This window comes from Hetaerina americana, unplaced genomic scaffold (genome assembly GCF_022747635.1).
Source record: "Hetaerina americana unplaced genomic scaffold, ioHetAmer1.1.p SCAF_27, whole genome shotgun sequence".
Classification (NCBI taxonomy): domain Eukaryota; kingdom Metazoa; phylum Arthropoda; class Insecta; order Odonata; family Calopterygidae; genus Hetaerina; species Hetaerina americana.
In genome coordinates this window covers 3,912,937-4,057,115 of record NW_027286841.1, presented here as the reverse complement: position 1 = coordinate 4,057,115, position 144,179 = coordinate 3,912,937, and the positions used below count along the sequence as shown (strand labels likewise).

The 144,179-nt window shown below is 38.5% G+C and overlaps 2 protein-coding genes and 1 long non-coding RNA gene across 4 annotated transcripts in view; 1 reads left to right on the top strand and 2 right to left on the bottom strand.

The window, feature by feature from the left end:
* Window positions 1-14,321, top strand: part of LOC139689657 (leucine-rich repeat protein soc-2 homolog) — a 15,203-nt gene extending 882 nt beyond the window's left edge. The window contains exons 2-3 of one of the 2 annotated variants that reach the window (XM_071586845.1): window positions 1,316-1,494; window positions 6,600-14,321. In XM_071586845.1, the coding sequence (XP_071442946.1) occupies window positions 1,490-1,494; window positions 6,600-8,454 (1,860 nt within the window). In that variant the 5' untranslated portion in view covers window positions 1,316-1,489 and the 3' untranslated portion in view covers window positions 8,455-14,321. Of the gene's footprint in view, window positions 1-1,315; window positions 1,500-6,599 lie in introns of both variants that reach the window. The other variant, XM_071586846.1, reaches the window with a different exon arrangement.
* A 14,922-nt stretch (window positions 14,322-29,243) lies between these two features.
* LOC139689666 (sodium channel protein para-like) lies at window positions 29,244-113,352 on the bottom strand. The gene is made up of 28 exons (XM_071586856.1): window positions 113,156-113,352; window positions 103,365-103,394; window positions 102,217-102,372; window positions 96,015-96,220; window positions 95,029-95,157; window positions 93,461-93,552; window positions 84,674-84,886; window positions 83,704-83,761; window positions 83,241-83,385; window positions 82,651-82,815; window positions 80,803-81,054; window positions 79,108-79,210; window positions 76,722-76,781; window positions 69,460-69,710; window positions 65,678-65,851; window positions 65,430-65,592; window positions 65,131-65,318; window positions 63,025-63,229; window positions 57,478-57,642; window positions 54,258-54,535; window positions 52,680-52,853; window positions 44,753-44,875; window positions 38,382-38,504; window positions 37,563-37,757; window positions 37,342-37,479; window positions 36,349-36,456; window positions 35,998-36,268; window positions 29,244-32,509 (listed from the first exon to the last, which is right to left on the bottom strand). The coding sequence occupies exons 1-28, from the start codon at window positions 113,267-113,269 to the stop codon at window positions 31,458-31,460; spliced, it is 5,331 nt and encodes a 1,776-aa protein (XP_071442957.1). The 5' UTR covers window positions 113,270-113,352; the 3' UTR covers window positions 29,244-31,457.
* A 72-nt stretch (window positions 113,353-113,424) lies between these two features.
* On the bottom strand, window positions 113,425-116,897 carry LOC139689675 (uncharacterized). The gene is made up of 3 exons (XR_011701347.1): window positions 116,613-116,897; window positions 116,122-116,275; window positions 113,425-113,533 (listed from the first exon to the last, which is right to left on the bottom strand). It is a non-coding gene; the product is annotated as an uncharacterized lncRNA (long non-coding RNA).
* Between the last annotated feature and the right edge of the window lie 27,282 nt (window positions 116,898-144,179).

The following is a 144,179-nucleotide window of genomic DNA, read 5'->3' as shown; positions in this document are numbered from 1 at the left end:
TGATTGAATAGAATGGTCTTTACAAACTATAATATGTTATATCTACGCGGTTGAAAATTTGTCAGTTTTTCCATATTCCAGTATAAGTACACGTTATGCACTAGCAAAGTAGGTAAATATATGGGTGACTTAAGTTACCAATCTTTTTCGCTTTTACGTTGTATGAATAAAATCCAGCAGGCTTTAATATTGATGGCAATTTGTCGTTCTGCCTGAGGGAAAAACTTCCTTGAAGTACAAGTTACCTATCTTAAATCAAGGGTACACTTTTAACGTTTTCTCGAGTAATGGTGATTGCCTCTTGGAGTAAAATGTGCAATATACTTCATTTAAATATCATTTGAGCCCAGAATATAAGTTGGTAGCATAATTACAGCGCCAAGATGTAAATTTAATAATATCTAATTATTACCGTGTGGCATATTTTGAATTATTTTAATTAAATTGGGAATTGCTAGGTAAGAGCCAAATGGAAAACATACTAACAATGCCATAGTTTGTTTAATACGCATCTTGCTGTGTTTCATTAGCACATACCGCGAAATCCCCGTGGACGTAAAAAAATTAGCGATTTGTATTTGCCGAGATAATGTACGTTCTTGTACGCTGTTGAGCCTTAGGTATATTACCTTTTTTTGCACTGATCTTAGGGTAACATGTGAACACTTGCCAATTGGAGATATATTTTTTACTGTAAGTGATTGGAGAATCCGTAACAAAGCATTTGTTGAAACTTTTGAGGGTATATTTATGCAGTGTTCATAATTTTCTTTGATGGTATGACATTGCTTTAATCTTAAAATATCATATTTTACCAGAGCTTCAATTTTTATTCATACGGTCCAAAAAATTATATTTTTACGGATGTTCTTGACCAATGTTTTTGTCATGGAATTGTAAGCTATTCCCTATGACAGTGTTTCCAAAAGTGTTGATAATCATACAACTGATTGGCGAGATGCTTTTGTTGGATCTGCTTAAACAAAATTATTTATATTATTCACTATTTAAGTATTCATATATTAATTGTTTATTTACTATTTACTTAACTTATGTAAATTATTTATCCCACTAAAAATTTATTCTTGAAACAAAGCATTAAGTAAAATCTTCTTGCTCATGGCACTTAATTTGTTTAAAGTCTATGGTGATGGTCTACGGATGTGTGAAGTAACTCCCTTAAGGGGGAAACTTGTGTGGTTCTTGAAGCAAAAATGGTCTTTTTTTGTTAATTTCAAATGTTGATCTAATTTTAAAACTTCCTGTTGTAGCAGAATGGATACCAATTTCATTGGATTTGGATTTATTGACACAGGTTGACTCACACTTGCAATTTACAAGTCTCTAGTCTACCCAGTAAGTGTCCATTGTGGAAAATGGATGATGCCATGCCATTTGTTTGCAGAACATGTGAAAAGAATTGTGAAATGGCAATACAAATTCTCTGGGGAACTCCTGAAGTAGTGGGAGACCCTTACTCAGTAGAGGGATGAGGTGAGGTATGAACACTTCTTTTTTTATAATGAGATCAGTGGTGTCTCTCAATTAATTATGTTGCAATAATGGAGGGTGATTATCAGTGTCCAAGGTGAATAAGAATGATGTTATAGTTTCTGTTAATTAGCCCAGGCTCAATTATTTTACTGCTTTAAAATAAAGCTACGATAGAAATGGCTTCTCATCATTGTTTTTATATGGCATTGGCAAAAGCAGCTGTGATCAGTCGTTGAGGTTAGTCTGACGGATGAAAGGAGAGCTCACCTCTTGTGCTAAACAATTTTGTACCGTGGCATGTTAAAATATTTGCATCAAGTTGGGGAGGGAGAGGGGCAGTTGTAAAGTGTATGCATGCTCTTTTTGAGATAAGTGGTCAATCAGACATAATGCATTGTATTGGGGACTAGCAGACAGCACGGCGTGTTGCCCCCAGTGGAACATCTCCACTCCTGCCCATTGCTCAGGCAGGTCCAGGCAGCCACGCATTCAGAATGTTTTTGGACATCACCAGTGTTAGTTTTTTGTACACTATTAACAACAATAAATGGTAAACAGTAGTTATTAGTACTTAAAAGAATCTTTAGAAGAAATATTCTCACATTGAGGAGTGAATGGTAGGAACTGTAAAAACGGCTGCCTCCTTTATTATGCACTCATTTTCAAACAATTTATGACAAATGCCAGTGGATAGAAATCATTATTCTTCTGACTAAGATAACTCATTAGGTACATACTAATCATTGCATGTGTATTTGGTTGGAGTTTGTTTGACCTCTGGCCAGCTCATAACTTGATATATCCCTTTGAATGACACCCCTTCTAAGATCCAAATGGTGTGATTTTCTGGCTCCTTGAGCCTTGTGAGAAACTGAATGGTGATGCAGGACAAAAGAAACTGGTGCCATTAATTATACCCAGTTAAGTTAATGTGTGGATTTCACATACTGCATAGGGCTTGGTGAGCTCAATCCTTCCCATTAGAACTAACATCTTAAAACTTTGTGGTCTGAATTGTATGTTGAAAAATTAAGTGTAGAAGTGGTGGAAAATGGTGAAAATCATTGTGTGATGGTCACCCATGGCATTCACCAACTTTAGAGATGAATAGTGTTATACTTTCAAATGGTAATCAATTTGTGTAAGGGTTTGCTATCCTAGCATTCAAACTCCGTAGTGCAGTCTAAGAAGGATCCTCTTGTAAGTTTCTTAGACTGTGACTGTATTGATGATTTTAAATTAGGCTCAAGACTAGAGTGAAAACTCTCTACCCAGTACTTTGACCAAATTCTTTAAATGGCAATTATTATATTTCTTTCTTTCCATGGGTGCATCTAGACTGAGGGGCATTTAATACAATAGAAATAGCCTTGGACTTGGCAATTGTGTGCGTAAAGCATTTTATCATATGATTCTACATTTTGATTTTCACATCCAAGCACATGAAGTAATGTTTAATTTTGCAAATGAAGTTTGCCCAGGGCTTCAATCAGGTGGTGCGATGAGTGGCCACTCTTTCAGTGGCAGAATCGGACATCAAAATGTCGAACATTCTACATCTAATGCCTTCAGGAAACTCAGATAAGATTTCATTCACAGCATTTGCCTGGAATGCACAATATCATTCAATGTGCAATGCCTGGCCATTTTGGGTTGATGGTATTTTTATCATTAAATATTGAACAGTATACTTACAGAATTAATTTACTGGAAACTTTCCATATGGTAGAGAAATTATAATTAACAATTGTGATTTTCACTATAGTATTTTTATTCACAATCCTTGGATTTCTAGACTTGGTGTTATTTTGAAGTGAAAATTACATGCATGTTGGAAAAAATTTCCTGTCGTTGATAAGAGGGGGGGGCTGGCATTTTTTGGTAGGTGGGAAGCAAAGGATGATTGGTTGTAAGTGAAAGAGCCAAATGGGTGGTTCACAGGGGTCTAGTGGGAGAGGGAAAAGGGAAGCACTGCATGTGATGGCGTAGGGCTATACATAGCGGCAATTCATGATCACTGTAACCTCGCATCTCCTCACAAAACCACCACTACACCACCACCGGTTTCGACTCAATCATGATGGTTGAGTGATCAAAGAGTACGATCAAATGATAGCTTGTGACATGGGGTAATTGATGATGTCGTCCATGTGCCGAAACGCAACAAAAATTCATACGTAGCCTACTAATTCTGTGAAAAAAAAACCACTGTTTACACTTTCCTCAAACGTTGGTGCCCTGGGGAGTGGGAGGGAAACACTCGTGCGTTTGATGGTGAGTCGCCTTGTCCATTGTATGAAGCACAATTTCAAGGGTGTCAAATAGTCGAAATCACCATTGTCTATTATCATTTGTATTCTATTTAGTATTGAATTTGGCAGATGCTGCATTGTCATTCCATAATACAAGCCAGGTTCTTCTGACATCCTCAAGGAAAGGCGTAAATATCTTTTTATCAATTCTTATTTTGCCACAGATAGTCAGAAATAAAAAAATGGGCCTTGGAACACAAATTATCTCATCAGGTGATCATTGGTTACTTAATCATGTGTCTAAAATCAATATTTAATTTGTGATTTAATATATATGGACGAAATCCTATTGAGGGTTCTCAACGTACGGGGGCTTCTTGATCTCAAGTGGCTGCTGAGAACCAGCTCATCCCTGAATTTTCCATTTCATCCATCTCAATTTAATGCTTATGTTTTTTGTTGAAATAGCACTCTCTGCTTCTCATCGCTTTAACCTCTTTGCACTGTGATGTAATTCTTTTGACTTCCGTACTCTGGTCAGTATTTCATTTTTAAACGCCCCATTTTTGTAAGTGGTGGATCCAAGAGAAAGACTACATTTTTCCTCATATAAACTTTTTAATTTGGACATTTTTTAAAATGAAATTTATTTATTGTATTCATACAGTTATTCTAATTTTTATAATTTTTCATACTATAGCATTTTTTTAAACATTCACCCACGTGAAGACCCGGATTGCATTCATATGTCTCGCTTCTATAAGTTGTCTCTCTTCTTCCACATCTGAGTTTTCTCTTTGAGGAAACATCACAGTCTTTTTGGTGTATGTTAAGGTGAGGGATTATTACAAGGAGCCTTTCGTCTAAACACTGATCTGACTTGTTGGATGAAAGCTGAGATAATAATAAATTAATTAAAAAAATTAATCATCTACCCCCAGGAGTCTGTGCCCCTCCTCCTCCTCTGAATTCCCCAAAGATATCATAAACAAGTTTCCGAATAAATTTTACGTGCAATATTGGTTTTTCATTTTTTCTGTATTGCATTATTTGTACAAAATATAAAAATTCACAACACTGAATTCAAGCCCCAGAAAAACAACTCTTGCCACCATTTGAGAGTCTTTCTCTTGAAACAGTGTGTGCTTGAGGAGAGATCAATGCCTGCCAAAAAACTTTTAATACTTCATTTGCAGGGATGACATCCTGAACTTATGATTTTCGAACTGAAATGTGGCGTGAAAATTCTAGTGTACTTAGTGAACAGCTCTCCAAGAAAGGCCTCCCACCCATGAAACGCATCCTCCTTTCGGTTGATGTGTTTTTAACCATTTCACAAGTGTGCCAGTTATGGAAATTGCCAAGAAAGTTCTTAAAAGTGCAGGGGGGTGGAGGTACCATTCCTGGGGAGACTTTGAGAAGTGGTTTTTCCTGTGGCTGATTGTGAGGAAAACAATGTTCTTAAGTGACTACAAAAATCAATGTTTGATGTGATCCGAGAAGTAGTTAGAAGAACTTAATTCCTGTTGACACTACTACTATACTTACTATTTTGAAATAGGTGAACTATTCTCATGTGTCCGCTTCTATTCCTGCAGTTAAAATGTGATGGGCTCATGCAACAAATCCTAGAATTCCTATTGCAATTATAGCGTAAATTATTCATTCCCCTTCCGGCAAATGTTTAGTTTTTCCCCTCTTTTATTTTAAATTAATAATATGTGAAATTATTCCAAATCCTGGTAAGATTAAAGTGTTTACTATACAGGTAGGATAACCAAAGAATCAGAATAAGTTTGTTTTAAGGTTTTTGCAGCTTTGAACTGCTGGTCTCAGCATTTACGGGTTCTCCATCTGCAACAGTTTTCATCTTCGGGTGATGACAGTTTTGCTGGCCATCCTGCCTGTGTCTTCAGGTCAAAGGTGTTTCTGGAAGTGCCCTTGTCTGCCTTGAAATCAGTGATCAACAGTAATAGCGAAGGAAAAGTGCTATTTCCCCCTGTAACTCAGTGGGGCACTTGAAATCCCACAAAGACCATGTAACATCAACAGGGACGATAGATATCCATTAAACAGTGCGTGGAAAAGGACTATCCAGTCAGAGCGCAGTATTTGACTACCAGCCCAATATAAGGAGGGCAAGAAAGCTTCCAAAAACAGCTTTGATCTGAAGACACAGGCAGGATGGCCTGCGAAACTGTCATCACCCGAAGACAGCTGACACAGATGGAGAACCCAGAAATGCAGAGACAAGCAGTCAGTCAGAATAAGTGGTGACACAAGATAGGATCTCGTACTTCTGGATCAGAGAATAATTTGTTAATATTTTGGTCCTTTAATAATATTGTAATAGCTCCTGCTAGCACTGGCAATGATAGTAATGGTAGGATGGCTGTAATTACTATGGCTCATACAAATAGTGGTACTTGGTCTAATTTTATCCCAGGTATTTTTCTGTTGATTGTTAAAGTCAATGGCCCCTAAGATTAACGAGAGTCATGCCAAATGAAGTGAAAAGATAGCTGTGTCAACAGAGCCTCCTGCATGAGCGATTGCTCCAGCAAGCGGAGGGTAGACTGTTCATCCAGTCTCTGCCCCTCTTTCTGCTAAACTTGATTTTATTAAGAGAGTCGAAGCTGGTGGTAGCAGTCAAGATCTGATGTCGATTGATTGAGGGAAAGCTATATCAGGTGCACCTAACATTGGATCACATCACACATTGATTTTTGGAAGATCTGTGTTTTTTTCCACATTGTTGGTGTTACCTGACTTTCATTAGGTAATGATGGATTGCATATCCACACTGCAGATTTGACCAGGTTTATGTTGCTTAATGTGGCCTGATATTTTCAGTTATGTATTTGAGATGAAGAAATCCTCCAGGTCAAATCGTTTGGAGACCACTTCTCTGGTGGAGCCCGTGATGGATGGGAAGGGAGACATGGCTGCTGGAGGCTCAGAGGCTCGGAGCCCCAGCTCTGGCTCTCCTGAGAACGAAGGCTGCAGCAGCACTAGCCTGGACATGCTAGATGCCGTGGACCAACTCTCGGTGACGTCCATCTCGAGCAGCGTTGCCTCGGGGTCAGGGCGGGAGTCAAAGGAGAAGAAACTGTCGACGGGCTCGCTGGGCGACGTGGTGCAGCCAAAGGTCGTCACCGTGAAGCAGCCCGAGTCCAACAAGTTCAAGCCAACGGTGAAGAAGAGCAGGCCCATCCAGGCAGACCTGGACGTAGTGAAGGAGTTTTCCAAGTGTGCAGAGGAAGGCTCATTGCGACTGGACCTCAGCAAGTCCAGCATCACCCAGCTGCCGCCATCGGTCCGAGAGTTGACCCACTTAGTGGAGTTTTACCTTTATGGCAACAAATTAGTGACTTTGCCACTGGAAATTGGGCACCTGGTCAATCTTAGGACTCTTGCCCTCAGCGAAAATTCCCTGACCAGCCTCCCGGACACTTTATGCAATTTGAAATTGTTGAAGGTTTTAGACCTCCGACACAATAAACTAAGTGAGATTCCGGATGTTGTTTATAAACTCGTTTCCCTTACAACTTTATTCCTCAGATTTAATCGGATTAAAGTTGTTGGCAATGAAATAAGTCAGTTGACCAATCTAACTATGCTTAGTCTTCGAGAAAATAAGATCAAGGAATTGCCCGTAGTGATTGGTAACCTGACCAATCTGATAACTTTTGATGTGTCCCACAACCACCTGGAGCACTTGCCCGAGGAAATTGGCAATTGTACTCAACTCTCCACCTTGGATCTCCAGCATAATGAACTCTTAGACATCCCAAAAACTATTGGAAATCTGAAGTCCCTCACGAGGCTAGGCCTCAGGTACAACAGGTTGAATGCCGTACCAGATACGCTCAATTGCTGTGTGCATCTGGATGAGTTCAATGTTGAGGGGAATGCACTTGCAAACCTCCCGTGTGATCTTCTGTCGAGCTTGTGTAATTTAAGTAGCATAACGTTGTCTAGAAATGCATTTATGTCATTCCCAATGGGTGGACCGGCTCAGTTTGCAAATGTATACTCGATTAACATGGAGCACAATCAAATTGATAAGATACCCTATGGGATTTTTTCCAGGGCAAAAAACCTAACCAAGTTGAATGTGAAGGATAATTGTTTGACGTTATTGCCTGTAGATATTGGGAAGTGGTCAAATGTGGTGGAATTAAATTTTGGGACTAATCAGCTGACCAAGGTACCTGATGACATACAGCACCTGCCAAAACTGGAGGTCCTGATACTCTCGAATAACCACTTGAAGCGGATCACTCCGGCATTGGGGAACATACGCAAGCTGAGGGTGTTGGACCTTGCCGAGAACAAGCTGGAGTCATTGCCCAGTGAGATCTGTTTCCTGAGAGAACTTCAGAAGCTCATTGTCCAGTCAAATCATCTGACCACCCTACCCAAGGCGATAGGCCACTTGACCAACCTCTCTTATCTCAGCGTTGGTGAAAACAACCTGTGCTTAATTCCCGAGGAAATTGGAACGCTGGAAAACCTGGAAGCACTGCACATAAATGATAATCCTAACCTACACAACTTGCCATTTGAGCTTTCATTATGTAGTAACCTTCAAATACTTAGTTTGGAGAACTGTCCCCTCTCCCAAATACCAAGCAAGATTGTTGCTGGAGGGTCGTCCCTTGTAATTCATTATCTAAAGATGCAGAGACCATATCGCTCAATGTGAATGTGTTTGAAAATAGAGCTTAGATGATATTAATAATCATCATGGAAAAGCATGATTAATACAATTTTGTGATATTGTATCAATTAATTGTAAATATTGTATCGATATGCCTGTTCACTAGGGTGGGCTGAAAAAAAGAAATTTGGCAAAGTGAATCTGTATAGTGGGGGAAATTGGCCAGTGGATCTCAATAGAGTAGTGTAAGCAATTTGAGCTCAACAGGGCAATATATTCCACTCCCAAAACTTGCTCAAAGCTTTGAATTTTGTTGAGAAATTTGATTTCTGCTTTGCAATTGAGACTGGTTCTGTGAGTCTCCTTCTGTTTGGGCAAAAATTGGTTTAAGAAACCATGGCAGAGGATGCAAGGGATTCCGAGAGAATGTAGCCAAAGTCCTGTTTTTATTTGAATGAATATTTGGTTGGAAGGAAAAGAGTTTCAATAGCCTGGAATGTGATTGGTGTCTCTGCATGATGTCCATTGAGCTCCTAAAATTCCACATTCTGCTATTTCTGAAGTGTAATGTGAAGGACTCCATGTTAAGCCCAGCGGAAGAATCAGAGACCTTTTGTTTTCACAGGATAGAAAGGTTTTTCCTGTGGAAATGCCAAGTCTTTGATTCTTTCTTCATGCTTTACGAGTGCATTTCGACAAAGTATTGGCCTCAACCATCTATTATATCAATTCCATTGTTCTAATTTCTCTTCTTTGAATGCAATATCTCCCAGCACCGTCTCTCTCCCACAGGCTATGATTAGGTATGGTTTTCTTAATGATTATTTTAATGTTATATCCCTGAAAGTAATTGTTCTATGTTCCAGTGTGTTCAGGGGTGCTAGCAGGTTTCACAGATTCTCTACTGTGTATTTGGGACTGTCTGCAAAGAGAGGATCATGTTTATTCATTCCTCATTCATCATGATTCCTGTTTGGAGATTGCATCCTGCCCAACTTTTTTTAGTTTCCATTTGCTTTGTTTTTTCATCTTTCACTCCTCTTGGTTCTTGTGTAGTTGACAGATTATTCATCTGTCATTGTATTCAATGGCAAGTGTTCCCGTCCATTGGAACATCTTTTTTCATTCATAAATTAGTTGACTTCATGTTGATATTTTGGAAGATCCATCAACACTAGACTCATGGTTGTATGTTTTTCGAGTGATGTTCTTTGATATTCTAGGTCATCTTTCTTATGCTTTTTGTTGATGGTCTTAGGCATCTTATCCCTCAGTATCACAATCATCGCACTCTTCTCAAAGTCCTCCAGCAATCTCCCACTAAAAAGAGCCTCTAAGAATACCAATTGGCCACATCCCTCTTTGTCAATCTTATTCTCACCAAGCCATTTTCCGAAGATGGAAGTCAGTCCATGATGCAGTTCTCCGTTGAACTCCATCCATCTGTATCGCATATATCTATCAGCCAAAATCTTCCTCTTCTTTTGGAATATCTTTTAGAATATTGAGAATGTTTCATTCTCGGCAGCACTGGTTGTACATCAATATTCACATATATGCCACTCTTGATGTGGCATTTTGTTTTTCTCCCACGGAAGTGACACTTTGCGAGCCTGTATGCCATTTAAATCATTTCCTCCTTCATGTTGTCCTTAATTTCATTGCAGCCCCTTTAAATCCACTCTTCTTAGGTCTTCTCGGATATCCCATATCCAAGGTAGTCCATCTGAAAATCCTTAATCAAAGGTAATTTGAAGAAAAGGGATCTATCTTCCTTGTTTGTTCCCATTGTGGGCGTTAGCTACTCTCCATTAAGCAGATGACCTTGGCTTGGTGCACGTCCAATGATTCCCAAAGGATGGGAGCGCAGCAGTTCGTTTGTCCCTGGGAAATATTCCATCCAAATTGTCTGACGTGTGCGTGTGTAGAGTAAACCTGTGATCATATTTTAATTGAAGTGAATCTCTAAGCGTTGCAGCAATTGTGTAAGCTTGATTAGATTTTGCAGAAATGCTCTACTGCAATGTTCAATGTGTCCTCATCCATGTCGGTGATTTTCGTTCATTTATGACTTTCATTGACATTTAGCAATTGTATACGGTTTGTTTTTTTATGCATCTCCCCTGATGTTTTGGAAGAGTGGGCAGTTCCGTCTTGAAAATTCTTCCAAAACATCCTCCCTTTTTGCGTGCAAAATATTATCTACCCTATTTGAGACATTATAAATTGTATTGTTGCCCACAATATTTGTGTGTGTCCGTTGTAACCCCTTTTTGTATGTTTCGTGAATCTTTTTGTCTGTGTTTGATCAGTCCATTGCCTCTCATTCCCTTCCCCTGCCTCCAAAGCAACACTTTCAATCAGATTCTGTCATTTGGAGGAAATTTTTGCCTTGGGAAAATCTATTGGACTGCTTCTGAAGTTTTGTATTGTATCGTCCCTCGCATTGCAAATTGATGAGACACTAAAAGCCAACCTTTCATGAGCCTGTCTGTAGCCAACTCACTTCATCACTGCCTGGATGTTTAAACACTTGAAGGTGCTTTCACCTCTTCCCATTGAGTCACCTTTCAAATGGATGTCTCGCCATGTGTTTAGCATCAACAATGTCAGCAGAGGAAGTAAGATGTTAAGTTTCCACCATTGCTTTGTGGAAGAGATCCATTACTCCATGAATGCTTGAAGTATTTTTTAAATATTTGAAGCAGAAATACAAACTGTATTGTTGAAGTCAATAGGGGAAGAATTTAGCGTGTAAAATGATATGGTTGCATTTACCTCTTCATAATCAAAATGAATTATTTGTTGGTTTAAAATGATAGCTTGAGATTTTCATTTGTTCTTAACTGATGTGCATGAGCTAGAATTTCATCCTTCTCTCTAGTTATTTTGTCTCAGAAGGTGAAAACTTTGAAAGTATTAAGGACAGAAAGGTATTCTCTGATTGAAACCAATTTTACACTCTTTTTGTTCAATTCAAGTGCCAATAATTTTCTGCGGAGTGTTTCAATCCATCAAATTTGTTAATTTTCAGCCCACTCTTCTGTTCACCCACTAAAATTTCTGTGAATATTACATTAAATGGATACACAACAGAATCATTGCTTTGGTAAATGCGTAGAGACGTCAATAGTTCTGAGGAAAATGCCACAAGTGCATTACGAGCAGCCAGACACAGACACACACACTCATACAAACACTGGCTTAGTTCTCGGTTGGCAAGGTAACATGCTTAGAATATTCTAAGCTCAGCATATGCCTGAGCATATTCTCAGTATGTAACTTTTGCTATCTGGACAAGTTAATATATTAGTCGTAGAAATTCTTCTTGAAAATATCATTGGAGTTTGGGATTTGAATCTGGTTCTCCCTTAATTTCTGGCCAGGTGTGCCATTTGTGCGCAGTTGCTCGCGATTGAATCCTTTGTTGATTGTGGCATTCTCTCTCAATTATTGTTTGGTAAGTCATTGTGCTTAAGATGACTCAAGATACATTGTGCCCTCGAGGTTTGGAGGTCAAGCACACTTATGTTTATTTGTGCCGCTCGGTTGGGTATGTTAAAGCAGGAATGTCCAGTTTGCGCAACCTCCCTCCCTCTGATGTTCATCTCAAAGGAGGAGGGAGGCCCATGTGCTGGTCAGCAAATTTGTGTGCAATATTGTGTGAAATTCCATCTGGTGCAGTATTTTGCAGTTCGGCATGGTTATGAAGACACCTCACTCAATGAATGAAATGTTTGTGTGTCAGTGCTGAAACAATGTGTATCATGGTTTGTTCGTAAGCACATCTCTGCCTTCCGTTGGCTATTTACCTGAAATTGAAACTCACGGCTACCAGTATTTTTTCTGATGCTTAACTCATGAAAAAGGATCATATGTATAATATCATCACTCATATATTCTCGCTTATTTGGCTTTTTTTTTAAGGCCCCTACTCAGAAAAGAGATTTTTGTTAATATTTCATTGTCCTATTATGAGATGTGCTTACTGCCTTCTTTCATATGTAATTTGTGTTGTTGATGTTGTCTGGTTTGAACTAACTTCATAATGCATGCATATGTCCCAAGTGCATGTTTTACTTCCACAATAGTTGTACTAATGGTGTTCTTCCAATTAAGTAACTGATGGTTTTGAATGCTGTTTTTGGTAAATTATCTCGCCATACATTATTAATAAAGGTTTTTGTTTCAGTACAAAGTCATGTCCCTACATGATGTAAAAACTCACATTAAAGCTGTGAAATTTCCGATTTACAAATTCACCTGTCCCTACATGATGTAAAAACTCACATTAAAGCTGTGAAATTTCCGATTTACAAATTCACCTGTCCCTACATGATGTAAAAACTCACATTAAAGCTGTGAAATTTCCGATTCTTTTAGTTGTGGTGTGTAATTCTACAATGGTGCGCAAACATTCTCATGGTGGGCATGTGACCCTGTGTCATTAATAATCACTGTTATTGTTGCAATGGCTCATCATCATCATGCCGTCGGTGGATATCATTTGCATTTACTTTTTTGTCTTGAATTCCAATAATTGTTTTTATTAGTCCCACAGTTGTCCTTGGTGGCATACTTTGTTGGGCTAATCCATCCGTCGTTATGTTTGCAGGAGATTGGGATTAATTCAGATGTCTACTGTCATTAGGTTCTTTCTTTGGACTTGTTTCCCGTGTTGGAGGCTTCTTGCCAGAGGGCTCTCTACAACAAAAGAATAATTTTGAGGGATGTAGTTTAGCCTCTATATGAGTGTAATTGTTACTTTAAAAAACCTATTGAAGAATTTGATGGTTTGAGGCTATAATGTGTGAAAATTCTTGATCTCTGAATATACATGGTATTTTTACACACGAAAAACATAATAATAATACTGCCAGTTCTATGATGAGGCAGCATTGTCAGATATGAAATGTCGTTTATGCATCAAAACTGGTAACGTCATCAAATTTTTTGGTGTGAAAAAGTACCGAGTGTATTTATTCAGTGAAATCTATTAAACCCTAATATTAGAAAGTCAATGAGGATTATCCTTTTAGGTACATAATCAGTTTGAGGAGATATGCTTTCGGAGAGGTTTTTATTGTGAAACTGATTTTTGCACCCAAGACCTTCTGGATCGAAGCCCTCAACATTTGTACGTATGTTAAAATGCTCTAATAAGCCATACACTTTTGAGGATTTTATTGATTTCTTCTCAAAAATATTTTTTAGAGTATATATTTAGTTTTTAAGAAATCAAAACTTATATGTAGTGGTATCTAGTCAAAAACAATTTTTCAGAAAAAATGTTTTGTGTGACAGACATTTTTATTATCTTAAGGAAAAAAAAACTCAATTTCATACAAAAGAATTCAAGTGGGATGTGATATATTGACAAGTTGTGTTATGCGGTGATGGGCGATGCTGATCTATCCCCACATTTAGTGTCTTATTGGTTAAAGCATTTCCATGTGCCTACTTCAAGCGGGGAATGTGGAGGATTTACTTTGCCAGTGAGTGTTAATAAGCCGATATATCACCGTTGACTTTATTACTCTCGAGTCAATTTTTCATGACCACTGTCATTGTATTTTGTATGCCAAACAGCAGCCATTTCCCATCTTTGACTTCCTGTTTCAATTCAGGGGTGCAAATGTTTTGAAGCGGTGGTTTAACTTTTGTATCAACTCAATACACTCAAGTCAGGGTACTGTTGGTGTCTCAAAATTTTAACCAGAATTTTAAAGTATGGTAACTAAGTGTGGTACACCTTTGAAGGAATGGTTGATATGATGCTTAACAGAAAAACCAATTATAGTGCTTTTATTAATGCCCATGTTATACATTTGTTGACATAGTGAGTGCATGGATGCCAATGTTTGCCTGCTCTTTTGTGGTTCCAGAGAATTATAATAAAACTGTTAAAGGTGCTTGTCTTATGATTTAGAGGAAAGTTTTCTGAATCTTAAAAAGAGCTACATTTTATGTTCTTTAAGTGTATTCTTGTGTTTTATTAGTCTAAAAGTTAATGCTCTGTCCCTTTATACATTACATGGTTAGTATAAAGAGTATCAGGAAAATTTTTGGACAAATAGATTTATTTCAGATATTGCTACAATGCCTCAAAATTCTTCAAAGCACATCCCTTGAGTGAGTGGACACACTTTTTCCAGTGGCTTTTCCACAACTTGAAAACTCCCTGGTAGGCAGATTCCGAAAGGTTCTTAAGGGTATCTTCTTCAATGGATTGACTTAGGGTATTCCTTGAGGGAGGAAGGATTCTACCATAATAGGAATTAGAAATAGTCTGCTGGTGCCAAGTCAAAACTGTATGGAGGTTGGGGAATGGTCGCGATGTCATTGCAGAAGGTCTTCACAAGCAGACTCACTCGACCCTGCTCTTGGTCATCCGTCAAGACCTTCGGGAGGTGAAGATGTGAAAAAGCTTGGAAGGAATTATTAATATATCATTGCTTCCATGCTTTAACACATTCAGTAGGTTTTCAGTAAAACTGTTGAAATTTTTAATTTGCAATTCTCTTAGTGAAATGCAATTTTGGAGCCTGTGCTCAATCTTTCACTCCAAAAAGCCTGATATGCTGTTTATGGTGAATCACCATTTTTCATATTGCATTGTTAAGTTTTTTCTTCATCATCTTTCCCTTTTGTGCCTTTTCATAATTTTTGCAGAAGGTTCATTTTACATCGTCTCAAGAATTTTGGCTTTAAAATGTATATTTTGGTCAAAAATGCTGAACTCAAGGATAGGAAGGGTTCCAATGAAGATTGGAATCCTCAAAATTCTGGGTGGTCTTCCTTTTTGTTCAACGATTTCATTTCGTGAAAGTTGTTGGAAATGTCTGAATTGAATTTTATAATGGGTTTGAAAGAGACTATTTGATGTCGTATCATTTTGGAAACTAATGCCCAATCCATGGTTTAGATGTTGCAACAGCAGATGATTTTCTAATTCAATCTCTGTTGGTGGTTCAAATAATTATGGTATTCAAAGTCATAATATACAAGGTCTGTCTCAAAAGCAGGAGGACTTATTTCTTCCTGGATGGAGGTAGGGGTGGTGGTTGGAAGGAGGGGGAAACGCTGGTGGCAGTTGGCTCCCAGCCTTTGTGGAGCCTGGATATCTCATTTGCGAAACCCTAATGTTGTGACCTAGTTTCTCTTTGTCGTGAAACAATATTGGAACAGCACCTTGCCATTAAATTTTGCATGAAACTGGGAAGAGACTCATGACATGCTCAATGCAGCTTATGGTGATAATGCCATGGGTAGATCGGATGTTTATGAGTGGCACAAGTTTTTTCGGGTGGGTAGGGAATATGTTAAAGACTCAGGATGCTCTTTAATCTCAAAAAATGATGAAAATATTGCATAAGTGAATGCTTTGTTCAATTGGGCTCGCAGATTAAATGTTCGCGTGGTTTTTATTGAACTTGGCATCCCCAAAAGTGATGTGCATCGACTTGTGACCGAAAACATGGGCATGAGAAAGGCATGTGTGCATAGTTGGTGCTGCGAGTGCTCTCGGACAAAGAACAAAAGGAAACTCGCCCGTGGATCTGCCAAGAGCTTCTCCTCTGTGTGAGTGACGATCTGAATTTTTCAAACAATACCCCAACAGACTAACCCGTGTCGTTATTAATCAATAAATCTTGGCTATCGAGGTACCTCATTATTGAACTAACAATGATGTGCTCAAAAATCTTACAGGAGATGGAGGTGAGCGATATTGGCCTATAATTACTGGGGTCCTCCCGGTCTCCATTTTTAAATATGGGTGTCACAGAAGCTCTCTTCCAGCCGCTTGGCACGCTTTCTTTTGCCAATGATTTCTTAAATATTACATTGAGATAAGGGGAAATTTTAGACGACAGTTCTTTATACATGCGTGCCGGTAGCTCATCCGGTCCCGGAGATTTGTTGGGGTCGATGTTTTTAAGGAGTAACTCTACTCTGCGGGAGGAGAAGTCGATTGCTTGCATTGGCTGTAGAAATGTTTTCGGAAGGTTCTCTGGTATATTCTGGGAGCATTTGCTGAAAACACTGTGGAATAATGAGTTAAATATGTTGGCTTTATCTAAACTACTTGTTACTTTATCCCCCTTATTGTTGTTCAATGATATTCAGGAAGTTCTCTCGGGTTTCCCACCGGGTCAGCGTGGTGTGCACCGACGTTTCGACGGCTAACTCTGCCATCGTCTTCAGGGTGAAGTGCAGAGCAATGAATTCGCCATGTATTTATACCCTGTCGTAGGGTCAGGTGTCCTCCGATTGGTCCGATGTGTTCCCAAGTGCCGAGCCGCCCCGGTGACGTCTCGTACTTTCAATTTTTCTCAGCACAGGTCTCCACGTGCTGCTGATCTGGAAGCCAGTGTCCCTGTTGAAGGTATTCTGTCCTTCCAGTCGGATTTCCACGGCTTCCTTCGCCACTCGGTCCCAGTAGCCGTTCGTGTGACAAAGTCTTTTGGTGCTCCCCCAGTCAATCCGATGACCATGCGTGATGCTGTGTTCGGCGACTGCAGACTTCTCAGGGTAATGGAGTCTGATGCATCGCTCATGCTCCGTTAGTCGCTTTTCAATTGTGCGGCCAGTCTCCCCGATGTATACCTGGCCGCACTCACACGGGATCCAGTATACCCCCGGCGCCTTCAAACCCCGTTCGTCTTTTGCCGTGCCAAGGAAGTTCTTCAATTTTCCTTGTGGCTTGTGGATGGTTTCCACTTTATGTTTCCTTAGTATCCTGGAGATCTTATGGGATACCGTGGAAACAAAGGGGATGCTGACCCTGGCAACGGGTTTTTCTCTTTCCTCTCTCTGACGGTCGTTTCTGGTGAAGGCCCTTTTAAGGGCCAAATTGACCTCCCGGCTTGTGTATCCATTCCGAAGGAAAGTATTTTTCAGGTGATGAACTTCTGCCTCCAAACCTTCCTGGTCTGACACGCATTTTGCCCGGTGGATGAGCGTTGACATAACCCCTCGTTTTTGGGCAGGGTGATGGTGGCTTTTCCCGTTCAAATAGAGATTGGTGTGGGTAGGCTTCCTATACACCTTGTGGCCTAAGCTCCCGTCCGCTTTCCTTTCAATTAGGATATCCAGGAAGGGCAGCCGACCGTTGCTCTCAATCTCCATGGTGAACTGGATGCTGGGATGAATGCTATTCATGTGGCCAAGGAAGTTGGTGATGGTGTCCGGTCCGTGCGGCCATATGATGAAGGTATCGTCCACATACCTGAAGAAATGCCTCGGTTTTAGTGGGGCCATTCTAAGTGCCCTCTCCTCGAACTCCTCCATGTAGAAATTGGCAATCGCCGGAGACAATGGACAGCCCATGGGGACGCCTTCCACTTGCTCGTAAAACTTCTTTTGGTATTGAAAATACGTCGAGGTCAGCACGTGGCGAAAGAGATCCACGATTTTGCTGTCAAACTTCTCTTCCAGCAGCAGTATGGTGTCCTTCACCGGAATCTTAGTAAATAAGGACACAACGTCGAAACTTACAAGAATGTCATGCTGATCCAGCTTAATGGTCCGTAGCGTCTGGACGAACTCTGCGGAGTTTTTGATGTGGTGCTCACACGACCCCACGTAAGGTGCAAGGACACCCGTCAGGTACCTCGCCAGATGGTATGTTGGAGCCCCAATGGCACTCACAATGGGTCTTATGGGAGTACCCTCCTTATGGATCTTGGGTAGACCGTATAATCTTGGTGGAACAGGCGCCTGTGGCACCAGGCTGCTATTCCTCTCTGACGTTGGCAAAGATTTCTTGATGAGGGCAATCGTTTTCCTTACAATGGAGTCCGTGGGATCCCGGGGTATGGTCCGGTAGGTTGGATCATGGAGGAGCTCTTGGATTTTTCTGTGGTAGTCCTCAGCATTCAGCAGTACAGTGGCATTACCCTTGTCTGCTGGCAGGACCGTAATGGCAATGTTTTTGCGCAAGGTGTTCAACGCTCGTCGTTCTTCTCCCGAAATGTTGGATTTTGGCGGAACGGCCCTTTTAAGGGCCATAGAGATTTCCCCTCTGACGTCTTCCGCTGCTTCAACGGGAAGATTCCGGACAGCCTGCTCCACACTCCCTAAGATTTCCAGGTAAGGGATTCTCCGAGATGTTGGAACGAAATTGGCATGACACGGATCGCCGCGAAATTCGCATCAAAATTGCTCATTTTCGACCAAAAACAGAAACGCATTTACATTGCTAATGAGATGTTGGACTCTGTCCGCGACGACCCAAATTTGCTCCAGAGGGTTATAATTGGTGACGAATCATGGTTTACGGTTATGACGCGGAAACTAAAGCTCAAACATCCCAATGGAAGCTGCAGAACTAGCCAAGACCAAAAAAAGCGCGCCAAGTTCGGTCAAATGTGAACGTTTTGCTCACAGTTTTCCTCGATTGCAGGGGCGTGGTGCGTCATGAGTTCTTGCCACAAGGTAGAACTGTAAATAAGGAATATTACCTGCGCAAGTCATGCGCAGTTTGCGAGAAGCAATCCGCCGCAAACGCCCGTATTTGTGGAAGAAAAAAATTGGCTTATGAACCATGACAACGCCCCTGCTCACACATCGTTACTTGTGCGCAAATTTTTGGCCAAAAACAACACACTAATGATGCCGCAGCCACCGTATTCCCCAGACATGGCCCCCAGTTACTTTTTCTTGTTCCCAAAACTGAAGAGTCATCTGAAAGGACGACGCTACGCTACGATTGACGAGATAAAGACGGCGTCGAAGGAGCTGAACAAGTTCATAAAAAATAATTTTTTGAAGTGCTTCGAGAATTGGAAAAAACGTTAGCACAAGTGTATAATATATAATGGGGATTGCCATAAAGGGGACAAAATAGATATTGTTGAATAAATAAATAATATTTGACAAATCGCAAAAGTCGTGATACTTTTTTAATAGACCTCGTATTTATATATACTGGATGTAATGCCAACTTATTGACGGAACTTCCAACCATAATTTGGTTGATGTTTGACGCAGTTGGCTATTTTATTTTAGCTCGAAAATATCTCGACTGAGTTTGGGGCCATCTCGATCAATGTTGAGAATGATGCCGTTTCAAGGAATCAAGTACATGTCAAGAAAAGACCGCGATCGCAGTAGGGAAATGATTATTTAAAACCTGTCCTTTAATTTTATTAGTCATAAAATCGCAGTAATACTACCTTGATCAAAAATTTCCCGGAATTTATTCAGAAAATTAAAAATACAAGTTTATTCATCTAAATCTATATTGTCCCCTTCAAAGTAATCCCCATCGACTGCAACACACTTATGCCAGCGCTTGATCCAATCCTCGAAACATTTTTTATAATCGGTTTTCGGTATGTCCATCAGTGCTTCCTGTGATTTTTCCATTACTTCCTCTCGGCTGCTAAAACGCGTTCCCCGTAATGGTTTTTTAACTCGATTGAACAGAAAGAAGTCACAGGGAGCCAAATCAGGTGAATTCGGTGGCTGTTGGATGGTATTTGTTGCATTTTTCGTCAAAAAATTACGAATAATGATAGCACTGTGCGACGGTGCGTTATCATGGTGCAAAATCCACGAGTTTTCTGCCCACATTTCTGGTCTCTTTCGGCGAATTGCTTCACGCAAACGTCTCATAACGCCCAAATAATACTCTTTGTTTACTGTCTGGCCTTCTGGCAAAAATTCATGATGCACTACACCGTTGTAATCCATGAAAACCGTCAGCATTGCCTTCTTTTTTGACTGAAAACGACGTGGTTTTTTTGGTCTCGGCTCATTTGGTGAACGCCATTCACTTGCCTGATGTCTGGATTGCGTGTCGTACTCACAAACCCACGTCTCGTCTCCAGTAATGATCCTTTTGATGAATGTGGGATCGGATTCAGCCTCGCAAATCATGTCTTTTGCGACGTCAACACGGTCTCTTTTTTGCATGAAATTGAGGTCTTTTGGCATGCTACACGACGGAAACCCAAATCATTAACCACAATGTCTTGGGCGGATCCATAGGCAATGTTCAAGTCCTCCGCTATTTCTCTGATGGTTAATTTGCGGTTATTGACCAACATTTCTTTTACTTTATCAATTTTTTCACCGACTTTCGATGTCGATGGTCTGCCACTGCGTTCATCATCTTCGATTGACTCACGACCACTTCTGAACCGCTCGTGCCACTGGTAAACGACCGTTTTTTTTAGAGAATCGTTGCCGAAACACTTTTCCAACATTTCCAACGTCCGTGCGCCACTAAATCCGTTTTTTACGCAAAATTTAATACAAGTTCGTTGTTGCAAATTTAAATCCATTTCTGAAATTGTAAAAAATCGCCAACACACACAGAGATAGATGTACTCTTGGCTACGTAACTTTTGCAAATGTCAAGTTATGACACTAAGATTTAAAGGGAATATCAACAACAGATGTACCAATTTAACAAAAAAAACAGAACTCAAATTGGAACGATGGGAGCGCCACACGGTGGTTATTCCGGGAACGTTTTGATCAAGGTAGTATATGACGTAATATCTGAAATGTAATTGTTTCGAAATGTGTGGCAACATTAAAAGGATTAAATTTACATCTATGGACAAATAATATTCATTTTCTGCATATAGATGTATAAATACGAGGTATATTCATAAAGTAAGGGCCGTTTGCTTATATTTAAATATTGGCGCTATACAGTATTATATATATTATACCACTTACAATTATATTATTATACCACTTCCATCCATCGCTCAAGCCCTCGTATTCCCTTCAGTTCTATCCTTCTCTTCCTTGATAAAGGTGGCCACAACCGCCGAAAATTCGAAAAATAGTGAGTCTCTTTTATGTGTGTTTTTGTATGTGTCCACTAGTGCTAACCGTTATACATTATTATTCACGTCCGTGAGACTTTCAAAAAGTCTTATATATATATATTATATATATATTATATATATATATTATATATATATATATATATGTATATATATTATATATATTATATATATATATATATATATGATTTCGTCGACGTAACTCGGAAGTGTTGAAATAATAAATTGGACAGCAACAAACAATATAGAAACACATAAAAATAAAAAGATCACCACACGTTATTTCTTGATCATTTCTTGATCAAATCACTGTTTTAATCATTACTGAAGTAATCATTACTTCTACATCTTCCGATGAAGACGGAGCAGAATTCCGTCGAAGTGATCAAGAAATAACGTGTGAGTGATCTCTTTATGTGTTTCTATATTGTTTGTTGCTGACCAATATATATATATATATATACACACACACACATACAAACATGAATTTACTATCATCCTTTCGACATGCTTCCCATCCAATTCACGTGACCTGTGGAACAAATACAAGGATAACATGTCAGAAGGCATTTTACATCGAATTCGTGTAAGTTCAAGAAATCTTGATGTTTAGTTAAATGAGGATATGCATTACCAGGCTTTGCTGTTGATTGAAGACATATGTTACTTCATATGCAGCAGTTTATTAGTAAAGTTAGGAATGCCAATGCCAGATCGTGGAATTAAGGACGCGTTTGATCGAGAATTGGAACGTGAACTTGAATATGATCGACATGAATTAGCCCAATCAGTTCAAACGAATGCACCCCTGCTGAATCCCCAAAAGAAGGAAGTGTGTGATACATTAACGAATGTAAATGATGATGGAAATGGTGGCTTATTTTTCCTGGATGCCCCTGGTGGAACAGGGAAGACAATCCTCACATAATTGCTTTTGAACGCTGTTCGTGCGAGATCGGTCATTATGGTAGCAGTTGCTTCTTCTGGCATTGCGGCCACATCGTTGGAAGGATGCCGTACGGCTCATTCAGCGTAAAAGTTGCCGTTAAACGTACACAGTTCTGCGACATGTAACATTTCGAAACAGTCCGCAATGGCCAAAATTTTAGTAGAATCTAAATTTATGTGGGAGGAATGTAGAATGGCGCACAAGAGCGCTTTGGAAGCACTTGACCGGAAATTGAAAGATCTGCGCAAGTGGCGTAATGATTTTACTATCTGGCGATTTCCGGCAAACACTGCCATTCAATCCAAGATCGACTGCGGCCGATGAAATAAAAGCTTGCCTCCAATGATCAAATCTGTGGCGCAATGGGAAGAAACTTCAACTGACAACAAACATGAGAGTTGCATTGCTGAACGATCCGTCTGCTGAAGATTTCTCCAAGCAATTGTTGACTCTTGGTAATGGCCGTGTTCCTGCCGATGAATCGAGGGGACTGATTTCATTCCCTTGGAATTTTTGCGATTACGTTTTATCGAAATATTAGCTCATCAACAAAGTGTTCTCGAACATCATTGATAACAACAAAAATCACAACTGATTGGGTGAGCGATTAGATGACTTAAGATTTGTAATTCAGAATCAAATCGCTGGTACTCTGCATTAATTCAAATCTATTGACTTTGTAACAAACGAAGACGAAGTCTCATGTGCCTGGCTTATCTCCGCACAATTTACAGCTGAAGGTTGGGTCCGTCGTCATGATGCTTCGAAACCTAAACCAACCAAAACTATGCAATGGAACGCGTTTGGTGATCAAAAACTGATGATAAATGTGATTCACGCGACTTAATTCAAAGGAAAATTAAAAGATAAGGAAGTTCTTATTCCGAGGATTCACTGACCCCAACCGATATGCCCTTTGAGTTTAAACGAAATCAATTTCCATCTCGTGTTGCATTCGCGACGATGATTAACAAATCACGGGTAAATCGTTGTTTGTCATTATGTCGATGTAAATGTAATGAAAAGGTCAATGAGAAATGTTATCTGTCGCTGATTGGGCCTCATTTAGAATATGCTGCAAGTGTAAATAGGATCCTCACGACGCTCGCTTGATGGACGAATTGAATCGCGTTCAGCGAAGACGAGCTAGATTTGTAAAACGTTTTGTGATAAACCTAGTAGCGTACCCAAAGTATAAGAGGAGCTAGGCTGGGAATCAGTAACGGAGCGAAGGTTATATTATAGATTGAATCTATTGCATAAATTGTAAAGGGGTCTCTTTAGCAGTAAAGTTGAAAATATACTATTATCCTAATTGTACTACGATAGGAGAGATTTTCCATTAAACTCGGAGAGATTAAGGGTAGAGCAGATTTTAGATTCCATTTCTTCCTCGAAAGAGTGTGGATTAGCATACCATTAACAGACCGCGGTAATGTCATATTTGGGTCAAAATTAGTCTGGTTTGCATTCATGCCCTGCAGCACACACAAGCTGCGGCTTTCAGGACAGTAAAATATCTTACATATCTTAGTAATAAAATGTAATTGGCAAAAGTCCAATAAAGAAATTAAAATGCAAATGACTTCGTTTTGAATCATTTCTTCATTCCAATGACTCGGAATATCTATATTTAACTAATGTTTAATTATAAAACACAATATATATATATATATATATATATATATATATATATATATATATATATATATATATATATATATATATATATATATTTTTTTTTTTAAGCATCTAAAACATATTTCATTTACAGGATTACTGGATCATTAGAATGGCTGTCCATGTGCATATTGGTCGGTGAACTCAAGACATTCCCTTCTTAGTATTTTGTCAAATCAGAGAGTTACCACTTCATCCGTAGTTCATCTTTGAGTTCATTCAATTTCTCAATGTCCCTCACATATTCTCTCGTCTCATACAATTCCAGCATTCCCTTCTCAATTAAATGTAAAAGGTACACATTTGGGCGTTCGAATTCATACAGTTTGTTCAAAAGGGCATTGATATTTCTTGCCAATGCTCTCTTTTTCTCTTCAATTGCCTGTTACCTTGCCCTCATCGCCATTTCATTGGTACTTCTTTTGAGCAAGTTTCATATCTTGTTTGACATTCGCTCTCAAGTAGGCCAGGTTCTGGTTGAGTTCATAATTGGGACTAGACTTTTGCTACTTTGTACGTTGAATAATGTCTCGAACATGTCTTGACTAGACAAGGAATAATTACCCGCTTAGTATATGTTCTTAATTCAATCAATAATTCTACAATGGTAATAAGAATGAATGAGACATTTTTGAAGTGCTGATTATTTCAAAAACTGTTTGTTTTCCATCATGTTACTATTTTTATTAATATTAAATGTTAATCTTAAGCATAAATGAAATGAACTTCATGATGAAGAGAAAGATGCATTCACGTACCAGTTAGGAAAACTGTCGAGGAGAAACAATTGGGGGATGTACGCATATAATGGCAATATGCAGAGAATTTGCACCTGTATAGTCATGCGGTTGTGGGAATGCATTGATGTTGTGTTGTTGCTCCAGCCCTTGCTTGTTGCGAGTGAATAAGGTACTATTCAACGCGGCATGGCTTTCGACCCGTCACATTTCTCCTCTCGTCATCTCCGGCTCTTTCTTGTATTTTTGGGGGACCCACTCTTCGCATGTCATCACCGGCACCTCCCGACATGCTCACTACACTGTATGCACCCGGCCGTCCAGGTAAAGCTCTGGTGGCAACATAGAGTGTTCCATCTTGAGAATTGTGACTCATTTGGGTTTTCTTTAGCTGTTCTGCGGGCGATGACTTGCCTCCTTCATCCAGTCAGGGATCTGGAAGTCACTTCCCCCGAGGGTTGACTTTCTTCTACCGGTTGCTCCTCCCAGTTAAAGCGGGGACAGGTCTGTGCTTGGGGGAGCGGCTCGTGGGGACTACTGAGGTAAATTCCTCTCAGAGTCCCTTGAAACATATCCAGACGACAAAGTGAATGTTTCGTATCTTCATCTCTTTTACGCTTTGGGGTTTCATTCTGATCAAGAACTTGATCCATGCTCCCGCTTGTTTGCGCAGGGGTTTGGGAAGCATCTTGAGACACCATTGTGCGTGCGTCGAACAAAAGAAATAATCTTCCATGGCCCTGTCATTTCCAGAGAATGACTTTCCGTATAGAGAACCACCTGTATTTATCGTCACCATTATGGCGATTGTACCTGTCGAAGTACTGAATAATATATCAAGTGATACAGCGGACCATAAATTAACTGCTCTTCACAACTTCACCACGAATAGCTTTTTGAGTACCGGTAACCACCCAAATGTTATGGGATACATTGTTGCGATAGCTCCTTGGTTCCCATTGTTATAATTTCCGTAAACATAGGTAAATGTACACATTAAAATAAATAAATTAAATAGATATTATTCATTATTTCCAAAACATTAACAAGCCCTATCCGAAATTTAAGAAATAATAATGCCCCCTGATTATATTGGTAAGGCGACCAGTTTAGGATATAATTAAGCCCACAAATTACATTGAAGGGACCGAAAATGGTAAAACAATTCGAGAGTTGGGCTTTCGAAGTTATGCATTCAACTGTTTGTTTTTCACGAATACTCTTCGGGGCAGAATTAAAGGGCGAGCGCTAATATTAGAGTCGTAAGTACGTGCTATAAATACATCTAAAAAATGCACAATTGCCCGGGAGGCCCGCAAGGGCGTGTTGGTGGGCCCCACCATTTGCAAACATGATAAGTTGTCGCATTAAAAAACACTCTGGCGTCCTCCCTTGGAGCTTGCCACGTGCACTTTAGCCGTTTTGAGTGTAGGCACATATACTGGTATAATCCTGTATAATCCATGATATTCTCAATAGCCTGCTAACTTGTACTATTTACTTATTGACCTCTTCCTCCCCTTTTTGGCTCGGAGGCATGTTGATTTAAAAAACCAATTTGTAGCCTCTTCTTTCATCTCTTCTAGTAACATTCTATCCGTTACTTTTTCTATGCTGATTTCGCTTCTTGCTACCTCTTTATTCAATATTATGGCAACCCCTTGCTTTCTCCCTTCCCTGCCGCGGTATAATCCTGTATGCCGATCACACCGGTAATCCCCGTTGTCCTTCCATCTAACCTAGCATACAACTGAAATAGTTTTGTTTCTGTTTCCATCTATCGCCTAATATTCTCTTATAATCTGGACCTCAACATTGTTCTAGCATTCCAAGTTGCTATTCCACCTGACATGGTCTCCTCCTTCAACGTCTTTCGCCCTGTACTCGTCGGTTTTATTTAGCAACCGTTTTGTAAGATAACGAATGCAATTAATTAAAATATTTTGTCACATTCTATGGATTTCAATTTATTGAGTGTTTTAGTACCCGTCACGCTACCGCCAGGGTGTGTGGCAAGGGATGAACACATATTAGACATGTTTTTACAGGTATATATTCACTCCCATCGCGAATGGACAGTGTATTTATGATCCTTTATCGTTCGTGGAAAAAACGATATCCTTTTCGTCAACAAAAGTTCCCAGAAGCCGGTGCGAAGGCATATGGTGAACGTCTCTGGTAGAGGGCTGGGTACCGGAATAATGAGAAAACATAGTGATTGTTTGCAGAATAGCTGGTGACGTACCATTCCCTATCACACGTCGTTGAAACGGCTTGATGGGTATTTGATGGATAGACCTTTTTATTAATCTCATCCCTAATACGTGGTTTCCTTATCCCTTTCCCTTGACTACTTCTAATGTTTTCTTTGCCGTCATATATTTTTCAGTAAGGTTTGGCCCTTGACACCTGTGTAATTGGAGATTTAATTGGTTAAGGAATATCATTCCTTTTTATTGACATTGGACCTATTTTCATTACCTTTCCAACCAAGAAGAAACTTGGAACATTTAAAACGTTATCAAACTGATTATGGTAAGAGCCGGTCGACTTGTTGTTGGAACCTACCAATGACGATAACGGTGTTGGGTTATGTATAGAAGTGGGGTGTTTTGTCAAATTAAAGCCTGCCCAAACAATTGCATTGCGTGAAACATGTTAGACAAACCCCGTGTGAAGAAGTAGCACGCACATTGGTGAGTATCGAACGCTTGACCCTAAGAACAGTGGGCCAAGTATTTGCGAATATAGCCTGTTAAATTCATCCAGCTACGCACTATTATGTCCAGATTTCTTTCTATTTTTGAAAACGCCTGAAATTTTGCCTGATCAACATTATTAATTTCTTATCTACGTGCTCATTGTTCTTTAAGTTCGCGTCCAATATGTATTTTGCCCTGAAGTAATTTTTTAACATTTTCATGAATCTTCCGTATTTTGCTTTCTTACGAGAGAGACAGAGTGTTCACAAAGTAAAGTAATGACGTTCTAGTCCATCCCGGTTTCGCCAAAGTCAAACCATTGCCAAACAAGCCCTCTTCGAAGCAGCGAAATTTCTGTGAAAGTGCTATTATTTAATTTCCTTTTTGGACGAGAAGGGAAATGCGACTCTGAAACCAAGGGCATTGCATCCGTTGGGTGATGCATTCAAGGATAGTCCAAGGTTATATCAGGTTCCCCTAACAACCGAAATTAGAAGTCGATCGTGGAGAAAGTCCGAATTGCGAATCCGGGGTGAATTGATTTCTGTGACGTCACAGGAAGGCCAAACGAAGCCTCCCCCAAGGGGGATACTCGCGGAAATGGGAAATGCAGTCCACGTAAGAAGTCATATGTAGATCAGTTGCCGAAATCTATTGGTTTAAATTAACATTTGTCTCTCGAAACTTAAGAGATCAAAACACCTAACTTAAATCAACGGTGCTAAGGAAACTTTCTTCGCCAATTGTCCGCTGTGTGGCCAGCATATTATCAACCTCGTTCATATGTTTTGTTGAATTATGTCTCAACAACTCACCACGGAAGAGGAGAGAAATCCTTAATTCTTCGATACTGAATTGATTTAAGATGCTGTAAAGGAAGTCATTTGAGTCGTTTACATTATGTAGCATTGTTATTGGTTGTTATCCAATCGTCGTTCCATCGAGATTTGATTTAGTCACAGGGTAGCTGCTGTTGGGCCACGGATGGCCACAAACCATTGCAATAGCCATCAGGATAACGCTTGTGTTAAATGTCATGAGAAATTGATGATGGCGGCCATGCTAACTAATCGTCAAAACTAAATGTTTGAATGTTCTTTCTTTGTCTTTCTAGTTTAAATGCTTATATAAAGTAATGTTATTGTGTATATATGTATGCAAGTAATTCCACTGTGAAGAATCATAATTTGGCTTAACTGGGATTTGAACCCGAATATTCCTATAATTTTGGCCGACTGTTTTCATGCCGGTTGAGTGACTGAAACCCCTTTTCCACAGAGAATAACTCCAATGCTTTTGGGTTTTGAATCTTGGTCTTTCGTGAAAAATTTTGGCATGCTGAAATTTATCACATTTAAGGCTGATTGTAGAAGAATAGACTAGGTGAAATTTCATATTTCCATGGAAATATTTATCTGCTTTGTAAACACATTTACATGCATAATATATGCTTTGAAATTTAAATATCATCGAGTGTATCTTAAATCCTTCTGTAAAAAATAAGGGTCAATGTTCACGTTTGGTGACATTTGGACATTAGAATTACCACTCTTACACAAAGGAACTAAATGCAAAGAAACATGAAACACACACTTATGCTCAAAAATTACAAAGATTATAAATAGCAGCCATGCATTCAGAACAGATCATACACCGTGCTCATTGAAGAGAGGGTCAACTTCATCCTGTCACATAATCTTCAAGCGCATTCCATCAAAGCCGAAGAAAAATATGTGTATGAATACACAAACTCAAAGCCAGGAGGAAATTTAGCCAAATTTGAGGAACCATATCAACATGCAAAATATATATTGCCACAGCAATGATACCTCATATCATTTCAATAAATACATTGTACTTTGTAACATTGCTACCTTATTCTCTTTGCCTAAAAATAGGTGGATTATGTATTCAACATCAAAGAAAAACTTCAATACTTGTATTTGTCGAATACTTTCCAATGAAATTAGAGGCTTATAGTTGCTAAGTAAAGATTGTGCTAGATCTTCAATTGGCTCTTGGTGAATTTTGCAGTAAAGTAACAGGGAGGGAATATTAGCAGATACAAAATAAGTAATGCAGTGATCACAGACATATATTTATGAATTATTTTAATAATATTGTACTAATTTATTTTCCAAATTATTTACAGTGGAACCTATTATTTCCTAAATTAAAAAATAAACAAATCTTTCTGACCAAATGTCATTTAAGACATTTTTACCTTGTATTATTAATCATAGAATGATTAATTGATAGGAAAATGACAGTATTTATTCCATTGTCAGATTCCCCATATAATTCCTCATTGTACACAACTGCAAGGACCAGGGAATCTGAACCACCAACAATCATTTAAATTGAAAAACTACCGAACAGAATATGGTAAACATATTGCCACTAGAGCAATGGATAAATGCAGGGTCCGTACAATAAGTATTGTGATTGGTTTGCTGTAGCCTCAACAGAGTGTTGGATGGAGGTCTGACCAGTTGGCTTGGTAAAGGGGTCGGTCCCTCATCACTCAGGCGCACTTTAGTTCAGTTGCCTTCAGGCATGAATTGAGACAGGAGGTGGATTTTTGTGGTGTGTGATTGTTTGTGGTGTCATCACGCCAGCATGGAGTGCAGCGTCGAGCAACGCAACACTATGAAGTTTTGCGTTAAATTTGGGAAACCCGCATCGGAGACCCTTTAAACTCATTAAACAGGCTTATGGGGATAATGCCTTAAGCCACACAAGAGTTTTTAAGGGTACAAAATGTTTAAAGAAGGCCGGGAGCTTGTTGAAGACAATCACCACGTCAGATGCCCAACGACCACTCGAACCAATTCTCAGGTGGCCAAAGTGAAAAAGTTTTGGACTCTGACAGCTGTTTAACCATCGCCCTTATCAGTAAGGAGACCGGCCTTCCATTTGGAACTGTCCACACCATTATAATAGAGGATCTTGCGGTGAGGAAAGTGTGCGCAAAGCTGGTGCCAAAAGTCTTGAGTGAGGAACAAAAACTATCGCGGGTGGAAATTTTGCAAGAAATTTTGCACTGTATCCAGGAAGATGATGATTTTCTGGACAAAATTATTACCTCAAAGGATAGCTCAAAAGGAGCTCAAAGGATATTGGTTCGACTCCATCAAGGCGGTTCAAGCAGTGACAACAAAGGCTCTCAACAGTATTCTGGAAACTGACTTCCAGCGGGCTTTTGCCGAGTGGCAGACGCGCCGAACTACGTGTATCGATGCAGGAGGAATGTATTTTGAAGATTATTAAGTAATTGTAATGATAACTGCAATTAATTTTGATTTTTGGAACCAGTCCCGATACTTATTGTACAGACCCTGTAGTAGAGCTGCAGAGCAAGTGCAGTGTGCCCAGACGATGCATATTAATTTAAATCAGGTAAATTATAAAACATTCAAAATAACAAATAAAATAATCCAATGGACAAAAAATGTATGCAGTGTAATGGCTGTATTTTATGCCTTGATGTAATGTCTGAATACTGGTTTAAAAACACATTATTTTCATACTAGTCATGAAAACTTAGCGTGATTATGATTTACATTATCTTAGCTCAAAGGTTCCAAAAACATATGAAGTGTGACAGTGTACAATATACTTGCTGTCTTTAGAGTCTTAACTATTGTAACTAAAAATGAGTCACCTTTTGGTCTGGGTTATAAAATGCAAAACAGGCTGCATCCTTAAAACATAATTTTATATTCATGATTTGTTGAGGTCAAAAGAGTTTTTTTATGATTCTTCTGCTGAGTTGATTGCAATCATAAATTTTATTTAGCCTGATGATTCCCACTTAATGGTAAAAACGACAGGAGCTAAGTCATTTATCCCAATCGGTGAGTCACTTCTCTTCCAATAAATTGTTCAAATTTAACGCACAGAATGAGATCCCCTCTGCAATGCAAAACATAAAATGTTGTGGCCGCTAATATTGCTGACAGGGCCCGAGGTATTCAGTGATGATGAAGACAGGGACGGTGCTTCCCATGCAACAGACATTGGCCAAGCGTGACATCAGGGTGGGCGAGTGGAAGTGGATGACCACCTGGTGGCCATTCCTGGTGACAAAGCCATCGCTCTAGATGAGCACGGCCGTCTGCTGCTGTTTGGGCCCTCGGACTCCCTCCTCCTCCTCCTTGTCACCCTCTCACAGCTACTGTGGCACGTCTCCCCTGGAGGAGGACACAGTGTGCAAGGGGCCCTCCTCATTCCTCATGCTGCCACCACTGCCCCCCCCAGTGCTGCTCCTACCGTCACTTGATTGGATGCACTGCTCCCGGAGGCTCTTCTGCTTTTGCCAGGAGTTCTGGATGAGGCGGGTGCAGTACTCCTCCCTCTGGCGCCTCAGTGTGGTGGAGACGGGCTCGTGGCCCACCTCTTTGGGATGGGACTGGACCTCACCCAGCTCGGTGGACTCCTCAATGGGATAGCCCTTGCGGGCAAAGAAGTCTTTCGTGAGGGCATCCAGGATGTCTACGCAGAACATGAGGTCTCCCTTGCATATGGGAATGTCCATTGACACAATCTTGTACTTGTTGGGCTTGCGTATCTGGAGAGGGGGTTCGAGGACATCGAGAAAGTCCGACAGCTGATCATAACGAATGTATTGCGTGCCATCAGGGTCGAACTGCTGCCAGATTTCGTAGTACATGTCATAGTCGTCGTCAGTTAGGCCTTCCTGAAAGTCCTCCGTCGCCTGGGAATAGTTCTCCAAAATGACAGCAACACACATGTTTATGACAATGAAGAAGCTAATAACTAAGTAAGACAACAGATATGTGATGCCGATACTACTTGAGCCGCAGTTCCCTGGGAACCCCATCTCTTTGTCCGGTGGAAGGCAATCTTCTTCATTTATGATTGCATCGAGCACTCCATCCCAACCAGCTGTGGTGGATATCTGAAATAGTAGGATCATGGACTGGCCAAAAGTCTTGAAGTTACACACATCATTCATCCCTCTTATGTCTTCAACGTGCATGAAAAATGACATTCCAAAGATGGCAAAGATGAACATGACCAGGAAAAGCAGCAAGCAAATATTGAAGAGAGCTGGCAAGGACATGGAAAGTGTAAAGAGGAAAGTCCTTATGCCCTTGGCTCCCTTCACCAACCGCAGCATGGGGCCCACTTTTGCCACTCTCACTACTCGGAGCAGGGTTGGAGATACAAAATACTTCTCCATCAAATCACTCAACACCAATCCTGCAACAAAGAGAGATGATTAGAGAGCATGAGCTAGATCTAAGCAACACAAAGGAAGAAACTGAACATTGCTGAAATCTTTACTTTCATAGTAAAATTGTAGATTTGTGCTGATCAAAAGAAGAGATATGAACACAGTCCCACAATCAAATCCCAGCCTTATGAATTATATTAAATGGAGACTAGACTGCACATTGGTTGCAATGGCATTGGTAATCTAGACAGGTGCACGGCAATGCTACTTAAAATGCTCCTCTGAATAATTCCAGGGGAGATGTGGTTCCTAAAGGAAGAATGGTCTTCAAACCATTTATTCACTCAGATGAAGCATGTTTCCATTTGTTATTCATGTCACATTGGATATTTGCAAATAATAACTAATAGCTTCTTAGCATAGCATTAAGGTGAAAATCCTATAAGATTAAATAAAACATTTGGCCCTTTCACATAAAAAAGTATTGTTTACGATCAAAGTTTCATTATAGCATAACATCTTCAGGTAAATTGCTGAAGATACCACACTTTAATGAAACCTAAGCTGTAAATAAAACTTTTTCATGTGGAAAAGCCAAGTGTCGTCTTTCATTAATTGCAATTAATTAATCATGGAAAAAGTGGGTCTAAGGCAAAAATTACCCGCATTTTTAGGTCTTAGATGAGCATCAGGTGGTGGTCAATAATAAAAATAAACAGAGCTGTGATGACTTCTGCAAAATGAGAAAGATGCATTCCAATTCCACTCTTTTGCCCAAAACATCACTGCCAATTTTGGCAGAATGATTTAACACCAATATGACATTGAATCATAGCTATATTTATTTCATTCAGAATTGAATTGAATCGTATCAGAATCAGGCTAAATAAAATTGGCTTAGAATTAGAGATTTTCAAATGAAAACTCTGGACATACCAACAGTCTGTTATGTCCTAATTGAAATTATTACCATCATTATTTCCAAAAGTTAAATTTTTCACAAAAACAAATGCATCAAACTTAGAAAGGATTTAAAGCATTTGGAAAACTGGTTTTTATTCAATTATTACTGAATCAGTTTATGATTCAGCTTATTTAATTTCATCCCAATTTTGCCCTTTCAATCCCTGGAATGCGCACAGCAAGTCTCACCACCAGAACAAATAAAATACATAGCCATGTTATTGTAATAGTGGCAATTCATGCATCCAGAAATTTATCACCATTGATACTAGTGCTTCATTAAATTGAATTCCAGAAAGTTTCTGGTATAACTTTATGGATTTATTCATATCAGACATAAGATACGTTTTTTTACTTCATAGCATAATCAGATGACCTAATGAGGTCACAAAACAACAAAATATAGGACTTGCCCATCAAAATACTATGTTGAAAAAAAGAAAGTCAGATTGCTAGTATCCCATATGATTTGATGCTGCATTCATTGCTTTTTGGCACTGAAAATAGAGTGCTTCACAAGAGCTCAAAAGTACAGTATAAACTTTAAGTATTGGTTCAGTCATGTCCATTGTTAAATGATTAAAAAATTTACAAGTTTTTAAACTAGATTATAGTTGATCCATCTCTAAATACTGGTAGTGTACTTTAGAGTACCTATTTGAAAAGAAAAATGAATTATAACCTGTGTATTTTGTCCTTATAAAAATTAAGTCACTAGTACACCAGCTATTTGTTATTTGTTTCAAGGCCATTAGAAATTCTGACTCTCATTCCCATACTGTGAAATCACTGACATTTAGAACTCAACCCCTGGGATATTATTTCTCATACAAATAAATATAGTGTTTACTGTTTATGAGCAAAGGTATGCAACAGAGCAAGAATGAAGTTGGCAGAAACCAGAAAATTAATTAATAAGTGTTTTATATACTTATTTCAGTGCCTTCATTGGGAAAAAATGGACAGAGAGAGGACCTGCAATTTAGCACACCTCTTATTGGAAACGAATCCTTATTTCCAAAAGTGGAAACTCTTTTAAATATACTACCTTGATCAAAAAGTTCCCGGAATAACCACCGTGTGGCGCTCCCATCGTTCCGATTTGAGTTGTGTTTTTTTTGTTAAATTGGTACATCTGTTGTTGATATTCCCTTTAAATCTTAGTGTCATAACTTGACATTTGCAAAAGTTACGGTCGGTTTTCGGTATGTCCATCAGTGCTTCCTGCGATTTTTCCATTACTTCCTCTCGGCTGCTAAAACGCGTTCCCCGTAATGGTTTTTTAACTCGATTGAACAGAAAGAAGTCACAGGGAGCCAAATCAGGTGAATTCGGTGGCTGTTGGATGGTATTTGTTGCATTTTTCGTCAAAAAATTACGAATAATGATAGCACTGTGCGACGGTGCGTTATCATGGTGCAAAATCCACGAGTTTTCTGCCCACATTTCTGGTCTTTTTCGGCGAATTGCTTCACGCAAACGTCTCATAACGCCCAAATAATACTCTTTGTTTACTGTCTGGCCTTCTGGCAAAAATTCATGATGCACTACACCGTTGTAATCCATGAAAACCGTCAGCATTGCCTTCTTTTTTGACTGAAAACGACGTGGTTTTTTTGGTCTCGGCTCATTTGGTGAACGCCATTCACTTGCCTGATGTCTGGATTGCGTGTCGTACTCATAAACCCACGTCTCGTCTCCAGTAATGATCCTTTTGATGAATGTGGGATCGGATTCAGCCTCGCAAATCATGTCTTTTGCGACGTCAACACGGTCTCTTTTTTGCATGAAATTGAGGTCTTTTGGAACCAACTTTGCTGCTACACGACGGAAACCCAAATCATTAACCACAATGTCTTGGGCGGATCCATAGGCAATGTTCAAGTCCTCCGCTATTTCTCTGATGGTTAATTTGCGGTTATTGACCAACATTTCTTTTACTTTATCAATTTTTTCACCGACTTTCGATGTCGATGGTCTGCCACTGCGTTCATCATCTTCGATTGACTCACGACCACTTCTGAACCGCTCGTGCCACTGGTAAACGACCGTTTTTTTTAGATAATCGTTGCCGAAACACTTTTCCAACATTTCCAACGTCCGTGCGCCACTAAATCCGTTTTTTACGCAAAATTTAATACAAGTTCGTTGTTGCAAATTTAAATCCATTTCTGAATTGTAAAAAATCGCCAACACACACAGAGATAGATGTACTCTTGGCTACGTAACTTTTGCAAATGTCAAGTTATGAGACTAAGATTTAAAGGGAATATCAACAACAGATGTACCAATTTAACAAAAAAAACAGAACTCAAATCGGAACGATGGGAGCGCCACACGGTGGTTATTCCGGGAACTTTTTGATCAAGGTAGTATTCCTTAATCAAGTACATAGACTTCTGGATAATTTTTGTTCAGCTTTTGCTTATAAATAGATACAATTTGCAACATAATGATACATTTTAATGTGACCTTATACAGTTTAATAGAAAACTATGACTGCTATGTGACAAGTAACATATGCATTAGATATCAAAACTAAAATACTTACCCAATATTGATAAGATCACAACCACAAAATCAAAAAGATTCCAAGGATCTTTGAAATAATGATAACGAAGAGCGAAGATTTTCATTAGGCATTCAATGCTAAATATGACAATAAATATCATATTGAGGTGATCTAAAATGAAGCTAAAGGTTTCCGATTGCTGATAGTGATCCAAAGTCATTGCGAGCATGTTAAAGCCAATGAACAGCATGATGATCATGTCAAACTTCTTGTTCGTACAAATATCAAAGATGATGGCTTGTGGTTTCCACTGAAAGAAAAATAGAAACTTGTTAGAATACGATGAAGGAAGAAATGTCAGAATGTATAACTACTAGACTTGTTTATTACCCTTGGTCTTGGAATAGCTTTGAGTGGTTTCTTTGACCCCATTTTCTTCATTGCATTGTAGTATTTCTTCTGATATTCAGTCATGAACATCTCCAAGGTTCCTCCTGCGTATAGAAAATATACATTTCTGATGTTTGGGGCAAGGCATATAAATATGTAATGTAAAGTTTCAATGAAAACTCACAATATAATATTCATGCCTTAAACTATCATATTAGGCTACATAGTTCTGATCAGCAGAGAATTTAAGTTTACTTCAAGTAATTGCAACTTTAAGTGTCACAAGAGTTTACTGGGCAATATAGCAAATTAAGGTAGAACAACGTCAAAGTTCCCCACTCCTCATTCGATCCGTTCCTCATCCCCTTGCCATAATGGAGGTTTCGTAGATTATTATTATTTGGATAAGAACAAGAGAGATTCATTTTTTGCACAGGATTTTTCTCCCCTTACTTTAAAACAAGACCTTCTAAATTATAACTTTTATTAAAAGAGACAATTTATTTGTCTGATTTGAACTTCTTGCTGGCCAATATGCTTTGGTTAATTAATGAAATAATATTATAATGTTCAATCATCAGATGTCCACAGACTAAGTCAAACAACCAAGCTATTGTTATACATATTGTATGCAATTAAAAACTGTGTCTTCTCTCTGATGCAGTAGGTTTAAGGTTGGATTATTTTTCAAAGTTGTTCCTGGGTTCTGCTCATGCTCATCAGGATGGATGCAAGTTTCTATGAAAACATGTTTCAAGATTCACCAAACTATTTTCTGCAATTTTGCCATACGATAACACCTTTGATCAAGGCATTAAACAATTTTAATGCACATGACTTCAACACATTTTAACTGTAACTGCTGGTTGCACGTTATTTCCATCAATAGTTATGAAGATTTAAAAAGATCAATACTTCTGATGAATATGCAATAAATGTAAAAGAAATGACTGAAACTGAAAGCATAAGAAGAGAACACAATAAAATACTTATCTTTTTCTTCTGCTCATTGAAGTTAGCAATGATTACTCCTATGAACAGGTTGAGGGTAAAGAATGAACCAAAAATAATAAAGAATACAAAGTATAAATACATATAGATATTTGTCTCTCTGATTGGCTGCATCCCAACCTGTCAAAAGGAAATAAACTCAATTAAATGTGTATTTCATGAATAGAAAAGTGACAATTTCCTGCGAATGTTTGAAACTTTACCTCTCTTGAATCTATTGCATCATTCATTATTTGTATCCACCCCTTAAATGTGGCGACTTGAAACAAAGACAAGTATGCTTTCCCAACATGATCAAAGTTCATCGGTGAATTTTCCCAGGTATAATTCTCAGCTATACATGCCATACGATCAGCTATTATTTCATAGCTGAGGGTGGTTTTATTTTCGTCCACACACTGCAAACAGAAAGAGAAGATCAGAGTTAATTATCATTTTATTAACACAAATTGAGCCAATCTATGCTGACCATTTATATATGGAATGGGCACAAATAAATAAGAAATTTTAGAAAAATATGCTATGGCAGATTACAGATTAGACGGGCAGTATAGGTTTGATAGCGATAGATATTATTTCAGTGCTACTGGTTTATTAGTCAGATCTAGTTCCCAGACAATTTCACAATTAAAGAACTTCATAATAATCTTTCACAAGAAGGCTTTCATGGCTAAAAACAGCGAGTAAAATTATTCTTTCAGATATTTCTAAAGAATACTGATTTTACTTGACATGTTACATCCAAAGATACATAAGATGGATGGATGGCTGCTGTCACTTCTGAGCTGAAGACTCAGACAACACAATCAGAGAAACATTGATATCAGTATTTTTTTATAGGGTTACCCTGAAGAATAATTCTCCCGATTAAAAAAAAAATTCACGGACAAAAGACATTAATAAGAAATAGATGTTAACTCCATTTGTTTTTAATTCAGCATAAGAATCAATTATTAATAATTTTTCAATAGGGAAGGGAAGAAATAAATTAGCCTGAAGTCAATCTGTAGCCTATATCTTACCTTAAAATATTTCCCTGCAAAAAGTTGGACTCCCACAATGGCAAAAATCAACCAAGATATAAGGCAGACAAGCAGTACACTGAATATACTGGGAATAGCTTGAACCAGAGCATTCACTACCACCTGAAAGACATTGAGGCAGATTAGTGCATTGAAAACATATATACATATGCGCACGCATACACACACTCGGGGGGGTTTCTGGTCCCCTACCGAGTGCCTCCCCAGGTGGCGGATTGGGGAAAGCCCCCCGGAAATGGGCAGTACCAAGGACGTGAAATACTTGAGGTGGACCAAAACCAGGTACGGGAAGGAACCCCAAATATAAACCAAATATGAGTTCTGTCACAGAGGAATGTAACATTACGGTGCAGAGGATGGATACCTCAGTACCGGCACCCATCAGGAGTGAACCAACGGGCTCCATGGCATCATCATCAAGCAACTGTAGTGCAGCATGGATGGGTCACTTGGTTCCAACAGCATCTAATGCCGCAAGTGAGGAGGAAAACAATAGGATGCAGTGTTGGCAAAGGCAAGAGGACCTCATCCAAGATCTGAATGACAAGATGAATAACAGAAGTGCCAGAACTATCAATAATTCACTTCACGAGCTAGCAAAGAAGATCCGCAATTCGTTTGAGGAGAAGAAGTTTGAGAAAGTATCACACAAAGAATGTGTACCAGGGACTCCCAAGAAAATTGCAAGTGCCAAAGAAAGTGGTGATGCTAGCGTTAAGCAGTTGAAAACCGCTGTGGGTCAGCAATGCAAACCCAAAGTCCGCCCAACATTGCTGACAGAAGAAAATAAGAAGAAGACCAAGAGGAAGCAGGAGGAAAATGGTCCATCAGGGATTGAAGACAACTGTTGGAAAATCGCTGGAAGAAACAAGGGACCGAGGGAAATGATGAGTATTTCCAGGAAATGGAAGCCAAGAAGGCTGCCTAGTGCGCTACTTATGAGCACCAAAAATGAAAAACAGATGTCCTATGCCAACATCTTAAAGAAGGTCAAGAAAAGCCTACCCAAGGATGAGGCAGAAGGTGCCATCAAAAAAGTACGACAAACAAAAACAGGACAACTTCTGATAGTCCTAAATCGGAAGATAGGGGATAAAATCAAACCCCTGCATACCAAGATGGCAGATATGTTAAGAGAAGAAGCAAACATTACCTGCAAAACTCATGAGGCTGACCCGGAAATCAAGGACCTTGAAGAAGCAACTACGGCTGAAGAAGTTAATGCGGCACTGGTAAAAGCGAGCAACGGAAGCCCATACACAACAGTTGAATCAGTCAAGTCCTTGCGTAAATCGTACATTAGCATGCAAATTGCATCTGTAAGGCTCCCAGTAGAGATAGCACGAAAGATCATGGGAGGACAGGGAAAGATCCAAATAGGTCTGGTGAACTGCCCCATCCGAGAAGTGAACGAGCCCCACAAGTGCTACAAATGCGAGAAATTTTGAGAGTGGGAGAACATCGAATTGCCACCCAGTCATCTTTACGATACCTCAGCATGCAGATTGACTCGCGTCTGAACTTCAAAGTACAGGTAGAGAGCACAAGCACAAAGGCAGCTGCAGTTGGGAAGGCCCTATCACGGCTTATGCCCAACATCAGATGTCCAAAGCAGAAGAGGAGAGCACTCCTTATGTCAGTCACCACATTGGTAATAAGGTATGGCATTGCCATTTGGGCCGACGTACTCGCAACCCAGAGCACGTGTAAGAAAGTGACTTCCGTGTATGGGCTAAGTTCCCTATGAGTAGAAAGTGAATTCCACACGGTGTCCAAGGAAGCAGTGGAAGTCATCTCAGGACTTCTGCCAATGGAGATATTAGTGGAAGAACGAAAGGAGATCTTCAAACGAAGGAAAGCTCCATGAGATCTGAAAGACAAGGAAAAAGAAGAGGACCTGAAAACTGAAAAACATAAAAGGAGTTTAGAATGGTGTTAGAAAAGTTGGGATGAGTCAACTAAGGGCTGATGGATGTATCGGTTGATTCCCCAAGTTGATTAATGGCTGAATCGCAGTCATGGTGAAGTCAACTATTACCTGACACAGATGCTGTCAGGCCATAGGTGCTACCAAGGCTACCTCGACAAATTCAAGCAAGAGGAAACCCCGGAATGCCCATCCTGGGTAGGAGTCGACGAAAATGTAGAGCATGTGTTCTTCAAGTTCCCGAGATACGATGAAGCTAGGAAAGAGCTAGAAACGACGGTTAAACAGAGTATAATTCCAGAAAGTTTGATTGAGGTGATGATGTCATCAAAGGAGGCGTACAGAGCAGTCGACATCTTTGCATCAAAAGTTGTAAAGGACCTGCAAATCGAAGAGCAGAAGAGAAAGATGAATGAATATAAAGGAAAGAAGAATGAAGATAGAATACAAGAGAGACAAGATTAGAAGAAGGAAGAGTATAAGAGGAAAAACCACCAGAAAAAAGAGCATCCTGAATGAGAAAACCTTGCACTTTTCTTGCAACTTTCATCCTTTCAACACAGTATATATTTGTCTGATTTCCTACACGAATCTCCTATGTTACTAGACAACAGTATGTATTGGGCATACTGACCATTTTAATATTTGAATAGTACAGGAATCTTTTGAAAATTCAACTCTGGATCATATCATTTAATATTAGGTCGAATTGACAGGCAATAGTGTTCTGTTTTAATTCTCCATGACTGGTTGCTCAATACAAAATTAAAGGACACAATTTTTCCCCAAGATGTCAGTGCAGCAAGATATGGTTAAAATTACTATTGTGAGAGTTAAAGAGGTTAGTCCTGCATACTGGTGGCAAAGACCAATTTTTACATTCCACATACTTTTTAATTGCTCAGTTATTCTCTATAGACTTTATAAAACTACTGCTTTCATCATTAATATTTTCAAGTAGTATTGTGATAACTTATTTATGCCATTGGAAGTCCTAAAAACAAAGGTTAATGTTAACTTTTTAATAAAAAATCCCATCCCAATCTTTTTTCACATTTAGCTTGAGCTATCGAGGAAACGTAATTTACCCTGAGATCCGTGGGTCTAATATGTCGCCAAGCGCTCCGGTTAAGAGCATCCGCCCGGCAAGTGGATAGATCCGAGGTTCGAGTCCCGGTCAAGGAAATATTTTTACTCTTGTGATCCGTTCGATTCCGCCTTCCCCACCTTTATTGTGTTCGTCCTTTATATGTGTTCCTATCCCTTTTCCTTATTTCCTTTTCCTCATCTCTTTCTTCTGGATATGCGTGCCACGAAACGCACTGTTCCTTTCCTGTATGATGTTGTATGAATTCTAAACCACTGTCCTTTCCTCTTGTGTATTGTCTATTTTTCCTTTGGTGGGTGAAACAGTCCCCTGACGCCATCTCTTGGCTAAAGAATCGGAGCGCTTGGCGGCATATTAGACCCACGGATCTCAGGGTACATTACGTTTCCTCGATAGCTCAAGTGGTTAAGAGCATCCGCCCGGCAAGTGGAAAGATCCGAGGTTCGAGTCCCGGTCAAGGAAATATTTTTACTCTTGTGATCCGTTCGATTCCGCCTTCCCCACCTTTATTGTGTTCGTCCTTTATATGTGTTCCTATCCCTTTTCCTTATATCTGTTTCTGTATATATGAGTATTTATTCGCCGTTTGGTGGGATTTCGTGTTTGAATGTGTATATATATATATATATATATCCCTCCCCGGACTACAACCTTGGCGTGGTGGAAGGGCTTGTGCGTTCCGATGACCCCTAGAGCTGTGCTGGCGGGAGTAATAATAATTGCTCCTGGTAAGGTCACCCATGCCAGATAGGTCGAAGGTTAGGAGCCAGACAAAAGGTAGTCCACGCAGCGTCTGTTCCTCAGTGAGGCGGCTGCAATGGCGTCTGACCCCAGTGGGGCGGCCAGTAAGTGATGGTGTCACGTTAAAAACACTATTGACGAAGGAAACGGGAAGCCACCTCAATCATCATTCCCAAGATTTAAATTATGGACAAAACAGAGATTTTGAGTCTTGACAACTACGGGGCTCGGCCCAATCGGCCGTGTGTCATGCCCAGCAGCGGGGGAGGCAAACCTTCTGCCGTCGTCATCCCACAAAACCCTTGCAAGGGAAAACCGGCAGCAGCAGGACAGAAGACGAAGGAGAAGAAGACCAAATTAGTTACAATAGGAACGTGGAATGTTAGGACAATGATGAGGACAGGGAAATTGGAGAATATTAAGCGAGAGATGGAAAGGGGAAATATAGATATTTTAGGTCTATGCGAGGTGAGATGGAAGGACTACAGGGATTACTGGAGTGATAATTTTAGAATAATATACAGCGGCGGGGACAAGAGCCAACGAGAGGTTGCCATAGTATTAAATGAAGAGGTAGGAAGAAGCGTAGTCAACATAGAGCAGGTAACAGATAGATTATTACTAGTAGAGATAAAAGCAGAACTGACGAACTTGGTTATTATTCAGGTATACATGCCACCGAGCAACCATAGAGAAGAAGAGGTCGATAGGATATACGATCAGTTAGAGGACATAATTGCGTGTGTTCCTGCAGGGAAACATTTGATAGTGATGGGGGATTGGAATGCCATGGTAGGTAAAGGAAGAGATGGTGACGAGGTCGGGGACTACGGTTTAGGCACGAGGAATGACCGCGGGGAGAAAGCAGTTGAGTTCTGCAGGAGACAGGGGCTAGTCATCACCAACACCTGGTTTAGACACCACAAAAGACCCAGGTATACATGGAAAATGCCAGGTGACTCAGAAAAGTATCAGCTAGATTATATCCTGGTTAGACACAGGTTTAGGAACAGTGTAGTAAATTCGCACCGCTTCCCAGGAGCGGATGCGGACTCAGACCACAATTTAGTTGTTATGAAATGTAGAGTACGTTTCAAAAAGATAAGGCAGGGGCGGCGAGTTAGAAAATGGAATGTGGAAGCACTAAATGGTTTGAAAAGGAAGGGATACAAACAGGCGGTAGAGGAAATCATGGAGGATGGTAAAGAGCTATGTACTATAGAAGAAAAATGAGAAAGCATCAAGAAAGGGTTGTCTAAAGCCACCGAAGACACTATTTGAACCGTTAACGCGAAAAGGACTAGGAAATCATGGATCACGGATGAGATGATTACAAAGATGGATGAGCGGCGAAAATGGAAGAATGTAAATACAGAATTAGGCAAAATGAAGTACAAATATATATTTAGCTACTATACCAATAAGAAAACATTCTCCATTCTGCATTAGACAATTTGTGAGGAACTGGCCCCCTATAGGCCCTCCTTGGTAACACAAAGAGGAGGATCCTGCAAGGGCCCACAGATGAGTTCCCTCCCCTGTCCTTCCCAGTCCCACCCTATGAAGACATAACTGGAGACACATCAAACAATGAACAGCATTCAGGGAAAATTCCTCCCTAGGCTTCTCTGAAATAAATACACAAATCTTTTGGAGAGGTGAGAGAGGTGACAGTGAGCACAATAACTAACAAACCATGATGAGCATGGCTTAGGTAGACCAAGCAGCAGTAAAGGACAGTACAAAAGACAGATTTGAGAGAGAGAGAGAGAGAGACAAGGCAGGAGTAGTAGTAACAGTATTATGTTTTTGGGATACCAAGGTGTGTTTCGGGGCAGGATTCATCATGCTCGCACATACACAGACATATAAATACATACTTATGCATACATGTATATAGAAAATATATATATATATATATATATATATATATATATATATATACACATACATATATATACATATACATATATATACATACATATATATACATATACATATATATACATATATATATATACATATATACACACACACACATATATATATATATATATATATATATATAGTAACACACAATATAGAAACACAAAAAAAGAAGAACACTCGCACGTTATTTCTTGATATTTCGACTGAAACAATCCGTCTTCATCTGAAGATATAGAAGTCATTACTTCTATATCTTAAGATGAAGATGGATTGTTTCCGTCGAAATATCAAGAAATAACGTATGAGTGTTCTTCTTTTTTTGTGTTTCTATATTGTGTGTTACTGTGTATTGTACTATTCGGCACTTCCGTGTTACGTCTACGAAAGCATATATATATATATATATATATATACATATATATATATATATATATATATATATATATATATATATATATATATATATATACATATATATATATATATATATATATATATATATATATATAAAACACACAGAGAAAGAAAAGGGGGGGTTTGAGAGAGGGGAACCCAAGGATCGAGGGTGGACACGGAGCATGTGTTGTTACAGCCCATGTCTCTTTTTCACCTTTATTCTGCCCGCCCACCATCAGCTGTACTTACTCTCATGCCTTCCCAGCGTGGAACAGCCATTAGAGGTCTTAGTGCTCGCAGCGTTCTCATGGAACGGAATGCAGGGGTATCGGCAGCTCCGGCCCATATAGCTGCAAGGTTAATCAGCGACAGCTAAGTGGTAGTAGGAGGGAAATTCATTAGTCATTACTGCTGTCAGGGCAAAACAGGAAAGGAGGTCATGTGAAAAATCTTGGTAAGGGTTGGAAATAGCTTTCACTTTAGAGAACTACAAAGGATCATATGAGTAAGTTGATGACAAAACATTCTAACAATTTCAGTTTTGGGAAGTGTTGCTTGAATATTTTTCTCAAAGCTGATGAGGCAAGTGAATATTATGATACATCTAGCAATACTAAAAAGTTCATGCAAACTATACTCAAAAGACCAAATCTTAATTAATGAAAGCACAAATTCTTCTCCTTACATTCATCCTGATTGGCAAACATTAATAATGAATATGGACAAAATAATATGTCAAATTCTTGATGGTTTCATCCTGAAAAGAAAGCAGGAGGAAAATGATTACCAACATAAGCTGGCCAATTAAATGTTTGTGGCAATCTAAATGCTTGGTGTAACTTGTAGGAACTATAAATACCTTAGTCTTTATTCACACACATGCATCAATGCATCTGCGTGAATGTATTTTCCTCAATATCTTATGGTGTCACAATGACAAATTATTAACAACTGCTCTAACTATTCTTTGATGATAGTCAATACTATGATTGAAACTCTAGGCACGCCTCCCATATTTGCTTATGAAGGCTGAATTCAAGTTATTGCTAGATTTAAGAAAGCCTTAGGGATGACTCTAGCATTCATGATCCTATGTTTTGGCTATATTCTCAGAGAGGGAGGGCCAATTGGAGCAGATATTCAATTTGGCCAAAATGTTACATGCACTCTGGAACCCATTTATTTCAAGTTGTAGGAATTACCTTTACTATCTGTCAATGAATAAAGTTAAAAGGTGAAAAATACATTCATGTATAGCAAAATAATGAAGTGAGGAAGGAAGAACACTAAGATGAAAAGGGGCTTGCTGTAGAGTAGGATGTTAGGTTTTGGTTTTGTCGAGAAAGACAAAAAATATTTATTTGGCAGTTAGGTCCATCCAAAACCTATCTTATCCAGTAGGTTACCTATAAAGTATAGCAAAAAAGAGTCAATTAATTTGTCATAGAGGCAAATGACAAAAAAACAATTGCAAATAATGCTTTTGAAATCATAGTTTCATAGAATTATTTTCTATTGTTTTTTGTTTGATCATCATTTTTATCCATATATTATGTCATTTCTTTTACATTTTCTTTCTGAAAGATGGTAAATATGGACTGCATCTCTTTTCTTTAAATAAAAGAATTCCCAATTTTTTTTTAATTCTATTAATTCTCTCCATGTTTCTCCCTCAGTAAATTTCATGCCAAAGTATAATGTGCAATAAGATTCTTTAACCAATGTAATCCATATTTTTGAAGCAAAATTCAAAAATATTCATTCAAAACATCTTCATAAAAAATGTATATTCCTATAAACATTTCATTTTTGTCTTTTGTCATCTAATTACGCTACTTCTCATCTTCTTGTATTTACATATTTCATAGTACACTAATCAGAGGTGCATAACTGAGAATGCCAAAGATTTCTTTCGTGAATGAAGAATGCAAATGAAATAATTAAGACACAGCAGGAAATGGAAGAGAAAATAAGAGCATAGTGAAAATTAGTTAAAAGTATAAAAATGAACTAATCGGGCCACCAAGATGATTCTTTTGATTCTAAAAATTAAATCCTAGTTTCTGCCTAGTAATTGCTGGCATTGGGCACGACATGACATGCTGGAATGGCTGAGATAATGGAAACTCTCCTAGCCATATCCATCCTCTCAACCACTCCATCATGGAACTGAAGTTGAAATTTCTTTCAATCAGTTTTTTCATTCCACACAGGATCTACTTTTATGAACTTAATACATTTGAGTGAGTATTGGAGGGGAGTTTTAAATACAGCGTTAGCACAGCAAAAGGCATGACTATAATATGTGAAGCCCATCACCAGGTATTACTTGCACTGTGAACATGGCACAATGATGTATGTTACTTTGTTTCCATATAACTCCTGACCAAGAGTAACTGCTTACTTCTAATGCTTTCTGTTAATAACAAAAATATTCCTGCAGTCATTCTTCAACATAGCTTTATGCAGTTTATCTGTGATCTTCCACAAGTCCACCAAAGCTGGATGCTTATGCTTCAAAACTTTTGCTGGTGTCGGCTCCTCTTTGTTCTTTTATTTAATATTTGTTTGCCACCTTTCAGTAATTCTTTAGTTTTATTAGAAGTTTTGAATCCCCAGTTAGACAAAAAATTGTACTATTTCATGACAAGCATCAAGTGCTTATAGAAAATCAGCAAATACATTGCAAAATCTTTTCAATAAGGATGCTTTTACTAAATTTCAGAAAATTACAGAAAAAAAAGTTGGCATTCATCCTCAATAATATGCAGCATACTTTTTCATTTCTAAGTGAACTGCATATATTTGACATTAACAAGAAACAGTTATTTTGTTTATTTGAAATTTAGGGCACTAATGCTATACCTAATCTCTAATTTGGTTGTCCAACTAATTCCATTCCATGGTTGAGTAATTAACTCTACCGTAATATTTGTGACCTTGATTGAAGGATACCTCTGAAAGAATCCTTGGAAAAATTCTCAGTCAACTCTCAAATGTCCAGCATCAAGGATTCACAATGATGTAATCAAACCACCAACTATTCTATTGTCAATCATTTGTAATGACCAATAAAAATTATGCCAATCAAAGTTGCTCCTTATCTGCTTCTTCCAGTCAACTGCCCCTGGCATTCGGAACCTAACTCATAAGCCTTGATGTGAGCCTCTGAAGTTCTATCTGAAGTTAATGCTATTTTCATTATTATAGTTTGCGAGGAAAAATGTTTTTTGAGGTTATAGACTAACCCACAATTTCACAAAAAAAACATAAGGCTTTATGCAAAGAAAACCGTTCTCTTCAAACTCAAAATCTAACCTAATATATTAGTTTAATTTCAATGTAGAGTAAAATTTTAATAGGAATTAAAAACTTTATAAAGCATTTAGTAGAAGAAAATTAGTAATAAAATTTATTTAGAATGAAGATGGAAAGGACGGTAGAAAAGGAACAAAACACAAATAGTGATATCTAGTTTGGAGAAATACATTACTGACTCTATCCTTCATAAGTGGTTCAATCAACATCATTCTTTATATTTTAATAAGATTTGCATCCAGTTTTCAAATCCTCATACACAATACTAGTCAGCCAACTCTACAGAATGTAACAGTGTAAAACACAACTTAGGATCTAGGGGATCGAGATGGTGCGGGGGCTAACGTACTGGCTTCCCACCCTGAGGGCGCGGGTTCAAATCCCGGCGGTGTTGAATATTTTTCAGAGGTATCTCGATCCCTACTTGAGGTGCTTTGTGGAGGGCACTTTGAGTGAGTACGCCGTCCGTCGGATGGGACGTTAAACTGCGGACCCCTTGGCGCCTTTCGTAAAGAGCAGGCTAATGCCGACGCCGGGTTTCTCTCCACCCTTCATCCTTTCCTGTCCATCCCCTATGGCGCAAATGACCTTAGCTGTCGGTCGCCTCCCCTTAAAACTACTACAACTACCAACACAACTTAGAACTTTTTTGTGGGTGTACGCAATTTACTTGAGTGAGGGTGAATTCAATAATATGAAGCCACTCAGGAAAATTGAAAGCATTAAGGAGACTGAGGAAATATTATTTATAACATTTCTGAAATATGAAACAACTGTGGTATGAAAAGAATTTGTTCAAATAGTTACTCAAATGACATTTGTTGAACTTAAGGAAATTTAAGAGTCCAATGCATCACTATCTCAATGATGCTCACCACCAAAGGTGCAAATGTAAACTCTTTACGACTGCTTGCAACAAATATTTTGAATTATGAGCTTTAAACAAGGAGCAATTTGAAAACAAGGAGTGCTCCTTGTTTTCAAATTGCTATTCATAACACAGCTAGGGAAATCATAGCAATTAATTTTCATCAAAGCTGTAAAACCTAAAATTGGAAATGATGATGAATATAAGTCACAGGCAGAGGAAGAATTATGATGCTTAAGCCTCATTAGGTGATGGATTAAAAATAAAAAACATTAGCCTAGAGCATAAAAAGACTGATTTCAGGAACTGCCCATTTTATCTATACTTCTGGAATCTGCTGTAATAGAAATTAAAAGAGGAAGGTATCCTGATGCAGGCAAAGATAACCATAAATTAATACAACAACTGGCATTGTAAGATAAAAAAATTATAATAGTTTCGAAAATAAATCACCTTGATACATATAGTATACTGAAAAAAAGATTTACTTTCTTCAGAAACCGTTTTAAATTATTTATTGAAGCTTCATAATTAATTACCAAACCAATATCAAGATCGTCAACAAACAATGCTTATTTATAAGGGACACTACCAATGAAAAAATAAATCATGAAATGAATTCTATGATGTAAAGATGTATACTCACCACAATACATAAAACCTCATGAAATATACTACCCTGATCAAAAAGTTCCCGGAATAACCACCGTGTGGCGCTCCCATCGTTCCGATTTGAGTTCTGTTTTTTTTGTTAAATTGGTACATCTGTTGTTGATATTCCCTTTAAATCTTAGTGTCATAACTTGACATTTGCAAAAGTTACGTAGCCAATAGTACATCTATCTCTGTGTGTGTTGGCGATTTTTTACAATTTCAGAAATGGATTTAAATTTGCAACAACGAACTTGTATTAAATTTTGCGTAAAAAACGGATTTAGTGGCGCACGGACGTTGGAAATGTTGGAAAAGTGTTTCGGCAACGATTCTCTAAAAAAAACGGTCGTTTACCAGTGGCACGAGCGGTTCAGAAGTGGTCGTGAGTCAATCGAAGATGATGAACGCAGTGGCAGACCATCGACATCGAAAGTCGGTGAAAAAATTGATAAAGTAAAAGAAATGTTGGTCAATAAACGCAAATTAACCATCAGAGAAATAGCGGAGGACTTGAACATTGCCTATGGATCCGCCCAAGACATTGTGGTTAATGATTTGTGCCAAAAGACCTCAATTTCATGCAAAAAAGAGACCGTGTTGACGTCGCAAAAGACATGATTTGCGAGGCTGAATCCGATCCCACATTCATCAAAAGGATCATTACTGGAGACGAGACGTGGGTTTATGAGTACGACACGCAATCCAGACATCAGGCAAGTGAATGGCGTTCACCAAATGAGCCGAGACCAAAAAAACCACGTCGTTTTCAGTCAAAAAAGAAGGCAATGCTGACGGTTTTCATGGATTACAACGGTGTAGTGCATCATGAATTTTTGCCAGAAGGCCAGACAGTAAACAAAGAGTATTATTTGGGCGTTATGAGACGTTTGCGTGAAGCAATTCGCCGAAAGAGACCAGAAATGTGGGCAGAAAACTCGTGGATTTTGCACCATGATAACGCACCGTCGCACAGTGCTATCATTATTCGTAATTTTTTGACGAAAAATGCAACAAATACCATCCAACAGCCACCGAATTCACCTGATTTGGCTCCCTGTGACTTCTTTCTGTTCAATCGAGTTAAAAAACCATTACGGGGAACGCGTTTTAGCAGCCGAGAGGAAGTAATGGAAAAATCGCAGGAAGCACTGATGGACATACCGAAAACCGACCGTAACTTTTGCAAATGTCAAGTTATGACACTAAGATTTAAAGGGAATATCAACAACAGATGTACCAATTTAACAAAAAAAAACAGAACTCAAATCGGAACGATGGGAGCGGCACACGGTGGTTATTCCGGGAACTTTTTGATCAAGGTAGTATATCACTAACTTCAGAACTAAATCTAACATCCTCCCCCATGCCATTTTATCTGTGGAGTCATGATAGTAATGTAACCTTTTAAATTGTTATGTAAAGGCTCAATAAGGTGGCAATAGAAGATATTAACAGAGAAATAAATTTAATCAACCAATGTATCTAACCTAGTTGTGTCCACCAAGTTTTACTTCAATGTACCTTTCAGAAGGAATTCTAAAATAATTCTCATAAAAATGAAAAGTTAAATTGACCAGAATAAAGAATAGCCACATAATAACTAGGTATGGCCTTTTATAAGAAATGCTCGATCCATGTGAGGGTACAAAAACTCGAGAAATGATTTGAAAATGTCAGCAAAAAGGCTACCCCATGTACAACTGTATATGGTCCACTCAATTTAATTCTGAACATTTGATTTCTAAATTACCATGATTTCTCCTATCACAATCAATAATTTTTAATCGTAATTTTGAGAAGGACAGGACTTTAAAAGTGATTTTGCTAATTGTTTTTCATATTCAATCTCATTATTTTAGGGGTTTTCATTCTTTTAGAATATTTTTAGTTTGAATTTTCCATGAAACTGCTGGAAATACTGTGACAATAATTTTTCAATGGAGTAATCCACTAAATGTGCATTGCAGTGCAACAATTTCAGGGTGTAAAAATCACTTGCGTTGACCAGGATTCGAAAGCGGATCCTTCGATGCCCAGTCAAGTGCTTTAGCCAGTTAAGCTATCGAGGAGTCCTCTTACAATCTGAAATTTTGAGGGCTTCAAAGGAACAAGATATTGTGGTGGAATACCATGCATGAAATGCCACAAGTATTTTTAGTCTTGCACTTAGCACCACAGAGCATGAGCCTAAAGCCAAATTTAAATACTGTGGTGTTTTTACCATTGAAAAATTCAAAGAAACTTCAGGAGGTACTGCGACAATAACTTTTAACAGTCTATTAAATGTGCATTATTATTTATGCTTGGCTAGTATTTGAGGGATCTGGATTTGATCTAGGTCAAGATTAATGATTTTTACACTCTGAAATTGTAATTTTAATTTAAGATTATTCCGATACCTTTAGAGACTGAGGGAGGGAGTGACAGTTATTTTAATATTTGCTGGCTATTATTAGATTCATTGTCTCTTCACAGATTATCATAGAGTTTTCCTTATTTTTTTAAATGGTATGTATTGGTATATTAGTTGACACAGCAGTCAGTGGGAGAGGTAGTAATTTTACGACACAAGCAACAGGCTGCAACAAAATTTCTACGACACAAGCAACATGCTGCTGCAAACTTTATCTACCTTATTCTCTTCCACAACAAATTTCCACACTTTTATTCTTGGTACAGAGTGCACCAAGCGAAAGATATGCCATGGATGGCTCTAGTGTATATATTATGGCCCTGGGAAGGTTTCTTTGAAAGGCATAGAAGTGGCATACTCTTACACCTAGGCACTGTTCCCTTCTTTTTGGAAATGGATTTTGGTCTGCGGCAGTCTTGTATATATTAAAATGCACCCTGCATATTACTTTCTGGTCAAACTTGAAATGTACCCCATATAAATACTGGTTGTTTATCAACTTGAGTTCACTTAAAATACCACCCTTTATATCTGGGCCAATTTAAAAAATGGTAAATGAGAAGGCAAAGACTCAATTATGTTTATCTGAGGGTAACCTGACATCCACTACTGACTACCTATTTCATCTTTGAAGCTTTAGTAGAAATATCAAAATGAACTCAGATGTGTAACTAACATAATGAGTATAGAGATGGATCACTTCAAACCATTTTCAAGAGAAGGTCAATGGATCAGGAAGAATACCTATACAGCATACATTAGAAGAAAAAGTTAAACCAACAGAGAATCCTTAATATTTCTAGGAAAAAATCTAAATTGATCATTCTTGAGATAATATTTCCATAACAGTTAGAGTTCGATTACATAATATTTAAAAAGTTGTTAGCCTTTGATAGAAGTGTGGATTTCAGAAATGATCTCACCATGACAATGATGAAATCCAGCAAGCACCATCCATTTGTGAAATATTTCTTGAACCCTAGCGCCAGCCATTTGATCAGCATTTCTAAGAGGAAAAAAACAGTAAATATTCTGTCCATATAATACAGAATATCTTGTAAAATTGGACGCTGCTGAAGGTGGACATCTTCTAGGGCCTAAGAAAAAGATTACATGAATAATATAAGTTTTGAGTAAATATAATGAACAACTCACCTATGCTTATTACAACGAGGGCATTTAATAATAGAAGTTTACAACACTAAGTTTGGAAGTATTTTCATCATATTAGTTTAAATTGCCCTTATTGAACAAATAATGAATATTCTTACCAGCAAACAAAGCTTTTCATTGATTGAAATATCTTTTTCTCTATGAAAAGCTAATTCCAAAAGTGATTTGCTTTGTGTTAAATCTAGCCTAAGAAGTACATATTTAACTAACACTATGCTCTTTAAAGGCTCTATTTAATAGTAATTTTTAATGCACCAGTTCCAGAAGAGTAGGATTACCATCCCTGCAGGGGCTATTTAAATGGTCCAAAGGATGCTGTATTGAGGAACCAGAAAACATTTTTGACACATGCTGAGTACCAGCATGAAAGGGTTGTGTAACCATCCATTGAATAATAAAGATCATGATTTTGAGATGAAAACCTGTGTCATCCAGGGAGAAACTTTTAAATAAAGATTTTAAGGTTAAAAATTAATGTTAAAAAAGAAGATATTTAAATTTTCAGTCTTAAAAATTTCAACCCTTATTTTACTTACTACACTAACCTCTTGTGCAGTCACCAAAATCAACCACTAAAAGTCCATTAACATATTAAAACATGGTAATCCATGACATGACTATCCTCCAAAGCCATAAAAATGTGCAATAAATAATTATTAATAGTTTCTCAGTTGATATCCATGCATCTTTGTTGAAAAATATAATGATAGTTATGATATCCTGAAAATTCATAGGAATAATTTAATATGTGATCATTAAATTTCTGTCAGTAATGATGAGAATTAAAGAATAGGGAGTGATTTTGTAGGGACCATAAGAATTTTTTAAATCTATCTTTCATTTGATATGTCAAAATTACTCCAAGCTTGATTTCATGGAACTGCTTCATGATTTAAAAATCTCAAAAGCTTTGTTAATTCCATATAAAAGTCTTGATTACACAACTCAGGTATTGTTGCTGTGCAATGCCTTTAGGTGAGTTACATAAAATTACCCACTAGTGTTTATGGGAGTTGAATGGAGGTGATGATGTGTAGTAGGATGTGTGAGGGGGGAAGGTGGCTGGTTGGTTATGATGCTGCTGGTGCTGGGAAGAATTTGGTGAGGAATATGATAATGGACCAAGTGAGGGTGCATTTGTAAGGCTTGGTGGAGAATTGACATAATCATCAATTTAAAATTTCCCCATCAGCAGGGAGGAGTGGGAGGAAGGGGGTTGGAGCCATTTCAGTGGGGCCTGTGCTAGGTACGGGAAGGAGGTCATTGTAATACCTTATTATTCAATAAAAGTTAAAACTCTGGAGACTTATTACACTTTCAAGACTCACCAAAGCCATACTACTGAGGACAATCATTGTGATGACAGCCATTCCAAAATATTTATTCTCAATGAGCTGGAAGGTTTTCAGTCGAAGGTTGGCCCATCCTTGCCAGAAGGGAGCATTGTCATCACCAGCTAAGAATGGAAAGCACTTGTAACAACGGTTTGGACAACACCCAGCAGGGGAATCTTCCCTTACTCCATCTGGGGGAGGTTTTCCTTCCTCTACTAGAAGGCCATCAACCCCTTCCTCTCCTTCATCTTCTTCCTCACCATCTTCATGTCCTGCAAGCATCATAACATCCCATTAGTAATTCATTTATAACACCAGCACAAAAGAATGAATGTGCCCAATGAATATAGTTAAGAGTGAAATATTAAACAAATAGTCTTCCCAATAGCCAAAAGATTAAACCAAATGATTTAATCAGTGAAATGGTTATTTTTATACTTTTCAAAATAAATTATTTAAGATTAAAACTGAAAATTTAGATGGAAATATAACTCAAATAATAATCATATAATCATCATAATATGAGTCAGTCAGATAATAATCATCATAATGTAAGTCAAATAAGATCTGACATGTCTCCAGCAAAAGCCCTAAATAAGAAAACATCAGGATCATCAAGATTTTGGTAGACAAAAAAATCTATAGCTCTTTGCCCTCATTCACTTTCATCCACTGAAGTTGATGATCTCATGAATGGTAATGCATGTCTACCTAGGACATACCAGGGTGACCCTACTATGGTACTACACAATGTGATCCATTAGGTTTTGGCCTGATATCCTCTCTCAGCCCTTAATGGCCTCTCTCACCTTGTAGGCACAGGTTTTGGTACTTCCAATCACAGTGCCAAGCTAATTATTATGATCATTATGTTCTTTTTTGTGGCTCATACAATAAAGGACCAAGTAATGCATTAGTATATTGTTTAATCAGATGCGAGAGCTGGAACGTCAACCCAGGAGAAATGTGCCATCTATCAATTTCAATCTTAAACATACAACTGGCGTCATGATTTTCCATGGGAAAGAGATTTTTCTCTCAAAGTCACATGAATGTTGACTTTTTCTTCATGAGTCTCAAGCTGAGTGAATCAAATTCATATGGGCCCATAAATTTCCATGCTCACAGAGCTTTATTTATCAATATCTTATTTTTCAAAAATAAGAAAAATGACCAAGGCAACTAGTATCAACTTATTCACAAGAAAGTTATAATAGATATAAATAGGTTGCCAAACAATCACCAACCATCCAAGTCCTTTTCTCACTCCTCTTAATCCCTTGGGAATGCATAGAGAGACCATACATTCTCAGTAGGTGCTCTCTCCATACCAACGTACCCAAAGGAGGGCCAGTGGCATATGTCATGATTTGGGCACTGAGTCAACTCTAAGTAGCTTCATTCTAAGATGGCATATTAATTTTCAAAAGAATATTTTGTAGTATTTGAACATAAGTCCCAGTGGTGCTCTAGGATTTTTTAGAGGAAAAAAATGGCAAACATGAAGGTGGAACACATAGCTCACTATATTTTATACTTATTAATAGGAAACCTAATTCACAAAATATCAACTTTAACAACTAATTATTTTTATATATAGTTGATAATAAGGCCAATGTAAGGATTTATATGTAGAAGGAATGTATAGGGTAGAGGTGACTTATGTATATTGAATTACCAGGGCAAGTAAATTAATAACTTGCAAACTTTGATAGAGGCAATAATAATCAAAGTAACTTCCTGAAATTTATTTCACTTTTCTACATATTCACCCTGTACATTTAAACACTCATCTAATCTGTATTTCATTATTGATGGCTGGCAGCTAAGAAGTCTTTTTTTTTGCTGCCGCAGTTATGGAGTAACCTCTAAGGTCTGTGGTATCATAATTTTCAAAACGTCGGCCAGCCAAATGATTTTTCAGGGACCCGAACATATGAAAATCACTAAGGACTAAATAGGAACTGCACAGTGGATGTTCTAAGCATAGGCAATGAAATGTCTGTAACAGATTCTACGCTATTCTTGCAACTGTGTGGGACTTTTTTATTGACTTGCCCTTGTAAATATCAAATATGGCCACATGTGGTAATGGCACTGGAATTTTGGAATTAACATAATTATTTAACTATAAATATGATATGAAAATATAATATAACCTATATTTTCTCATCTTAGATTTATTTATTCAGAAAATCTAACGTTACATTTATCGTGAATAATGTTTGGTAGTTTTACTATGGAAAAGAAATAAACATCGATAATTGCTTGGAAATATAAGCTAGTAGTCCAAGTGGATTAGTTCACAACTGATTGTTATAGGTAAGTTTAAGTATCCACATACATGTATTTGATTGTAATTTATAAGGAAAAATATCTAAATAACTATACATCAGGTCAATATAAAATTATTTTAATTTTTATTGACAACAGAATAAATGAGTATATCTGGATCAAAATCTACAAATCAAGAATTAAATATTTCCATTGAGCAGTCATTTCATACTGCTACCAATTTCCAATTTAAAAAATTCAAAACTTCTTAAAATGATAACTGAAAAAATTGCATTTATGAATATTATTCTGTAAACTTCTTACCATCTCATTCTATAACGGCTAATTTACAGAAATTTTAATGTAACATATTTTCCTTTAGCCTCAAGAGGGCAAATCAGCAGCTTAAGTGCCTAAAGTACCTACTTGGCAGAAAATCAAAGGGACTGGCTTTGAATCGCAGTCTAGAAGAATGCTTGCGATGACTTAGTGGCGTAACTGGCTCATAAGCACTCTATTTCTATTTTAAGCACCAATATTTCTGACTATTTTGATGTCACACTAATCCACATGGATTGAGGGGTTCAAGGATGATGACATGGCATGAGGTAGAAGGGTGGGGAGAGATTAGAATGACATGGGGAGCTATGCATCTGATGAATGAGAACTGCGAAAAAAATAATGAATTACAACAAAATGGGATATATACATAAGAACTGATATTTAAAGAAATGTCCAATATAGTTGGTGATTTCAACTACGGTATATATGAAACAATATTCTTACAATCAACTATTTATGAAAAATATTCGCAACCCAACATTTAATGTAATATGAAATGTGTTCAGTATTCTCAGGGACAGAATGGATGTTAGTGAGATCCATTCCACTCTGCCTGAAAGTGATGCAGCCAGTTTTCCTTCAGGGAACCATTGCTCACCATGAGCGGTGTACTCCATTCTGTCTCCTATGGTGACTTCATGTGGAGTTACATCTTTAGGGCTCTTCTTGTCTGGAGACATGAGACCATCAGCTGATATATCTTCAGTGTTCAGATCTAAATTGTTACCACGATCATGGCCACAGAATAGTAATTCCACAGTTAAGGACAAATGAACACAGTTTTAAATGGCCAATTCTAACATTATCTCTAGATGTATTAACAATTAACTAATGTATTAAACCGAATGAGTCACTTTTTGTAAAATGAACAGTTATGTCTGAGCCAATATAAAATAGTTTATGAATGCAACAGATGGATCAAATTTTAATGCAACTGAACATAATGAAATTATTACAATGAAGAAAACTAAGCTAAATATTAGATAATTAAAGACTATTATTTTAGGGATTCATAAAAGAGCATCCACATAATGCAATTGATTTTAAAAGTTATTAAGTTTCTAGTGAGTGTTAATTTTCATTATATGTAGAAGTGGTTTGAAAAAAGTAACAAAGAGGTTCTTTATTAATTAAAAGAAAATATGAAACCTTGTGCTCAGACTCTGCATGCAATGTAATATGCCAAGTGTTTTGTATATTCATTCCAAAGTTAAAAAAAGTTCACATGTTAGTAATGTATCTTAATGAGCCTGGGTATTTAGTGTTTTATAATTAGTGCAAGAGGAACGTTAAGAATTTTAAAACTGTGAGCATTCGCGATCCATGCTGAAACAACTCAAGTCTCAAGACATTTTTTTATCAAATGGGAGGTACAAAGCAAGTCACACATTAGTCACTTTACTCATTAGCAATCCAAGAAATACAACAAGTATGGAACAAGAAATGAAATTTATTGGAAGTTTCCAATGTTCCATAGCAACTTAACTCATATTTATCACTTAGTTAGTTCATACCATGAGCAATCAAACATCAATTCATAAACGTGGAGGAAATGACAAGAATGGCATTTTAATTTTAAGGGGCAATTCATATCAGAAACAAATTTGAAGCTTCAAAAATTTTATAATATTGAGGTAGGTTTTCACTGAATTAGGTTATTATTACGGTTCATAAGGATTAACACCATAGAATATGATAACCTCATTTTGCCCGCATCACAAATGCTATGACCATGGGTGACTTTTATGAAAGACTTTTTATGCAGTATTAACAGTAAGACTGCAATGAAACATAAACACATAGATCCTTAAGACTACTTAATTTTTGAGTCAGGAATTCAGAGGAGTAAAAGGATAATCCATGGATCAATTTCCTGATAATCAATCAAATTTTTAGTGATAAGGATGAGATGATGCATCTCTTTAGCTTGAAGACATTCTAACCACTTCACTATTAAATAGTGACAATCATGAAACCAGAATATTTCTCATAATGATACTTGAAGAGGGATATTCACAACAAGCAATTTTTATGAATAATGCAATGGGCTATAAACCTGGCAAATCAATTACTAATTGGTATAGCAAGTTTATCTTAAAAGGGACACAATTTATCATGGGGAAACTTTGTTCCAATTAACTCCATCAATGGTTTGTACTAAGAACGTCTTGATAAGTTTAATGAAGGAACAACACAAAAACAGTAAAACATCTATCAAACTCCCATTAACAAGCAGAATACACATAAAATTGAATCCCAATTGTATGATATTATCTTTGGGAGTAATCGGTAAAGAGGTTAATTTAAATAAAGGCTAGGAAAAATGCATGTTGCAGTGATACTTATAAAGATTGAATTTGTTCCTTATTGCTGTAAAATTAAAATATAATATTTTCATATTGTGGCTCAAATAATATTTTTATTTACATGTATTTACTATTAAGTATGATTTGGATATGAATTTAAGTAAACAATTTGTTGAAAGCAAAAGAAATGCCAAATTTCAAAAATATTATCCAGATGAAAATCAATTTAATTGGATACAAAACTTTAAATAAGACTAATTTATTATTGACAACTTATAACATGGCCTCCATTACAACAAAAAAATTGAATTTTTATCAAACTACCTTTAATTTTATTAAGATGGCCATATAACTTATGAAGACACCAATATGCTCATTGCAGTTATTTCATAATAGTCACTATAATGAAAAAGTATGGAACAAGAAGAAAGTAGAAAGGTGTAATAAGTAGCCTTTTTTAATTAACCAACATTCTGCACTTCTTTAAAAATGTAAGTGAAAAATGATAGCACAAGCATACTAAGAATAACAATAAGAACAATAAAACAAAATCTAAAAATCAAAGAGAGTAATAATATAGCACCGTAATTGAAGTTGTCAAATAAGCCAACACCCAATATGGAAATGCATTTAGAATGTGGTTCTCAAAGTTGATAACCAAGTCTTTCTCTTTCTCCTTCAATAAACAATACAATAATAATTAATTTTTGAAGTTAAAAAAAAACAAAATGCAAAAGTGAATAATTATAAAGTAATTAGAGAAAAAATATTTCAAACTATAAGCTCAAACAATTCTTTAAAAATTTGCAAATTACACCAGATGTATGATACATTAATAGGAATCTAATAGACAAACAAGCTAACATTTGAAATGGGTAGATAACATTTTAATTCACCCTCTTAACCTCATCCCAGTTATCTAATAGATACCAATTGCTAAAAGTCTGTAATCATGATAAAAGAATTGTTTCATGTAAAATGGGTACAATTAATATATTAACAAGAATATTTTCATGCTGTATTGTTTAGAAAGTATAGTTTGAAGAAAAATCATTATGATTGTGAGTAGGTTTCTTATGTCTTTATGAATATCTTACTGTTGCCAATTTGTCAATTTAAGATTAAAAGACATAGTTTTTTCAAAGATTGATGACAGAATTGTATTTTGTACCATGCACACCAAAGTCAGGGCAACTACTTTTGAAGTTGTGCAGCCTCTCTCTCTCTCATATCAGAAATAGAACAATGACATTTGGAGAAAGAGAAGTCATTGAAGAAGTTATATTGAGTGAAAAGCAAGATAGATTTACTTTCGTGGTGAAGAAGCATGCAGTAGGATCCATTTATTAATTATTGGATGGAAGAGAGAAATGCAGAAGGGGATATGGCAGAGATGAAATTCAATTTCATGAAAAAGCACTGCTGTATACAAACCCATGGTTTTTCCAAGATGAACAATTTGCTTCCTTATGCTGTATCAATGTTTTACCATTTAATGATACTAAATACGAAATTATCAATGTTAATGAATGCCCGGAAAACAAAGTATTGTTAAATGCTTAAAGAATATTTCTTTAGATAGAAAAGCTACAATGTAAATGATATAATTGCCTGGGCTTAGAATGGAAAATTAAAAACTATTAAAACTGAAGAACTACACAAAATTCATCATGTGGTCAATAGGAAATAATTAGTCGCACAACTTAATAAGATTAATCAAAAACAATTCAGTATTCCTAACTCATATCCAATGTTAAACCCTCCAGGTCATTAATGCAAAGTTCAAATGAAAAAAATGGTACAAATAATACTTACAAAATGACATTAATAACCCCAGTTGCTTCTGTAGCATTATATTCTGCCACTATTTTCTGTTATATTTTATGCACCTTTAATTCAGACAGTCAACTCTTGATTATGCACATTTTTTGGAAAAATCATACATCTTTTGTAGTAATGAAGACTAACTTGCAATTTATTTGGTGGGAACAGATTAAAATACGGATAATTTTTCTCTTAAAGTTATGGTATCAAATAATGTCCACACTCTCAAAGAGAGATACAACTCTGGGGGTCTCATCTTCACTTCCACCTAATGGACCTAATAAACAATCTCCATTCTACAGCCTTATCCCCAGACTCACCCACCGAACAGTTAGCATTAGGATATGTATCTAAGAGAAGCTGAAGGAACACTAAATAGTTATGATACCGATTGATAACCTCCAATGTTTCCATGGCCACAGATACCTATCATCATCATTTGCATATGCATGAACTTCAAGAAACAATGCCATGATATGAGGGAGTAGATTTCTAGAACAGAGTGAATTGATTGGATTGTTGATGCTTCTAGAAAATTTAAGATGATGACAGTGATTTGATGAAAACTGGGAGCTACAGAGACACCAGTAGTTTTACGAAAATTAGGAAATTGACAACCTAAATTGTGACCTACTAACCTGGGGGCTAACGTACTGGCTTCCCACCCTGAGGGTGCGGGTTCAAATCCCGGCGGTGTTGAATATTTTTCAGAGGTATCTCGATCCCTACTTGAGGTGCTTTGTGAAGGACACTTTGAGTGAGTACGCCGTCCGTCGGATGGGACGTTAAACTGCGGACCCCTTGGCGCCTTTCGTAAAGAGTAGGCTAATGCTGACTTCGGGTTTCTCTCCACCCTTCATCCTTTCCTGTCCATCCCCTATGGCGCAAATGACCTCAGCTGTCGGTCGCGTCCCCAAAAAACTACTACTACTAGAAGCGCTTGTTGCGACTGCTTGAAATTTCATCCAATAAAAGGATTTATTAAGCCTATGTCATTAGATGTAATGAAAATAACAAATGCCCTATAATCCCTTTCAAACCACAATCAAGCTTTTACAAAATTATCTCACACCTTTGCGCCAACTTCAAGCAGTTGACCAAAGGAATGTTTATAGAATAGAACTTTGCAAGCCTAGCTACATCTATGAGGATCATCCAGGGAGCCTAACATTGAATTCAAAATGTAACAATTAACTCTCAGACCACCAAATTTTGAAATTGCTGAGATATTTACAAAAGGAAAAAATAAGATGATTCCTTGAATGAATGATTAACCTTGTACACATGTAAAATATACCTTGACATTAATAGATTATGAAAACCTATGTTGTCTTCATAAAGATTTGAACAATTCTTAAGGTCATTAAAATGAAAGAACACAATCGAGTATTTTGTATTTGTCCAAAAGCAAAGCTTTCAATAGTTAATATATACTTTTGTGAAGGAAGTTCAAGCAAATATTCACAAATTGAAAAATGATGCAACAATCGGTTATATCTAGTAATTTTTTATGATTAAAATTTGTATCTTGACTATCATATTCCTTGAGTCCATTAACATGGATGAAGAATCAAAACTTACATGCAAAGGTACCTAACAATGCAAAAATTAACTTGTGAAGAATAGTAAAACTTTCAGGAAGAATTTTACTTGATGAAATCAACATAACAGTCCATAATTCATTTCATTTATATTCATTAGTAATTTCCATTCCGTAAAGGACTATGTATACTTAGAAATTTCATATGAAGAAGTGCATGGTCCAAAAGAGTGAAATATCCCAACAATGAAATATTCAATAAAAATTAGATTCAAAACATAAATGAGCTGAAATAATTCTTAAATGCTGAAAAATAAGGTATGTATAACTTAAAAATAAAAGTTTTCAATTGATGCTACTGAAGTCTACATAATAAAAAGCTAAACTATAGCAACATTCAAAAAAACATGACACTCAAGGACAAGCAAACTCATTGGATAAAAACCATCTTTCCAACTGGAGAAGAGTCCCTCACCTGGTGTCTGATCTGAAATCTGATTGGCTGGTTTGGCACGCATCCATTTGCCCAGATATAATAAATTGCACTTTATCCAGTTAATGAAGCGGCCAATTCTATCAAAAGCTTCTGCAATCTTGTTGGCATCATTGTCTGCAGCAGGTGCTGACACATTTGAGGAACCAAAATTGCTCAAGAGCAAGGCTAAGAAGAGATTCACCACCTGAAATTATTCAAGATTTGTTTAATCTACTAAAATATATGAAAAATATTCCATTAAGAATTGGGTTACAATCAACACAATTGCTCTCACTCAGAGGCAAGACCAAACCACCAGTGCTCATGAAAAAATAGAGTGATACAATGAGGGTAAAAATGAAACTTTACACTTCCACCATAAAGATTTAATATTCCATGACCATGGTTTCGTTATTAAGCATCACCATCCGGTAACAATCATCAACATTTTTTCAACTTATACTGTGCTACCTATAACTTCTATTATATATGGACTAGATAAGTTGAAAAAATGTCGATGTATGTTACCTGATCAAAACCATGGTTGTGAAATATTAAATCCTTATTGTGGAAGTGTAAAGTTTCTCTTTTACCCACATCATAAAGGAATTCCACAAAGTTAAACCTGAAACTGCTTTGTTTAGAGTAATATGCATTTTCACCATTTTCCATCCCAGTATTTAAACAATTATTCTTTCTTAAGTTTTAAAATTAGCAAATATTGATTCAGAATTCTCCTCAATTTTATTGAAATACAGATTCATTCAATAAAAAGTAAAATAATTAAACTTTACTGGCCTTCTCAGCATTCATGAATTCATTCTTAACTAATCAAGTGATATCACACTAAGTGACAAATATAGCAAAAAATTGAGATAATTATAGATCAAAATCTTTATGACTTTTCAATCATTACCATAAGATCACATAGACAAATTTCTAATGGTCAATGATAGCCAAAGAATTCTATTGTTGGGCACAATCTAATTTACACAATTTTTATTCCATTTGGCCAACACAAGAGGTCCATTTTAACAATGTTTCAATAGTTATTTTATTAATTATTAAAGATAAACTTTAGGTAATCATGAATAGTCATTTTGTCATAGAGATAAATACATAACTCAGAGATACTTTAATGCAGATAGGTAGCAAATGCACATGTCAATTTTGAATGGCACACTTGAAATAATATTTGATTCACTGCCATCGTCTATATGCCTACAAGACATTCTAAATTCAGTGGAGTACGATGATCCATTTTTGAGAAAATATTAACAATAATAATAACTTATTCCTGTAATTATGTTAGAATTTAATACATACAAGACAAAATTGAATAAAATTTCATTTTTAATAAGATTTTCTGAGCAGTGCGGCCTTGAATTTTATAAATTTGACCATCTATGGTCAAGATTGTTATGCTCTTAAGACATTATTTTAACTGGGAAACATTTCCCTGGTAGAACTATTAATTGTACCAAGGTAAACTGATAAAATGGGAAAGGTCAACTTCCCCTATCAATTATTGAAATAATACAGGTATTGCAATGTTCATTAATATATAGCAGTGAAATATTTGCATGAGATCTTTGTCTGAGCTGTTTATACTTGAGCTGACTACTCTCTTGGGTCATTAAGATCAACACAAAATATAACACATTTACTCAAGTATGAAACATTGGAGTTTTCAAATATGGCATCAATACAGGATCAATACATTGGCAGAGATTCATGAAATTTGACACCTGAACAGAGATTCATGCAGCCAACTGTGTAGTGAGCCAACTAGAAACTTGTCTAACTCTTCTGCTATAAATAAAGAATGATTTGGATACTTTTTTTCATGCCACTGAATGATGAGCAATACTTATGTGCCTCCTATTTGAATTCTAAATTTCACTGATTTGTCTATACAAAAGTGGGCACATACCAAACAACAGGGATAAAGTAAATCATTACTATGCCACAAAACAGTATAAATAAATAATATACTATTTACCAGAATGTAATTTTGGACAGTACAACAGTATTGTGCCGTTAACACTCATCAAATCAGTCATTAACATAGAAACACCATATACCAAAGAAACCCATCATACTCACAACTAATTTGCCTATAACAAAAGAGGCCAAGAAAAATGGGATGCATGACCAATCCCCAACAAGCATACAATCCCACATGGACTCAATCCATTCACCACAAAGGGCGCGGAACACAATCATGAAGGAATGCATGAAATCAGTAAAATTCCAACGTGGCAAATCCCCATCAGGGAATCTGTCTACATTTTCTGAAATGGAAGCAAAATTATGCATTGGCAAGTAAGGTATTATGAAGGGCAAAATGCAAGACCCTGAGAGAGAATTCAGGAGTGTACTTAAAAAACCAGTCTTCTCCTCACCTATATAATTCTTTCCAAACAACTGCATTCCCATCACAGCAAAGATGAATATGATAATAAAAAGTACAAAGGTTAAATTACATAAAGCGCCTATAGTTCTGCCCATGATGGAAATTAAAAGATTTAGGGTAGGCCACGATTTGGCTAGTTTCAAAACTCGAACCTGAGGAGAAAATTAAAATATTCTTATAGAATTATTCATTCAATAAATACATGTACTCACCCTGGATAGAGATGAAAATACATACCAATCTAATTAATCTCAACACTGAAACACCTCGGAAAACTTCCAACTCCAATTCCAACAATGATAGAGCAGCAATTATAAAATCAAATATATTCCATCCTTCTTTGAAATAGTACTTTGGACTCATTGCTATCAGTTTCATTATTGCTTCAATAGCAAATGTTGCAGTGAAGAACTAAAATTGTAATATAAGAAATAAGCATGACAATATTGATTTTTACTAATTTAGATTGATAGAGAAAAGTAAGAACTGAAATATTGCAGTAAAAATTCTACTTAACATGACCAAATATTACACACATCCATCATAAATAGCTTTGTACGTGGTTGGCATTTAGAAATCATTCTAAACACTTTGAACTTTCTCATCCTAGAAGTCTTTATGAAAATGACAATGTAGCAAGGACAAATGGATATTGATAACTGATCATTTTGCATTCAATAAACATTAGCATATAAAATAATGAATTTACTAAATTTATTTTTTTAAATCTGACTAAATGAGCATAATTTTAATTCGTGCTTCTCTGTTTTTAAAAGAGAAATGTGATTGAAAAGCTTACCCACATTTGTAGTAAAGAGTTTGTAATGAAATACCATTTATTGTTGATAAATACTGGTGCATAAATTCTGATAATTATTTTTTAGCCGATATTCAGTAATGTTATAAGAAATGATGTGGCTATGCATACCTCAGCTGAGTGAAGACATAATAGTAACAGCTGTAAAGCTAAGGTCTAAGACAAGCCCTTTTGCCTTGAATGAGTTACATCATAAAATGAAACAGCATAAAAAATTTTAATTCTTAACCTTTGATATAATAAACTTTGAGGTGAGGAAAATATATAGTATTTATCAGTGTGCATTTTTATTTTTCAAAAATGTATGACAAGAGGTGGCAATTCCAGCTTAAGATTTCTTCCTAACTAGTATAGCAACCTAGTTCCTAGCAACCTAGCAATTGCACAATCAAAATCAGTGGGAGATTTTTAGTAATGAGATGAGAGGAAAGAAGGCATTCTGAAAAATATAATATGACACATTGTAAGAAATCCCAACAAATGAAGTGACTGGTAAGAGAGCCATACAATCCCTGCTTTTCTGGCCTAACAACTATTAAGGTTTAGTCATTTATGTGATGAATTATTGGCTACTTCTGTTACATGTATGTGAATACTCAACTATACTTTTACAGTGCTGCTGCAATGCTGCAATATAAACCTTGCCTCTGTTATGGGAAGCCATTCTCTGCTCTGTAACTCCATTCAATCTCCTCTTTTTGCCATCTTACCAGGAGGTCAACATCATGTATTTCAATGACTGCATTGCAGTCAAGGGAAAATAAAGCAAAAGGAAAAACTAGCTCTTCTATTTACTTACTTAAAATATTTTGTGAGGGCTGAGGTGGCTGAGAGAAAGGCAAATGAAGGAAAAAAGGGCACATGTTTTATCCAAGTAAATCCATGTATCATAATAAAGTTAAAGCTCTAAGGAGATGACCTTGCAGTAGACACACATCTCAGGGATCGACTTTGCACAAGGCTTACCTGCCGCACATAGTGATGAGTCAGCTAATATGACCTATATTTCACAAAAACTTGAGTTTCATACCAAATAACATTTTTGTGTGATTGCAAGATCCAATGTTTCCTCAGAGAGAGTTTAAATTCTCTTGAGGAGCCACATTCAATAGACATAATTCACATAAACAAATGTTGTTAACAAACTTCAAAATCTACACTCATGATATAACAAACTTGTCTGAGATTTTTATTGAGAATACCTTTATGGTTATTTCATATGCATTTGTTGTATTGCTAGAAAAACATACTCTGTTGCAATTGAAATTTTTTGTTGATTTTTTCAAGTTCTACAGAAAAAGGAAGTGCTTATAAACAAACATTGCAAAACTCCTGTAATACCCAATGCAGTCATCAATGTATGCAGGCATGTTCTCAAAGGTTTTACCTCATAATCCAGAATTTCTCAGCCATCCTTATTCAACCTTTTCTGAATTGAGGCTTTTAATGCCATTATGATTGGGAAATTTCAAGTCATCAACACTGGCATGGAGTAGTATTTATTTATATGAGTGATATGTTAATTAGTTTAAAAATGTAAATCATTATCTTCAGAGTAAGGACCATGCAGAAATTTAGATAACCATGGCTGTGACAATTTGATTTTTCTACTGAATTGTTGAAGGGAGTCAACTAACGGCTTCTCAAATGTTGAAATTAGAAGTTGCTATGCAATGTTCTTAAACACTAAAATGCGGAAATTTCAAAGGGCAAAAATCTTAATTCATAAAAAAATTTAATAAATACTAGCCGATGACTTTGTTAAAAGTTTATAATGCAACATTTCCTACAGTTCTTCGTAGTCTCTGAAAATCCTTTGATTTAAAAATAAAATTACATAAAAACCAAATGCAGTCAATTTTGTGTGTTATTTTCAATTATGAAACTAGTTAATTTCTAAAGTGGGAGGTTTGTGTGACATCCACCTCATTAAGTGGGCCCTAAACAATGATGATTTTGCTATGACCTTTAAACATCTCAATTTTGTACGTTATACATATACAAGTTTTGGTAAAAAACAAAACAGCATCTATGGATATATTTTCCATGTCAAAGCCCTAAGCCAAGGAGCATTGACAATCCACAATAATACAGGAAAAGATTGCAGCAGAAAATTAAAAATAACTCACAGACATTGAATAATCAGGTCTCTATGACCTTATCTTCAGTGGCACACTATCCTGAGAAGTTTTTTCAACATTTCATTGACCTAATTTTCCCTTAAAAATTTACTCATCAAATGCTGAACTCATTCAACCCTGTGAAAAACGTTGGATTCATAATTTTTTCTACTTCCGACAGTTCACTTCCTTATCTTTTGGACAAATCTGATGATAAAGGCCAAAATTATTCATTGCAGTTTGTGTGAAGCTCACCACATGAAATTATAGGCTAATTTGGTTTGTATGATTGATAGGGCAAGGTTTTTAGCATCAGCCATTTCCTCCAATCTTTCAGCCCTCAAACAAATTTAGGTAAATGGATGAACATTCAAAGTCGTTCCAAACTAGCCTCAAGGAGAATTTATTTATTGGCTCTCTTTAAACCCCTTTTTCATTGACTTTCAGTTCCTGGGGACAATATTCAATCCAACACATTTCCCCTTTTTCTCTCCTGATAAAGAACACAATTAAAAAAGAATCTTTACAGTAATGTTTTTCAATTGGTTCATGTACTTAAACACTGAGGCCCTACTTATATTCACCCAGAAATTAGGTTATGGCAAACTGTAATGAGGTCAACCACCAATGATGTGACATGTATGACAAACCATGTCAATGCCCACCAAAATGAAGCGGCCAGCCACTATCTTGGGAGTACTTGGACGAAAACTTGACATCATTTACTTGAAAGAGTCAAGAGATAAATGCCCTTAATGTGTGAAATAAATGGCTGATGAAAAATTGAATGCTATGCAAAATGAATACTTTTTGATGGAGTGCAATATGGTTATAGTTTTGATGGTGAAAATTGCTCTAAAACTATAGTGGTGATTGAAAATTATGCCTCAGCCAATTAAGATATATGCACACCTTTTCAACATTATATTCCTGTAAATTCTTATCATGAAGACTTTTCTTAATTAGCCTATTTAAGACAGTAAACAAACAAACAATATTACTAATTAATACATAAATTAATACATGTAAGGATGGAGGAATCTATTATTTAGTGAAATAAATGCAGAATAATTTTTACTTACATAGTATCCACTTCTCAGAGCTTTTTCCATGTCCCTATTCATGTCATGATGGTCCAAAGCCATAAACAGTGCATTGACTACTATGCATAATGTCATAAACAATTCAAAAAATGGGTCAAAAACAATCAATGCTACAATCTCCTGGAACTTGAGCCAAGGCCAGCAGCAGTCCCAGATACAAAACACGTCAATGCCTTTGATGCAAAGTGCCCGCAGTTTTTCTTTTAATTTTGGACCTTCATCATCCTCATCTGTAAGAAAATAATAAATAGAAATTGTGGGAAGTAATTGTAGTGGTCCTTCAAACCATTTGGGAGATTTTAAAAAAGTTCTACAACAGTTGGCTGATTGACACTTGGTGCCACTCACCAATTGAAACCTTCTCCTCCTCTCTGGATAAGTAAGCCAGTGTCATATTATGCATAGAGCTTATAAAATAAATTAATTAGCATACTTTAAGCAAAAGGGTGAAGAGAGCAGAAGGGTAACGATGAGATGGATGAAAATTTCTGAAACACTTCTTTAATGAATTCTGCAACAGAAATAAAAGCATGTACTTGCAAACAAATGTGCTCCTTATATTTATATGATAATAGCCAAAAACTGCAAGAAAATTTGCTGAAAAGGCCATTGGTATATGAAAACTTTTTCAAATACCAATGAATGTAAACATTATATAAGCAGTGCAAGTTTTAGGCATAGCTCAAAAACACTGATAAAATCGGAATCATGGAACAAACATTCTTAGGCCAAAATGCTTTATAAAAATTGTGCATGAAATTTGGCATGATTTTCAGATAAAATTGGTGATATTTTTTCACTGACTAGCATTTTTTGGAAGGACTGGAGTTATTAGAAACTTATATATACAATGATATGAACTCTGCACCACTAAGTGGACCAATCAATACCTAATGCATGTCTCAAGAGATAATTAAAATATGATACCTATTCCTAATATTGTCCCTAATGAACTCAATAATTCATATTTTGAACTACATCATTAATACTTATTACTATTAAAAAAATATAACATACATTTCAGGTAGTGTAACCAGCCATACTGCTTATGCAACTATGTCTAGCTTAGCTTATAATCTGCAACATAAAGGGGACTTTATAAAGGAGAAAGCACAATTAGTAGGTTTCTACTCAGCCAGGGGTCTGAAAAAGTCACCTTCCAAGGCAACTAGCTGAAACAATTTCCCTTTTGTGCAGAATAAGCATTTATGGCCAAGTGTCCAGAGAAGCCTACTTCTCCAGTTTAAATTGCAATGCCTGGGATGGAACACCATGGTGCACTGAATGAATCAAGTATTTCAAGAAAGTCTCCACAGAAAATCATTTCATTCATACTTAGAGAAGTTGACTCATGATCATTTAAAAGAATTAATATATAGTTTTGCCCTTAAAATTTGATAAAATGTTAACAATTAAAGAACAACTGAGATAACTTCACATGTAAATCATAGTATGAATGCCTCTTGTTTTCCTACAAAACAGGCAGAAATAATAATGTGCATTATTTTTTCTCATCTATAATGCAGTTTATAATGCATATTTCCTTCTTGAAATCAGCAGGATTTTCTGAGCAAATGGCTACTGTAAAATGGCTGATTATGGTCAAATTCAGCTATGCTCACTTTATTGAACCTTGACATCATAATTCCATTCAGTCACAATTTTAAGGACTCCCTTTTCAAGCATCCCCAAGTTACAGCTTAGTGACTGCTATGTCATTTTACTAATGAATACATGAATGCACATAGAACCAGAACTATAAGGGAGATACTGAGAGTTGAAATTGTGTAAAAAAAGTATAATTGTGAAATTTCTGTAGTTTAACTTGTGTGTAAAGAATACTCCTGATATGGAACTGTTGAAGAGAGTACTTGCTGCAAGCAGAGTTATAAATCAAATTCAACAGCAATAATGGTCAGTAGTTCAAAATATGACCTGCCGTGTATTAATTTGATGAATCTCAATTTAACAATAAGTAATTTTGCACGATTCAGGGACTATTATGCATGCTCATATCAAACCATAACTTCTTCAAGGAGTAGAATTTTTAAGGTACATATATTAGTAAGGCATAGTGCTGTAATCTATGTGTTTTTATATTGCATTTGCCTGTGCATATATAACTTACAACCATAGGTGTAAGAGTATTTTGTGCCCTATGTCTTCTGAATAGCAATGCTGGTGCAATGTATGTCATGCATTGTGAAAATATGCATTCATTACAAAAAATGAATTGTTTGAATGTTTCAGTTATTTTGGCATTTTCGATTTTATATTATAAAATAACTCCTAAAATTTCTGGATATAAAGTTATAAACACAAACAAGAATAAAAAGTATTGAAATATCACTTTTCATCAGGGAGTGGCTTCACATAACCTCCGCTCCTGTTTGACTGAAGGAACATATAAGTTTCCATTGATCCATCTGAATGCTCCATCCTTGCATGCAAACTCAGGGATGACATACTTTTCAGGATATGATGACTGTCTTAACCATTTCCCTGAGGATTGCAAGTGACATCTTAATGATGTTTGGCTATTTGCAATGATCCTGAGCTTAAAAAACAAACAGGAAGAAGGGATGGCATTAAAGGTAAGCAAGTTTGGCAGTTTTAAAAAGTGGTTGCAGATCTTGAAAATTTGCTTTTTGATCAATATGAGGGTTACTTTCATGGAGCATAGATGTAGATGATCAATGTGACCATACACGAGTAAGTTAAAACGATATTACTATGAACATGTGGTTCCATACTAGGAATCACACACATTGTGTCATCTAGTTTTCATTGGTGATCTTACACCTTAAATGTTGAACAAAATAACTTTTTCACATTTCATTTAGTTAAATCTTTAATTAATGAATATCATTTTAACATCACCTATTTATCCCTGATTAGTATTCAATAGGTGTCAGCAGCATATATTATTCATTTTATGGAGACAATTTTAAATCAGTTCAATTCAGATGTGGCGCATTTCCTTATATTATTGTACTTTTGGATAAGCATAGAGCTACTAAGGGAACATATTTATTAAATCCTTGTATGGATGCACATGTGATTGGAAACTCGGAAGCAGATCATAATAAATATGTATGATTAAAAAATTAATGGATTTCACTGCATATTACTTCTTCAAATATATTATTTCATTTCTTAATTATTTGTTAAGAGGTAGATATTTGATATTTAACCCATGTGAAAAAACTTCAGGTACTGCCAAATATATTGTCAGAATGTCAGGATGACCTGTGAAGGGACATGATGGACAAAATGAACATGAATACTCTCCTGTAGAATTCATGGCCACAATAGCAGCTGAGGGAAGTGACTAATGTGCAAATTAAACATCACAAACAATAGTGACCAATATAGTTACAGTGCACTAAATTTTAAAGAATAAATAAGTTTATGATTTTTATTGAAATCAACTGATCACTTTTATTTTATTATGTATTTAAAATTTTATTATTCCTTGGACAGTCTTATATTAAGATTACAATACCAAAATTTAGGTCCAAAGAAGTCAGCAAACCCACATTACATATAAGATGAAAAATGGATGGTTGGTATCCTTCATGGAAGGATGTTTCAAGTTTTTATTAAGAAAAGCATTACTCTTTTGCGATTCAGATTAAATTATTTTTGAGCCATCCTTAGTGTTTATGCAATAAAATTGTAAGAAAATTTGGATGCAATAGTTTATCCTATCCTAGGTTGACTCCTTTGTTTCAAAAAGCATGAGCTATTTTATTTTGAGATTAATTCAACATTCAACATGTTTTTGTGTAAATGACAAATTTCTGGCCAATTAAATAAATCATTAATATGACATATATTTCCATGAAGAGCCATAATTTCAGGAGTAAATATTATTTATTTTGTGCATTATATTAATGCATCAAACAAAAAATAGGAAAGCATGTAAAATGCATCCAATTCTTGTAAAGTCCAGATGGGATACTAAAAACACTATTTGATCAGTACAATTGGAATATTGCAGTGTGAAATGTTAGTATTGAATCAAATTGGATAAGTCTATGATAAAGAAAGTACCAACTTAAAATTATTGTGGGGAAACTAGCAAAGGGCACTAAGGGTTAAAAATTCGGCATCATATGACTACTGGTTCAGCTCTTGATTTTCAAGAAGAGACATTACAAAACAGAGAAATGACCAAATATAATGTAAGAATTGCATTATTAAGGGCATTAAAACTTTTAATTTACAAAATATAATGTTTATCCCATTCACTGCAAAAAAGTACCGTAAAAGTAAAATAATAATGATATATTTCTTTTTGTTGGCCTATTAGAGAGAGAAAGGTTATCAAATAACAATTTAACTAAAAGTTTAAGTCACTCATTACAAAATTCTTAGATGCATAGATAGTATTTTTGAAAAAGGAATGCTTTTTATCTTATTCAAATATTAGGCATTACTTCTACTTGCCTAATTTTTGAAGGTAATTTAATATACATAAATTGATGCTACATAATGGGGTCCTTTTGCACATAGAGTTCTTTTATTTTCAATTATGAGAACATAATCTTTTTGTATTGTAGAGATGACAAGCTGAATTAGCAGGGAGAAGTTGAAGGTATTTGTTTATAAAATACCTTTACAGTATGACGGCCATTTCTCCAAAACAAAACTGCATAGGATAGGAGAGAATGAATTTTGGAATAACATGTTAGCATTGGGTCATCAGGGGAAACCACATCAGTTTTTCTGTATAACAAGAAAATACCAGGAGGCACAAATGTTGCTACAGATGGCATTAGTGTAAGTTGTCCAGTCATAAGTTTTAAAGACTCAAGCTTATATACAGGCCTAGAAATTTGGTTTTGAAATTGCAAACTTGAACAAATCCATGCTGTCAATTCCATTAAAAAGCTGGAGATGAAAATCAATGGTGCAAATCTAACACTGAAAATTTAAGGCATGATGGAAAAGGGGCTTCACAAAATGATGCATCGATAATATTAGGGATAGGCGAGGCAATATGATAAACAGAAGCTTTTATTGCTCTCACAGGGATATCCCATAGGATGTGCTTGTATTCTTCAGGGAATCCACAATTATTTTGGCTTTGCTATTGTGAAAAGAAAATAAGAATGATTACTTTGGTGGTAGCAGGAGTAATAAGAGGACTATGAAACTTGATACACTAGAGTGAACAGATAATTAACAGGGAAATTAAACAATCTACACTTACAATGGGGCATATATGATATTGTTGTTTAGCTTTGTGGGCAGGAAGTCAATAAAGGACAGAATTTATTTCACAATCATGCTGCCTTAAGAAATCATTATGACCTTTAATGCATATTATATTAAAATAGCTGAAAAATATCTGTTTCATAAAATTTTTGTCAAGGAGATATCATTTATTTAACTGAGTAATAGTGAGTAATGTTTTGAATTCAGCAATTGCAAAATAATGGATTATTTATTTGAAGTAAATGGGGCTAGATCCCTTTAGGATACATGATACTTGCATTCATATATAGATGTCTTCGTACTCAGGATCCTAAGTTATACACAAAAAGTTTAGCCAGTTTTGGAAGGCATAATAAGAATTTTGTTATTAAAGTTGCAATGAAGACCTTAAAGCCAATTAAGAATTAGTTAAATGGTTGCAATAACGGATTCATTATTCTACTAAGTAGCTACTGCTTGTGAGAGGCTGTTGAATAATCAGGTCTATCATGAATGACTATTGCAGACTTCACCAGTTCACGAGCAAACATGACTGTCCCATACAAGACTGGTCATAATTGGCTTCACAATCTTTTGTATTGGTTTATAGATTGACAATGTATATTATCAATTATTTCTGAATGAGCAATGTGGTTGGCTTCCATTTAGTCACATGATATTCAGCAGTCTGAACCCTTCCAGGCATTCCATTCATATATTCCATTCCTTGATATTTTAGACACATATATTAAACTGGTTAGGCATATTTTGGCTCATCCTGATGGTATATTCAAAGCAGGTTAAACTATAGTTTTGGTTTTTGCCGGTGCGCCTGCAAGCTCAATTGCTCACAGCAAACATGAAATGATTCCGCAACTAAATGGAGCCCAGTTCTCACCACGAATTCCCAATTTACATGCTACAATGCAGATAAAAATATCAAATCTCAAATTTCTCATCAGCCCATTTTTCTATTTGCTGCGACATTTTTTTAAAGAAATTAAGCAATTCCTGACTTTTTCCCTATTCTCCTGATCAAGTGAAAGATGTGGGCTGCTCTTGTCATTTAATTGCTTCAATAAGCAAACTTCTAATGTTATCATGAAACTATTGATACTTTTCCACACCTAATTAATAATCATGTTCCCCTCGCAAATGCAATTGGTTGACTTCATGGGAAATGCAACTCAAAACCAAAGTTTTAAGTGATAGTAACATCAAGTCACATCTAAGCAGCTGGCAATATCTCAATATAAGTCAGTCCAAACTCATTTCACAAGCTCCTAATTTTGTTTTTAGATACTTTTTCATGCATTGATATTGTTAGTGTGTGCTTTCTAAAGTTTTAAATACATTTCATGCTTGTAAACCAGTTCTAATTTTATATATCAACCTTATTTCACTCAAAGAAATGCTCAATAATTTGGCTTATAATGAAAACTGAAATTAAATTTAAAATACTTCGCCTTTCCACATAAACCACTTTTATTACGACCTAGGTTTCGTTATGGTATAACATTATCCGGTAAAAATACAAGTCAAACACAGTATATATAGTTCTGGATGGAGTGAAAGAGGAGGGAGGGAGGAAAGCAAGGATTGGTTGTGGTAGGAAGAGGGGGCGGAGGAGGAGGAGGAATGGTAACATTGAAAAATTAGCAGGCTGGGAGAGGGAATTAATACATTGTTGAAAATATAAAATAACAGAAATATACATTGTTGAGAGAGAAAAAAAATTTTGTACAAATATTGTTGAAAAAAAAATAAAATAAATTTTCTTGGCGTCGATTAGTTGGCAGAGGAGTGGGGAAATGGGTATTATGAACGGCACTGGGTAATTAGGTGATAAAGTAGCAGGCACCAGAAACGCCAGAAACTGTTTCATTTATAATGAAAATAAATCTCTATCCATTCATTAGCTCATGCCAACAACATTGCATGAGTGTAGGTTGGACAAGGCTAGCTAATAACACACAGAGAGAGACAGCAAGAGCAAGAGCAGCCCAGTTGAGAATGGAAAAACACCAGCGATTACTCACCAGCATGCTCACTCTGCCTCCCTCCTGCCTGCTCTATGATGTCATTGAGGACCATGACATCTGCAAGAGAGATTGCAAACAATCAGTCAACAGAGATAAAGTTGCAAGGCCCAATCAATACAACTATACATGCACATGAGTGAGTGCTACTAATCATGTGTACACAATCATTGGTCCACCTTTGGACTATTTAAGGAAAAAATGGCTATTCCCCATCATCCCCTGATTTGTGGGGAAAAAATTCAGAGTTGAAACAGTGCTGAATGTGTTATTAGCCCATGAAAAATATTTTCCTTTCTAGGTGAATGAGATTAACTTAACATTATTAGGAAAACTGCAATTTCTCAAGGGACACAAGCTTTTACCATGTTCTAACACCAATGTGTTAATGTCATGAGATCCTCTGGTAAAGAGTAGTACCAAGTGCCTGCCTATATTGTACTGCATTGCGCTAATTAAAAGCCATCTGAAGAATGGAGAAGAGGTGTTGGCCAAAGGGAGAAAGACTAAGATAAGCTTTAGATAATGTGAAGGGGGAAAGAAAAAGTCACCTTTGTGGGTAATTTGAGGCAGGCAGGAGAAGGTGGGAGGAGGAGGTGGAGAGAAGCTGTGAGGAAATGAAGAAGGAAAGAAGGCAGGGGGAAATAAGAATCAATGCATGCAAAAGGAAGTCCATGCTGAAATTCAACACTAATGCACTAAGAATCATCAAATGCTACAGATATTTTTTCTGAATCAATGCTGAGTGATAATGAATGTAATTATTGATGCCCCCACTTTATCTTAAGCACAGAAGTTCTGCACTGTGTATGTAAAAAACGATAATTTATTAACAGCATTAATCAAAAGAACAAAATTAGCAATATGTGCATTGAAACGGATAAATTGAGCTTCTTATGGCCTCTTTTGATTGATTATATTAAATAATGTGTAGATTATTTCAAGAGTGAAAAACAAGAATAATAAAACATTCATCGCAGCTCAGTGCTTTCAGAGTATCCAGGGTACTTCAACATATATTCATTTATTGATGTTACCAAAGTAAGAAGGCCAGGAAATCAGTGAGTGAATGCCATTGAATTACATCAATGAGATGCAACATATACATACTGTTCATATTAAGGCAACACATAAAATGCACCAGAGTTTGAACACCTAATAAAGATGCCAGTCTGATTCTCAGCGCTTGTTTTGTTTCTTAAGATCTCTGACAAATACACTCATGTATGGAATTTTATTATCCTTATTTCCGAGGAAGTTCATCTCCCTCAAAATGATATTCCCATGGAGTGTATTGCTCTCCTCACGTTCCAACTTGGATGAACAACTTCTGCTTGTAATGCACTAATATTGGGTGAACAAGAATCATCAGATTATTAATTTCCTGACTTGCCTCCGGCAAGCCAACCACTTACTGGATTTGGGAGGCAGGTGGACACTCATGGTGAGAAAATGAATGAGGATTCACATTTCACAAGGTGTGGGGCTTGCCAGAAACTATGAGCTACCCTTAAATGCTACATGTCACACATAGATGTCTATCTAGAGGTTTTTGGAGGTGGAGAAGTGAGCAGTAAGGGAACGGGAGGCCTGATGCCATTTAAACCACTTGCACTGGCTACCACTCCTCGCTGAATGGCCAACCTTAGGGTTCAGCAGAGTTTTCTGTTGTTTTCATCCATGCTTTGTGATATTATCTAGAGAGTCGTTGGAAACAATTTATTCTTTTGTGAAGTATGAAAATTTTGCATTTGATAAAGATGTTTTGTAAGTTGGTCCAGCATATGTCTCAGTAAGTCATTATCAATATTCTAAAAAAACAAGTTGAAATGAACAATTATTTTTCAGAGTAGAGTTAATCTTCATCAATGGAAAGAAAAATGTAATGGATATAATTCTGAATATTTGGATTTATTGGAAATGATGTTTGTTAATCATTGCAAAATTCCATGGTGAATTCATGGCTGGAATGAAGTTTTTCGTCAAATTATGATGTTTATCTGTCCAGAATAATATTTTGAATTGAAGAAAAAATTGTGGTTAGTGTGTCATTAAAATAAAGGGTTCAAAATGTACTGGGTCAAAGGATCCAGGAGCTAATGAAATCTACTATTACTATACACTCTCTGGGCATCTGCAGCTCCACCCAAGCTATGAGAATTTTGGGAGCCAGATCTTCCTGGGCATAACCTCACAGGGAAATGAACTGCCCCCCCTACCCTTATCTGTGAATTTCACACACCCTCGGGCTTAGTACTGGTCAAACTCTCCCTTCATCTACCAAATCAACCTTTGGGTTGATTACTGTGTTTATGGTTTTATACACTATAATAAAAATACTATGACTATTTACTAATGAACTAATATAAAAATATACATCACTTACCTTTCATATCTACTGCAGTTTGGTGTTGTGCTGGTTCAATAAAAGGATTATCTAAGGAATGCTTGGTTTTGGTGACACCATCTTCATTTTCCAGAGATGATTCCTGCAAAATACACATTTAAATTCTGAGCTTTTCCAGAAGTATCAACATAAATATTATAACAGTTAAAAAAAAAGGAATGCATTATGAGCTTTTCCATTAGACAATGTGCTGTTTGCTTTGTTGAAAAAACCTATTGAAATTGAAAAGGCTATTGATTAGAAGGGCTATTGAAAGGCTATTGAAGTTTTGCATATTTTGAATCTTCATACTAAAAATCGATGATTGCAAATAAAATATGACAAATGGTTTAATGTTAATTTTAAATGAAATAACCAATAGAAATCAAGATATATTCCTAAAAAAATTTACATTTATCAGTTGTTAGTTATGATTTCCAAGGCATATTTTAAACTGGAATCCCCCTATTTATCACAGAGAAAAACATTTTTGACAACAAGGATTGTAGTTTATAATAAGCTAATTTTCACCCAATGTAACATGGAATAATTTATGACAAATAGCTAGATGTGATGTGTTCTTCCAATAATTTTAATATTTGTGCACATATAAGGGGGTAGTATTTTCATGAGAGCCTTTCATTCGGCATTAAAATCACATTGATTAAACACTGAACAACTGCATTCATTTGAGAAAATAGTATGCCTAAGTTGAGCTTAAGCTTCTCTATTTTAATGCATGAATCAATAAATGTGGCACCAGTCATGGAAACAGTCAATGGATTATACTCCAAGGAAAAGAGTTTGACAAAGGGCATGATTACAACTGAAACTGACATACAGGGACATACGAAGTGATCCAAAAATAATCACGAATAAAAGTGTCATATTACATTTTTGATTTCATGCAAAAATCAAAGTATTTTTGCAGATACTGGTTGAAGTAAGTAAAATGCAAATACTATCACTCATTAAACACTTGATTTTATAACTAAATTTACCATTTAATGCAAATGTGTCAATTTCTATACTTTAAGAATGAAAAAACTATTATCTCTAGCAATTACTCATCTAACTGGTCCACCTTTTCAACAAAATTCATTTTTCTCTAGCTTAGATAAGAATTTATGACACCAAGCAATACCAAAAGCAAACATTTGCTTCTAGTGTAACACATAGGGGAACACATGTGAATGCAGTGCATTCAATTGAATCAATATACCCTCATGACGTAAAAATTGGCACCTTATTCACATTTACCCTAATTTTTTCAGTTCAAGTCAAACAACTGGTGGATTAGATACCACCGGAAGAAAGCAAGGGTTCTTAAATCTCCTGTTTATGACTCAGTACACATATCTCATATTGACTTTGCAGCAACAACTTATGGATGTCAATAAGAGCAGTTACATGTGAGACTTAAGCTATGTTTTTAGATGCTAATGTTTAGCACAGTAATACTTGGACATGTGAACAAAAAATTTTACTTAAGAATTCTGATACATGATGCTTTTCTTGCAAAACTACAATGTGCCAGGGCATCTCAGCTATTGACACAATAAAAAAATTTGCTGATGCACAAGCACATTTAGTCAAGAAAAGCATCAGTCATTGCTAAATAAAGTTTTTCTTAATGTGGTGAGGTGGGAGGAAACGATTTTTATATAACATTTGTGGCTCGGGCAGGGTGCTTACCTTCTTAACTTTCCCGTTTGTCCGACCTCTGGTCTCACTGATTGAATCACCTCCTTCTGATTTTATATTCATCTTCTCCTTGTTTTTGTCATCATTCCCTTTCTCTTGACCAACAAATAACTCATCACCATGGCAGGAGAAATCAGAAGGGGACTTGACGACACTCTCAGGAGTGGCAGCGGCCGAAGCTGCAGCTGCCACTGAGGCTGCAGCATTCTTGTTCTCTTTCCCTACTGCTGCTTCTTCCGCTTCCTGAAACAAGGAGAGAACACATGAGGTATTGCCTGTGATTCATTGTGAATGGGCCATAGTGACCCACCCATTGTGACACATTGTGAATGGGTCATGAACTAGATAATGATGAAAGAAGAATAAGACAGGGTATTGAAGGTACATGAAGAAACTTTCTTAAACCACTCATAGTCTAGCATAGTATCCCAAAAGGGAAAACCTGAGCTTGACTCACTTCATATTGAGCTATAAGAAAACAATATGTGAAATTATTCCTTTGAGATGTTGAAACATATCATCAAAAAGGGTATGACCTGCTGCTCAAAAATTTTGAATCTCCTGGGACCAATTACGTTGTACATACTGAAAGAGGCCATTTCTCCCATAAAAGAGCTCACATCAAAGATTGTGCTCTCTTAACTATTTTGCATCTATATATCTTCTCTTCCGTAGACACCACCAGATTTACAATTTGTTTATTGAGGTGGAAATTCACTATAAGTTTGAATAAAACATATTCAATACAAATGATCACATGCATACAACAAGAGAGTTTCCAGCCCCTTATTCCCTTTGGCATTTTCTTAAGCATAAATACAAACTTCACCCAGCATCAAATTACCAATCATACTTTCAACAGAAATCCTTAGGCCCAAGCTGAGAATGATATATTTATGGTCACCATTACCTTCATTTGCCATCATTGCAACAACATAGTAACAAGTATTAACATCGCTTTCTTTGTTTGTTCTATGCTGGGACTCACCACAGTGCTGATTCAAATAGTGACATGCTCAAGAGAGAAATTCTGGCAAAACTAATTATAGTTCAAAGCCTTGATTAGTCCAAAGTTCATACCTTGACAGCAAAGTACTGCAGGTGCACAACCAGTGCAAATCCATTTTTTCAGCAATGCCAAAAATACTAACTCTTAGACTAATATCACACTCAGTGGTGCATGACAAAAGAAAAAGGCTTCCACTTTGTAAACTCCTTAGATGGAGTGAGCCTACCAGCTCATGCAAGGATATTATTCCTTTCTTCATCCTTAAATCTTTGCTGAAGACACCTTCAAAGGTTTAACCTTTAGGATAGGCCTTAGAATGCCCAGGCATGACCCTTAGACACTATAGGAGTACAATTTGTCTGCTTTGTGAAACATTACATGCCAATGCCTAGGCATGAGAAATTAACTGATGGTGAAGACAAGGTATCAAAATGTGCGTTTGCATTTAACATCACATATATAAGTGGAGAGAGTAAAACCTGTTCTCCTCATACTGTTCTGCCTCATGACACCAGACATGGCTGCTTTGATCTGCAATAATCAACTTGAAATCAAGACTTGTGATGCATGTCTTTCAATTGGAGATTCTAAATGTTGTTTTTTTTTAATTCTTCCATTATTTATTTTCAGAATTTAAATACAGCAATATTCTTTTTTGGTATATGTGGAAATGCCATGTTCCATTGGTGCAAATTGACTCACATTCATTGATTTTCACCAGAGAGAGACCATCAAACACAGTGTGTGGTCGATTGTATCAATGGAAATGATGGTAAGCTTTTAAAATCCACAACATATAACATTTTATGAAATGAGCAGAAGTTACATACTCTTATTGCTCTTTCCTCCACTGCCTCCTCTTCTTCAGCTTTCTTTTTTAATTCATCATATGACATGGCGACAATGGCCAATATCAAGTTAAGGAGATAAAATGACCCAAAGAATATAATAACAATAAAAAACAGCATGTGCCATGGACCAGCTGATCGCAGAACCTGAGAAAAGAAAGAGCCAAAATAAATAAGCTAATAATTTATGATGATCAGGTTAAAAAACTAACTACCTCATTTTCATTAACAAGTAAGGAAATAGAATTGATATAAATTTTTCAATTGGCAATATAACATGCATGACAATTTCATACTGATTTTTCTGCATGACAATGAAGCACAGATCAGAAGTTAACATAAATATAAGTAGCCTTATGGCTATGCTTACTAACTTTAGCTATAATTAATTATTTGATGATATTTAACACAACTTTAGATCATCCCATGAATATTTACAAGAGAATATGAACAGAATTATGATTTAAGTATTTATGTCTTGAAAGAGATTTTTGAGCTTGAAGCTGTCCAGTGTTCATGGGTAAATATTTCATTATTTGTACAATAATATGATTATAAATCTTGATACTCACTAACTGATAAAGATTTTCCCAGTAATCCTGAGTCATGAGTCTGAAAGCTGATAAGAAGGCCCAACCAAACGTGTCAAAATTTGTATACCCATAATTTGGGTTACCACCATAACCTTGTAAGCATGTGTAACCTGGCGGACAAGTCCTGTAATTTAAAAGCATATGTTTAAATATGATGACAATCATGCCATTGAACATTAAGACTTAATTATGGAAATAAAAAATTTGATTGATGGAGCAACTAGGACACAGATCAAAATTGGACATGTTAACATATAAAGCCAAGGAGAAAATGAGATGATGGCCAAAGGCAAGGGCATCCTCTTTGTGATGACAGCCAAAAGTGAAATATGTTTAAGAAGAATCATCCATGTGCTCTTACAAAGAATCCATGAGACAAAAAGATGCAGATTTCATGTTTTTATCGGACTCAAAGAGAATTAGGCAAAACGAGGACACATACCCTGCTCCTGATGAGTTTCCACACAGTGCATAATCACCGTTCAATTCATACCAATTGGCTGAGAAAGTAATGAAAAGTGGTTTGTGATTAGCATGGCACATTGAATTTAAGTCAATTGCTGATGTAAGCAATTTTACTTAATGCTATAATTTTCCAGATTTGAAAGAGATTAAATAACAAGATTAAGTTAGGGATAAGTCATGTTCAAAAACTTTTGCTACTCAAGTCTTATGCCTTGACTCTGATTCTGAATCTTTTGTTACATTTGAATTTGAAATCATTATCCTCAAGTCATTGCTGTGATAAGAATCCAAATCCATTGCAATATTTTTAATGCATTAGTATATTTTTTTCATTTTTCCCAAATTCAAATTTAAAGGTTGTCAAGCAATTATTGTGACTAGTGAAAAATTATGCAATTTTGAACAAATCAGAATTCAGCAAAAAAGACTTGCTTCCCAGAGTGATTTCAGATTATTGCCATGGGCTTCCGTTTATTATGTGTCAGCAATAATTCGATGATGAAAGTTGTCTTGCCAAGGGATTTGGCATAAGAAGTAGTGCCCATCTTCTCAAACAGCATTGTAATGCAATAGTATGATAAATGCTATCAATGGGAAGGAAGTGTGTAACTGGACTAAAATATTGACCTTTATTGTGAACCCTCATTTTATATTTTTCACTCTACAACATTTTATATCTTATAATTTCTAATTGGATATAATTCTTTTGATTTTAATAAACTAAATGAACTCACATGGTTACTTGTAATAAAACAAAATAATTTATGACTGAAGTCGCAAAGCAAGTGCTAGGGAATTGGACATGTAAATGATTTTAGTAAACCTTCTCAAAGCATACAGATTAAAATATGTCCTAAATCAGTCACAAAAGAGCTCATTTTCATCAATGATTTCCCTGGTGCAAGTTTGAATACTGACTAAAGCTTGTGCAAGAAGTTGATACTTACTACTATTTCCAACAAATGTATACCAATTTTCATGAGTCAGATTTCCCCAACTATCATCACTTGGAAAGTTCCTAATGCATTTCTGTGTTAAGACCCCCATATATATCTGGAGGCCAAATACGGCAAACACTGACAGGGAGAACAATATCAAAATGATCACATCACGTAGATTCTTCACTGATTCTATAACTGCACCAGCGATAGTCTTCAGTCCTGCAGAGTAAGAGAGTTTATCAGTTTCTAATTAAACCTACAGAGTGATAGATGCTAGCAACAAATATTTGATACAAACAATTATAAGTATTAATAATTATTCATCAAATGCTTATCAGCAACATTACTATTATTTTCACACTTCTAAAAAAAATCACTGAGCTAGTATTAGACAGAAATGATACATAAGTTGGACTTGATTAATATCTGATTTTTTTTCAAATTGACTCTTAATATTTGAAAATCACTGATAAAATGAGTGAAAAATAAAGGGTATTGTGAAATTTGACACGATAATTTTTCACACCAAAACAAAATAGCCAACTGGGTGAAGCATTCCAAATGAAAGAAAAAACTCTTAAGCTGAAATATTTGATTAGCATTCATGAATTAATGTTTACATTGCAATTTATATTATATGATTATCAAGCTCCTCCACTCTCATGGGAAACCTGCAAGGAAACATGTATATATGCAATTATGTTATTGGCTATCATTTTCTACTGCAGGATACCAACAACAAATTTTCTCTTATCCAGTTTCCTGAGACATATTGTATTCATTAGACGTGACTGCGAGCCTTCATAAATCCTCCTTTTACTTTTCCTTATACATTCATTGGCTTCATTTTACGCATAGATATGCGTATCTACCCTTATATAAATATATGCGTGATTCTTCTACTTTGACCATTTTGGTCCAAAATACTTCTGAGATATGTAAATTGTTTCACCAGCTCTTGTTTTGACCTTCCTGCTTTACTATTTAACTAAGCCTTCCTCTTTCTTGCAAAATGAAAAATCTTTGTTTTATTTATATGAACTCTCAGCCCATATCTATTGCCCTCAATTTCCAACTCACTCAGCAATACTTGCAATCCCTTGGCCAACTGGCAAACTAAACTTGGTCAGTAGCAAATTCACTGATTTTATGAATTCCTCCCTAATGTACATCCCTACCTCCAGTTCTTCTGATGCCTCTTTAATCATTTCCTCCACTTATTTTTTGAACAGAACTGGTGATAACGGACAACCCTGACCTAACCCTTTTCCAAGCACTGCCCATTCAGACTCTCCATCCCCCACTTGACCCTGACCAGGCTGAGACATGTACAGATCCATCCTGTCCCTCTGATCCATTCATTTTTTCTGCAATACTATCATTGGCTATTCCAATCCATTCTATCAAATGCCTTTTCAAAATCAATGAAAAGAGCAAACATGATGTGGCGGTTCATTTGTTGATGTAGCGGTTCATTAGTTTGTGCGATTCAGGGGTGTGCCGCGAGGTGTCACCCTAGGCATGACCCACGAGGAGGCATTTTGACCCATGCGGAACAGTCACGTCTCAACCCCAGCCGAGCGTTCATCCCTCTTGAGCACGTTGCCCCCATGGCAATATATCTTTCCGCGTTGACCTTGGTCTGTTATCCACAGCACTCAGAAAAAAGCTGCTGTTCATTCAAACGCTTTATATGTGCTTTATTAGCATTTCCTAGCACCGCCTGCACTAAAATAATTTCCAACACTCCCACGAATTGGTGACCCCAACGTGATCGCTATGGTGACTCAAGTGTTGCACGCGCAAATTTTTTATATTTATTTTGTTGAAACGGAAATTTGCAGTGCTCGCCGATAATCTAAATTTGGAAGTGCTAGCTAATCACGCGGACCTAACGGGAATATGGCCGACAATACAGACGCCGTCAACCACGTGGTCATGCGGGTGCCGCCATTTTGTCTGGAGAAGCCACAACTCTGGATCGCCCAACTCGAAGGGAATTTTCGCCTCGCGGGCATAACCGAGGGTACTGACAAGTTTTGGGTGGTTGTGGCGAATCTCGACACCCGTTACGCACAAGAGGTCGGGGACATAATCGTCCCCGACCTCCCTTAACGGACAGGTACAGGTGGTTGCGAGAAGAATTGGTCCGGCGGGTTACGCCGTCTGAGGAGCAAAGGATCAAGCAACTCCTCGGGAATGAAGACATAGGTGACCACAGACCGTCGCAGTTTCTGCGATATCTTCGCTCTTTGGCTGGCGGAGCCGTTCCGGACGACCTTTTACGGACAATTTGGTTGAGCCGCCTGCCATGTCCCGTCCACGCCATTTTAGTAACCTAGTTATTAGTGCACTGAGGGAGAAGATAGAAAACCTCTCTCAAAAAGTGGCAGCGCTCGCCAAAGAGCGCGGCGCGCACTCGCGTCCCCGTTCCTGGAGCCGTGGCCGAACCCCCCACCCGGCTCTAGTCCTCAATTCATTCCCAGCGAGGCCAAGGCATCTGCTGGTACCACCGCCGGGGAGTAACGCCGCTAAGTGTACCCTTCCCTGTTCATACGGCGCAGGGAAATGAAGCGGGCAGTCCTTGAGGGCGGCAGGTCACTGCTTAGACCTATCCAACCGTCTTTTTGTCTTCGACGCCGCGTCCGGCGTCAAATTCCTTGTGGGTACTGGTGCCGATATCTCTACCCAGTCACGCGGCTCCGTGAGCGTCGAGGGAAGTCGGATCTTCAGCTTTTCGCTGCCAATGACACTCCCATCGCCACATACGGATCTGTCACTCTCTCCCTTTCCCTTGGCCTCTGGTGAGAATTTTTGTGGAACTTTGTCGTCGCCAATATGCTGCTGCCAATAATAGGGGCAGATTTTCTCTGCCATTTCGGTCTTCTTGTGGATATCGCTCGTAAAACGTTTGGTGGACAATGTGACGACGCTATCGGTTAAGGGCACCGTCGCCTCTCCCAGCAAAGGTCAAGTGAAAGTTCGGCCTTATTGCCGAATTCCCGGAGATTACAAATCCATCGGGAGCTCCCCGGCGAGTCAAGCACTCCACGGTTCATTTTATAGAGACCACCCCTGGCCCTCCGGTTTCATCTAGGCCCCGCCGTCTCGCACTAGACAAGCTAGCTATTGCCAAGAAGGAATTTGAGCTGATGCTTCAAACAGGTACTGCGCGGAGGTCATCTAGCTCTTGGTCGTCTGCCTTACACCTGGTGCCGAAGAAGAGCGCCGAGTGGCACCAGTGTGGCGACTACCGCTCGCTGAATTCCAGAACCGTGCCTGATCGTTATCCGGTACCGCATATCGAGGATTTTGCGCAGGGGTTATGTGGCTGTACCGTATTTTCGAAAATTGATTTAGTTCGGGCTTTCCACCCAATACCTGTCAACCCTGCAGATATTCCCAAAACTGCAATAATAACACCTGTCGGCCTTTTTGAGTTTCCATTTATGACATTTGTCCTTCGAAACGCTGCGCAGACCTTTCAGAGGTTTATAGATGAAGTGTTAAAGGGATTACCTTACGCATATGCATATATAGATGATATCCTTGTTGCATCACGTAATTCTATGGAGCATGAGCAGCATCTGCGGACAATATTTGGTCGCTTGAGGGATCACGGCGTGTTTATTAATCCCTCAAAGTGTGTTTTCGGTGTGAATGAGGTACAGTTTCTAGGATGCACGGGGTCGGAGGAGGGAACTAAACCACTCGCCGAGAAGGTTAACGCCGTGCATGATTTTCCCCCACCAGCTACCGTACGCCAGCTGCGGCAATTTTTAGGGATGGTAAATTATTACCGCCGTTTTATCCCCAATGCCGCAAATAGCCAGGCTCCCCTTAGCAACCTTCTGGCGGGCAAGGTAAACGGCAAGGACTCTATCAGCTGGACACCAGCATTACAATATTTCGTTCCTAGCCTGCAAAGAGGCTTTATGCAATAGTGCCGTTTTAGCACATCCGAACGTGCCCCTGGCCCTTTTCACAGACGCTTCTGAGTTTTCGGTTGGCGCCGTCCTTCAACAACTCACTTCCAAAGGAAGCCTCTCGGTTTCTGGACCAAGAAACTGAGTGATACTGGAGGGCGTTATAGTGCTTATGACAGGGAACTTTTAGCAGTATATAAGGCAGTGCTCCAGTTCCGGCATATGGTGGAAGGACGAATTCAAAATCTATACGGACCATAAACCCCTTTCTTTTGCATTTTCCCAGAGACATGAGAAGAGTTTTCCCCGGCAGTTTAGGCATTTGGACTTAATTAGCCAATTTACCACAGACATCAGGTATGTAGCAGGTAAAGATAATATCGTAGTGGACACCATGTCCCGCATTCAAAGCATTTCTGCCTCCATAGACTACTCTGCACTAGCTGCCTCTCAGGAGTCTGATCATGACCTTGTCAATTCTCTTCAGAATTCCTCATTAATTTTGAAGAAAGTTGCTTTTCCTGGTTCATCACACCCTCTGTTATGTGATATGTCCACTTCCTCAGCCAGGCCAGTAGTCACCGAGCCTTTCCGAAAACAGGTATTCCTCAGCATGCATGGATTATCCCACCCTGGCATTCGACAGACAACCCGCCTAGTAGCTGAGCGCTTTGTTTGGCCTTCCATGAGGAGAGACTGTCGTGCGTGGGCACGCTCATGTTCACAATGCCAGAGGAACAAAATCACGAGACGTTTTGTCCCCCAATAGTGCTTTCCCCATTGCCAGTGCCAAATTTATGCATATTCACATAGATTTTGTTGGGCCTCTTCCATGCAGCCATGGTTTTTGGTACATAATGATATGTATTGACCACTTCAGCCGGTGACCTGAAGCTTTTCCAATTCAAGACATTACTGCAGGAACTTCTGCAAGGACCCTTTTCCAGGAGTGGATTTCATGTTTTGGAACTCCCGTTCGCATCACCACTGGCCAGGGGCGGCAATGTCAAAGTGACTTGTTCCAGCAGCTGATGCAGTTGACGGGGGAAAAGCACCTGCAGACATCAGCCTATCACCCTGCAGCCAATGGGATGGTGGAACGCCTTCACCGCCAGTTGAAGCCAGCTATCCATTGCCATGGTGGTAACCAATGGACCGATGTCCTGCCCGTGGTTTCCATGGGCCTGAGGTCCACATTTAAAGAAGATATTCAGGCAATGCCTGCAGAGGTCATTTATGGCCAAACACTTTGGCTTCCTGGAGAATTCTTTTCCCCTTCCACTAGTGCCATTACTGCTACTGCAGATTACGTCACCACCCTGCGGCAGGGCCTTTGCCGACTCCAGCCACAGCCAGTCTCTCGACATGGAGCCCGCAACATTTTCATGTTTAAAGATCTGGAAACTGTTTCACATGTATTTTTGAGAAATGATAGGCTCCATCCATCTTTAGATCCTCCTTACGATGGGCCATTTCCAGTGATCCAGCGTGGTCCCAAGACATTCAAGCTGAAAATCCAGGGTAGAGAGGTATCTGTGGCAATTGACTGCGTCAAACCAGTGTATGTTGTCAATGATGACGTTTCTTGTGCCCAGTTTGATGAAACTCCATGGTTAGTGCCACATTGCCCTGCTGCTGCCATACCTAGGGCAATCAATCCTACCGTTCCTCAGCAGCCTCCCATTTTACCGCAAGCTAGACGAACACAGAGAAGAGTGCATTTTCCAAAGCATTTAGCTGACTTTATGACTTAGGGGCGTTTCAATTTTTTCCCTCTCCCATATATTATCTGATTTTACTTTGTAGTTGCTGCTTTGTTATTGTATAACAGCATTTCTTTTTTTTTGTGTGGTATTATGTACCTGGCATTTGTTAAATAATTTTTGTTTTTTTTTGTGTGTGTTTTACAATCACTTTGTGAAGCGTCAATTACAATTTCTCTCTCTTTGCAAGAGTATGCTCCGCATCTGCTTTGCGGGAGTGCTGGAAATTATTTTAGCGCAGGCGGTGCTAGGAAATGCTAATAAAGCACATATAAAGCGTTTGAATGAACAGCAGCTTTATTCTGAGTGCTGTGGATAACAGACCAAGGTCAACGCAGAAAGATATATGCCATGGGCGCAATGTGCTTGGCTGGGGTTGAGACGTGACTGTTCTGCATGGGTCAAAATGCCTCCTCGTGGGTCGTGCCTAGGGTGACACCTCGTGGCACACCCCTGAATCGCACAAACAAATGAACCGCCACAAAACACATCAAGATTTTACTCTATGTTCCTCTCTATTCGTCATCTCATTACTGCAATGGCATCACACGTGCCTCTCTCCTTCCTAAACCCAAACTGGTCATCCCCTAAGTAATCATTTGCCCAACTCTCTATCCTTTTGTTTATGATCCTGAGGACAACTTTTGCTACATGCAAAATCAAACTAATGGTATTGACTTTCAGATTATATCATTTGAATTAATTAAAATAAATATGTACATTAAGACAAAATAATCTTATTGCTAATGATATTCCACAGGGGTGAGGAATGAATAGGTTTTTCAGTTGGGGCCATGATCAGAAAATTCCACCAAATTGATATTGTATTATTTTAATAAAATAAAGTATGTGGATGTAGGTGTTGGTGTCTATTATACATCTCTCAATTGATTATATGGATTAAAAATCTTACCAAACACTCTCTGCTTAGCGTGAATTTAATGACTACTGTTCGACTTTCAAGTGACAAAATCCTTCAAAGTTTGGAAAATACTGATTCACATAAAATTTTCTAACACATTAGCTTACTTTAATACTTTTTTTGAATGCAAAGATTACAATTAAAAATTTTATCCATTAGGAATGATTGTGGGTCACTGCCATTTGTTTTAGTCTCTCTCTCTCTCTGTATGCAAACACTCTCGGAGTATTTAATATCAACAATAAACTATGATGATTGGGGAATTGAGAATTTTACTATCAGAGAATCATGTGAATTGATGTCTTATGTATTATCTGATGCAAGTTAAAATTGTTCATTCCTAAAATTACATTCTTTGGTTAATGCATTCCAATTTGAACTAAATATGAATGAATTAGAGAATGAAATTAAAAGAAACTGACGGCACATTCTAATTCCTTATGTTAAAAACCAAACTGCTACAGCACTTTCGATCTGTGTTTTCAAACAGTGAAATGCATATCATCAGTTGCATGAGTGAGTTACTTGGTGGTTTACAAAGAACTTGTTTGAAAGATGTCCACTCAAGCATCCCATTAATGATTCATTATACCCTTTTCAATATTGATATTCAAAGGCATACATTATGATGTGTATAACATATCAATGTGTGGCATTTTTCATATTTAAGTCACATACCTACCACTGTCACCTACTCCTTTCCACTAAATTTTTTGGAATTTTTGAGTTTGGTGGTTGAAAATAATGGTATATTGGAACTAGGACTTCATGATATTTAGCCACCAAATGGCTAAATAATAATAATAATATAATAAATCTCTAAAATGCACATTCCAGACACAAAACTAAGTCAAAGAAAATGCTTTTTGCTTGTCAATATAGTCCATATATTATTTTTACAAGGTAACAAACCTCAATTAGGTGGCTTTTTGAGCTAACCAAACACAAGTTCATCAAGAGTCTATGTAACTGAATGTTATGCATATCAATGTACATTTGTATTTGGCTAAGCTAGACATTCATGTTTTAAAATAATGCTAAGTGACTCACTTAATATGACAATATTTCCCAGTTGATCTCACATAAATGAACTAACATTCAAAAGCTAGGAAAACAGGATACGACTTAAAAATATGGGTCACTGTTTCAATGCCAAAGCTTGTATTCTCTCTTAAGCTCATAGAAAGAAGGTTATGAAAGAGAAAAGATGTTATGTCATGAAATGAAATGTTATGTTATGAATATGAAAAGATGTCAATATTAGCATTCCTGTGCCCCGAAATTCTAAAAACACTATATTAGATCACAGGTATAGTTGCAACTATGAGTTATTATTACAAATGTATCTAACAAATCTACCTGTATTCCAGGACAATCTAAAATAATCTTGCCATTGAAAAGAGACAATAAATATCAATGTGAAAGCATGACCTATCCATTATATTTGGATCAGTGCACATAAACTAGCCTATTTCTTTAAGCATACTGAAATCCTATTGGTGACACGAGATTTTTATCTACATCACTGTATCAATGCAGAGTCACAACTGACCTTACAATTTAATGGAATCACAATGGAACTTAAATAAAGCATGACATTTCATTATAAAAATCTTCACAAAAATATGAAAGTCAAAAAAATTCAAGCTTCTTAAGAAGAAACAATGCCTGATCTAGGAAACTAGCAACTGTCTGTGTGATAGTCCCAAAGTGTTACTTTTCAAATGCTAAACTACTAATGTAGATACCAAATATTTCAGCTAGTAGCATGCAAAATATATTCATCTACAAAGTGATATAAATTTGTGTCTGAAGTTTTATATGGTAATTTGGAAACTTGATTAGATGCAATACATTTAGCAACCAGCCCTAATTAGTATTTATCCAACATGAGAACAGAAAGTAAGATCATTGGATAAATGGTAAAACATGGGGGAAAATGTTAGAGACTAAATATAAATTTAATGTACAGTAAGCAAGAGGTGAAAAGCAATGTCCAAATGTCTATCAGATCACCAGTATCACAGCTTCAACATTAGCACAAATGAGAACATACTCCATCATAATAAGAATGTCAAAGCATGGGATTTATGACTATTAGCTCTAGCCTCAAAACTGCAATTGAAGATAGTTGGAAGTATTAACTGCGAATTGAACATTACCATTGATTAGTGTTACTTACCTGGGACAATGGTTACAGTCTTCAAAGCTCGAAGAATCCTAAAAGTTCGCAGGGCTGCCAAGTTGCCCAGATCGATCCCCATAGTTATGTAGCTGCAAACAGGATCGTTTAGAATCACTATCTTGAATAAATGCCTTAAGATTCTTTCATTAGTCAGGGTTTAAAAACTAAAGGAATAAGGTGAATAATGCAATAAAAAAAGCTCTGAATTGAATGAATGTAAAACTCCAATAGCCGTAAACAGTTTACCTTTCTAAACAAAGTACAAATGAAATACTATTACAAAGTATTATTTTCATTTGTACTTTGTTTAGAAAGGTAAACTGTTTACGGCTATTGGAGTTTTACATTCATTCAATATTACTAGCCATAAGAGCTCATTTCTATCAATACTCTGACTTGAAGTTCCATAGGTCTCCAATATTGCCTTAGAAAAATGGTATGAAAAAATTATTTAACGTTAATCATCAAGGTATGTTAAAATAATGCCATTGATACTCCTAAATTTTGACAAATATTCTACTGATTGTGTATGGTGAATTTAGAATCATGAAATGATTATGTATTCATATGCATAGCACTATATATAAATAAAAAACATCAAAATGTTAGAATAGTCTAGGAGTATTAAATCTACTAAGTGTGTACTATGATTTGATTTCAAAATGTCTTAATCAGCTCAAAAAAGATATTTTATGGTGTCAGGTACAAAAAGCATAGGATAAAGTTCTATATTTAAAAGGAACACCAATGTTTATTTAACAACAACATCATATAAGTTACTCTAATAATCTATTTTAGTCAAATTTACTGTAAAAACATGGACACAGCTTATCACAGTCATAATAACCACAAAATAGTTTGTTCAAATTATACAATCAATATATTTATAAGTAGTAGTAACTTTTTGCTGATCTATAAATAATTACACAATACAATTCCTGAATATTATGGATCAACTTCAATGAGGTACTATTTCATTTATACTAATTGTATAAATGTATTTTTACCTGTATTATTTGCAGTGCTTTACTGTGAGGATTTACACTATATGTTAAGCTTCATTGCAACAGCAATTTCATATTTATTGGCTGGAATGTGTAAAATCTCTTGTTAGTGTGCGTGGGTATTTGGACTTCTACCAGCTGTCTTTTTTATGATACTCAGGTCATTTTGAGGGCTCTGGTAAGAGTAGTAATTCAAAATGTTAAATATACCCTGTAACATTGTAACATCGTGGTGTATTATTGTAACATTCTCTCTCATAATCACTTAGAGTAATGCAGATGCTAAAATAAACAGACTATTGTGCAAATGAATGGATTTGCCAAAAAAAGAGATTCCATCGGATTTCCGACCCAACAATTATTTCAAGGGAATTAATCCACAGCATGTGAGGATGAAGAGGGGAAACTACAAATACTTTAAAGGGGCAACTTTGACCTGCAGATCTGTATGCAATTAACACTCATGTAGCCTGAGGAACTCTATTTCTACACAGAAAATGACTCATCTACAGTATGCTAGCTCTATATCTTATGAGCTTGCTACAAAAAACAACTACTCACGCTACAGCTATAACTATGAAGTCCAGCCAGTTCCATGCATCTCTAAGGTAAGTAAATGGTTGAAGTATGAACCCTTGTGCCATCACCTTTACAGCAAGCTCAAAGGTGAAGATGCCAGTAAAAATTACTCTGGAAGAGAAGGCTTTGGATTAGACTACTCTTCTTTCATAACAAGAAGAAGCAGAGAAGAAATAGTACATCTTTTGAGGTTTAATTTCATGGACATGTAATTCCAATCCCTCAAATGATAGCCAAATCTGCACTGTGTCATTAATAACGGGGATGGCATACATTTATCTAAGCAGTGAATAAACACTCATTCATTACAAAAAATAAGTCAATCTGAAGAGAGACACAGGCAAACATCCCTGGATGTGATATAAAACATTTGGAATGATAAATAATCTAATTCTATTTAAAACCCAATGATTATCTACAAAGCAGCCATAAAAAGTTAACATGCAATAGATAGAAGTTACTTAAATGATTATTGTCTCAAAAAGGATATTTGGATCATTAAAATCACAAGACAGCTTCTTGCAATATGAATAGAAATATCAACCCATCAGGACCTTTATACTTACTACACATAAAATACTTGATATAAGAAAGACATACACGGTAATTACCTAAAATAACTAGATGAAGATAAAGAGCCCATTCAAGTGAGAAACAATGTCACGGCATTGGAATGTATTTCGCAAGAATATGCAATGCACAATTTATCATGACTTTTTAATAATTAAACTCTGTACTTTCCAAAAACAGCACCAATATCCCAAAAATAAACTCCCTTTTAATTACTTTCTTATAGAACCATCATTTACATGAAAAATGCGAGAATTCATAATTCAGTATGTATTTGCCACAGTAGAAGTACCGGAGAGTTTGATGTTTTTGGCCTACGAGAGGAACTCGGCTAATTTGAGGCTTGCTCAAGAGGGAAGGAGGGAGCACCTCACTTCTACACCAAGAAATGTACTCACTCTGATGATTCGATGGCGGGTGTGGTTGGCATGATCATAAGAATACTGTTGACCAGAATAGTGGTGATGATGGAAAGGGAGAAAAGAGGATGTACCATGATGTAAATGGCGAACCGGCGGATGGGGTTAAACGGACCTAAAATCCACATGGCATTGGTGGCACTAAACCGGAAGATGTCCTTTCCTTTGCTGATCACAACAAATGTCTGCAAAGGAAGGGCTCATCAATTGAAATGCAAAATTCAAGTGTTTTCAAACATTAGAATAACAAGGTAATAGAGCACTACTCAATCATCACTCCTATAAGCCATGCATGAGAACATTCATACATTTTCTCACTAATAGTTAACAAATTATGGTCAAACCTTCATTAACACTGATATGGTGCAATAGGGAGAAATATGAAGGATATGAAAGTTTTGCTTAAACAAGTAGAAGGACACTTACACACAGCAAGTACACACAGCAAGTGGGTTGAACAAAACTAATAAACACGTGGAAGGGATGAGCGTACGTATCTATACTTAGGCTTCCAGAAGCCTAATCTATCTAGTCTAAGCATCAAGTTAACCATTTACCAATCAAACAAATTATACATTTATGTCCCTTTCATACATCATTGGGTGATCTAAAATGCAATTGAAGGTGATATATGTAAGATGGGATTTTCTGCAATTGAGTACAAATATATAAGAAAACATGAACTAATGTGGAAATATGAACTTATACATATGAGAAGAGCATGGGGTGTATGAAAATCCCATCAAAAATTAAAAAATGAAATAAAATGAGAGAGAAAACTCTCTGGAGATTGTCAAATGCATTCACTATGTGAGAAATGTGAGATGACAAATAATCATTTTTATGCACAATATTAAAGTCTTGGGACAATGGCATGGATGATGATAAACCTCAAAGGGAGCATTAGAGCAACTAAGAAAAAGGCATATAAGACCCTAGACAGGCCAATTTTAGAGTACTCATCACTTGTATGGGACCCGCATGAAGAAGGGCATATTACAAAACCGAAGGAGGTACAAGGAGAAGGTCTGCTGGAAGTGCAATGGGGAAGCAAGGGAGGATGAAGAGGGTGACTGAAATGTTAAAAATGCTGGGCCATGAACCTTCACAAAGTAGAAGAAAAATAAGCAAACTTTGTGGAATGTTCCACATCCTGAAGGGAGAGAAAGCTTGGGCAGAACTAAGGCAAGAGGCAGAAAATCCAAATTTTACAGGGAGAAATGATTACAAATTCAAGGTAAAATGCCAGGTATAAAGAATGACCAAACATTTTTTTTCTTAATAAAACAATTGTTGATTGGGACCCTTTGCCTGCAAAACTATTCGAGCCCTTTCCTAACAGGGTGAATACTTTTAAGAAAAGATCTGAAAAATATATGTAATAATTCGATTGATGTGTTGTGTAAAATTGTTTGCAACAGCTTAATTTTTGTCTTTTTTTTGATTGGGAAACTGATGTTAATGAGATGGGGATTTCCTTTTTGTTTGTTAAAGATTTGTGTTTTGAAGTTCCTTTAAGTGTATTTTTGTTACTGACTGATTTTATTAATCATCTTTGGTGATATTAATTCATGTCATGTTATTTTTATTCCAAGGCAATTTTGATTATAATACTTGGGACTTGAGTGCCACCTGAGATTGTCCATCTGCACGTGTAAGTTTCAATGATAATAATAATAAATCTTTGGAGATATTTCTAATTCCTCATCGTATTTTCAAGCATTTGAGTTCCCCAACATAATATTTGGCATTGAAAATGCACTCATTATAAACAAAGATACATTTTTTATTAAGAATTGGATAGTTTAAAGAACAAAAGCACATTAAGCAAAAGAGCAGCATTTGTTAAGTTGATAACATTCACATTTATACACATGTTCCTTGTATCACACCAACTATAAGTTCACTTAAAGTTATAGAGAGCTTGGGGAGGGTGAGCAATAAAATAATACTTGATTGAGGGTATTTGAAGTCCATCATCCCCATACATTGTGGGCTAATATGCAAGCAATAATAACAGCAAATCCATATTACATTGCACAAAATAATAATCATTAATAATACATGTTTCAAAAGGATTTTTATAAAATTTTTAAATAAAGAAAAGCATGAACAAAACAAGGAGAATGTAATAAATATCTCCTTTTTAATTCAAATCTTATTATTATACCGCCATTAAATAATCAATACTTTAATCAATATGAAATTGAAAAAGTGAGGTGGAACGCTTTTGACTTTCTCATTGTTTTCCTTTAAAAGGCAAAATCCTCTCTATGTTTTGATCAAAGCCTAGTTAGGGATTTTGGATGTTTCCCACCTTTTCTGGATGCATAGGAAGTCCGCTGAAAAATTCAAGGCACTACCTTGGTAACTGTGTCAAGGATTTTGTGACAGTGGCTGAGAGTGAGTCTCTCTTAGTGAGTCACTCTTAGAGAGATTGAGTCAGTGAGAATAAATTGGAAATCATTATTTAAATTATTTGCTATCAATATGAATGCCAGTTTTAATAAATTCAAAATAAATTTAAATTAAGGGTTATCAGATATTGAGATTTCACTCACCAAAATTTCACTTTCAAGTCAAATATTTAAAAATATGAGAAAACAAAATACATGTATTGGTGTTTTTTTAAAATATGTAAGTGGTATTGTATGCAGTAAAATTAGTTTACAACACAGCCTAGTTCTATCGATACTGACCTGCTTAATTTTTTATTTTTGAGCAGCCATTTGTGATTTGTGACTTTGAAGAAACAAATAAATGGTAGTAAGGAAAAATGCCAACAAACCTTTTCATAATGGAGCACCATAAAGTTTAGGCCTTCTAAGAGAGTAGTGTCTAAAATGGCAGTGAACCTTAAGGGAGCCAAATTAATGAGGTGGAATTAAATCAGAGTGGCTGGCGAAATCATTTAATTCCCAGAATATTCTAGGCTTGCTTCAGACTTCAAAAATCATGACAAAATGGGCTCTCTTTACACTGCTTTGTTATTGCAGAAGAAACTGGGTTTTTACTCACATGAGAGAATCAAAGGTATTTAGATTTTCTTGATTTTTAGATATGCATTACCTCCTTTTGCACTGTTGCCTAGCATAGGCATGCCTTACCCTGAGGGGTTTTGGCAGGAATAAAAAAATAACCTGGACCTGGAACCTCTCAGGAAAATATGCTCTTTCCAAAACTTTTTACAGTTCATCTTTGTATACTTACCGTTTAGAATTAGATAAAAATGATATCAAACTGAAGGTTAATGAAAACAAATTGAGGATGCTAGTTGACATTAATGATACCAAAGATTAGGCATGTTGGATAGAATGAAAGGAGTCAGAAGAGATGGCATGTGGGGATGGAAATGGTTCATTGTAATGCAGGGTGTTAGGGCGTATGATGAAATGCTACACAGGAAGTGCAGCATTGCTGTGTCCTCCTAGGTCAACCAAAAACATTCCTTATTGCTGGTAGAATACTGTTAATAACTAAAATAATAACCATGAAGTATTTATTCAAGATGAGATTATGATAATCATCATGTTGTTCCCCTTCCCCGGACCACATGGTGGAAGATGCAGTGCGAGGATATGGAAAGTCTGCAGAGGAAGGGTGAAATCGGTGCTCTGTACAGCAAAGTTAAATCTTTATCGGGAAGTAAGAAAGGAAGATCTATGCTAACAGTTAGAGACAAGGCAGGTAAGGTAATAGTTGAAACAGGAAAGATCCAAGAGAGATGGAAGGAGTATATAGAAGAACTTTATAGTAAAGAACTCAGACCAACAAAGTTAGACATTGAAAAAGAAAATGACGTAGAGGAAGACAGCTTAGGTCCAGGCATACTAGACAATGAGATAGAAAGGGCATTAAGGGAGATGAAACTAAATAAGGCCGTGGGGGTAGATAACATTCCCGTGGAACTTTTAAAATGCTTAGGAAAATGTGGGAGGAAGAGGCTATATGGGCTGATCCGTAGTATTTATGAGGAGGGAATCTGGCCGGAAGACTTTGTGAGATCAGTTTTAGTTCCTATTCCGAAAAAGGTAAAGGCCACGTCATGTGAGGACTATAGGACAATTAGTTTGATATCCCACGCAGCTAAAGTTGTTCTCAGGATCATAAATAAAAGGATAGAGAGTAAGGCAAATGATTACTTAGGGGATGATCAGTTTGGGTTTAGGAAGGGGAGAGGTACGCGTGATACCATTGCAGTAATGATAATTAATCGAGAGGAATATAGAACACAACCAGGAGGTATTTGCCTGTTTCGTTGATTCAAAAAAAGCGTATGATAGAGTGGATTGAGAAAAACTAATAAGTATTCTGCAGAAAAAAGGAATAGATTGGAGGGAAAGGAGGCTAATCTGCAACCTGTACAACTCTCAGACTTCTCAGGTGCGAGTGGGGAACGTGGAGTCCGGATGGGCAGTGTTATGAAGGGGGGCTTGCCCATTATCACCGTTGCTGTTCAACCTGTATGCAGAGGAAATGATTAAGGAGGCATGGGAAGAACTCGAGGTAGGAATGAAAGTGGGCGGGGAATTCATAAAATCAGTTAGGTTTGCTGATGACCAAGCTGTAGTTTGTCAGCCAGCCAAGGCGTTGCAAGCATCGGTGAGTGAATTGGAAATTCAGTGCGACAGGTATGGGATGAGAATCAATATTAATAAAACAAAGGTTATGCGATTTTCTAGAAAGAAAAAGGCTAAGCTAAACATAAAGATAGGAGGGCAAAAACTAAAGCAGGTAGAACAGTTTACGTATCTCGGAAGTGTTTTGGACCAACACGGTCAAAGTAGTAGTAGTAGGTCAAAGTAGTCAGGACGTAAGGAGAAGAATTGCGCTAGGCAAAGAGGCTTTCACAAGGAGGAGTGAGTTGATTACAGGGATGTTGAGTAAGGATATTAAGTGAAGACTCGTAAAAACTTTGATATGGAGCGTAGCTATGTACGGCGCGAAAACATGGTCATTGAAGCGGGAGGATAGACATAGACTGGAGGCTTTTGAAATGTGGGTGTGGAGAAGAATGGAGAAGGTTAAATGGACAGAGAAGAAAACAAATGAGGAAGTACTTGGTATGGTGGGCGAAGAGAGGGGTTTGTTGGGAGCAATCCTTTGGAGGCAGGAAAAGTGGATGAAGGGGGTGTTGACTGGCAGCAGGATGTTGAAGACTGTAATTGAGGGGAGAATGTCAGGCAAACCAGGAAAGGGAAGGAACAGGATAGTGAGGTTTGGCCGGATGAAGGGAGGAAGAAAGTACTCAGAGATGAAGAGGGACCTGATGTGGAGTGGGATGTTGTGTTTTGCTAGGGGTCACAAATTATTTAATTAGTAATTTTGTCCATCCAAAAACCTACCTTAACCGGTAGATTATCTAAATAATAATAAATAATATGTTGTTCCATAATGTTTACAGATCAAATATACCTGTAGCCATTCTACTTGCAATATAATCAATCTTACAAGTCATTACTCTACAGAATTAGTAAGGTGTGTCAAGTTTCAACAGCCTTTCATCAAACATTAAACCCAATAATTGGCAGAGATTCACTAGCTGTAAGATTATTTACTTCCAATTTGTCTGGAATTAGCTCTTGTAAGTAGCAAACATAAGGAAATCAAATGGGGAACCACACAAAGTACTCCTGGTGGTTTTTTAAAGGAGGTTACTTCAATGCCAGGGGCAACCACATGCCACAGTCCTATTAGAGGCTCTTCACAGGGGTAGTCTCGAGAGACCCTGTTAAGGAGGGCCACCTCTCACCTTGTGTGCTTTCCCGTGTGATCCTCACTTTACTTCCAATGTGAGAGAATCCCTGGTGAGGGACCCTTTCGCCTTAGATTACCACGCGGGATGGTTTGATAGTTCACCCAGTTCACAATCATTAGCAAATAATTGTATGGCTAGCGGAATTTATGCCCATTAGATTTAAAATTGTATCCAATGAAACAAATATTTAAAATGAGTTTAAAATCAATTTCTTGTCCCTTGAGGAAATCCTTGGCAATCCACATATGTCCCTGACTTTAGCTTGATTTTTCCCACTAGCACTGATTTATCTCAATTGATTTACCAGTTTTTCTCTGACTGACCATCCTACCTGATGTGTGGAGTAAGAAACTTGATACAATGCATGTACTTGAAACCAGATCCTTGGTGAGATGGTAAAATGTTTTCTGCCTAAGAACCCACCCTTTGGTTGTGGTAGTAGCGGTCGATGTCTTCAATAGGTGTAGCTACTAGCTCAGAGGGATATCCGCTTTGGAGGCGAACCGGAAGCAGGACGCCCTGCTCCAAGGTTGGGTCCGGCAGCGGACCTTCATCTTCGTTCATGTCATCATACCGAACCTGTGAAGTGGGCAAAGGGAAAAATGAGAGAGCTTAGCACTGGAATAGGCAATTGGCGATGATGTGAAGCAGCCAAATGAAGAACTGTTTGGACTTCTCGGCCAGTGAGAAAAGGTGGAAAATATCTAGGGGACAGCTAAAAACTGGACAAAACTTTTCTTTGCAAAGAACAAATAAAAATAAATAAATCATATGCTAAATGGAAATGCTGGCCAATTTTCAAACATATTCACAAAAAATTCAATTGCAGTAATATTTTCATCACATTAAAAAAAATTGGTAATTGAAAAACCTAATGCTTATTATATTGCAAACTAAATAAAGCAAAATATGGATCCAAAATTATATTTTATCATATTCAAAGAAACTTTTTGTTAAAATACAAAGTTTCTCACATAAATTTGCAATCATGCATAGTAAATGACTGGAAAAGTCCATGACAGAGTTTTAAGTTTATCCAGTGATCTGATAACAAAATTTAGGCAATGGCCAGCCTCTTGCTACATTCAAAAGTCTTTTTTTTTCAACACAGCAGGTAAGCTAAAAAAAAGTATTGATAAAATATATTATGATAATATTGAAAGATTTAAAATCTGAAAACTAAAATATCAACATAATTGAAATATTTCCAGAGAATTGCTTATCATGGATGTTCATGGTTCATTAACATATTTTCCCAAGTCTTACTTTGGATAAAACATGTTGAATGAGCATGAGAATTATAAAGCACTAGATAGATGCAATGAATGGCAGGCATTACCAATCCTTTCTGGCATTCCTTAGCTCCTTGTGGCATCATAATTAATGAGACGTGCACAGAAAACAAGAGTTGTTGCAGAGAGTGGAAAAATCATAATATGTAACAGCATAGTCAACTCACTCAAAAGTGCAACTGGTGGCATGTACGTACCATTAAATGTATGCGGGGTAGATTAAGCAAGCTTTAAGTATTAATAAAGAGGAAGAGAAGTGTAACTTAGAAAACAACTTACTTTTTTCTTCTTTTTCTTCCGTCCAAAATCCTGCAATTGAGGACAGAAGTTGTAGAATGAAGTCCAGAAAGACAACACAACATAGACTCAGATTTGAATAAAGAACAAGAGAAACAAGAAGAGGTAGGAAGTGGATGATTATTTCAAATAGAGCAGGGATGATGAAACAGCAATGTAAAATAAAAACAGATAAATATGGATCAAGGTGAAATTATTGGGAATCAAAAGTGGAATGATTAGGAAAGAATATATCTTGAAAAATAATTCAATGAACATGAACTAAGTGAATATATAACACAGGAAATATTAAAATATATCCAGGAAATAAATGTCACGCATATAGCAGTACTTTGAATCACACAAAAATGCATATAGAAACTAAAGCATGCACATAATAAAAAGAAAGGCTGTATACATTTGAATCCATTGGATATGTTTTATTTTTTGAGGATATGCATAAGAATGAATAGATACTATTAATTACTAAGTCACTGGGGATCACTGCTAAACTAAAGGATTTTAAGTAGACACAATATACACTATTTTTCAAACCTGTAGAATATATCTACACATAATAAGCACGTTGCACACACATAGATAAGCACACCAACCACAATGGCAAGTAGAAATACATCTCAAATTGAAAAAAAAAACACTTTAGGGATGAGAATAAATGGACCGACCAATGCTGGGAGGTATGATATGATGAGTCTGTGATTCAGAATTCACAATCATGTCTTCATGCAATGATATGAGTTTTAAATGTCATGCTTAATATCTATTTCTACACCAGATATGAATATGCACTCCTGATTAAATTTAAAATTTATCATGTTTAGGCACTTGAAGCTTGTGTGGTATTTTCATCAGAGACTAATTTGCTCTGTGCAAATTTAACCCTGGAAAAGTATGACAGCAATAAAAAGTCCAGATAATATTTTAAAAAGGATTTTAAATACGCAAAATATGTCACAGTCTTTCATCAAATTAAGTTTTCTAAAAATGTCACCTGCTTAAGACTACTTGACAGAAGAGTAGCACCTGCTAAGTCATCTCATTCTTTTAATCTATAGCTATCAATAAGAGAAATCATTTCAGTTTACACATTTACCATTCTCAACTACTGGAATGCGAGAAAAATAAGTTATAGCGGGTCAGAAGCAGTAAAAAATACAAGGGAAACTTTGGATTGGGTGGCAACAATCCTGAATTTAAATGTTCACAGGAGAATCCACAAAAGTCACTTCCCTGGCAGGTGCGACTAGAGGCCAAATGCAAACACTGCAGGGGAGCGTAAGAAAATAAATAATTGCTGATTTCTGCTGTCTTCAAAATTTTTTGCCCTGATGCACAAGATACAAACATGCACATTGACACTGGAATCACACCTTCATTGTACGCATCAGTTTTATAAAATTGCATCAATCACTCAACTTAGCCAAGTTAGGTATATTCGGTCGAGTGAGGCATAAACCTAAGATGCATGATTTGTGAGCCTGCTTGCACCTCCACAATTAGTTTGTGCCAAATAGTATAGGGATTGACTAAATTGACTTTCTAAATTGAGCTAACCGACAGAGCAAATAAGTTAAATGGTTGCATTTCTTACTATTATGTCTTTAATTAAACTTATACAATTACTTCATGTAATGCACCTTCTATGTTGATGCAGTGGATCTACCCTATTGTTTTGGAGTAGGTATCTGAAGTGTTCAAATCGTCCAATCACAGTGACTTGTGGTGTTGCATCTTAATGGTGAAAGTTTCTGTGTGTGAAGCTGGAATTAACGCTCCTGCAATGCAGTACTATGATCTGGACTAGCAATGTGTGTACCATTTATTTGACTAGTATTTAATTTTACACTTTAGCTACAATAATAAACTGCCAATGAAGAATTTTCCAAATTGCCATATAATGGGATGCAGAGACAATTTCAATTTAAATATGAAGCATCCAGATAAGAAACAACAATTCCCAGGGCATTCATTATGCTTGCTGTTGTTGCATAAACTACAGATAAATTTCTTTTTTTATCATCTAAACAGTATCTTCACCTGATGATGTTGTACCATGACATAATGGAGTGGAATGGACTGGAGTGAAATGTTTGAATTGGATTGTTTTTATATTCCACCATATGAACAAGAAGAAGGAAAAAGAAGTGATGAGCAAGCATTAAATGAATGTGAAAAAAAAGCATACGGCATATGCCAATGCACTATGCATTGAGAGCTGGTTTATTGAGAGTATATTTGGTCACATCTTTTACTCTTCTTATTGGGGACAATGTGGTGAATGACAATGGTAATGTTATTTCATGGCAAATGCATATTTTCATTTGCTTAAACTCATGCACCTGAAATTAAGACATTTTGTAGGATATTCTATGGAACTATTGTTGTAATATCATTGCTCAGAAGTAAACAAGTAAAAACAAATAAATTGGCTTTATGTAAGACTGGGTTGCATCAATTGTGAATTAATAATCACATACATGAATGAATAATATCGGAATCAAAGAGCAAGGAATGACTCAGATGAGAATAGTGTTATTTTTTAAAGTACCTTAATGCTTAAATTTCTTGGCCAGTGAAAATTGTAGTATGAATGAAAACCCTGGGGAGAATGTACTCTATACTAATGGTAAGTCATTTTCAACTAAAAGTCAGACATTAGTCATAAATTAAATAATTAATTATGACTGCAAGAACATTTGAATATTTAATGTTTCCATTAATAAACATTATACTGAATACTATCATATTTTTCCATCAATGACGTGCTCCTTATATATATATATATACACACACACATATATATATATATATATATATATATATATATATATATATATATATATATATATATATATATATATATATATATATATAAATGTGATCTGATAATAATAATACTAATAATACTTTATTCATTTTAAAAATGGTACAACCATATTAAATGTCGTCAATATAAGTATTATTTAACATATAAACATACTTTCTTAAATGTGATGAAAATTGTCACAAAAGAATTCATCCAATGAGTATAGTGGGTGAGCAAGTAACCAGGTATATACCCTATTCTTGAAACTCTGGATACCATCTGATTTCAACTGAGTAGGCAGATAGTTATACAGTCGTATGTTCATATTGTGAAATGTGTTGTAAGTTGATGACAATCTACAATAAGTAGTATTTAGATTCGATTTACCTCTTGTGGAATACTACCTTGATCAAAAATTTCCCGGAAATTATTCAGAAAATTAAAAATACAAGTTTATTCATCTAAATCTATATTGTTCCCTTCAAAGTAATCCCCATCGACTGCAACACACTTATGCCAGCGCTTGATCCAATCTTCGAAACATTTTTTATATTCGGTTTTCGGTATGTCCATCAGTGCTTCCTGCGATTTTTCCATTACTTCCTCTCGGCTGCTAAAACGCGTTCCCCGTAATGGTTTTTTAACTCGATTGAACAGAAAGAAGTCACAGGGAGCCAAATCAGGTGAATTCGGTGGCTGTTGGATGGTATTTGTTGCATTTTTCGTCAAAAAATTACGAATAATGATAGCACTGTGCGACGGTGCGTTATCATGGTGCAAAATCCACGAGTTTTCTGCCCACATTTCTGGTCTCTTTCGGCGAATTGCTTCACGCAAACGTCTCATAACGCCCAAATAATACTCTTTGTTTACTGTCTGGCCTTCTGGCAAAAATTCATGATGCACTACACCGTTGTAATCCATGAAAACCGTCAGCATTGCCTTCTTTTTTGACTGAAAACGACGTGGTTTTTTTGGTCTCGGCTCATTTGGTGAACGCCATTCACTTGCCTGATGTCTGGATTGCGTGTCGCAAATCATGTCTTTTGCGACGTCAACACGGTCTCTTTTTTGCATGAAATTGAGGTCTTTTGGCACCAACTTTGCTGCTACACGACGGAAACCCAAATCATTAACCACAATGTCTTGGGCGGATCCATAGGCAATGTTCAAGTCCTCCGCTATTTCTCTGATGGTTAATTTGCGGTTATTGACCAACATTTCTTTTACTTTATCAATTTTTTCACCGACTTTCGATGTCGATGGTCTGCCACTGCGTTCATCATCTTCGATTGACTCACGACCACTTCTGAACCGCTCGTGCCACTGGTAAACGACCGTTTTTTTTAGAGAATCGTTGCCGAAACACTTTTCCAACATTTCCAACGTCCGTGCGCCACTAAATCCTTTTTTTACGCAAAATTTAATACAAGTTCGTTGTTGCAAATTTAAATCCATTTCTGCAATTGTAAAAAATCGCCAACACACACAGAGATAGATGTACTCTTGGCTACGTAACTTTTGCAAATGTCAAGTTATGACACTAAGATTTAAAGGGAATATCAACAACAGATGTACCAATTTAACAAAAAAACAGAACTCAAATCGGAACGATGGGAGCGCCACACGGTGGTTATTCCGGGAACTTTTTGATCAAGGTAGTAGTTATGGAGGTTGGACCTTAATTGGTAAGTTTCTAGATTAACTTTCACATGAATCAGAGCCTTAAAGATATACAAACAAAATACAGTCATGATTCTATACCTAATAAAAAAAGGTTTGCAGGAATCACGTGGTGGTATATTAGCAAGAGAGCGAATAGCTCTCTTTTGCAGTAGCAAAATTTGTTTAACATGAGGGGAATGACCCCATAACTCAACACCATAATTCAAATGACATTGAAAGAAGGCATGGTAAAGTGTTAAACGATACTCATTTGAAATGATAAAGTTGAGCTTTCTTAACATATAAACAGCTTTACTAAGTTTATTACAGGTCTGACTGATGTGAGTCTCCCAATTAAGTTTTGTATCAATATAAATTCCTAGTATTTTAGCAGTTTCAATATCAGTTGTTTTTGATTTAAGACTGCACACAATATGCTGAGTTTTGTTAGTATTTAATTGTAAATGATTAACATCAAACCATTCCTTAGCCTGTTTTGGGGTAGCGCTAGATCGTAACTTTGCATCTTCTGGATGTTGACACTTTTGCACAAAAGTAGTGTCATCAGCATATAAAACAGATCTAGGTTTCATATTACAGGGCAAATCATTAATCATGATAATGAAAAGTACTGGGCCAAGCACAGAGCCCTGTGGTACACCACATTTTACTTTAAGAGCTGCAGACCGACAGCCATCAAGTTCAACCAATTGGTGGCGATCATCCAAATATGACTTCATTAGTTTCAGTGCAACACCCTTAATACCATAATATTCTAGCTTTGTTAGTAATATTGAATGATTAACACAGTCGAAGGCCTTACTAAGATCACATAGTGTCACTGAGACTGATTCCTTTTCTTGAAATGCATTAATGACATAATTAACTATGGACTCTACTGCCAAAATTGTAGATTTCCCAGATCGAAAGCCGTACTGGGATTTGGAAAAGAGATTATTTAACTCAAAAAAATTACATATTTGATCTTTCATAATAGCTTCAAAAATTTTACCAAAAACGGGGACTATGGAAATGGGGCGGTAGTTAGCTAAATCATCTTTATCACCTTTCTTATAGACAGGTACTGTTTTGGAATATTTTAGAGCTGTTGGAAAATCTCCTGTCTCAAAACATAAATTGACTAACATTGCTAATGGTTCCGCAATGAGCACAATAATGTCCTTTATTAGGGAGTTAGAAAGACCATAAAATGATGAAACTATAACTGATGATGAAACTGATGATGAAACTATAACTGTTCATATAAAAAGATACATAACAGAAATATAGACTAAGTAGGTCTTGATTAGTGACCAAATGACAAATATCAAATTCAAATAAATGAAATAGTATATACAGATACAGAGAAGAATAAAGCAAAAGCCAAATATAAAGAGTTACAAGATATTACAAAAAGTGAAAAATATTTATGTGCAAAAAACACATAAAAAAGAAACTAACACTAGGGTGCACTGATGCTTTGGTACTCATCTCACTGCCATCAAATGAAGAGAAGTGAATCCCAAAGTGCAAGTCTTTCTTATTTGTTTTCTATGCACAAATATTTTCCTTCCTCTGCCGAGTACTGTTTCACCAGTCATCACTCTTTCCCCCTACATATTTCAGTGACTCTGTGACTCTGCGATCAGAAAAGTTCTGATCGCTGAGTCACAGACTGCAAATTAAAACTGAGGAATCAATGCCCATCTTTGATTGTTGCCAATGCAATATCAATTACATCAAATGAGGACGGATTGGAACACTTGGAAAATTTATGCATGAATGGTAAAATGTAAAGTTCCCACAAATGGGAGACTACAATGATTAGACATTGCCTGCTATCCATCTCCTGTGTTGCCAGCATCATCTGCCATATTTCCCGGCCCATAATATACGCTTTATTCCTTCCAAGTGTGCCTAAACATTAAAATTAGCCTGCATCTTATGGGCCGAGGGTACACAAGTATAATTTTGAGCCATAAGCACCAGCCGTTTGACTAGAAAAACATTAACTATTAAGTATATTTTATTCCTACCAGGTATAGAAAATGTTTACCATTATTATAAATGTCAACAATATCATGGTTTTGAGTCAGCAGTAAGCAGCAGAGTTTTTATGTTTTGCTGAAACTTCTACCTAAAACACTTCGTAAGTAAATGGTTAATGTATACACCAAGGAGCATTTAGTTTCATCTCATCTGTGGTGCTGCCACTAAACTTAATATTCATTGGATTAATGGGGATTTTGCCCCTCAGCTAACACTAATATTCATTGTATCTTTCCCAATAAACTCAAGAGACAATAGGCTTTCAACCTTAATTAGCGTGAAAGTGTTGTAATGCCATAGATATTGGTGGATTTTAGTAAACATTTTGGAAACATTAAAATAAAAGCAGAAACTAAGTGTATCTTAAAGTGGAAAAATGATTAAACCTCATGGGATCTTGCTAAAATATTATGATACAGTATTGCATTTGAACTATAATTATCAAAGTAGGATACCGTAAATTGAAAAAAGGCAGGTAAAGACTTTTAGGCCCAGTAATGATGAATCTCAAGGATTCTTCAATGAATGAAAATTAAAATAGGTGTAGGTGCTAATTTTGTAATGTAACAACTCAATTTTCTTCATATTTAGTGTTTACATAAAAAACAATTTGATCTTTCCTGTCTGATCCAAGTATTTTTTTAATATTTTGACTTGAAAAATCAGGGTGCATCTTATGCCCCTGTCAATATGGTAAGTGTTAACCCTCTTAGTGCGGCGGACCCATATATCGGCTTTCGTATCCCTGGCAAAAAGTGCAGCGGGCCAATATATCGGCTCTTGCGTAGGCTATTGTTTAAATCGTTGTAACTTATGGTTTTTTCTTTAATAATTTATGGTTTTTATGCTATCGATAGGCTGAATTCCATAGAATTACATAACTAATTTTTTAATTTTTTATTAGCAATTTTAAATGCTTTTCAAAAAGTATAATTCTTACTATAATTTTACGTTCAGTTTTGTGCATGTCGGGAAGCTCAGCCTAATTGCTCGTTTTTTTTCTGAGTGGTCTTTCCACTATGAAAAGCCACTGAAAGGCTACTAATCTGTTTTCATCTGTAATCTCTTGAATGTGTTATGGTGTGGTGGTGTTGATATATAGCTGCTTATTCAGACTTTGTTGATACGATGGAAATGAGAGCACTGCTTTGTAATCATTTTGGTTTCTCTTGTCATCCATCCTATTTCATCATTTGCGCCCTGTGCATTGGATTACATTGTCAGCAGTTCTCTGTGAGTTAGAACTTGGTTTTTTTCTGCCTTTAGATTGTAAGCACATTGCCGCAGTCTCAAGGAAAGGGGAAAAGTCCCAATTTGACTCAGTGAGATCAGCCTTTTCAAAAAAATCGAACTATGCAGAGGCTGACAAAAAAATTTGCAATTCACTGGTTTTTCTTTATTTATTTATAATTTTTTCTACATGTCTTTTTGATTCTTTATTATATTTAAATATCGTAGTTTTATTGAAAAATGTTTTTAAAAAAATATTAGTATTGTGTCTAAAAATCGAAATATTATTGCTAAAAAAATATTCTTCAAACTTCAAACTGTAATAATTACATTTATTTTTCAGATGATGTAAATGTATTACATCATAATTAACTACAATATTTTATTTTAAAATAAAAAAACTGCACATGGATATCTAAACAAATAACTTCATAATGTTTTTTTTCCTAAGGTGATACATTTTCTTAAATTACCCTTCGCACTTCTCACTAGTACCCCTGGAATCCCCGCAGCACTAAGAGGGTTAATATCACTCCAGTCACCCTTGCAGACCTAGCTGCAGAAGCCAAATGCTTGCTTCCTTACAAGTATTTTATAAGTTGAGTTAATTGCAGAGGGGGAGGAAAGAATGGACCATTGGAGCATTGTTAGCAAATATCCAACTTTTTACCGTGAAGTGAGGCATTTTTAGGAATTAGAGGAGTGGCAGACTACGGAAGATTCACAAGAGGCTCTGTGATTTCATTTTTGAGTATTTGGAGGGTTGAAACTTAAAGATTTACTGCGGCAGGTCACATTAAAGGAAATAAAAATGAAGCCCTTGTACCAGAGCCATCTTCAAAGGGGAGTTAATAGTAGATGTGGCAATAATGAAAGAAGAATTATTCTTCTTTGTTGACATTCTATTATTTCTAGAATTGTCAATTCTCTATCATAGAACCCTACTTATCTTAAACTAAATGGATAAAGTTTCTTATAGTTTGAAGTAATTATCATAACATTTGCTTGTTTGGTATTATAGATAACCACATTAAACATTCTGGCTTGCCCTAAGAAACAAACCAAAGAATGACAATCTAATGAAATATCCAACATAAAGGTAGGTACATTGTTTAAAGTATAAGAGTAACATAGAAATTATTTAGGTATATTTAATACCTACACTTCAACTAATAGGAAAGCAATGTGATATGGTATGGATAAGATAAATAAAACGCAACCTTATTTAAAAGTGATGCAAGACATTTTTAAACTCTTTTCTCTGATTATTTTCCCACATTACTTTAGTCATACAATACATATAATTCTAATGTTCTCCTTGCAGAGAAATATTTTTTTATTTCATTGGAAAATGATGATCACATGCATGAATAAAATTTTATTGTCATCATTATTATTGCATTTTATCATTTTCACATGCATACCTCGATCCATTTACCGTGATACTAAAAATTCCTTTTTGGAAAAATTTGGTTCTCACCGATAACATAACAAGGACTGGATAATAGAAGTATTTGTGTCATATATCAGAACGAGGAGGGTCCTTTTACCCAACTATTCTACTCATGAAATTTGTACCATGTATTTCTTCATAATAATAGGCAAATTATGCTTTCTGCTTGATCAAAATATTTGCTATGAATTTGTTGATCAAATATTAGATGAAAGGAAATGTGATCACCTGATGATGATGCATAGCATCTAAACCATGGTCATTGAACATTAAAAGCGTTAAGTAAGTGTTAAGTTTCCCTTTATTTTTTCCCTCATCTGGACAGTGGTACATGAAAAATGAAACAATTCAAAACAATTATACAAATGTCTCAATTTTTGGGAAATGGGGAGGGAGGGCATGGATTAGACGGTAATCTAATCCATGCCCTCTCTCCCCATTGGAAAGATTGGAATAGGCTTTCCCTCTTGGGTGTCCAAGTTTTCAAAGGGTAATCCTAAGACTTTTGATGCCACAGATGGATCAAGTGTGTCAGGAGAGAGGGGCATGTGGGAGGGCGGTTGACCTCACCTCTCCTTCAGCTCTTTCCTTCTGCTTCGCATCTTCTTCCGCGATGCGAGCCTCGATGGCAGCAAGAGACTCCCGCGTGAACGGACGGAACAGGCAGTGTTCTTCCTCTGACATACTCTCCAAGTCCTTGGAAATTTACTCAAACCTCCTCGTCCTCCCCTTCCTCCACTGCCGGGCTCTCCCTCTGCCCCCACTTATCGCCCACCACACCCGCACCCCTGCACCACCGTCTTTCCTCACCCCTTTCCCAACCACACTCCCTCCTCCTTCCGCCCCTGCCTTCTCCTCCTCTTCCCCTCCCTCCTTCTTCTCCTATGCTAATGTGATCGACTCGAGGCTGTTGTCCATATCATTGCAGGATGACAGCACTGCAATGTCCTGCCCACGGCCACAACAGGAAAGAGACCACAAGAAGAGAATCATTATTAGTGGTGATTGCCATCTTTTAATTACCAATGAAAATTTTTGGCTTTTTTTGATCCTTATGGGAGAAAGAGAGATATGATTCCTTCAAATACCCATGGTTTTTCAAACCTCTTCGATCCTGAAATTTTATATGCCATCTAGAAAACAAGAGAGCAGTAATGGATAAGACTGCACAAACAAAAACTGTGCTTCAGTTACAAATTGGCTTGATTTTTATGTAGAGTATACCACATTGTTACCATGGTGATGATCAATTATGGATAAATCTGTGTTTGGTCAGTTGAATGTTGAAGACCAGTCACAGTGTTATCTGTTCTTCCTTGCATAAGTGCTTAACTAAGGACGGGAGGAAGGAAGAACACAGAGATGAATAAGGACTTGATGTAGAATAGGTGGCTGGATTGTATTTTGTTAGGAGTCACAAAATATTTGATAGTTGTGGCCATCCAAAAACCTACCTTAACTGGTAGATCACCTTATAATAATAATTATATATGGATATGCATATACATACATACACACATATATGTGTATATATATATATATATATATATATATATATATATATATATATATATATATATATATATATATATATATGTGTGTGTGTGTGTGTGTGTGTGTGTGTGTGTGTGTGTGTATGAGTGTAATATATATATATATATTACACTCATACACACACATATATTTCCTGATATTCAAAAGAGAAACTGGCCTGCAGGCTCAAATGTATTAAAAGAATATATATTTGAGAGGAAACTTCTTGAATTTTGGAGGAGACTCATTTAGAGATTGCTTGGTTTCTGTACTCATGCTCAGCACGTCATGAGGAAAGCAGTTGTCATCCACGGGACATCTCTAAGAAAAAATAAAACTCTCTGCATAAAAACTAAAAGGTTGTGTGAGAAAATGATGAACCATGCACAAAAAACAATTTATTCATTTAACTTCAAAGGATTACATTACTCTAATTACAAAGAAGGACATTACTCTACATTAAAATCAAAGGATTATCTCAAAAGTTGCTCTACTTTGTAAAAAATTCACTCTACTTGCCACAATCTGTAAATTTACAAAAGGAAAATTGAATCAATCATGTAAAAAATAAGGAAGTAATCCATTATACAGGCTGATGAGTGAATCTCTGTTCCAGAGTGAAAGAAATGCCGGATTGTTCAAGCATAGTCTATATAGCTGCTATAATATATTATTTCTATTTTTATACTTCTACATAACAAATAGCATTTGGCAAATGTAAGGGTGAAATCTTAGTTTTGAACATAAAAAAATACAACAAACCAAAATCAATGACAAACAAACTTCTGAAATATGAGGTAATAAGGTACATGTTGTGCATTAGATATAATAACATTAACATCATCCATCAATCTGACATGCTTTTCAGGAAACTAAAAGCAAGTTTTTCTCCGAACCTTGGTCATGGCTGCTAAAGAATTAATACCCTTGTCACTTGTTCCAGGCTAAACTGCGACACATGCATATCCATAGTTCCCATCCAAATAGGTATTTGCATTGATTTTAATGAGTGCTTAGGGTCAATGTTGGAGGCACAGAGATGGGAAGGTGAAGCAGCCACCTGCCTAAACCTTTAAAGTCTGACCCAATACGCATTGCCAAGACTGGCTTGCTCCCAACATCAATTACAGGGGGTGTATGAGGCTAGGTGAGATGCCTTGGCCTAATCAAAACCAAGTTAAGAGTAGTTACAATAACTTTTTAACTTTTCTTTTAAATGAAGGGAACAAAGTCTTTTGGTGAGATAGTCTAGGAACCAGAAATCATCACAGCAAAATTATTTTTTCCTATCCAAAATGTTTCATGTCTATGTCCCTGGTCTTACACTCCTCCGACTATTCTCATTTGACTTTTCCACAGTCTTCAACCCCTTTTATCCCCACTTGCCATCTGATCCCTTCCACAGCTCCTCCTACCAGAAGTCCGTTCAGACATGCCTCTTCCCATGAGCATCCCCTCATTCTTGAACATGTATGCTTATATTATGATATTATAATGCAAACTGGCTGTTTAGCTTTTGTCACCATTGGTTTTGATGCGCAACTCACACATTGACCACTACTTAATTATATCCTAAATGAAAAAACAGAGCTTTTATAAATTTCATAATATGGTACTCTGTAAATAGTACATAGCAAGGGGTTCATCCATATCAGCTATACAATATGTATCAAAGAATCGCACACACATGCTGTAGTGAATGAAAGACAAAACTACAAAAGACTTCCTTTATAAGAGACAATGGAAACTTATATTCCTAAAATTTGTTTAGAGAGGACCCTTGCAAATAATTTCTACCATCTGCAATTCACTGAAATTAATAATGGACTGCCTAATAATAATGTCTTGGTATGCATAAGCCCTTTTTACTACATCAGTACAAGATGAACTGCTAAAAGCTATAAATGTGAATCAAGAAGCATGAAAATATATCACAAATGTTAAAATTCTGTTAGGATCAGCCGGTGTTAATTTTCAGTATTTGCATGTTGAAACGTACTCACCACCGCTTTTCCCTTCCAGGGCAATCACTCTGGCTACACACCACTGATCGCTGCAGTTGTCCACCAACAAGCACTAAATTTGACCAATTGCACAATCAACCAGTGAAGTGGTGTTGGAAATTTAGTGGAATATGGCGTTGCAAAATTTTGGTTGCTAAAGAAAGAATATGAGAGGCAATAAAGAATGTTGACTAAGTCAATGGATACGAGAAAAAGGAAAGAATATATTGGGTGATTAGAGAGGCAGAGGGAGGAAAATACAATAGGAATGTTGGATCGAGAGAACAAGTTATATGGAGATGAATGTAATCCAATGTATGGTGTGTCCAAGAGTTTTTATCAATAGGGATCGCGTTAATCGTGGCTCATAAATGCAGCAGTACTTAGACAAGGAGCTCATTAACAATATATCATGACCCGTACCCACGTTATTCTTTAATATTCTCAAAAACGTTAAACTCAATAATGGGTACAACCTACTGAGAACCCACCGCTGTAGTCGACAGCACGCTGAGAAATCTACGCTAGATATGCCCGCAGTTACCACTCGGCTCTCTAACTCAGACACAGAGTAATTAATGGTGCCATGCGAAGGATGATGGCAGATTGAGTAAATGAGGGTCCAGTTGGACGCATCCGCGCCGCGGAGGTCAGCAGTTGACCCTTAAAAGTATCTCGCAATAAATACTATATTTGAATGCTTATCGCTTTCGCATTTCAAACAACAGAATGATCGTCCGCTTTCCGGCTTTGGAAAGTCACCGCCTACGTCGTAAACACACATTCTGCAGCGTGAGGGCCCTATTGCGCATTCATGTCAACTTCAAGAAGTAAACATTACGGAGCTTGTTATTTCCCGAGAACGTCGGATTGAATCAAGAGCCCTCGCAATTTCACGCGTGCCCATGCGTCGATGACCGTGAATTCTCGTTTAAGCAAATCAATGGCACCGTGTTCTTTATTTGTGAGGATACTCGCGCAAGAAATGTCCCTAATCTAAGGCATTTTCCCCTTCTCCCATGAACCTGGCCTTTATTCCCGCCAGTCACGGCACGGGCCACGTAAACATTCGTCCAAGGACGCTTCGGGGCATGAAAGGCGGTTTGACTACTCTCCCTTCATCAGCATAGAGATTAATCATAATTATAACTTCTTTGAGCCATTGGGACGTAAGACACCACGAGTTCCCCCAAGAGAGCAGCCCCCCGAGAAAATTTTATCATGAATAATTTCATAATCCATCAAATAGGCATAACATAATAACAGATCATTGAGTGTTATCAACTAGAAACTTACACTAAAATAGCATTCACTTCAAGTGAATTTTTCAGCTTAGTAAATAAAACTATAATCGGATTCTTATTATAAACTATGGCTATGATTCTGAAGGCCTTTTCAAAATTAACAACTTGTTGGCAACAACTTCCATTTCTGGAACAAGTGCCATAGAACCTGGAATCAACTGAAAAGAGATGGCGATTGTTTTTCGCAGATAAGGTGAAGGAAAGTATACACAGAATGGGAATACCCTGGTGAATAGGGAGCGCAATGAGACATTGTTTTTCGTTTTCAAGCATCTCTGCGGCTGTCTGAGTCGGTGGCGCTGGATTGGACGGACGAACGCCGGGGGCGGTCCGTGGCGCTCGAGGGGGGGGGGCACGCACTGGGGCAGCGGCGTAGTTGGCAGCATCGGAGGGCGGCGTGGTGCTGGTCCCGGTGGGTGGTGGAGGGGCTGTTGTCGGCGAGCGGGGGTGGGGATAGGTGGGTGTCGGCGAAGGGAGCAGCTTCGGCGGCCACCTCCAGGATCAGGACATCGGGGGAGGAGGGGGAGGCGTCGGGGAGACGAGGAGGGGAAGGAGGAGAGGGGAGGGGGAGGAGAAGGGGCGAGGGTCCGGATGCGAGGCCTCCACGAAGGCTGAAGTGCGTACATCTGCGGGATAGACGCACGTATGAACAGTCATCATCAGTCCACTAAAAAGTACGTGGTGCGTCGGAAGAAGGTGGCCCCATCAAAAAACACTTCTAAGCCCCACATAATGAGCACTAAACACCCCAAGCACATTACGGCGAATCATTCTTCACCTGCCTCCACGCCCGACCCTCTCTCACCCTCCTCCCGCCTTCATGAACGCCCGTTGTCTCCGCGGGATCGAGGGTGGACCCATCTTCGACTCAGACGGATTGCTGCCTACTTTACTGTCACTCATAGGAAATTGTTATTGAAAACAACCGGTAAGATTTTGATTGCGATAGCGGCAACAATACTGTTTGAATTGTGATTTTGGCGCGTGAAAAGCATATTATTTTTAGTCATTAAGGATTCTTAACAAAGGTAGGCATTGTTAATTTTAAATGTCGACTAATATGTACAGTGCACTCCGACTTTGCATCATTTAGCGATTGACTGGCTGCACCCAAAGTGCTCTTTAAGTTGGATTTGCTGATGAATAAAGAGATATTCAAATTGTGTGACCGAGAACCAAAATGCTCATTCATTATGGGATGAGTTGACATGTCGGCGCCAAAATGCAAACATAGCCGGAGGCCTGTTGATCTTGATTGCCGTGGTTGACATGCTTCTCACGTCCCTTGTCAGGGCTGTGCGCCGTGAGACAACTTGGGGAGGCCCAGATGCGTGTGGTGCACGTAAGGGGTGGGGGAAGAGTGGACAAGACTGTCTTCATCATCACGGGAGGTCTGACTGCTAAGGGGTGGGCTCGCACGGTCAATTATTCCCTACCGCGCGGTCTCTTTCTTTTCCCAGCAGTATTGCCTTCTCTCGTTCTCCATGACTCCTTCTTGCCCTGTACCCTGTAAGAAGCCTGCTCTTACTTCCACCCTCTTCCCTCTGCTTGCATCCCATCCTTTCTCCAGCACACGGCCACGTCTACATCCCATGGCAACCTCTCCACCCACTTCCTCCGCCTTCTCCGGATTACACCCGCAGCAATTATTCCTTTCTCTATTTCCCCTTCGCCATATCCAAAACTTCTTCTTTTACCTTCCGTCTAAGTTACTCTGTTTTCTTTTCTCCACATCCCAAAAAGGCTCCAATCACATCCCCGCCTCCCTTTCAATCCAGGCAGTGCCATCTCTTATATTCCAACTCTGTGCTAATATAGTTTTAATATATTTGAAGAAACAATTATATTATTAATATAAATTACACATAATGGCATGGATTTTATTAATGAATCAAAATTCCAGCGACAATTTTTGAATTTTCATTGCCCATAAATAAAGGCATTTTTTGACCGATGAGATGAAGTGAAAACTGAATTAAAATCTTGTAAATCTTAAATTTTCAGTCCTTAGTTTTAATCTGTTATTCCCTTCATTATTTACAAAGCTGCTACATTATGTAATAAATCAATACTATCAATGAATTCAGTTTCAACCAAGATTAAATTCATCCGTTTAAAAGGTACTACTGAACATATAAATGATGAAGTTCAAATTCAATTTTCCAAATGGTTTTTAATTAGTGCAGAATTTAAAATTTCAAATTTTTGTTGTAAAACAATACCATAACATAGTTCTTTCAATAATATATGTAGTGTTTTCCGTATTATTAAATTACGAAAAGAATCCACAATGTAACGACAGACGCAATTAAACGTACGCAATGAGGAAATAATCAGAAAAATTTCGGGCCCGTCGAGCTACAACCAATGTAAGCACACTTCACGGACTGCTGTTAACACGATTTGGAAATAAAAAAGCAGAGGGCACTTCCGTTGCCGATGCACTCAACCGCGCACCGAAGGTCAACGTGGATTCGGAAGGAAATGAAGCCGGCCATTATTGCAGCTTCAACCTTCGCACAATTGAAGGTGGGCACTAAATGCACTTCGAGGCCAAATCGTTTTAATGCCATCAAAGGTACGACGCAGGTAAACGCCTAAACCGGTCGAGTATGCTGATTCATTCAATCCACAGTGAAGAAAAGACCCTAACCATAAGCTTCAGTGATATGCGAAAGGGGACTATAATGGCCTAAAATGCATGCCACAGAGTCAATTTGAAAATTTTATGAAATATAGTATTAATCGCAATACTGAGGATATGTGGAATCGCTTCCTTGAGATGACGCACTCAGCAGTCAACAATTTCATTCCCATGAAATTTATAAAAGATAACACGGAACCTAGATGTTACAACGCGGATGTTAGAAAAGTATTACGACGTCAAAGTATCTACGCCAAGGTGAAAAATTTTAGATATGATACTATACCTAGTGAGAAAAGAATTAACATCACTTATGATTGCAAGATATCTTGGGCGAATGTCAAGAAGGAATTTCGGAAAGTTTTAGCGAATTCAAAAAGAAAATATTAGCGGAAAATTTGAAAGGGAATCGGCATTTTGGTCATGTGACAGAGAAGTGAGGGGAAATATGACAGCAGTTATTTCAATCAAAAATGATAATGGTGAAAGAGTAATCAGCAGTTCGGAAACGGCTAGCTTATTAAATTCCTTCTTTCAAAGCCATAATGCACCAATGTCCCACCGAATGTCTCCGATAGCTTACCAAATCGTGCCAACCAATCGATGCCCAAAATTGAAATCTGAAAAATGGATTAGAACTTTTGCTGTAAAATATTGAGCCTAATAAACATCCCAGGCCCGATGATATACCCGCTCGTATATTTAAGGATCTAGCTTCGGAAATTGCGCCGTATTTAGAAATAATGCGTAAGAAGTCGCTGGTAGACCACAAGGTTCCCAGAGATTAGGAAACGGCTACCCTAACACCAATACATATTTAAAAATGGAGACGAGGAGTAACCGAACAATTATTTCTCTAAAATCCTTTCGTGCAAAGTTATGGAACATGTAGTTGCTACTTCGATCGTGAGACACCTCGGTAATCAAAAGTTATTAATGATAAATCAGCACGGTTTACAAAAAGGAAGATATCCTTCGAGACACAAGCTTTTCGTTCATGATATTCGAATTTTGGGAGAGAGCAATGTTCTAGCGGAAGCGGTTTATCCATAGTAAACTACTCATAAAACTAGAAGCATTTGGCATAGATAAAAATGCCCTGGTTTGAGTTAAAGACTTTTTGAATGGTCGGGTTCAAAGAGTAGTGATAAATGAAGTTAGCTCAAATGCAGTAGAAGTTACTTCAGGTGTTCCCCAGGGAAGTGTCATCGGACCTCTTTTATTCCTAATTTACGTTAACGACATTGACTCCGTAGTCACATGTAAGATACGTATATTTGCCGGCGATGCCATGGTTTACCGTGACATCCGCAATCCTGATGACATAGCAGCTTTATCAGATGAACTTAATGTTATATAGCCCTGCTGCGATACTTGGTAATTAGAATTAAACTGAGTGTTAAATTTTTCGAAAGAGCAATTCCCTCCCGAACCCTTTCTGCGTTGGAAACATCGAAATGGATTGCGTAGACTCAATCAAATATATTATAGACTCAGTTAAATACTTAGGCGTTACCCTCACTCACGACCTCTCCTGGGTGAAACACGCACGGGGAATGAGTGGACAAGGTAGCAAAAAATTAGGAGTTATTGGAAGAGTAGTGGGACAATATGATGAAAAGGTCAAAGAGAAACGTCCTCGCCTGCCGACCCAGAGGCCTTGGGTTCGATTCCCGCCTAAGTGGGTTTTCCTCCATCTAGGGTTAGGGTACTCGTAATTGTTTATATTGTTGCATAATTGTTAAAAAAAATCCGATGTAAAGGCCAAAGTGCTGCTTTCGCATTAATGTGAAATAAATTATTTGTCGCTGGTTAGGCGTCATTTAGAATGTGCTGCAAATACGAGTATATGGGACCCTCACGAAGTTGGATTGGTTGCCGAATCGGATCGAGTGGAGCGTAGAGGAGCTAGATTTGTAAAACGTTGTTATTATGATAAACTTAGTAGTGTATCCAAAATATTAGAGGAGCTAGTCTTTGAATCACTTAATGGAGCAAAGGTTAAATTACAGATTGAATCTCTCGCATCTATTGGGAGGAGGTCTCTTAAGAAGTGACGTGTTAAAATGCATTGCTACCCCCATCGCAGCATTGAGAGCATGCCATTAAAATTAACAGAGATGAAGTGTAGAACATATATATTAAAGATTTCATTTTTTACACGAACGAAAAGATATCAGAATAACATTGTCTTATTAATATTAGGGTCCTATTCGTGACAAAATTGTTCTGGTGTGTATTCACCCCTGCCACACACCCTAGCGGTAGTTAGCAGAGTACTAAAATATCTAAAAAAAAATAGAAATGGTTTCTTGTCATTTTAGACTTGAAGTGGCATTCTTTTAAAAGCACCCGGGCCTAAAAGTGACGCCCAAGCGCGCTCAGTGGAAATGGCGAAGTAATGCGCAAGTAACTTATTTTTCCTGGTGCTTCGCCAAACATGGTAGAGTAGCTCATACATCATTACCAGTATTTCCTGTCCCACTGCTATTTTAAGAGAAACTTCTAAGTCATGCAAGCTTAAGTTTTATTTATGTGTTTCATTCGAGTATCAATGACGACAAATACATTTTCCTTCCGTAAACACCGTTTCCTCAGCAACCTGAGACGATTGAAGTTTTACAATCATCGTATGACGGCTGTTTAAAATACAATTCGATATTTATCGGCTGAAATAATTACTTGAGAGCGGCTGACCTGTATGCGATGCGTGCGAAATAAGTTTTCCCGAGGCGTTTATGGGCTATCTATGCGTCTCGCGCACGAAGCGACTTCGCAGCACTGCATTGCACCAGGTTTCCCTACTCCCCCACCGCAAACCGCCTCTCCCTCTGGGCACTCAGATTTTTTTTCGAAGCTGGCCCGCTGACTTGGGAGTTCACTAATTGGTTGTTTTTCAAAGCGGCCGAGTGCGGGCGCGCATGAGGGACCGCACTCGGCCGTCCGCCCTCGCGACGGTTGGGACGAGGGAGTAGCCGCGGGAAGGGGAAGGCGTCCCCTCCCGAATGCCGGAAGGGAAAAACATACTGACCTCTGCCCCGAATGAGAAACGCACGAACTACTGTGGGAAACGCCTTCGCAGCACCAATAAAAATACATTTTCGGGATTATCGCGTTACCCACACGCAGATGCGTCATCGACCCGACAGTTGGTGTTTTAGAAGCGAGGGCAGAGCTCACCTAATGCTCACTAATACCCTCCATATACGGCCCGTGAAACTCGCACTCGCAGAAACCCATATCATGGTTTGATATGGGTGGGTTCTTTGATCCCTGTATACCGCAGAAGGTTTCCCAGGAAGGTTTGGAACACGGAAAGATTCACCCAGCTCGGGCGAAGGTGAGGGTGCCCATAGGCGTCCCCGAGGATCGAACTGGTCCCTCTACCGCGTCCCACGTATTACCTCCAGACCATTATAATATTAGCAACAGGAAAAGAACCTATTGTTACTGATTATAATTATCATAAGTATTAATTTGGAAACGAAAAACCACAGAGAATGAGTGAAGTTTTCCGGTCATCGAGATATTCCTGTGGAACCACAAGCGACGCCAAGAGAGAGAGACGGGGGTAAACCAATTGCGAGCACCCCCGTCTCTCCCCCACCCCTATCTACACCATGCAACCGCCCACGCTGCAAATGCTGTCATCTTCTAAGACCCTCCCCCTCCCTCAGTACCAACTCCAAACCGCTCGCCACCTGTACCTCAAAAAATATTATATATCGCCTCTCCTGTAACTTCTGCCCTGCCTTCTACGTGGGCGAATGCACGACCGCACTCTCCCTCCGCATGAATAACCACCGATATTCCACCAAATCTCCCACATTTCTTAATTATCCCATTCCTACTCACACTGCTTCCCACAATCAATCTTTTGACGACTGCTTCTCCGTTTCGGTGATTGAAATCCTCCCCAAATCTGCTAGTATAATAGAGGTGAGAACCCGCGAGATGGCGCATATCTGGGTGGCCCAATCATTTAAACCCCCGGGCTGAACCAAGCCCACTGAATGCATCATATGGCTGCCTATATATCCCCCCACCCCCTTGTTCATCCGTACAATCCAAAGGACCATATAAGATCCGTGGGTCTTATATGGTCCTTTGGTCCTTATATGGTCCTTTGTGGGTCCTTTGGTGGGTGAAACAGCCCCCTGACGCCATCTCTTGGCTAAAGAATCGGGGCGCTTGGCGACATATAAGACCCACGGATCTCAGGGTAAATTACATATCCTCGATAGCTGCCTCGATAGCAGGACGTGCCTGTGTTCACCGAGTGTCTAAAATTCGCCGGCGTCCGAGGCTTCGGCCGCCGGGGTTTGGAGAGCGGCACTGCCGGAGTCTCTCGGAAATCGAGGTTCCGATCGTGTTTTGTTTCGAGCGGCGGTTGACCGCCTAGTTCATCAAGAAGCGTGCAGTTTGACTCTCGACTTCTTCCGCCGGAAAGGCCGTACTTTTGTTTTGTTTACTGGATCAAGACTGACCTTGACTCCTGGTGTAGAGCTTAGGCTCCTTTTTATTTGCTACCGCCGGGTGCGCGTAGCGGGGAGGGAGCGTTCGTGAGTGTTTTTTTTTCTTTCTTACCTTGGAGTGCTTTCAGTGCGCTCTTCTTCTTTTCTTGGCGCTGGCGTGCTCCATTTGATTTCTTTCAAAATGGTCGTACGTCGCGTAAACACGCTCGCCTTGCAAGTTGATGAAAAGGCGAAGCCCCCTACTCCGTTGGAGGTCCACCTCTTTACACTAGAGTCGCTGGGCCTCACACCCGAAGAGATTGTGGCGATCCAATTTGGATATAACCGCCATTTGGTATTCCTGAAGTTGGCAACTGAAGCTACTATGAAGAGGATTCTGGATAATATCCCACGAAAACTACCGTTTCCATCCAAAATTGATCCGAGGACGACGATTACCATTGACGAGACCTCCGGTAGCCCTTGTAATGTCAGGGTTCTATGTCTCCCCGTGGAGACCCCATTGGAAGATATAACAGGCGAGCTTCAACGTTTTGGAAAAATCCATCGCTCGTGGGAGAACAGGTGGGAGGGCGACAAATTGGCACGCGTGTTGACAGGTACGAGAGTGGTGCGGATGACGGTCGAAAGAAATATCCCCTCGTACCTCCACATCGGCGGCAACCGGGCCATCATCATCTACGAGGGTCAGCGCCGCACCTGCGCCCGTTGCAACCAAGAAGGCCACGAGCGCAAGACCTGCCCTCGGAACCAGGGAGGGAAGAGCTATGCGGAGGCAATGTTTTTGGCCTCCAATCCGAACACCGCCGAAGAGATAGATGAGCCCGAGATGGCTGTGGAGGAGAGGGCGCGGTCCCTGATACTTATCGAGGGTGCGCCCCCAGCTGTTCCCGCCGAACCCCCGCATCCCCCTCCACTCGGAGGGAAATTTCAGAGGGAACGAAAGTCGTCAACGGAAGAAAGGGATCCGAAGAAGAAGAGGACGGACGACATTGCACTGCTGATTTCGAGCATTGATCAAGCTGCGGTCCCTACCAGCTCGGATACACACTCACGACCACCAGCCCCTATCTCCGTGACCCCGTCAAAAGAGGACAGATCATCCTGCGTCCTTCCTTTCTCTGGCCACGCCAACGATGCGTTCTTCCCGCAATCCTTGCTTCACGGGCTTCCAACTCCCCGAGAATCACGGGTGACAGCGGGGGAGGATGTATCCGATTACGACTGTCCCCCTTCCTCAACGGCGGGCCCCTCGATTACGGTGTCACGGAAAATCAAGAAAGTATCACCGGCCGCGGAAGTTGACACATGTACCAGCAAAACCTTGTCGACGTCAACAATCCCAGACATTCCATCCTCATTCTCCTTTGAGGACAGCCAAGGTGTCGACGATCTTCCCAGGGCTCCTCTAGAGGCGGACCAATTCGACCGATCTCCTCTAATTTCTCCCGATGGGGCCCCTTCGGCAGAAGACCACCAGTCCGCCACCCCGCCCCCCCCTGAGGCCACCTCCTGGGCTGGGACGGCCCACAGCTCTGCTCGCTCGAACAGGGCCCCCCGTGGAATGCCGCCGAGTAACCAGCTCTTCGTAGAGACCACGGCTGGGTCTTCCTCTTCGGACGAGGTCGGAAGGGAGGTATGCGGTGACAACTCGAGACCTCGATCGTCGACCCGTCGGACGAAGCGTCCCGGGAAGCGGCGAAGCACTCGTCGCCCGGGTTCGAGCCGCGACCGAAGCGACGTAAGCCATGACCAGGACTCTGGTAAGTGATGTCCGGTGCCCATAGCTGTCCTCTCATTCCACCAATGAATATTATTTCGCTTAATATTGCTGGCGTTTATAGCGCTTTAAAAATTGCAGTCCTCCAACGTTTTTTCCGCGACCTTAGGGCTGATGTAATCCTCCTTCAAGAGGTAAAGGAGGACATAGTCTGGGATGCGAACATCTTTCAGGCTATCGGCAATTTCGCCGAAAGTCATTCTGGCACCACCACCCTAGTCCGAAATGACATTCCGTTCTCTCATGTTCGCCGCCACCCCTCGGGCCGAATAACGTCCGTTATCGTGAATGGTATCCATATCACAAACCTTTACGCTCCCTCCGGTGAGCGCGCGAGGGCAGAGCGCGAAACATATTTCAATGAACTTCTCCTCCCCTACCTGTATTCCTTCTCGGGGAAGGCCATATTGGGCGGAGATTTTAACACTATCTACCGCCGAGAGGATAGTGCCTCGAACAGGGATAACGTGACATACTATCCAAGCCGGGCGCTCTCACTGATGCTCGACTCCATTGGAGCGATTGACGCAGTGCGTTCTTATTGCGCCGGTCCCGCCCCTTTCACGCGATCAGGGCCTAACTCTCGGACGCGGATTGACTACCTCTTCGTCTCGACATCCCTAAAGAATGATGTCCAGACAGTGGACACCCTCCCGGTGTCCTTCTCTGATCACTGCGCAGTGATCATGAGAGTTACGTGCCCGGACACAACCCCGGGCGCGCACGTCCACCGCTGCGGCTCCGTGTGGCGCATGGACCTCCGCGTGTTGGAGGACGCGACTCGTCGTGATTCTATCCGCACCCGGGTGTGTGCACTGATCGCGGCACTCCGCCCCGGTGCAAACCTCGCTCTATGGTGGGACGAGGTTTTCAAACCCCGCATTGTCACCCACATCAAAAGGCAAACTTTCGAGTGGCGTAGGGAAAAGAACTACACCATCTCCTTCTACCGCCGAGCGCTGGAAGAGCTCCTGCGTAAGGATGTGGCGCCGGAGGGTTTCCACGCCCAAGTGTCGTCCCTAAAAAAAATTATCCTTGGCCACGAGCTCCAAAAATACGCTCCGCAACAGTGGCAAAAAGAACTGGACACGGATAAAGGGGGCCCCCTAACGCTATCTGAGCTTCGGCGCTGGATGAAATCCAACTCTGGCTCCGATATAGACAGAATCCCTGTCAGAGAATCTGCCGCCGGTGACACCAACCTCCTTAAGGAAGCGGGCCGGCACTTTCAAAACACCTTTAACAGGTATCCTCCATGGAAGGAGGGAGACGCACCCCCTCTCCCCCCTCTCCCTACGCTTCCCACAGATCAAAAAGACGATTTTTGTCGAGACATAAGTTCAGACGAACTGGACTGCGTCTCCTCCATGTTCCCGAAGGGCAAAGCACCCGGCTTGGACGGCCTACCCTTTGAATTTTATCTAGCGTACTGGGATGTTTTAAAACCTATTTTAACCCACCTTTTTAACTGCATTTTAGCTAGCGGCTCTCTGACTGCAAGTCAGAGGACCGCCGTGATAACGCTTATACCAAAGAAGACGCGGCCAAAGTCGTTCAGCGACTTCAGGCCAATCGCCCTTTTAAACGCAGACTATAAAATATTGGCGCACGTCCTACGATGTAGAATGACGGCTGCTGCCGACATCGTCCTCTCTCCATCCCAGTACGCCGTGTCGAAAACGCGAAACATTTTCGATGCAGCACTTTTAATTCGCGACATCATTTTTTCCGCCCCCTTGTATGGCGATCGTTTTTTATCACTGGTGGCTATCGATCTTGAGAAAGCATTTGACCTGGTCCGGATCGAATGGATTCTCACCGTGCTCAAGAAGATGGCCTTCCCCGAGTACTTCATTCGTGCCGTATCAACGATGTATAACGGAACATACTCTATAATTAGGATAAACAATGCCACATCGCCGCCCATCCCCGTCAGTAACTCCGTTCGGCAGGGCTGCCCACTGTCAATGCTGCTGTTCGCCCTTGCCTTAGACCCCATACTCAGACGACTACAGAGCAGTGGAATCGGGGTACGTCGTCACGGCGCCGTCTGCCTGGGCGTCGCATACGCTGACGACATAACGCTCTTCGTAGACGACCCGTCCCACATGGCCCTAGCCCACGACATATTAACGTCATACGAGCAGGGTGGTATCTTCCTCAATAACCGGAAATCCGGGTTTTTGCTGCTGAAGGGCGACCGGCCCTCGACCTCCATCGGTTGGTCGGAAGCGCCCTCGCTCAAAGTCTTGGGGTTCTGGTGGGAGAGGGAGTTGGCTCCCACGATTGAGCGAAACTGGGGAATTATTGACCATCATGTAAAATGGAGTGTTGGAAAGCTTTCACTCCCTTCCCTCCCGATCGTGACCCGCGTCCGCCTCCTCAACCAGATTGTCTTCCCAAGGATATGGTATGTGGCCCATCTATGGCCCTTACCCACTAAATACAACGCATACTTTATTAGAGTGTCCAACCAAATGATCTGGAATGGCTACGTAAAGAAAGTGTCCCGAAACCAGCTCTATGGCCCGTTCGAGCAGGGTGGTCTCAATTTAACCGATACAGCTCTAAAGGCGAAGGTTGTCTATGCGAAGCTTAGCCTGCGCATCCTCGGCGGTGACGACGCGTGGCGCAAGGCACTCCTCAAGGACGCGTGGCAGGAACTCGCGCGCGACGTATGCCACCGGAGGGCATTTGATGAAACGAAAAAAGTCGCTTCTCTCCTGCGAGATGGAGAAGCAATTCGAGTGAAGACCCTGTATGTCAGAGCGCTTACCGAGCAGCAACAAAATACATCGAAAAGAACGATTTCTTGGAAAAACTGGGCGACCAGCAGGGCGAACGATGAGGCACGTAGTGGAATGTTTAACCTAATCGCGAACACAGTCATGACGAGGGAAGTGAGGCACCACCTTCGGCTAGCCGATTCGCCCCTTTTTCCGTCATGCGGTCGAATAGACAACGTCGCGCATCTCATCCTTGGATGCAACGATAAAATCAGAGAATGGGAAGCTCTAAAAAAGATCTATAAAACCTGGGACGTGTTCGGTGGTGGTGCCATTACCGACATGAATCTGATCACCTTGAACTTTCGGCTCTTTCCGAGCTTTAAATCCTTCATAATGACCACCCTAATCGTGGAATTCACACAGATGAGAACCGCGAATAAACACTCCGCTAAAGGCATGCAAGCATTGGTGGAACGGATGTGGCTGCCCCCGGTACCGGACACACTTCGTCCGTGGTTAAAAAGTTGTTTTTCTGAATAACTGTGCTTCAAAGCTATCAATAATCCCAACCAAATCTAATGTTCCGTTGCTAATCCAAATATTTCCTTCTATATTTTGTGAACCCTGCCTTTATTATTTCCTTCAACAGTATTGTTCATGGTCACAATTGTTTAATGCAATGTATATGAATTTATGTCTATGTAAGTGTGTAACCATAGTAGGAAAAAAATACTCGGTAACCATAATCTGTAAGCTGACAATGTGTACAATGTAAACACTAGCAGTGTAACATACTAGACCGAATAAAACTAAATTGAACCATAGCTCAAGTGGTTAAGAGCATCCGCCCGGCAAGTGGAAAGATCCGGTGTTCGAGTCCCGGTTGAGGAAATATTTTTACTCTTGTGATCCGTTCGATTCCGCCTTCCCCACCTCTATTGTGTTCGTCCTTTATACGTGTTCCTATCCCTTTTCCTTATATATGTTTCTGTATATATGAGTATTTATTCGCCGTTTGGCGGGATTTCGTGTTTGAATGTATATATGTATATATATATATATATATATATATATATATATATATATATATATATATATATATATATATATATATATATATATATATATATTTTTTCTTTTTTTTTTAAAGGTAATCTACCGGTTAAGGTAGGTTTTTCGACGGACACAACTGCTAAATAAATATTTTGTGACTCCTAGAAAAACAAAATCCAGCATCCTACTCTATATCAGGTCCCTCTTCATCTCTGAGTACTTTCTTCCTCCCTTCATCCCGTCCAACATCCCTATCCTGTTCCTTCCCTTTCCTCGATTGCCCATCATTCTCCCCTCAATTACAGTCTTCAACATCCCGCTGCCGGCCAATACCCCCTTCATCCACTTTTCCTGCCTCCATAGCATTTCTCCTGACAAATCCCTCTCTCCGCCCACCGTACCAAGTACTTCCTCATTTGTTTTCTTTTCGGATCATTTCACCTTCTCCATTTTTCTCCAAACCCGCATTTCAATAGACTTAAGTCTACGTCTATCCTCCTGCTACAATGACCACGTTTCCTTGCCGTATATATAGCTGCGCTCCATATCAAAGTTTTTACGAGACTTTCCTTAATATCCTTACTGTCATCAACTCCCTCCTCCTTGTAAAATCTTCTTTGCCTAGCGCAATTCTTCTCCTTACGTCCCTACTACTTTGACCGTGTTGGTTCAAAACACTTCCGAGATACGTAAACCGTTCTACTTTCTCTAGTTTTTGCCCTCCTATTTTAATGTTAAGCTTGGCCTTTTTCTTTCTGGAAAATCGCATAACCTTTGTTTTATTAATGTTGATTCTCATCCCATACCTGTCGCACTGAATTTCCAATTCACTCAGCAATGCTTGCAGCCCCTTGGCTGACTGACAAACTAAAGCTTTGTCATCAGCGAACCTAACTGATTTTACGAGTTCTCCGCCCACTTCCATTTCTACCTCCACTTCTTCCCATGCCTCTTTAATCATTTCTTCTACATACAGGTTGAACAGCAACGGTGATAATGGGCAACCCTGCCTTACACCCCTTCCTAACACTGCCCATCCGGACTCCCCGTTTCCCACTCGCACCTGAGCAGTCTAAGAAATGTACAATTTGCGGATTAGCCTCCTGTCCCTCCAATCTATTCCTATTTTCTGAAATATACTCATTAGTTTTTCCCAATTGACTCTATCCAACGCTTTTTCGAAATCTACGATACAGGCAAATACCTCCTGGTTGTATTCTATATTCCTCTCGATTAATAATCTCATTACTGCAATGGCATCACGCGTACCTCTCCCCTTCCTAAACCCAAAATGTTCATCTCTTAAGTAATAATTTGCCCTACTCTCTATCCTTTTGTTTATGATCCTGAGAACAACCTTAGCTGCGTGGGATATCAAACTTATTGTCCTGTAGTTCTCACATGATGTAGCTTTTACCTTTCTCGGAATAGGAGCTAACACTGATCTCACGAAGTCTTCTGGGCAGGTTCCTTCCTCATAGATACTACGAATCAGCCTATATAGCCTCTTCCTCCCACATTTTCCTATACATTTCAGTAGTTTTTAAAATGAATGGGAAATCATAGTCATTATAGAAATATTATTTTAAGACATTCAATTAAAAATGATGACAAGATTAAACGCTGCGTAGACAGCAGGTATATTCGTGGGTGCATGTGTGTGTTAGTCGCTAGTATATGTAGCGGCATGTATGTAGGTTAAAATTCGTTTTCATAAATATATACGACTCCAGGGGTGTGAATGGTCATGAATTTTGTTAGTTCTTAATGTGGATTTATTCCGAGTTACAGGTGGTAACCGAATACCCTCCGTCACGCGCCCTTGTGGAAGGTCTCTCCAATCTATTCCATTTTTCTTCGACATACTCATTATTTTTTCCCAATTCACTCTATCAAGCACCTTTTCGAAATCTATGAAACAGGCAAATTCATCCAGATTGTATTATGTATCCCACTCGATTAATAATCTCATTACTGCAATGACAGCGCGCGTGGCTCTCCTCTTCCTAAACCCAAACTGATCATCCCCTTAGTTATCATATGCCACGCTCTCGACCCTTTTGTGGGTGATCCTGAGAACCACTTTAGCGGCATGGGAAATAAAGCTTGTTATTCTATAGTCCTCACATGTGATGCAGTATTTTCCTTTTTTGAAATAGGAGCTAACAATGATCTGACGAAGTATCCAGGTCAAAATCCGCCCTCACAAATGATCACGTATAAAAACCCTTCTTCCCGCTTTCTCCTAAGCTTTCAGGCATGGGAATATCCACCCCCACGGCCTCATATACTATGTAACATTAATTCCCATACTGCCATCTACTATCTTTTCATTGGGTAAGCCAAGACATCTACGTCATATTCTCTTTCTATGTCTAACCTGATAGGCCTTATATCTTAGCCATTTATTTCGTCTCTTACTACACTACCAGTCATTGACGCCCTCGATGGTAAGGGGCATGTTTAAACCGTACCGGTGAGAAAGACTCACCCTTACCGGTCAATTTACAAGATTATTATAAAAAATGGCATTATAGGAACATGGCGGCTGTGTGTGTATATGTTTGCGAGAAAGAGAAACTTAAAAAAACTATCCTGGTATATATATATATATATATATATATATATATAAATATATATATATATATATATATATATATATATATATATACACACACACACATACCTGTATAAAATTTAGCACTAATGGGCACGGGCAAAAAAACAGAAACACACAAAAAAGAGACTCACTAAGTTTCGAATTTTCGGTGGTCGCAACCGACTTACTCAAAGGAAGAACTGCGGGGGATACTAGGGCTGGAACGATGGATGGAAGGGGAAGGTGGGGAGAGGCTTCCAAAGGGAAGAGTTTGGAGGGGAAGCGTTAGAAGGGGGATTTTTAGAAGGGTGCGGAAAATTTGGAAGGTGATGACGGTAGAGGGGAGATGAAAATATGTTTAGATCAGGCTGATTAATACCTAATGTTAACATCTGGGAAATTTCAGGATCATCAGGAAATTTCAAGAACTAGATGAAGCATTGCTGTATTTATTTGAGTTTCGGTGGCGGATGAGAGGGTGGGAGGGACACTATAGCATTTATCAAAGGGAGTGTTGTGGTCGGAGGCATGTTTGGCGATAAAGAGCATATCAACCAGGGAAGAATTCTTGCATGAGGCCCGGTGGTTATTGATTCTAATATTAAGGGGTGCGGTTCACTATCCAATATAAAAGGCAGGGAAAAGTTGGCACTTCAGCAGGTAAAATACATTGAGGTCGATAGGATATACGATCAATTATAGTACAAAATTGCGGGTGTTCCTTCAGGGAAACATTTGATAGTGATGGGGGATTGGAATGCGAAGGTAGGCGAAGAGATGGTGATGAGGTTCGGGACTACAGTTTAGGAACGTCATGTGAGGAATGACCGCGGACAGAAAGCGTTGAGTTCTGCAGGAGACAGGAGTTAGTCATCACCAGCACTTTGTTTAGACACCACAAAAGATGCAGGTATACACGGTAAAATTCCAGGTGACTCAGACAGGTATCAGCTAGATTATATTCTGGTTAGATGCAGGTTTAGGAACAGTGTCATAAATCCGCACAGCCTCCCGGGAGCGGATGCGGACTCTGACCACAATTTAGTTGTTATGAAATGAGGCGTCCGTTTCATAAAGATAAGGCATGGACGGCGGGTTAGATCATTGAATGTAGAAGCATTAAATGGATTTCAAAGGAAGTAGTACCAACAGGCGGTAGTGGAAATCATGGAGGATGATAAAGAGCTAAGTACTATCGAAGAAAAATGGGAAAGTATCAAGAAAGGGTTGTCTAAAGCCGCCGAAGACACTATTGGAACCGTTAACGCGAAAAGGACTAGAAACCATGGATCACGGATGAGATGATTACAAAGATGAATGAGAGGAGAAAATGGAAGAATGTACCCACAGAGTTAGGAAAAATGAAGTACAAAGAATCAAAAAATAAATTGAGGCGGGCGACAAATAAAGCAAAAGAAGCATGGTATTGGAAGAATTCTTTTTTAGATCCCCCCACGCAGTGTGAGGATATGGAAAGTTTGGTGCGCTGTACAGCAAAGTTAAATCTTTATCGGGAAGTAAGAAAGGAAGATCTATGCTAACAGTAAGAGATAAGGCGGGTAAGATAATATTTGACGCAGGGAAGATCCAAGAGAGATGGAAAGATTAATAGAAGAACTGTATAGTAGAGAATTTAGGCCAACTAAGTTAGACCTAGAAAAGGAACATGACGTAGAGGAAGATAACTTAGGTCCAGGCATACTCAACGATGAGATAGAAAGGGCATTAAGGGAGATGAAACTAAATAAGGCCGTGGGGGTGGATAACATTCCTGCGGAACTACTGAAATGTATAGGAAAATGTTGGAGGAAGAGGCTATATGGGCTGATTCGTAGTATCTATGAGGAAGGTATCTGGCCGGAAGACTTTGTGAGATCAGTGATACTTCCTATTTCGAGAAAGGTAAAGGCTACATCATGAGAGGACTACAGGACAATAAGTTTGATATCCCACGCAGCTAAAGTTGTTCTTAGGATAATAAACAAAACGATAGAGAGTAGGGCAAATTATTACTTAAGAGATGACCATTTTGGGTTTAGGAAGGGGAGAGGTACGCGTGATGCCATTGCAGTAATGAGATTATTAATCGAGAGGAATATAGAATACAACCAGGAGGTATTTGCCTGTATCGTAGATTTCGAAAAAGCGTTGGATAGAGTCAATTGGGAAAAACTAATGAGTATATTTCAGAAAATAGGAATAGATTGGAGGGACAGGAGGCTAATCCGCAAATTGTACATTTCTTAGACTGCTCAGGTGCGAGTGGGAAACGGGGAGTCCGGATGGGCAGTGTTAGGAAGGGGTGTAAGGCAGGGTTGCCCATTATCACCGTTGCTGTTCAACCTGTATGTAGAAGAAATGATTAAAGAGGCATGGGAAGAAGTGGAGGTAGAAATGGAAGTGGGCGGAGAACTCGTAAAATCAGTTAGGTTCGCTGATGACAAAGCTTTAGTTTGTCAGTCAGCCAAGGGGCTGCAAGCATTGCTGAGTGAATTGGAAATTCAGTGCGACAGGTATGGGATGAGAATCAACATTAATAAAACAAAGGTTATGCGATTTTCCAGAAAGAAAAAGGCCAAGCTTAACATTAAAATAGGAGGGCAAAAACTAGAGAAAGTAGAACGGTTTACGTATCTCGGAAGTGTTTTGAACCAACACGGTCAAAGTAGTAGGGACGTAAGGAGAAGAATTGCGCTAGGCAAAGAAGATTTTACAAGGAGGAGGGAGTTGATGACAGTAAGGATATTAAGGAAAGTCTCGTAAAAACTTTGATATGGAGCGCAGCTATATATACGGCAAGGAAACGTGGTCATTGTAGCAGGAGGATAGACGTAGACTTAAGTCTATTGAAATGCGGGTTTGGAGAAAAATGGAGAAGGTGAAATGATCCGAAAAGAAAACAAATGAGGAAGTACTTGGTATGGTGGGCGAAGAGAGAGGTTTGTTGGGAGGAATTCTATTGTCGCAAGGGGCGTTTCTTGTGCTACACAAAGGGTATCGGGGAAGGTCAGAATAATTACACCGAGTGTTACCCAAACAATCGTATATTATCGAACATGAAACATATTACACCGTTTACATACGTATAAGCCTCTAATGGATGGCTACACCCTCGGTAACCCAACGCGAGTGTGGACAAAACTGAAATGGCTGAACAATACCTGGGACAGGGCGAAGGCAGGCTAGACGCGGTCACGAGACTCGTGATCCAGGCAGAGCCCTCGTCCAAAGATAAGGTCCAACGAGGAGTGCGGGAGCGGCGAACGCTGTCACAGACACTGTAACACGGGCGAGGCCCTCGTCCGTCGGCAAGGAAGGTAATAAGGCAGGGTGGACGCGGTCACGATACACGTAACTTTGGCGAGGCCTTCGTCCGTCGGAAAGGGAAGGGAGTATTGCAGGGTGGACGCGGTCACGAAACATATAGTGAAGGAATACCTCTCGCGTATAATACGTGTCGCATACTTGCAACATTGTGTCTTTGGTCGCTTGGGATATTCGGAGGAGCCAGGGAAGGAGTACCATGTCGAATAATTGCGTCATTACACCAGCAGCAAAATAAAATTTAGGGTCTAACCATTGGAGAAAAATGACATACACAAATTAAAAATAAAAAGTACAAAAATTAATTGAACACATGAACACAACCCAAAAATTGCAACAGCAAGAGAAGAAGGAAAAGTTTTTCACAATCATTTTTTCTCTTAAAAACAAAAATTATTTTCGTCTTAATACAAATTCGGGAATAGCGGAGCATTAGACACATTCACTATGTTAACAGTATTATCATTCTGGTGTCGGCTGACTATTCCTGGCAGGAATTGGAAGACATCACCAGCCGAGCATCCGGGAGGTAAGGTAAAACTCCCATGACCACGCAGTGTCATTCTCAAAAACTTGTAATGGCAATTCAGGTCTAAATTAATCTCCTTCCTCATGCTGTAATGCCAACGTCCAAGCTTCTCACTCTAAATATTAATTGTTTAGGGGTCCTTAATTATGTGCACACCACAACTCTGAGCTTTATTTTTACTGATATATAAAAAACTTGCAATACTGCATCCGCTGGTTTTTGAACTTAGGCTAGGATGATTGGGCGTGTAGATTTAGGCTTCCCCCTTTGATCATTGTTCAGCGAATCCGGCAGGGAGGAGGACAAATTGCCTTTTGAAACCTCTCACCGCCAGGTAAGGTGAATCTGGGGTCAATTATATACTTTGATCACCATTTACTGATGGGGCCAGAAAGGTGTGTCTCAAAAATGGTACAAATCTGACCCTTTTGTTGCATGGGTAAAATGACGAGCAGGGCAATCCTTCCAGAGTGCTGCAATATTTTCACGTGAGCCGCCTTGTAAAGGGATAAAACATCACCTCTTCAGACGCCCGTAAAGGCCAAGCCTGGTGTAATCATTCGCTCCGCTCTCTGGATGGCCTCTTATAGTAGACCGGGAGTAAGGATAGAAGGTGTAAATACCCCATACTCGGCTAGCATCACCATAGTGCTGAGTCGTCTGGCTTCATGGGATAGCTGGGAGGGATGCCGGGAGAGAGTGACACAACTAACTTGTAACATAGTGAGCAGTTTTTCGGTTTGTAGTACAGCAGTGACCGATCCTTTATCACCGGACAATTGAGCAATCTCCTTTGAGATATCATTGATTCACGCATCCTGTACCTGCCAGATAATGGAACCTCTATCAAAGCATATTATATCCCTCTGTTTGTAAGGATGTGTTTGTCTAAGGAACTTAAACTATTCACAGTTTACTTAAAATAACACAGAAAATTCACATTTTATAAACACGTTCTTTGGAATGCCAAACGACTCCGAAATCCCTGGCACCGAGAGTTTTTCCTTCTGAGTCCGAAATTGTTCGTATTGACGAACAACCACAAGTCCAATGGCCGGTTTAAGGGCAAAAATAGCAAGATTTCACTTGAATCACTGAAAGATTTCGCTTGAGGCAATGACTCACTTATCGGAGGCACAAACACAGGGTACACTTAAGCATAGAAGCACCTAAACCTAATGGACACAATACGAACTTATTTCGGCGTGGGTACTTGGGAAGCTTGTGCCCTTAGGGCCCGCCGACGTCGATATCGCAATCGTCTGGCTTTATTGTATATTTTCCGGCATGTAGGGACACCCTTGGCCTCTACAAGTGTAGAGGGGATTCCACATTGTAATGGAGCCCAATTAGGAGACTCTGGGGAACTAAACGGGTTCTCGATGGACTTTGGTCTGCATCCTTCTGAGAGAGCCCATCCGAGGTGGATGCCCAGCATTCCTCGAATTCCCGCATGGCTGTATCCCCCCAGCAATGGAACCGGCGCTCTTCGTACCGACTTACCCACAGCCTCTGGCTGGTCGAGATGTCCTGCGGGGGTGAGAGGTAGCCCTTCCTCCGGGAGTCCTCCCTCTTGGGCCATGAATCGTCCCTGTCTTCTTTACAAGACTCCAGGGTCTTACTATGCAAAATTTCCCCCTCATTTTTCAGCAAAGCTCCACCTGAGGCTCCATCGCCTCGGGTGGAGCTTTACTGAAATGGACACGCGACAAGTCTTTAATCGCGGAAGGGTCTGGCCAGAAGTCTTCGTCCTCAGCGTCTACCCAGTTAGTGAGGGGTGCCTGAACTTTCTCCCTTGGATGGAAATTGATGAACCAACCCCTAATGAACTGATTCTTAGTTTAATTGCGCGCAAAGAATCACTTTGAGGTTGGTACGTTTCTTAAAATAATAATTCGTTAGCTCAGCATAGATTAGCATATACCAACTGTCCGAGAAAATGCGGAACTTCTGATTTAAAAAGGTACACGGACACATGATAAACTATAAGACACTATCCTATACACTGAATGAATCACTAGTCCAACCGTGTACCCCACAACTGACACCAATATATCGCAAGGGGCGTTTCTATGGTGCGACACAAAGGGCATCGGGGAAGGTTAGAATAAATACGCCTATTTTACCCAAACAATCGTATATTATAGAACATCAGACATATTACACCTTTTGCATAGGTATAAGCACATTATGGATAGCTAGACCCTCGGCAACCCAACGCGAGTGTGGACAAAACTGAAATGGCAGAACATTACCTGGGACAGGGTGAAGGCAGGCTAGACGCGGTCACGAGACTCGTAACCCAGGCAGAGCCCTCGTCCAAAGGTAAGGTCCAACGGGGAGTGCGGGAGCGGCGAACGCTGTCACAGACACTGTAACACGGGCGAGGCCCTCGTCCGTCGGCAAGGAAGGGAGTATGGCAGGGTGGACGCGGTCACGAAATACGTAACCTTGGCAGTGCCCTCGTACATCGGAAAGGAAGGGAGTATGGCAGGGTGGACGCGGTCACGAAACACGCAACCTTGGCAGAGCCCTCGTGCGATGTTGGGTCAGCAATAAGACACGCTGTCGCGACAAGTGCAACACAGCCGAAGCATCGTGTCCTACCGGTCACCGCCAAATAACCAACTGACCTCTTTTCGCCCCGCGACCAGGGCCAGGGGATACCCAACTTAGGAGCCAGGGGTGGAATACTCTTGAAACATTGTCTTTGGTCACGTGGGAGATTCGGAGGAGCCAGTGAAGGAATACCATGTCGCACACTTGCGACATTATGAAGGCAGGAAAAATGGATGAATGGCGCATTATAACGGCACAACGGAAGTAGATTGGAGGCTTTTTAAATGTGTTTGTGGATAAGGATGGAGATGGTGAAATGGACCGAAAGGAAAACAAATGAGGAAGTGCTGGGTATGTCAAGATTTCAAATCATATCTGAGCAGTAAGGGCCAACTAAATGAAACAATAAGCACGTTGACCGCAAATCCTCGAATCGAAATGGCACTTGAAAATTGCAACTAGACGCCGCGCAGAGTATCCATCTCCTAGAGCGCTCGCAGTCTGGATGCACACCCGAAAGGCCCAACACCCTTGTTTGGAGGTTTGCGGAGGGGGGGGGGTGAATTGGTGTAAATATTGATGACGATGAACTCCCAATATGTAACCATGCTGTAATTTAATAACTGCCCTTTAAAAATCGTTACTGGAGAAGAATGGAGAAAGTGAAGAGGACAGGAAAGAAAATGAATGAGGAAGTGCTAGGCATGGTGGGGTGGGAGGAGAGGGGATTGGTGGGAGAAATCATAAGGAAGCAGGAAAAATGGATGAAGGGCTTATTGATCGGCAGTTGAAGGCTGTAATGGAGGGGAGAATGATATGCGAACGAGTAAAGGGAAGGAACAGGATAGGGATATTTGACGGGATGAAGGGATGAAGAAAGTACTCTGAGATTAAGAGGGACCTGATGTAGACTACGTTGCTGGATTGTGTTTAGTTAGGGGCCACAAAATGTTCTGATTAGTAGGTGTGTCCATCCAAGAACCTACCTTAACCGGTAGATTACCTAATAATTAATATATATATATATATTTTTTTTCATTGTATATAATCCATCAAGAGCGATTCTCAGTGCTAATATAATACACCAATCACAGTAATCTGCCTTAAGGTATGGGTCAGCGAGTTTAGGTCACCTCGCAGAGTACTAAGTACGCGGTGTGGGATTTACTCACATTAATACATAATGATATTAATAATAAAAGGGACAAGTTGCTTATTCCTTCAATCAGCCGCCTGCGATTTCTCCAGAAAGACCTTGGGAATCATGTCGCATGAATGAAGAGTATTCAGTTCTCGTCCCTGCAATTGTCTTCCATGCTTCCTTATTTATCGTGCTCATTATCTGTGCTCCGTTTCAATTCAAAACCATCGACTCGTCATTCAATCGGCCATGGTGCTGAGGTGATTCCTTCCCGGGCTTGCCACCGAGGGCGCTTGTCCTTGGAGGTCTTTCAGAGAGCATCGAGGTCCTATCATGTTGACGCAAACACCGGAGTTCGCCGACGTCCTAACTTATCCACTGCGGAAGCTTGAAAATGACCAGATTTTGACGCTTTGGTTCTCGATGAATGATTGAATTCGATGCACAAGAATTGACGCTGAGACGCCTCCAAACAATCAACAGTATCATGCGGTGGAAGGGCTTGGGCGATCCGATGACCCCTACAGCTGTGCTGGCGAGAGTAATAATAATTGCTCCTGGTAGGGTCACCCATGCCAGATAGGTCAAAGGTTAGGAGCCAGACAAAAGGTAGTCCACACAGCGTCTATTCCTCAGTGAGGCGGCTGCAATGGCGTCTGACCCCAGTGGGGCGGCCAGTAAGTGATGGTGTCACGTAAAAAACACTATTGAGGAAGTTATTATCTTACGTAACAATGATGGAACCAAATGTGTGAGTTTTCGCAACTACAGGACTCAACATATAGGGCTAATTAATATTATTATTATTGGCAATCCACCGGTTAAAGTAGTTTTTGAATTAACAGACTACACAAAGATACCCACAGCGATACAGAGGCATTTTTATCAGGGTATTGATAAAAAAAGAGGGAACAGTTCCTAATTCACTCAATGTTCCGCCTGACTTCCAAAAAAAGATATCCTGATGAATATTCTCAAAAAATAAGAAGACTAAGATGAACATTAAAGTTAAGGGACGACCGATGTATAGTAGAGGACCCAGATCGCTGAGCAAGTAGAATGTGAAAGATCTGATAATGGTCGAGATGTCAAAGAACTGAAACCTTTTACAACAGAAAAAGTGGAAACATGCAAAAGTATTACCTTTCATTATAATTACATTTGCGTCAAAGGTTGAAAAAAAAACATTTTGAGACCAACTTCATTCTCAAATTGTCAATTATTAAGCCGGGACTAATTAGTGGAAAGATACGGAGGGAAGGAATGGCAAATTAGTGAGTGCCTCCAGGGAAAAGTGTGCCTTCTACAAAGTTTTTGACTTTGGATGGTCACAATTTCCACGCCCGCGTCAATTGAGGTCGTATTCCAAGGAGGCAAAGGATTAAGACGAAATTGTGAGAAAGTTGAGATGAGCATGTTCTCTGGAGGAAAGAGAAGGGGAACGGGAAGGGGGCGAGCGAAGGGAGCAATGGGAGAATGATACAGGAGGAGAGGGGGGTGGACATTTGTTGGGAGGTATGAGTGAGTGGGGGGAGGGGTGAAAGAGGGATGGGTGTCGGGGAGGACCCCGCATCGGAGTGGGGGCATGCAGGGGCGGCCGCACTCGGCGACCCGCATGGAAGGAGGAGCAGCAGAAAGGAGGGGAAGGCATGACAAGGACGGCCATTCTCGCCCTGGAAAGGCAGATGCGATTCACCACGACGTCCCCTTTCTTCCGCAATTGTGAGTGAGCTCACTCAAATGCGCGCACGCATGTGAGTGAGCTCACATGCGTGCGCGCCGAGCACAAAAAACGGCGATTTGACCGGAGGGAGGGGTAGTGGGGGGGGGAGCCGAGAGGGAAGTGTTTTTGCGAGTGGGAAGTAAAGTGAGGCAGTCTCGGCTTCCCATGCGGCCTATTGTGGCGACGCCACGGCGGAGACGGTCCCGGACGGAGCTTCGATCCTCTGAAAACCCTTCCCGACGCGGGGGTCACTTGTGTCGCGGGAAAAGGCAGTCTCGCCGACCTACAGCGACCCCCACCCCCCGTAGTGTAAACACTTCCACCACAACACCACTCTCATATAGCCTTTCCCTTCACACGCCACTTTTTCCCAAAAATCGTTCTTACTTGAGGTCGTTTCACGTGAGCTCTTTGGCGATGCCAGTATCTTCAGTGAGAAATCATTATTTAAAATATGAAAGAAGCCCCCAGTTTTGTAGACTAATGTTAATTTTTTTTCCTGTTAAATAAAACGGTAGGAAATAATTGCGCACGCCCAAAGTACGTTCCCTTTGAGAATTGTGAATCTGTTTTTGGCGTCAGAATATTTACGGATATCTTCTCTCGGTAAAGGGAAAATGGCGCCATTCCAATCGGCGGAATTTGTCAATTTTTGATGCGCTTATGGGATAAAAGTAACAGTTGGTTATTAACAACCAAAGAACCATCTTGTATTTACTATAATTTAATGGGCTACCTTTTGTAACTAACTTCCGTCATCTTATAAGAGGACATAAATAGGCATTGACTTGTGTGAGAAATGAATGACGATTTCTCTCCAAACACCTAAAGCTTCTTCGCCAAATGTGGCTCAAGTTTCAGAACGTACAATCCACTTTATCGCATTTTTATTAACTTTAGGGAAAATAAGTAATACCGTTTATCAGTAATATGGTCAGTGTCAATTACGTTTGTTCAGTATTACGTTTATTAATGTAAATCAATTCTAATTCGATGCAAATTAGGAGAGGGTGTATTTGTATTTTTCCAGAGCGTCACTACACGGAGCCCGAACCGATGGCCACGTCGCAGAAGGCACTTGGTCAATTCTCGCCCTGCAGCCACCGTCAAAACGGTTGCACGCGGGGTCAAATGTCCCGGCAAGCACCCGCTCTTCGCAACTCTCGCGTCTGCGCATGCAACTCAGAGGGAGGTCCATCAGACACGGGGATGATGCCCTCCATGTCTCCTTTGACCAGGACTTGACTGACTGCAACAAGGGAACATGGTTTCCTATAACATATTATTTTACCTTTTTCTAATATTTTAAAATACATCACTTTCCCAATTGCTCAAATTATGTAATATTAATGTGAGCACCCAATTCGTAATAATATTATTATTATTCATTTCTACTATTGATTCTACAGAACGTCTTCCATCGTACACCGTCAACATTTTATTAAGCTTATCGGTCTTATTATTTTATATTATCTTCGCCCGCAAACCCTTCTGGTTTCTCCTTGGTGCATCCCAAAGAAGACGTTTTTGTATAGGTTGGCCGCTCTCATTTTTTGCAAACCTGCGTAGGCATTTCGTTTGCCTCGCATAGTGGAAACTGACCGAATACGCGAGCTGATTTTTTGAACGTGAAAGAAATTTATTCCACTTGGGATATCCATGGTGGCGAACTAAGGCGCATGGAGTATTCGACCCCAATTAGAGTGCTACGTACAATTCGATTGATGGTATTATTGCTGGAAGTGATTGGACGGCGCTGCGCTAGTCGGGATTGCGAGTGATGCGATGGATGAACTGCCGTCAGTCCGGATGGTTGGCCACGGATTTAAGGGGGGATTTATGGAGATTCCCCCAGTCTCCGAGGGTGTCAAGAGATGGGGGCATTTTTTTAGCATTCCTGATGAGATGGAAGAAGAAATTGCTCTTACTTTCATCCATGCAACCCAGCGTTTTATTTCAAGGGCCAAGTGGGGTAAATGGCTAACTTTCAGATCATTTGATCCGAATTACGCCTCCTTAACTGCTTCCCTCGGTCACTTATTCAAATGTGCATCGTTTCGCTCGCCATCTTTCATTCAATTCCAGGCTTGTACTCGTCGCGCCTCGGGAGGGTCACTGTTCGTCTCCCCTTCCAACCCTTCTCCCTCCTTCCCGCCTGTTGGGGCATCCGACGCCCGTCCATTCATCTTTTCCAACCT

What these genes read in the sequence shown, in the direction of transcription:
- LOC139689666 (XM_071586856.1), bottom strand. Translation starts at nt 113,269, where the DNA reads ATGTCAGAGGAAGAACACTGCCTGTTCCGTCCGTTCACGCGGGAGTCT. An exon ending in TGGATTTCATCATTGTCATG is followed by an intron (nt 44,876 to 52,679) that starts GTGAGATCATTT and finishes ACTACCACTTAG; the next exon opens with CTGTCGCTGATTAACCTTGC. An exon ending in CACGCTGGGAAGGCATGAGA is followed by an intron (nt 38,505 to 44,752) that starts GTAAGTACAGCT and finishes AATGTCTTTCAG; the next exon opens with GTGGTAGTGAATGCTCTGGT.